Genomic DNA, 131,454 nt, shown 5'->3' on the forward strand with positions numbered 1-131,454 from the left:
ACACAGATAAAAATCTACTTTACCGATAAAGAATAAATGTAGCTCTCAATTAGCTATAACTGAATAAATCCTTCTTTTTCACTTAACCCAGATGTTGAAGAAAACTACCACCACACATCACATAGGTAGATTGTGAAGCACGTGTAAAACCAATTAATATGAATGCTAAAGATTGTACAGTTTTTGGGTTCTTTTCGTGCGTAATTTATCATGTTTGTAATGCTCAATTTTGTCCTAAGCTATTAAAGTCAATTGTTTGTAACTTCGTGCATGCATATCTTTTTAAGTGGACAATGCACGTCTATTACACTTTTTACCTAACTTCCATTTAAATAAAAGAAGTAAGAAAAACAAACATTATTATCTTGAACACTTCGAGTCTTGTAAACAGCTGCAAGACACGATTGGTTTTCCTAGTTCAAAGCACCCCCTATGACACGTTATATACTTATACATCATAGTTGAGATTCATGTAAAATTAATTAAAAATGCAGTGCTTTGATATTGCGGTGAGTTTGACAAAATCGCAGCGAATCACTAATTCACTATAGTTTTGTCCAACCTAATGATTTTAAGAAATACTCACATGGAGCCTATTGACATAAGGTGAACCCGTGAAATACACACGACTTTCTAGTTTCTACATCAAAAAGTTCCAGAACAAATACTTACAATAGACTCTGATATCATCTTAATTTGACATCGAGTTAATATTGGCAAACTCAAACTCAAACTCAAGAAAACTCATGCAGTGAGAGTCATCCACCACTTATAAATAATCACTATCTCAACTATATCACTCATCAATGAGAAATCTCCAGCTGATAACAAATGTAACAATTCATGATGATTTGGGTAAGTCTCAGTGTACAGCCAATGGGGGCAAATTGGATTCAAGAATGTCACTTGTATAACTTTCAAAAACTTTTCCATCTCATCTCAAAAAAATGTAGATTTTGTATATCTGGATTACAACAAACTTCAAAATAGATTACTAATCTATGCCAAAACACTATATATACCCCACTATGCACCCAACTGCACCATTGATTATAAAAATAGGATAGATATTATACAAAACCAGCCATAAAAGAACTCATTTCCTCTAGATTTGTCATTCACTAACACACATGTTTGAAACTTGGGTTATGTAGAGTCAATCCCTTGTTGACCTTGGTTAGTCTGCATGAATGTTCAATAAATAGTGAATACATTGATGGCTTTTCCCATGGTACCATCCCAAAATCATCTATAAACTCCGACATTCCGCTGACTAAGAACTGCCAAACCAAAGCACCTGCTCCGGACTGGTTTTTCTTAGCAGATTTGTGGGATATGTCTAGAATTTTTTTGTACATCTTCTCTCGGTTCGACAACGAAAAGTTCTCGATTGAGTCTGATAATCCATATTCCGAGAACAAAACAGGTTTGTTTAATACATTATCACCATCTTCAATGTGAGAAAGCATCCACTTGGAGAGGAATTTCATATACTCTTCAAAATCTTGCTTATGAAACCTATGCAAAAGACGAATAAAAACAAAGGTCAAATTACAAAATAAAAAGATATCTGAAATCATAATGAGAATGTGTACTTCTGAATACAAATCAGAAGAAAGATCTTAAAGGGGATAGTTAAACATTTCAAACAAAATATTGATAAGATGGATTATTGATTCGAGATAAAACATGAGAAACTCAGCAGAAAACCTTCCATTCTGTAGGCGGAGTTCTCTGGAACTTCTGAAGCATGTAGCAATGACACTTTAGATAGAAGGTGCGTTCGGTGTCTGACGTGCACATCAACACGACATTGACACATGTGGTTACATTCAATAATTTCATTTTCTCAAACTATCACATGTGTCGATATGTCAGTGTATTGTCCAGTGTCTGTGTCAATGCTTCATACGAATCTAAGAAAATCCAAAACTACAGATATAGAATTTAAACAATGTTTGCTTACCAATGGTCAGGATAGATATGTACAGAGGTGAAGTCAATATTTGAGGTTTGGGAGTTCCTAATAAAATCAGATCCAAGCCTGGATGCCCACCCTTCTGGTGGGTTAACAGTCAACCTTTTTGGGTCATTAGGACCATAAAAACCTTCAAGTCCAATAGTGACCAGATGTTTCTTGTCGATCGATTTGACAAAAGTTGACATCTCTTCTATCCAATCCTGCAGTTCTATGGCAATTAAGTAAATTGTATACTCACAAAATCCAGGAAAGAATGAGATATTTGCATTGATCAAGTATTCACTTCAACTTCCAATTTGTCATTGATAATGATAGCATACTTTTTTTTCTTCCATAAATAAACATTTGAAGGGGGGTTAAAGGACAGGTACATGACTTACTTGGAGAGTGTCACCAGAAGGATCAGTTATACACCGAGGCTCATTGATCAGTTCCCAACCAAAAATGATAGGGTCATGTCTATATTCAATTCCAGTAATAGTATTTTTCCTGGTCAGAATAGTCTGCAACAGATTGAGAAGAAACAATTAATTTATCTCACGACCAGACTTGACGACTGCAAACATGCAGCTAAAATTGAAATGCCCGGCCGGCAAAACAAAAAGCAAAGAATCGGCATATGAATACAGTAAGAATCGACATCAATGTTGTGTCAAAACTCAAGAGGAAGAAAAATAGGATAGGCATAACATACCTTGACATAATTTTTGAAATAACTTCGGATTGATGGATCATAGAAGAAAGAATCATTAGATGAACTTAACCCTAGCCCTTCTTGCCACGCCCATTGAACATACTGATCTTTCCCACCATATGCTTGCAAGTTATTTACTAAGCTTAGAAGCAGCCTAATTCGATGTCTCCTTGCTTCTGCTATGACATAGTCCAAGGCCTGTCACCCAAAAAACCCTCAATAAAGTTTTCATTCATCGTGCAATAATTCCAAAAAGAAAACAAAGATCTTGCTCCATAGACCAAAAGAGTTACCAATACGAAACATTTTTATTTTTTTTATTTCTATTAGGCGTGACTTCAAAAAAAGTATGATAAAAAAAAGAAAGGCAATCATCATAGACTTCTAAATCAAATTTTCTAAATTTACACTTGAGGTGCTGGCTCAGTGGTAAGAGCTCAGCATTGTAACTTCAAAGCGCAAAGTTCAAATCCCCTCCAGGGTAGTTGTAAAATGACCATTAGTGTCACTTTAATTGATAAAAATTTCCCCCTTTCCCGATTTTTCTCCTAAATTTAAGCACAAATAAACTATCAAAATTTGACTTGCCAATCGTTGACCGATTTCAGTAAGAAGCGCAAACACCATTTCAGGAAGAAATCCACATGGTAAATTGATTTAAGACTAAGGATAAAGGGAACGAGAAATGATACAACTCCTGCATCTTCATGTTGAGGCAGAGACAAAATTGTAGAGACCAATAACAAACAACAGAAATAAAATCTTCAACTTTATACTACTGTGATTAAAATCATATAGAGATAGAGAGAGACCGCTTCTCGCTTTTTGTCTGTATATTGTATCCCAACACATATGATCATGCCACTTTCCAAGATCAATGGTAAACATGTTCCCAAATTTCAGCTCTAGAGGACAAGCATTGTCAAATTTTACAACTATCGTCACTTCAAAAGTTATTTCCCTACAAATTTTGCAAAATTGGGTCCCTTCCCTAATGAATCTCACCAATTACAGGCACAAAGTTATCACCAGTTATATTATACATACAAAAATACAAACCTTGTTTTGAAAGCCTCCAATCATATCATAAAAATACAACAAAATTTCAGGGAAAAACAACAAAAAATTTAAAGAGAAAGTATTAAGAAAATCAAACTAGCCAACAACCTAGAAAGTTATCAAACTCTTAACTATGTTGGTATTAGATTCAAACATACAAAAACAAAATATGAAATTCAACATTAGTAACAACAAGAAAACATGAAAATCAGAAGTTAAAATACCTTAAAAGCTTGTTCATCAAAAACACCAGGTGAAGTCTGAAGGGCATTATAGTCACCATCATTAAAAGCCCAAGTTCTACAAACAGTTAGACCCATTTTAGCCCCAGCTTTGAGCATTTCACCTACCCTAGGTCTTGTATAAGCATCCACAGATTGAACCATAAACCAATAAGAGTTCCATCCATTAATGTAAAAAGCTTTTCCATCCAACACAAACTGAGACCCCTTTCTTTCCACAAAACTCAACTCTATTTCCTCATCATAATCCATCCTTACCCCAAATGACATGTAAATGAATAGCACCACTGATGCAAAACAAAATATTGGATAAAATAAACCATTTCCAGCCATCATGTAGCTGAAAAGTGAAAACCCCTTTTCACTTTTTGCAACAAAAACCACAGAAATTTAACAGATTTAGGAGATTTTCAGATACCCTTTTGGCTGTTTTTTCAAAGGGTTACTTTGTTTTTAGCTATTGATGAAGATTTTTTAATCCACTATTTTCAGTTACTGATGTGAATGTGTTTGCTCTTCACACCCCAAATGATCAGAATGTATAGATCTCTCTTCTGAAAGAGATTAACTTTAAGAAGTGCTTAAAAGTGCAACTTTGATAGAGATGTAACAAGGGGTGTTTGTACAGAAAAATGTGTTGCTACTATAGAAAAAATGAAAACTTATAAGGTTGAAGAGGAAAAAAGCGAGTGTGGTGAAATGTTAGTATCAGAAAATTATAATTATGTTATACTAGGATTTAGATCTGAGTAAGAAGTGGAAAATTTCTTCAGTTCTATAGTTTAAGGAAATTCAAAAGACAATTTCAAGAAGTGTGGGCCACCTTGTGTTGTATGATATCTGTGTTATACCATGTTCTGCAAATCTTAAAAAATTGAAACTATAGTGTGTGTTGTGTACACTAAGTTTAGATTCCTTCTGCATAAAGTCATTTACCATGTCCGGTCCATTCAATTGCTAGAGAAATTACATTATACTGTATGGATTGAATTTCCCACTTATCTACCTTTAAAAGTTGAAATTCTGGTGATTAAAAAAGTTATATATCATGTAGGGGGTGTAAATGAGTTAGGTCGGGCCGGACTTTGTAAAACATAAGTCTAGTCTATTAAAAAAATTATAGGTCTAAGTTGATCTATTACATGTCATATGCTCATTTTTAAGGTATGGTTCAACCTTTTTAAAGGTTTGATGAAGCATAAAAGTCTATTTTACACTAATGTCTAGCAACACCTATAAGCATTTACTAAATAGACTAAATCTTATGAAGACAAAAAACACACGAATATGCCTACTGTTAAATAACGAAATCTTGCAAAGTTCTAATCACACCAGTATACCTGCTACTAAATAACCAAACCATACGAAGACTTGAGTTTATAAAAGAAGCTTCAACGTTATCAATAATAGAAGAAATATTCTATATAAAAAAGCTTAATAGGTCAACTTGACGGGTTTCATAGACTTTTTTTATAAGTCTTATCCTAACCTATTTAATTAAATATGTTTTGTAAAAAGCTTGAGTCTAGTCTTCTTATTAAACGAGTTGAGTCAGACTATATCTTAAATAAACTAGACCGTAGATCCATGTTGGTCGATCTGACCTCTTCCTAACCCTGATATCATGTTCATAAAAAAATATTTTGCTATTTGGAACAAGATTGTTTATTTGTTGCATATAATAGATATTGGCATCTTCCACATGGAAGGTTTTCATGCTAGACAAAATGTACAACCACCCTTTTCCATATATTTTATATTATTAGCCTACTATTAGTAATAACATAACTAGTAGGGTGATGCAATTTGATTTGATTTTATTATAAAAACAGTAGTTTCAACAAAAGGACAATTGATGCAAGATTCAGATTTCAGAGGATTTGTGTTTGATTTTTTTATAAAAATAGCTTGCTGTTTTTATTTTATTTTTCTATCACATAATTCATAGCCTTATTTGCAAAATGTTCATTTTCATCATCTTTTTTAAAAAGAAGAATTGGATCCCCAAACTTCAACAAATAAAAATGTAAATTTCATTATATTCATATTTTAACAAAACAAAGGGATAAGGCTAGCAAGTATTGTAAGAACATTGTTTAAAGAATGAGAATTGCTAAAGAGTGACCATTTTCATGAAAGTGTTACCGTTACCATTAGTCTTAGTTTAATTTTCCTTTTTACTTTCTTTTCCTTTTACATCTTTGGTTGAAAGAAGGCCTTATCTTTTACGTATTTTTCTGCAATTCATAGCGCGTTGTTACGTTCTTTTTAACATAAAATCAATTTTTAAAAGCAAAATAATCAATCACTTTAGAACTTTTCCTCTGCTCATACAATCGATTTCAAACGTCTTGATTGAAGTCATTCATATTGTGTGTGTTGCGGGTCTTTGGGGAAATTTCTAAAACAACTTCAAAGAAACTCCTAGTTTTAGGACTATAGGACACCATATAAAATTCATGAACTAAACAGCTCACTAGAGAAAATCTAATGACCCCGACTAATAACCAATCATATTAATATTATTCATTAGTTGTTACTTATTAGTAATAGTTTGTGTGTGTCTCCCCCTCAAAAACTAGTTTTTTTTTTTTTTTTGTGTGTATATATTATTCTTTTTGGGTCAAACTATTTAAGTCAAATCACTTGGTTGCTAAAAAATATATTTCATTTTCCATGCTTCCATTAGACTTATTCTTCTAAATTCAAGCCAAACCTTTAGTTTATTACTTCCTTTGTTTCCTTTTAATTGTCGTTTTAGAATTTTACCTTCAAATTAATGAAGTGAATTTTTGGAGTAATTTTTTCTATTATAACCTCATTTTAATCCACCATAAATCTTTTTTTTTTCTAAACACACATTCTCTCTTTATAATAAATTTGATTGATTCCCAATCTTTATTTTTTCTTTCTTTTTTGCACAGACTCTATCTCTCTTTCATAACAAACAACTTTTTAATAATTGTGAAGCAAAATAAATTTGTTCAATGCTTTCTATTTCTTTCTTATCGAACAACTCTTCCATTTTTTTTGAAGATTCATAGAGTCTTTACTTTTTTCATCGAAATTGTTCTTCTAACTTGCACTTAATTTTTTAACAATGTTACAATCTTATTTATAAAAATGTAATTGATAAATTATATTCTCAAAAGATCAATACGACAACTAAATAGAAGCACAAAATCAAACATCAAACCACACTTAAAAAAGAAATTGGAAGAAGCATTATTATCTAAAGAACCAGAAAATTAAAATTGTAGAGAGAATAAAGGGCAGTGTCAGTAAAGCTTCAATGCAATACATGTCTGATTTTACCTGCTCCACTATTATAATGCTCACAGGCACCATGTCACTGCCCACTAAGTGAAGCAACAAACAATTAACACTGCAAAGTGTCTCTAAATCTATGTGTTTAAGAAAAGAATATACTAACTATGTTTTTTTTTTTTTGAAGGGTACTAACTATGCTTATTTTTTATATGATTTATTCTGCACACATAACAATAGTCTCTTGCACGGCATTTGGTTGTTTAAGTAGTTCCACTTACAAAGACTTTATCTCATTTTCATCAGATTTACTTTTCAATATATAAAATCATTGTTATGTCAATGGTTCTTTTAATTTAAATTCATATACAATCTTTAGGTAACAATGTTCTATGAAGCATCACAAACATTAACACGTAGACTCCGACAAATAATTAAATATAATTACATGTGTCGATATAATGTCGGGGTACAACACCGACACATCTTCGATCAATAATGCCGGTGCTACACAAACAAAACCATAGAAAGATACAACAAATGGAGCAAAGTTTGGCTTGCTTGCAGGACAAGGCATGAGAAAAGATTAATCTACATCAAAGTCTGGTCGGTAGGGCGCATGTGAACGAAGACACCAAATTCTAAATCCAAATATTATAATATGCATTCTTATTCTTATTTCTCACATTCACATTAATTCATTCTCCACCGTCATCTCAATCCTCAATTAACTTGTTACACGTTCACCCTTTTCTCCAAACAAGATTTGGATTCATTTCCAAGTAATTAGCTTTATCCTCTAACAGTATTTGAAACAATAATAGAGCAAGGAAGAAAACAGATGCCAGTTTTTTTCTTCTTTTTTGGTCTATAATTTTTCCAAATAATTTGATCCTTAAATGTATCAAAAATTACAAAAACTTCGCTGAACGCGTTTTTCTCAATGAGTTTGGTCTTCAAGTGTATCTTCCATTAATTAGTTTGGTGTTCAAATGTCTCTTCCGTCAGTTAGTTTAGTTCACAAAATTACTAACAAAAAACACACTCAGATGTTTTTGTAATTTCAATACATTCAGAACCTATACGGTGACACCGAATCACATATTTAGGGACCAACTTAATTGATCCTAATACCAAGTAAGATGACACTGTCAAGAACTAAGAACGGCAAGTATTCACAATTCACATGCCAAACAAGTTAGTATCCATCTACTCAGATCTAATCACAAGTTCACAACCATCCACTTTTCCTTTAATTTTCTCACTCCACACTTCTCTTCTTATCTTACATACAAGTTACAAGAATAGGTTAATAAACCACAGCAGGTTTTGGGAGGGCCCAAGCACAGAAATAACTTCTCCCTTCAGGAATTAGGTACTGTCATAACTTATGAAAACAAACACTCATAACTAATTTGACAGATATCCAATAACTAATTTTGATTCTCTAAGGACGGTTCAACCATAATTTGACTTCTAGTAGGAGAAATTTCTTAATATATTTTTATTAGAATAGAGACAATATGATATATTGTTGGCTAGGTATGTAACTTAAGGAACCCCTTAGTCATAGTCTTGTCAACAAGGTTTAGCTAATGTGAAAGGTCCAAGTCTCTAACTAAAGATATTGTTTAAAGAATGAAAGGTAAAGATTAAACAGAATCTTAACATGGTCCACTCTTGTTTACTCAGCTGCCTAATTTTAATTTTTTTTGGTAAACTCAGCTGTCTAATTTGACTTAAAAAAGTAAGTAATTAACTCATACCCATAAGGACGTGAGTTCAACTCTCGTTATAAGCATACGTGTCTCGTGGATGCTTAACATGTAGGTAGTTATGTCAATGTTTTCTGCTTAGAGGTCTGTCTTGACCTTCTGAGACCCCAAAACCAACTCACCTAAAAAAAGTAATACACATTGCACTCTTCACTAAGTTAACATCTTTTCACTCCACTTTTTCATGTTCTAAGTTAAGAACTAAAAAAAGTAAAACATGAACAAGTTTGCAAAATGAGTCATCACACGGGTCCTTGTGAGCTTAACTCAGTTGATAAGGATAATGCATAATATATGTCAGATCCGAGGTTCAAACCCCGACCACCACTAAAAAAATAAAATAAAGAGTCATCATACACTGAAGACCAAAAACTTCTTAAGCACACAACTAACTATAGAAATGCATTATAATCTTGAATCACTAAAACTAATGAGCTTGTAATAAGTCATGAAATCAATGAATCTACAACACTTGCATTTACCATAATCAGAAACCAGATTAGCATCAAAACAACATTTTTCAAGTTTGATTTCAACTATGTAATTTGATTCCTACTCTGTCACAAAAAAAAAAAAAAAAAATTAATTAAGCCACTTTACCAAATCACACCCACCAGCTAGCATGATTTGCAAACCCTATCTACCAAAATCAAAATCAACCACTGAACAACAAACTCCACCAAATCAAATCCAAAATCATTCATTAATCATTCACTATTCCTTCTAACCAAAACAAAATACCCCAAAACAGCACAAACAGCAGCAACAACATTCCCTTCTTTCAGCAAAATCTTAATGACAAAACTGAAAATTTCACCAGTAATCTTCCTCCCTTCAACCACCAAAGTCCTCCTAGGTTTTCCAAAAAAAGCCAACAAAACAACTATGGTTATCCACGTCACCATAACTGCAGGAACCATAATAACCAAAGCAGCAACCATTGAAAGCAAACCAAAAACAGTTCCAAGAAGAACAGATGCATAGATTGCAGGCCAACCAGAGGTTGATGATTGAGCTTGTAAATTGTACCAAGAAAGCATTGATTTGAGAAAATTCCATGAAGAAGCTAAAAGGGTACCGTAAACAAGGAAAAATAGACATGCCCATGTTCTTCTTTTGCTCATTATGTTCAACAGTAACATGTATGAATATGGTGCTTGTTGTTGATGTTGTTGAATCGATGATGTTGGTTCTTCTTCTAATTTTGCCATTCTTGAAACTCAAAAAACAAATACAAAGACAACAATTTTGACTATGTTTTTACTTTTTCCCATGTAGTACCAAAGATATGTCTCAGTTTATGTTACTATATGTCGAAAACTCACGCGCTTTTGTGGCACGTGGTGTTTACTTTACATCTATCTTGTTGTTTGGCACTTGAGAAAACTAAACTGAAGTGGTTTGGTTCTATGAATTAATTAATTGAAGTTTTGCAGTAGAATGATTTAAAATTTGATGAATGGAGAATATTGTTGCTAAAAATATAAAAGATTTGTTTCAAATATATATTGTGCTGAAAATATATTTATGGACAATAAATATATTTTTGTACTGTATGAAGAACGATTTGATGCAAATATATTTTAAAAGAGAATATTATATTTTTGATTCAAATATTCTTTCATTGAAGGAGAAAAAAAAAACGTATCTTCAGTGTGATATTCGTTCTAAATTTATTAGTTATATTTCTCTATAAATATATACCTAGTATCAAATGTAAATCTTGAGATAGAGAAACAAAGGTTTGGGAGGCAACGGTTTGTATAGAGTTTACTCTTGGCAACAAACACTAGGGTTGGGGTTGATTCACCTTGGGAAACACTACTATGATTGGGTCTCTTGGTCACGAGAAGAAATTGTGACTTTGGGTAGAATTAGGCGGAAGACTTATTCTTGTGACTCATCGATATCTCTTTTGTAAAGTTAATCATCATTATAGTGAAACAGATGGCTGCTCTCTCCTCAATACTAGGTCAATTTGGACCGAATTGGATAAACAAATTCTTTTGTGTTCTCTCTTTCTTTTCTCTTGTTGTTTTCTACTTTTGGTTTGTGTTTATAACTTCTATACACTTTATTTGGTTGTTTGATTATTACTTGTTCCACATATCAAATATTTATTGATGTGATTTTACATCGAATTTACAAAAGTTTGTAACTTTAATTTGAGTAAATTTATTTATGGGCAAGTAGTGTACTGCAAGCAGCTGCTATGTTTTAGCTATTGTTAGGTTGGGTGAATTCATTGGTGGCATTTAGAATGCACAAGTGTTAAACTTGTGCACCATGCACAACTTTAAATGAATCATCAGATTTTGGAGTATACTATATCTTATCATATGCCTCTTACACTAGATCTAACAACTCACTTCTCTTTCTCTTTTCTTCTCAACGCCACATCATCATCAACCTCAAACACACAAAACAACATCACACCAATTTCTGAATTTCTTTTTCTGTCATGGTACAATTCAACATGATAAGTTCACTTATGGATAATTTTATGAATTTCTTTTTTTTATCACGGTACATTTATTCTAAGATATTGAAAGGTTAGAAACAATAAACTAATTCCTTTTTAAGTTTCAACCCCATTTAACTATTTTAAGTTTTAATCTCTTCAACGGATTCCTTCCTTAAAGAACTCACAAAGTCCAACATCACACACAAAGTTCTGTAACAGTCCGGTATTGTTTGAGAGCACAATGTTTAACCTTTTCAACGGTAATGAGTTGTCAATGAGTCGACTTGGTCCGAGTCAAACTCGTTAGCGGCCGAATCAGTCATCACTGTTGGTGTGTTCTTCGAGGAAGCCGAGAGGGGAATAGAGTTATATTCGCCGGTATAAATAGTTCTGGTGGTAAATGAGTTGAGTTTCTGGTGATCGGTGGCAATGAGTCGAGCTTTGGCGTCGTTGTCGAATAGGTTAACGACTCAATTATTTCTAGAGAAAATAAAAAAATGTTTGGACAGTGTTTCTGCGGAAAAAAAATTATTGAGTTGGGTTGATTTTTTTTTTCTTTTCATGTGAATGGCTTCTGTTGAACATGAAAGAAAGAGATAATTGTGGTGGTGTTTAGGTGAAATGGAGTTGATTTTTTGAATTTTCTCCAGCCATCAGTCTCATCGGAGATTAAGATTTGGAGAGCAACATCTAGATGTTAAAAATATAACAAATAGGGAGAGGAAAAAAAAAACAGGGAGGATCGTGAACTCATAAATTGGTGTGATGTTGTTTTGTGTGTTTGAGGTTGTTGATGATGTGGCGTTGGGAGGAAAAGAGAAGGAGAAGTGAGTGGTTAGATCTAGTGTGAGAGACACATGATAAGATGTAGTATACTGCAAAATTTGATGGTTCATTTAAAGTTGTGCATGGTGCACAAGTTTAACACTTGTGCATTCTAAATGCCACCGAATTCATTGGGGACCATGTCTTAAAATTCATAGATCATTCATGTCATTGTCCTGGAGAATTTATATGAGAATTGATATTTTCATAACCATTTTTAAAATTATTTATGGAACATTTTTTTGTCTTTTAGGACAAGAATAAAAGAGAGAAAAAGAAAGAGAGATTAAGAATATAATATGAATATGCTAAAAAGTGGTTACAAATTTGTTGTATAAATATCATTTTTCTTATAAAATTGTAATCATAAGTTGACGATACAAGTTTGTTGGAAAAAATTAACAACAAATGAAAAATTATCATGTGTAAGTATGAGTTAAAGGACTCACATCGAATTAAAAATTGGATGATGAACAACATACGAATAAAATGATTCATAAACCTAACGTCTTAAAATTTTAGATGAAGATGTGATGTTAAATTCTCTGTGTTGTTGCTCTTAACTTAATGTGATGATTCTCCACTACAAGAAATACTGGATTTTCCTACCAAAATTTATGAGGAATTTATTGAGGAAAGTTTTCCGACGAATTAGCGACGAATATTTCATCGGAAAGAGTCTTGAAGTCAAAGCGGGTCACATATACACAGAAATGTTGGGCATGGCGAGTTGTGAGTGGCTGATGTAACACACCGTTTTCCCAACTTGAATTTTTTTACATAATAATCAGAGTAATCAACTTAAATAGGATGTCACACTACTTTAAAAGATAAATAGAGTAAAATTACTATTTATTCAAAACATCTTTTATCAATAATTCAAATTACATCGCAGCGGAAAACATTTCATTATTCAACAAAATGGCACTACGGCCTCAACATAAACAACTTATTAAAATTTCATTCTAGGTAGTTCATCAACATAATTCATAATAATACGTAACAAATGGAAAACAACACAAATATCCCCATCACGTTACATATCAGAGCGACCCTAAGACGACGCGAGAAAGAGTCAACTCACTTCAACAACTAATCCTGGTTATCTTAGGTTAGATGATCGGAAGGTTCTACAGGTTCTCTTCTCTAGTTCTCCTCTTCTCTTGGTTTTCTCCCCTTTTTCTCCAAAAACAGGTTTCACGTAATCCTTATTTTTCTAATTCTAACTCTCTCCTTTTATATAAATCCTTAACCTACTTATTTTCTCTTATTTCCAAATCTGTCCTCCAAGTCTCAATATTCTATTCCAATATATATATATATATATATATATATATATATATATATATATATATATAATATTTCTATAACAAATATATTTGTACACCAGATAACATATATATTTCTACACCAAATAACAAATATATTCCTACACCAAATAACATAATATTTCCACACCAAATAACATAATATTTCTACACCAAATATCATAATATATTATACTAATAAATACCAACATATAACATAACAAAATATCACTCATCAAAATAAATCGACTAAATTATAAAAAGACATCTAAACTCAATAAAATAAATAAATAATAAAATAGGGCGTTACAGCTGACGTTACCGAGGATTTGTTTCGTCGGAAAGCTTCGGCCCCACACGCAAAAAAATGTTGAAAAAAGGGTGTGTGGCTGCTTGTGATCGACTGCCTTTACCGAGGAAACATTTCGTCCGAAAGCTCCGGCCCCACACGTGGACGTTACCGACGGAAATTTTGTCGGAAAACTTGGGACCCACAGGCGCACATAGCCGTTTGTTACCGTTGCAGGATCTCTGTATAAATACACCTCAAAAGACCGACTATTAGAGTCGATGAATATTGAAAGGTCTGATTCCTTGTGTTGAAAGTCTTCCTGACAATGGTGGCCAGGTGGCATGTCTTGTTGATGTGGTGGGTGTCAACATCGGTGACGGTGCAAATGTATGTATGAAAAAACTTTCGCTTGAAAGAGAGCAATCTCAAATGATAGCATTAGTTTGTGGGTATATGTGGTAGGTTCAATCACAAATTGACCTCTTCCATTAAAACACACATAAATCGTAGCATTAGTTTGTGGGTATGTGGTAGGTTCAATCTCACATGGGAAAGAGTTGTTTGGCCACACCCTTTTTTCTTCCCCAAAATCAACAAACTTTCACTATTTAACACAACGTTGAAGTTTTTGTCAAGTCATATAATTCATCATTTTATTCTCCAAATTATTTAATACTTTTGAAATTACTAATTATAATGCCTAGCAATCGTCAACTTCATGATACTCATAAGAATACTCGTCCATAAATTACAACAAGAGTCGATGTTTATGTTCTCATGAAAGAGTTATTGCATGCCTAGGTGTTAGTGTGGAGGCATAACCAAACAAACACTAACATGCTATGTTTTTTGTGTGTAAGAACATATACATGTAAAGAATGCCCTAAATCCACAATGCAAGAAAAAGCACACAATCTGTATGAATGCTTGCCTCTATAACCTGTTGATTTCTCTTCTCTTCTTTCTTTCAATTTTTTTTTATTGAAAAAATGTTTTCATTCCCTATTTTCCATCTCAAACCCATGTATGATAAAAATAACCATGTAAGTTCCAATTTACAATATGATGAGTTGGATTATATGACAAAAATGACCAACTTGTATTAAAGTTGTCAAGAATCAAACGACACTTTAAAAGTTAAAGGTACTATCCAAGGAGAATAATCATGACGAAAATAACCATGTGAAGTTAAGTCCAAGTTAATTGGTGAGATGAGGTATAGAGGTTTTAGTTATTTTCAAGGTAATGCATATAAAAGTCTTTTAAGTTTTTCGTTTTTTTTTTAAAGTGGTCTTTTAAGTTTCAAAAATTCTAAACAAGTCCTTTTAGTTTTTGAATCGTTTCAAACAAGTCCTATTGTTGATAGCATAGTTGGTAATTGCTTCATTGAACTCATCTTTGGTATCAAATCTGGCTCTTAACACCCACTTAAAATTAGTCATCTTTTTAGGCATTGCAAATGATGGATAATGCTCTTTGTTGCTATCATCTGCAGCATCACCATCATCCTCTAAAACGAATTGTTTGAAACTATTGAAATTTAAAGGACTTGTTTGTGATTTTTGAAACTTAAAGGACCACTTTAGAAAAAACGAAAAACTTAAAGGACCTTTAGATGCATTTGACCTATTTTTAACAAAGACTTGATTGGAAAACACTAATGGTTGCTACTGACAGGAGAATAATCTCTAATGGGGAGGTTTTCAAAAGCAGGTACTATCCAAGGAGCACTTTCCTAATGCTAAAGATGTTTATTTGCATGCTGCCTCGTTTTTTGTTTCGGATTGAGCTTAGCACAAAAACGATTCTATAAAAATATACAAGTATCACACCGTGACCTATCAAGATACGTTTCATTCTGATCCTAACATTCATCTCGAGTTTACACTAAATTGAGCGTGAGCGTCATAGTGATCTCAAGCACACCCCCACCATAGGTCGTCACGTCCACCTCAAATGACCACTTCCAGATCAAATTTTGACTGAGATTAATCTCCTTTCACAAAGCATTCATTCCACTGATCCATCATCACTATAAGATCTCTCATATTCATGAATTATGTGGAGAACAATCGTACATCTTTACCCTCATTAATATTTTTCTGATACCTTATAATGAAAAATACATTTTCTCACCATCTTGAGAGGCATAATATTATTTTCCGACCTCCATGATCAGTGCATTTTTAATGTACTTTCTTCTATCTTATGTTATGACAATTCAATGATTTCTCCCTTTAATTTTAGTGTTTTTAATGTGTTTTCTAAGTTTAGTTTAATTTTGCATTTATTTTATTTACGCTACTTATTTTCTGAATAAACAGTAATTTGACATCTTTCATTGTGCAGGGCATAACTGGAGCTGTGTTTATCGGTTTGAGGCCCGCGACCATGCGTTGGAAAGCTAAGAGAAAATGCTACAACTTTCATGTTGAGGACAGAACCCAGTTCCGAGCACAAAGGAGTCAAATAATCGCGTTTTGTTCCAGACATTATTTTAAATAATTAATTTTGAGACAACATTTGTTTTTCGGCCCGATACTTGTAAGGCCCGTTTTTCCCATGTAATATAAAAACTACAAAACACAGCTAGGGCTGCTCAGTCTGCATTCACGTTTCAGAAAATAGAAACCCTAAGGCAGCCGCTTGCTATGGAGAACTAATCTCTCTATCGATCCATTGGTGAAGGAACTTTGTTGTTACTCTTGAGGTTCGGTTTTAATAGCAATTTGTTATGTTTAAGCTGATCATATATCAATTTTCTTGTCTCTCTTATGTGTATGAATTTGGTACAATTGATGCTTGATTATTCTGTTTCATATTCATACCGTTGAGATTGTTCGAATTAATCCATCGCTTGTTTAAATTAATTTGAACAGAAAACTATATATGCTTTTTTTTTTCGCTTGCAAAAAGGGTTGATCGAATCTTGTTATGATATTAACTTTGTTCTTGGTGACGCTTAATGATCACCATAGTTAGTTGAACACGTATGATGCTTAATCAAACGAATTCTATATAAAACTGATTTTCGCTTGTTAAATGAGTTTTATAATCAACCACAGCATAAACTCTTAACAAATACTCTTGAGAACCTGTGATAGATGATAAACAAAGTTTCCTAAAACCAGTGGATTGCTTTTCTATTAATTGAATTCATCATCCTATTTATTTTTCTTTACAACAAAACAAAAACCTCCAATTTATATTTTTGAATTCATAGTTGTTGTTCTTGTTATTGTAATTGCTAAATCAGAAATCCTCGAGAGACGACCAAGGTTAACTACCTTGTACTACTTGTTTTAAAATATTTATTTTTTATCGTCCACGACATCGATCACTCCACCACATGTAAAATTCATTGGCTAATGTATTTTATTGAGGAGACTAGAGAGAGCTAACTTATTTTTTCTCTTCATCAAAATAAGCTTTCAATTTAGTCACTCATGTATTACACTCTCTCCTATTCAATCCTTAAAATATTTGTAGATAACATGTGATTTATCAAGTGTGTGAAATGGAAACCGATAATATTTTGTCCCGTTAGTCTCCATTGTTAAGATTTTTTTTTTAAATTCAACTTTCATATATTAAGATGACAAATCTGAATCAAACAAGGGCCATACCAAAGGATTTTGGGAATTTCCCTCCCAAGTACGAGTCCCTAAAGTTTTGGCAGCCTGAGCAAGCTCATGCGCAGCCTCATTACAATAACGACTAGTAAAAACAACATAAACATAAGCTATATTGGCATACAAATCGTGACAGTCCCTAATAAAAGGGGAGATACTAGATAAAGTAGATATTCCTTTGAAGCAATTAACCACAACCTGCGCATCCAGCTCAAAAATAACATGGCTAAGTCTTCGTTCCGTTGCCACTTGGAGACCCACCTGAAACCCAAGACTTCAGCAACAACAGGTTCAGCCACCATATCAGTTTCCTTTGTCGCCGCAAACACCACATCAGCTTTATGATTTCTAATAACAAGGCCCCAAAACACTTTTCCATCTTGTCTGCAACCTGCATCAATATTCATCTTAAGGAAATTTTCCGGAGGAGCTTCCCAAGAGAGTTGGCCAAGCTTGATGGATTGTCTTGCAGTTTGAGGCTGGACATAATTAAATTCGTTACAAAAGATTGAGCAGATGAGACCACAGTTAGAGGATCAAATGATAAATGCTTGAAAATTGTTTAATTTCTGAAAAACCAAATCTTCCATAATAAAGTACAGAACAGCTGAGATGCAAGGACTTCTTTGCTCTCCAACCAAGTTTGCAGCCACTTGATTGAATCAGAATCCGATGGAGGGCGAGCACCGAGGGGAGAAAGGAACCAAACTTGCTAAACCAGAGGGAAATTCATGAACAGATGGTCAGTGGTCTCGCTATCTTGGAAACAAATAGGGCAGATTGTGTCAAGAAGGACCCCCCCCCCCCCCCCCCCCCTCCTTCTCAAGTTACCTCTAGTTGGAATGATGTTCTTGGCTAGTCTCCAAATGAAATTCCAGACTCTAGTTGGTAAGTGTGAAGACCAAATTCTATTCCAAAGCTTACTATGAGAGTGAGATGAAGAAGTAGGGAGGTGGGACAGATTAATGTTACAAAGGATATGGTAGGCGAACTTAACTGAAAAAATACCATTCTTCTCTGCAGGCCAAACAAGCTTGTCCTCTGGAAGCCTACTAGACAGAGACATGCTGGAAATGATACCGGCTTCATACGGGGAGAAAACTTGCTGTATAATGTTCACATTCCATCTCATAAGATCAAAATCAATTAACTCGCTCACTGTGGCGCTCTCTGAGAGGGTGTTAACCGGACTGCAGACTTTTGGATTGGAATGACCTGTGGCGCTCTCTGTTAGGAACGGTAAAAAAAATCAAAATTTAGAAGAACAATTGGCTCCCGGTTACGCGTGGAGGAGCATTTTATCAGCGTGAGATACGCGTGGAGGAGCCAATTGTCCTAGGTCATTCCAATCCAAAAGTCTGCAGTCCGGTTAACAGAGCATTTTATCTCGCGCTGATAAAATGCTCCTCCACGCGTAACTTGGATGGTGTCCAGTTGAAGCCTCTAAAAAGGAGCAATTTGGAAAATATCTACCTTTGAAAATTTTACCCAACAAGCTGTTTTCATCAGTTAACATCCTCCAACATTGTTTACCAAGAAAGGCTTTGCTGAAATCACTAAAGCCTCGAAAACCCATTCCTCCATTTTGCTTTGAAATAACCATCCTATGCCAGCTCAACCAATGCATTTTTCCCCCTTCCTTAAAACCCCACCAAAAGTTAGCCAACGTAGCCTCTATTGTAACACCCCGTTACCCAAAATCAATTAATTTCATAAATTAATCAGAGTAAAACACCTTAAACGGAATGTTACACTTCTTTTCTTAAAAATCACAAATGGAGTAATTAAATAATTATCCTTCAAATTTCAACAACGTAATAATTAAAACTTTGCAGCGGAATTAATTCAACGACAATAAAAGCTTCAACAAGATGTTCCAAAATTGATACATAAAGGAATGATAAACTTAACAACAATTTCTCATCCCGTTACGTATCAGAGCCCTAAGACACTTGAGCCACCACTCCTACCAATCTTTAATACCTGCAAGTTACCCATACGAAGGGCAACATTTCAAACAGAAGGGGTGAGATTTCACAAACAATAATAATAAGCATATAATTCATCAAATGCATCTAACAACTTAAACTCCATCAATTAGTAATAATAATTCTTTTAACGACTCCTAAACCATATCATGTACTCATCATATCAACAGTCATAACTCGATATCATAAACAACATCATAACAGCATCATTTAACATCATAATCAACATCTTAATCATAATCATATACAACATAACAACATCATTAATTCGTATTAACATTCTCCACCAAGCATCTCATTAACAACTCATGAATAGAAGACAACTTATCAACTATACGTAACATCATCAATTCATAATAATAATTATTCATCAAACATTTCATTAGCAATTCATGAATAAAAGACAACTTATCAACTTAACATAACCATCATCAAGTACATTTAACAACTCATAGCTTAACATCATGTAATCATCATCACAACATTCATAATCATCATCATGTAACATCATAACAACCTCATATTCAACAACATAAACAGTCATCATAACATTATAATCAATATCATAAACATCTTCTCATAATAATATAGACAACACAACATAATCCTCATCGTATAATAATGTAAACAGCAACAAATCATCATAATAATATTCTTCCTTCTTTAACTTTAGTAACACTTACTAATTCAACCAACAACGACGACAACAACAAAATTCTACAACAACGACAACAACTCTCCCAACAACAACTTAATCAACAACAACGACAACAACTTAATCGACAACATAAACAACGTGAGAGTACATCACCTCTCATAACTCAACAACGTAAGAGTACACCACCTCTTATAAAACAACAACAAAGTAAGAGTACACTACCTCTTACACAACACTTGACATAATCATTCACCAACAACGGCTACAACTACGACTTCAACAACAACGCGGACGATGATTAACATAACATACTTATGACTTATTCGACAACGTACAACTCAACAACGCTTACAACTTAGACCAACACTTACATCTTAGTTAAGATTCGACAGCATCACAGGTAACACATAGACATCTCAAGATATAACAATATCAAATGATAATCAACACAACTTAAACATCATATAAAATTCCACATAATGCATTTGCAAATATACCACATCATTAACAAGATCAATCGTCATTAACAACATCATTAATCATCTTAATTTCATCAATAATAGATATCTAATTCATCAATTAAATCTAACACCCTGTCATAATAATAATTCATCAATATATAAGTATATCATCATTAACAACATCAACAACAAATGGTAATTAAAACCAACAACATCGACTCATGCAACTACTCAACGACTCCACTAAGACTCCACAACAATGCGCATGCATGTGGTACCATATTCAGGGTCGGAGCCCTCACCGCTAATAGAATGGTTAAAGCATTCATTCAGGACATAAGTCCTCACCGCTTTGAACAACAAAGTGTTCCACCGCTTTGAACGACAAGGCGTTCCAGGACCAGGGCCCTCCCGCTTTTATGATTATGCAACTGACTCCACTTGTGTATATGTAGATACAACTCAACAACATCAACGACAACCACTACTCATCAATGCATATATGTAAATATGACTTCACCTTGACAATCCAATTAATAATACTTCAACCTTTGAAAAGAATTCAGCAACATGTATAATTTATTTAAATATAAATATACATCACAGTCAACAATAATCCATCATAATTAATCCAACGATTCCAGAAAATACACAATTAATCATAAACAACATCATACTCATCAATCATATTCAATTATTCACTGTGACCTATGTGTAGTAATTTGACCATAACTCAAGTTCTATAAATCCTTTTGAAGTCAAACCAATGGCACTAGAAAGCTAACATCCATACATACAACTTTTGTGTTTACACCTAAGACCAATTTTGTACCAATCAATGCCAATTTTCATTTCAAATTCGGACAAAGTTGTGCTGAAATTCATAAAAATTCACTAAGACCTACTTGGAGTATTTCCATCATATCTCAAAAGTTAAAAATCATTTTTAAGTAAAACCAAAGCCATTGGAAAGCTAACAAAATTATCTAAAACTTTCATGTTTACACCAAAGGCCAATTCAAAACAGAAACGTGTGAAAAAGACGCAAGAACGCGAAACAGGGTAGTCTGCCACTGAACATTTCGCCAGGCGAACTAATGGCGAGCTCAAGGCGAGTAGCTACTGTGATTTTTTGCCAGGAAAACTAATGGCGAGTAAATGGCGAAAATATCCGCCAGGCGAAATATCTCTCCGCCATGGCGAATCGCGACATACCAGACTACGTGAATTCTGCAATTTTTCACCAAAAGTCCCAATTTTCCCCAATTCAATCCCCAAAACTGATTACATCATTGCTATATGATTACACTATTGATCTGTACGCAATCTCTCATCATTTTCATGGTTTCTACACTTTCAATTCAACAATCTATAATCAAAACCTAAACCCAAAATCCCAATTTAACCAACACCCTTATGTTAAATCAAAATCAGAAGTTATATAATCTATAATTATTGAGAGTTAGTCTCACCCTTACCTTTGATTGAAGAACAAAACTCTCCAGAAAATCTGATTCTCCTCACTTGGCTCTTCTCCTAGCTTTCTCTTGGTTTTCTCCCAAAACTGATTGTACGTGAAACAGTTTTCTCTGACTCTCCCTTATTCTTAACTCCCAAAACGTAACTCCCTTTAATTCCTTTAACTCCCACTTAATTTCTATTAATTAAAATAAAACCCCCAAGACTCCAATTAATTATAATTCTCACATTATTCTATTTATTATCAAAATAAACTATATAATAAAATATAACACACCACATAATCAACAAATATTATTTAAAATCATATAAAAGACTATAAATAAATCATAAATAAATAAATAACGACTAGGGTGTTACATCTATCTCCTTACAACAACCATCATGGATTTTAAAACAACTCATAACATAGTTAGGGATGGCTTACGCCACAACTTTTATCAACACTTCCTTACCCTCTCTGGATAAGCACTGCTCCTTCCAACCCTTCAGTTTCTTCCAGACCCGATCTTTAACAAAAGAGAAGATAACCTTTTTTGATCTTCCAAAAACAACTAGGAGGCCAAGGTATCTATTATGGGTTGCCACAGTCTTTGCTCCCATCATATTGCATATGATATTTTTGTCCGCTTGAAGCACATTTCGACTGAAAGAGGCTTATGATTTCTCCATGTTAACCATCTGACCCGAAGCCTTCTGATAGGTATCAAGAAATTTAAGAATATTATTTGCCTCATTTTGATTTGCTCTAGCAAAAAGCAAGCTGTCATCTGCGAATTGAAGGTGGGAAATTTGAGGGGATTTTCGAGCTACTCTCAGGCCATGGATACTGCCGTTACGGATCTCCTTATGAATTAGTCCAGATAACACATTTTCACAAAGAATGAAGAGATAAGGAGAGATGGGATCTCCTTAACGAAGACCTTGTTCGGGTTGGAAGGACTTACTAGGCTGCCCATTAATGAGGATTTGATAAGACACCGACGAAATGCACCTCATGATGACGGAAACCATACATTTTGGAAATCCCATAGCCGTCAAAACCACTTGCACAAAAGGCCACTCAATTCGATCATAAGCTTTTGACATATCAAGCTTAACCGCCATCATGCCCTTCTTTCCTTTTCTTTTCTTCTTAAGCCAATGAAAACACTCTATATCTATTAAACCATTATCCGTTATGAGCCTACCTTCTACAAAACCACTTTGTTCCGCATCAATCACATCAGGAAAGATGGATTTGATCCTTTTAGCTATCACTTTTGTAACAATTTTCATAGACACATTGCAAAGGCTTATGGGACGGTAATCTTTGGGAGATTTCGGATCTTTACCTTTTGGGATAAGGACAATAAATGTCTTGTTAATCTTCTCAGGGGACTCTTGATTATTAAGGATACCTTTCACTAGCCTCTTTACATCATTTCCCACTAGGTGCCAATATTTTTGATAGAATAGGGTCGGTAAGCCATCCGGACCAGGGGCTCTGAGGGGATGCATCTGCTTAATGGACTCCTCTATTTCCTCATCTGAGTAGGTTCTGCTGCACCAAGATATATGATATGCAGAAAGTCTATCTCTGATAACCTCACAAGTGAGCTCCATATTCACCGGATCCGAGGTTGTGAAAAGCGAAGAGAAATAATTAACAAGAAGTCTTTCCACGTTCTTATCACCTCTCCACAAAATCCCATGCTCATCTTTCATCTTAGAAATCTCATTTATTTTCCTTCTCTGGTTTTCTTTCCCATGGAAAAACTTGGTGTTCTTATCTCCGTCTTTCAGCCACACCGCTCTACTCTTCTGCCGCCAAATAACTTCCTCAACTTGCAGCAGCTCCCCGTGCTCTTTCTCAAGCTCCTTGAATTTTATGATGTTGTCAGGGGAACCGTCCCACAAATGAGCTTCTTTCAATTGATTTTCTAATCTGGATATCCCTTTCTTGACCTCTGACACCCTATATTCTTGAAAATCATTATTCAGGCCTTGAACAACACTAACCTTTGTTTCCCAATCCATAGAAGAATTAATGAGTTTTTCACATCTAGGATCCTTTGACCAAATATCTTCAAATCTAAAAACATGAACCCTCTTTCTACAGACAACGTTAGGATCCACTTCACGATGAACCAAGATTGCTGCATGGTCGGAACCAAATCGGGTCAAATGAATAACTCTGATAGGAGAGAAATAGTTATTGAACCCCTCATTTCCCATTGCTCTGTCATGGCGACATTGAATATTTTCAGACCCCTCTCTGCCGTTGAACCAAGTAAACGGGTACCCCTCATAGCCAAATTCAGACAGCCCACACTCCGCTAAAACGTTTCTTCCCAACGCCAATTGAGTCATAGAACGAGGATTGCCACCCTTCTTGTCATCTGCTACCACCACATCATTGAAGTCACCAACAAAGAAGACCTTATTTTCATTCTGGGCGGCCAAATGTTTGATAAGTCTCCATGTCTTCCACTTGTTATTTTTTTCCGGATGCCCGTAGATACCAGCAAAAGCCCAAGAGTCATTCCTTTCATGGTCTTCCACCAAAAGCCCAACTGTTATTTTCTTCCACTTGTTATTTTCCTCCATTTTTAAGATGCTATAAATCAGTAAGACACATTTTCATATAAAGACAAATCAAATAAATTTTTATGTAGTAAGAAATTGTTTCCTTTTTCTATTACATAATTATTGCCTTTATCAAACCTATTCTTCTAGAAATTTAACACTTGATTTCTTAGGGTTGGATTTGAATCAAATACCTCTAGTCAAGTTGTGAGAGATCCCTTATCATCTAACTTAAGTGCTCTCGGGTAACATTGTTCTATTGGAACAACTAATTATCGCGACACATCGTTGTACAATCCAAGTTTCCGTAAACACACGAAACATAAATATTAAAAGAATCACTATTATACAATTGACAATTTGACATATGTCAAAACATTTGGCCTTTAAATTAATAGTCAAATGAATTTAGGAAACAAATGTACCAAAACCCTTCGTTTTTTTTTTATTTTTCTTTTAATGAACTAAACCCTTCGATTTGTGAATGTATAGTAGAATCTTAAATATTAATTATGACATAGTTAGATGTAAACTTCAATCACAATTGTTCCATTTACTTCCAACTCCTTCCTCCTATCAACCGACAAATTACTTTACGAAACCCCTCTTGAAAGCTCTCATTTTCAATTTTATTTTGAGGCTATTAAGATCAATCCTTAATACCTCATCTGCAGTTCTTTGTTGTTGAAAAATACCCCATCTACAGCTCAAGGGATGTAAGACTTACAAATTGCACCAATTAATTCCATTACAATTATTTAGTTAAAGGGTTATAATTATTTAGTTATACAATAGCCACTATATCTAGATTTGCGTGTATAAACAAACAATAATGTGTGTACACGTTATTTGCATTATTTATGCTTTATGACACTAGCTACTCCATTCTGTAATCAATTAGCCAGCATTTGTGCCCCTTCCCCTACTTCACTTCATGGCTTGAGTTTGACCATGAACAAGGTTTTGAAATCTACTCCATCTCTCCGTTCCTTTTTAATTATCACATTTTGACTTTCTACATAAATTAAGATACTAAATGTATTTCATTACTTTTGATATAATAACTTATGTTTTACCAATAATATCCTTAATTATTTACTCACTCCGTTCCTTTTTAAGTATATCTTTTAGAGAATTTTTTTGTTCTTATTTAACTGTCATTTTCGAAGTTCAACGCAACATTAAATGTTGTTTTATCAATATTATCCTTACTTATTTATTGCGCATAGAGAAATATATGAAATTAAATATTGAATGAATAAGGCTATTATAGTAAAAGAGTATATTGTTGTATCAAAAGCAGTAACATTTATTGAATGTCTTGGTTTGTGTAAAATATTAAAAAGAGACAATTAAAAATGAACGAAAGTAGTAGTAATATCATATTTCATATATTTCTATCTCTGCAATAAATTATTAAGGGCATTATAGGAATAACACCATTTAATGTTACATTGAACTTTGAAAGTGACACTTAATTAGAAACAAAAAATTTATGTAAAAGTGACAGTTATAAAGGAATGGAGGTAGTACTATTTATCCATGTTAATTAACAAACTTTTGTCCCCGTGAGCATAGCTCAGTTGGCAGGAACAATGCATTGTTATATGCAGACCCCGGACACCCCACTTATTCACCTTATAAGGTGAATTCTAGCCAATAGGCTACCTGACAAAAAAAAATTAACAAACTTTATCTAATATTTTGTGGACCATTCCACTTCACCTTGTTCTTTAATCAATAATATTTCCCTATTTAACAAAAAAAATAAAAAAAACCTCGCAATTTCCCTAGTTTACTTTCACTTTTATTCTGCCTACTCTTTTGGATTTTATATCTATCATGGTTTTGTAAAAAAAATTAAGCCCCTTGTTTTCTTACTCTTTGTATTTTCCAAAAGCATCGACATCCAAAACTGGTATACCAGTCAAATCCATCCAAAAGGAATTAGATATGTCATGTTTCCTTTACTCTTCAAGCAATCAAGCACAATATTATGTCGTTTACGGTTAATGTTTTTGCCGACTTGGTCAAGTTTATTTCATCCTTTAAACGTCATTTTCTTTTCTAAAATACACTATATAAAATTGTACTCAAAAGTATCATTCAATATGGTACATAATTGAAAAATTATCAGCAAGTGACAAATCCAAGTGAGAAGAAATTCAGGTGAGCTAAAGAGATAGTTAGGGGAAATCGCATGTTTCCTACAAATATAAATGAGTAATTAAAGGGACGATTATCTAAGGCGAAAAGTATACAAAATAGTACTCTCTACGTCTCAAATTGTATGACGTATTAGACATTTCCTACATATTAAGAAATACAATTAATATTGTGTGGAAAAGAGATATTGTGAATTGTTTTACAAAATTATCAATCAACACCCGTGCTCTGTCAACTACCTCCGCACAGGTCTCAGTGCCATCATCCCAAAGTTTGACATTTTGATGCTTCCAAAGACTCCAAAAGAGAACAACATTTCACGCTCTCTTCTTTTTGTGGATTTCATCCCTTTTTAATACTCCCTCCGTCCTTATATCTAAGCCCCCTATTTGACTTTATTTTTGTCTCTAAATGTAAATCCATTTTTAAATTATTAGATGCATTTATTATTTTTTCCTAAACATACTCTAATTAATACTACTAACTTGTCTTGAAATATGAAAAGTCAAATTTAATACACATACAAATAAAGGATAATTTGGTAATATTATCACACAAAACAGACACATTAATTACACTGACAACTTTTCTTAAGAAATGTGAAAAACGCAAAGAGAGTTTACATACAGGGACGTAAAGAGTATTAAATATTGAAATATAATGATATACAATATTAAATATTAAAAGGGAAGGAATGATAATATTTGATATTATATTTCAATATATTTTAATCCACAAAGGAAAGTGATGGTAATCCGGAGTTCAATTGAAAAATAAGTAAAATTATTCAATAATTATTTCACAATAGTTGCATGGAAGGAAGCTCGATACCTATTTGATACCTTTTTTTTTTACAGGTAGTCATGTGAAAGCTCATGCACACAAATTGGTTTAAATCTCGATCATGATGTTCAATTTTGCAATTTTGATATGCCGGTTGTGTTAAGTAAGACTTGTAGACAATTATCTAATATTGTTTTTTTTTTTGACAAAATTATCTAATATTGTTATAATATTAATATTAAAAAAAGCATGGTGAAATAATAAGTTCGAGAAATTTTTTAACACAATGATGAATTTTTTGTTTTTTTGAAAGAAACAATGAAGAATTATGTTTGAAACATATGAAATAGTAAAAAAAATATATTAAATTACACTAGTAAGAAAAAAATAATTCAAAACCAACAAATAATAGATTAACAAAATATATCGTATTAATAAAAAAAGGGTCATGCTAAGGATTCCTAAAATAACAAATATTTATTGAAAAAATAAATAATCAAACCTTTTTAGAAATGAATTGGTATAATTTTCAATAAATAATTTTTATTTTTTTGTATACTAACATGAGGCCGTATGGAATATGTTAACATTTTTTCTAAAAAAGTAGTCTTTTGGGCATAGTTGGTCTGGAGTTTGAATCTCGTATTTAATTTATGGGTCCTGCTAACCGATGTTTTCGGGGCACTGGTTAAGCACACCATAAAAGAGAATTATTATCATATAAGGAAATTGTTTTTGATTTTATTATAAATTAATTACATAATTTCAATACATTAACTACTATATAATTTCCTTTTTCATATCTTAACTAGTGCCCCGGGTTAGCATTTTCCTTAATTTATTCACTTTAAAGATAAAATTTTAACGATTAGACTACTAAATCAAGAATTAGTTGTTTTCGATTTTGTTATTGATTTACGATTTTAACTCTGATGAGTTTTCTTAAACCTTCCTTATACAGACTATGCCAAATTAATGTTCTTTTTTGTTAGAAAAATTATTTTTTATATTGAGAAATAATCAATGTTCCTTTTTTAGAATAACTAATGTCGATAATAAATGGAAATTAAGAGAGTTGTTGCCAAGTTCTTCTCTTAATTTACTGTCAAACGATTTTCTAGAGACGCAAAAATCAAAATTGATTTCATTTCATGGCAGGATTAGAAGGATATGCCAAATTGTGTTTTGCAGACATAGAATCCTTTGTTTCCAAAACCAACAACAAACACTTTAATTTTTAATTAAAAATAAAATAGCACCATTACTTTATCACGCATGAGAAAAATAAAAAAGTGAAAACTCATTTTAGTCTTTCATAATTTTCGGATAATCCAATTTAATCTTTGATAAAAATTAAAATTAAAATTAAAATTAATCTCCGACATTTTTATATTAAAAACAAATTAACCCTTCTACTATAATAAATCAATGACATTTATCATATTTTTTTAATCAGTGTAAAATAATCAAATATGATAAATTATGTGAGATGAAGAGAGTAATTAATGTTATTTTTTTAGAATTATTTTTCTTATATAAAGAAAACTAATTTCTTTATAGAATAATTAATGTTAATTAATAAAGGTAAATCAAGTTGTTAATTATGCAAGTTCTTCTCCTAATTTACTCTCAAACATTTCACCAAAAAAGCACAAAATTGATTTCATTTTATGGCATGATGATTAGCATATGCCAAATTTAATTTTATTCCAAACTGTGTTTTTTAGACATAGAATCCTCTGTTTCCTAAACCAAAAGTACTTTAATTTCTTAATTAATTAAAAATTAAATAGCACCATTAGTCCATTACTTTGTCACTTAGTGGAAAAAGAAGAAAAAATTGCATTAAAATACCAAACAAAAAAAAAAAATTACTATAAAAAACGCGTTTAATGTTTAAGCCTTTTGTACTCTCCCAAACAGAACTTCAACGACCATCTTTCAAGCTTTGAACACAAAACCAACACTACAACGTGGTTGAAGAAGAACTAAGAGAGAGAAAATCACACTACAAAATCATCATGCACTAGAGAGAGAGAGAGAGTGGTTTGTGTCCTTTGACTGAGCCTAAGCCGGCATAAGCCGTCTAAGGTTGTTGTCTGGTTGATGATAATGTTCTTTTTTATGTCTGAATACGCGTTGAATTTTCTATCACACTTTTCTCTCTCCTCTTAATTCCAATTCAAAGGTCTTCTAACTAATTTTCTTTCTTTTTTGTTATTTTTTATTTTTTTTTAACTTTATTCCATGTTTTATAATACTTAAGTATATTTGAGTATTCTAATCTTCACCCCAGAAGTTGAATTTCACACCCTTTATTTTCTTCCTTGTAAAAATGTTTTCTTTTAGTGCTAGGATCTGAATTTTGATGTTTGATTGTTGTTTACTGCTTCAGAATTCAATTGGGTTGGTTTGGAAATTGGATTCATGGTAGAAAAGTTTCAATCTTTGGTTTTGGATTGAAAAAAATAAATAAAAGTGGTAGTTGTAGTTTTATTTAGCATGACTATGTTCATGAATTTTGGTGAGGTTGTTTGAAAGGAATTTTGTTGCTTTTGAAGGATGATATTGTAATTGTGATATTACTATATATTACATAGTTGAAGTGTTGTGTATTTTGGTGCTGCAAAATGGGTTGTTTATGTTCCAAGAGTTCAGCTGTGGAAGATAATAGTGAAAGTATATCAAAGAAATATCAATCAACTAGTACAAGAGTTTCTGAGTTGAATGTTTTGAGGTTGAATTCTTCAAAGAGGGTTGAGGGTGGAGGTGATGTGAGAGTGAAAGCTTCATCGAATGAAAAGAAATCAAATGGTTCTGGGCAGTTGTATGATGATCAAAATGGGAGGAAGAAGAAAATTGAGAAGAATGAGTTGACTGTTATTGATCATCCTGGATTTGGAAGAGTTCCAAAGGCTATAGAAGCCGAACAAGTTGCGGCTGGATGGCCGGCGTGGCTTTCTTCTGTTGCTGGTGATGCTATTAAGGGATGGATTCCGAGGAGTGCAAATACTTTTGAGAGGTTACATAAAGTAAGTTGCTTCTCTGTCTGCTCTATTTGTGTATGCAATATGATTAGATTTATATAACTCTTACTTTTAGAATTGGTATATGGTTAAATCAGTGATGTACAAGAAATTTAAAACACAATAATGTTCCTATGGAAGGAAAGAAAGGGATCAATATATAATGTTTGATTTGATTATATAAATAAATATAGATACTAGGTGACAAGATTTCATGTAAAATTCATATTGCAGTTTAAGGTAGGGTTAACTTGATTCTTTGTACTGCAAAAATAGAAAAAAGAGTGAATGCCAATTAGGCTGTACTGTAGCGTAACTTTGTCTTGTTTATTTGAGTTAAACTTCTTATATTGGTGAAGAAAAGAGGTTGTATTCTTTGACGTTCTTTCCAATTGATGATAGTTGTCTATTGATTTAAATGAATAATTTGGTGTTCCGTTATGCAGATTGGGCAAGGAACTTATAGTACTGTTTATAAAGCTCGTGATGTGACTAATCAAAAGATTGTTGCATTGAAGAGGGTGCGGTTTGATAATCTTGATCCTGAGAGTGTCAAGTTTATGGCAAGGGAAATACATATTTTGCGTAGGCTCGACCATCCAAACATAATCAAACTTGAGGGCTTGATAACCTCAGAAACATCTCGCAGCTTGTACCTTGTTTTTGAGTATATGGAACACGACCTAACAGGACTTGCATCAAATCCCAGCATCAAATTCTCTGAACCACAGGTAGTAACGGTTCTTTCGATTCCCTCCGTTGAGAACTTGAGATATGACCAAATTAGTCTTTATACGGCTTGGACAATTTTCATCCTTTAAGCTAATTTTTGGGGTTGTATTAGGCTCTGCCGATATTCTAAGATGGCATCTGAGCCTATCCTAGATTTGTTATTAGGCCATCCACATTTGTTCATGCTCCAAATGTCCAGTCTCGGACATGATGTGGTGTGTTGATATCCCACATTGATCAGAAAAATGGCCTAAGTAGTTCTTAGTTGAAATATCAAGTGTATTTATATGAAGCATTGTCCATATTTGATTGAAATTTGTTTTCTAAGAAAACTCCTAAAACAATATTTTCTTTGTATGACAGCTGAAATGCTACATGCATCAACTTCTTAGTGGATTGGATCACTGTCATAGTCATGGTGTCCTCCACCGTGACATAAAGGGATCAAATCTTCTCATTGACAATAATGGTGTTTTAAAGATTGCTGATTTTGGTTTGGCAAATGTTTTTGACGCCCATCTCAATATTCCATTGACAAGCCGCGTAGTAACTCTGTGGTACAGACCACCTGAACTTTTACTCGGAGCAAATCATTATGGCGTTGCAGTGGATTTGTGGAGCACTGGTTGCATACTAGGGGAACTATATACGGGCCGTCCCATTTTGCCAGGAAAAACGGAGGTATGGTGTTTACAAATCTACTTTCTCCCTTGCAATTTTGTAAATTGGTACTCATAAAATGATTTTAGTTCCTTACGTGGGAATTATGTATGAGGTAGCTAAAAATTGATTTTAGTTTCGTATAGGTTGAGCAATTGCATCGGATTTTTAAACTTTGCGGCTCACCATCTGAGGACTATTGGCTTAAGTTGCGGTTGCCACATTCAACAGTATTCAAGCCTCCACATCATTATAGACGATGTGTTGCTGATACATTTAAGGAATACTCATCAACTGCTCTTAAGCTTATAGAGACCCTACTTTCTGTAGATCCATCAAATCGAGGGACGGCAGCTGCTGCTCTGAAAAGTGAGGTATATAAGGATTGTTTTCACATATCTTACACGTATAACTTTGCAATGAAGCTCTTCATGTTATTTCCTGCCATTATAACCAGTAATACTCCTGAGAGCCATGTGATTCTCCATTCTGAACTTTTCCCCATTTTTTACAGTTCTTTACATCAGAACCTTTGCCTTGTGATCCATCAAGTTTACCAAAATATCCTCCTAGCAAGGAGATTGATGCTAAAATGCGGGATGAAGCAACTAGAAGGTACCTGATTTAGGTTGATTCTTTATAAGTTGAGGCACAGTGACATAAGCCCATTTATATAAGATAACTGATATGTATCATTTTTGTTTATAATCTTAGGCAAGGAGCTGTTGGAGATAAGGAACAAAGATCTGGCTCAGCGGTTAGACAAGAAAAAGGACCTAGAGCTGCTGTCTTGACAAAAGATAATGCTGACTTGGGCGCGTCAATACAGGTAATCTATTTTTTTTTCTTTCTCATATATGCATTCATCAAGGAATGCACATGTATTAAATTTGAATTATTCTAGTGTGCTATTTAGTAATTTCAGTTGTGTTCTTTCTACTGCATTAATTTTTCTCTTTTCCACTCACTTTATCTTACTGTTGTCTGAAGCAGCAGAAACATTATTCCATCACAAAGAACCGAAGTGAATTGTCCTACCCTCATAGAGAACATGTGTCTGGCACTCAGGGCTACCCACACAAACAATCAAAAGATGTTAAAGAAACAGAAAATAATTTATCTGGCCACTTTTATAATAGACCGTCACATTCAGGCCCATTGGTTCCTGGTTCTGGTTGGGCCAGGGGTGCGAAGGAAGTTGATAATGGACCTACAGTTTCAAACAGAGTGAACCTATCGAAACTATCCGGGCTAGTTGCATCTAGGACTTTATTGTCAGAAGATCAGGAGCCAAAACCAGTTCCCTCCTTTCCCTACAGAAAATCAATTGAAGTAAGAAAATCCGTCGAGGCGACTAATGGATCAGAGTCAAGAAGAAGGCGGGATAAAAAACGTATTGTTGATCAAAGTCAAATTGTAAATAGAAGAGTCCCAACTGAAAAATCAACTCCGGTTAGTTATTATAGTTGTTACTAATTATTATTTATTTCTTGTTTTTGTTTTTTGTTTACCAATTATCAAATTTTTGGTAGCGAAAACCTTCCCTTGCTTCTATAAGGATTCGGATCCTCTCGTGTTACACGAGCAACTCTCATGTTATATTTAAAACCACGATTGTCTTTATCTTTGCTGAATAATTGAATAATGAACAACGATTTGGGGCTGTATTTTCAGGATGGACATGGATCTAGTGGAAACAAGATATACATGTCAGGTCCATTACTGGCTTCAAACAATATGGATCAGATGCTCAAAGACCATGATCGTAAGATCCAAGAGTTTTCAAGACGAGCAAGAGGTGATAAAGTCCGTGCACAGAGAAAGTAGTTACAAATTACTTAAAATATTTCTGATTCGGCAGCTGCATACGGTATTTTTATGATAACATTTATTTATCTCTCAAAACTTGAGAGAAACAAGTCAAGAGTAGTGGAGAGTGCATTCACTCTTACTGTAACATATATCATGTAAATTGCAGGCTCTATAACAACAAATTTATCTTTTACTATTCATGTTTCAACCATATACAAATACAAAATAATATAAACAATTTACTATGGTAGCTGTTCGTGAAATCACGGTGCCAACTTAGTTTTCAACTACTGGTTGTCCCTAAGTTTGGTTTCTACATCACCAAACACAATTATTCTGGTTTTTCATTTGTTGGTAGATAGGAAAAAGTTGAACTAGATATTTGGGGCGTTGGCATTTGATTTGTTTTTATTTTAGCTGAAGAAATGCAATTTCAAACTTGAAAATGATATTGATCTGTTTAAAATTAAAATTAATTCAAAGCCATAGGGATATTTCAGGAAAGATGCTGCAGCTTAATATAACAAGAGCAGATTATTATTTATTCACCATTAGAATAAGCAGTATTTTCTATAAGAAACTTCTTTATTTAAGCTTGGCGAAATTATGTTTGTCGTCCCCTAAGTTCGACAATTTTCTCATATAGGTCCTTTAATTTTTTTTCTTCTCAAATTGATCGTTTATGTTACATTCTGATTGCACTGGCAGCCATCTCTCCCATCTTAATAACGACCAGAGCAACTGAAAGCATATGGTCATTAGGGTCTGTCTCTGCTCACCCCTGCACTAATCCCCCCCTCCAAATAATAATTTTTTAGAAAAACATCCATGAAGTCCAATAAACGATCTACTTTTTTTTTTAGTTTACAAATTACAATGTCATTGACCTCCTTCACTTGCAAAGTTGCTCAACTGATTTGGTTTGAGTTAAGGGATAAAAAGTTGGATATGTCGTGACTTCAAACTCGGACAAAATAGTAAATATCAAAAGAAAACTTGACCATGCTATTGAGGTTAGACCCACTTCATAACAGTAATTCGGAAAATTTAATATAAAGGACCGATTCAGGAAAAAGAAAAATTTGAAGGACTAATCCAAAAAAGCTCTAAATTGCATGCATAATTTTGCTTTTAAACTATTATTTCACATATGATCTGAAATTTTGATGAAATTAAAAAACAAAAGATTTGTAGAACTCATTGTTTAAGCAACAAGGAAGATAATTTTAAGGACTTATTGGTGTCAATATGACCTAATTATATATTTTTGATCCAGTAACATTTATAAATATGAATTCTATCACAACAAACAACTGGTATTTTATTGGCAATAATACCTTAGGTAAAAGTTGAGTACACAAGGATCGTTGAGGCAGATCTTACCTGATGCAGTAAAGCATAATCAATTAATCACGCCATAAATTGACTAGATATCTGCTAGAGTTGCATCATGTTTTCCTTTGTTTGGCTAGCCATCTACTTAATTCAGACGGTGCTCAAATTTAAAGTTATTATTCATGAGGAAATGTTAAGAATACTCTTTTCTAACTTTCTCCCTTCAACTCATTTTTTTTATGGGAAATGTTAACAAATGCTATTAGGGCATTGTTTTAACTTTAAATAGTAAGTTTTTGTTAAAGTTTATGAAATCAATGCATTGTAAATTGGAGTTTTTGACTTTTTTAAAGAATAATTTCTGTAAAAAAAAAAAAAAAAAAAAAATCTTTATTAGAAATCCTTAAAGAGTATCCTTAGGACACTCGTTAACAAGACCATTTTTTTATTTAACGAGTGTTAGAAAGAGAGTGTTCTTAACATTTATATCTTTTAAGCATTATTCAATCAATAAGTATTCTTCAGCTTCCTTTAAAAAAAAGAACTATTTTTCAGCTAACAATAATTTAATATGAAACTTATATTCTTTTATGAAGTGAATATAGTACAAAATAATTTTCATGAATGGAAACAACATAATGTGATACTTTCAAATTGGCTAATGAATGATATCACTTAATTTTCCATGCCAGATTGATTGATATTCATTTTCTGTATTAAATAAGAAACTATTAATAAATAATCCGCATATTTAAAACAAACAGCACCAGTGGTCTAGTGGTAGAATAGTACCCTGCCACGGTACAGACCCGGGTTCGATTCCCGGCTGGTGCATTTTTTCTTTTTCTTTTTTACTTGTTTTGTTCAATTATTATTAACCTATTAAAACGATAACAAACATCAAGCGGGGATAGCTCAGTTGGGAGAGCGTCAGACTGAAGATCTGAAGGTCGCGTGTTCGATCCACGCTCACCGCAATTATTCTACTTTTTTTCCTTCTTCTTCCTATTTTCTATTTGGACCCTTTTCTTCCTTAATTTTTGCTAACCACACCGCCTGTCTTAAATCTTATCAACTCTGTATCCAGTGATTATAATTTATAACTTATAAAAATCTTGTTTTCAAAGTTCCAACTAAATATCCTTCAAAAAAAAAGAGTTCCAACTAAATATTATTGGTTATCCATTTATTTTTGATAAATTATTTGGCCATCCACTTAATCTCAAGCTGCATGCTACTCATATTGAGATTAATTATGCAGTCCATAATAATCTGACACTACTTACCTTTCAAAAAATAATCTGGCACTACTTAGCTCAACAATTTTACATAATCTCCTTTAGTTCATGATAAAATATTAAAAAGCCTTCCAAAGTCTTTCTCAAGGTGGATAATGTAGGCCATGTTTTGAATAAACAACTTAATTAAGCAGTAAGCACTCACAACGTAAGGAGATTGTCATATAAGTGTTTTTTTAGGCAAGTGTTAATATATACGCTATTTTTATAACAAAAGATAAAATAAGATTAAACTATACTCACTCCGTTCTAAAATATAAGCAAATTTTACTTTTTAAGTTCATTCAATTAATGATGTATGTGGTCCATAATATGAACCACATATATCATTAATTGAATGAACCTAAAAAGTCAAATTTACTTATAAATTTTTTTCATAAGCTATTATGAAAAGTTTATGAAAATAAACTAAAAAAAGTTTACATATCATAAGTTGTTTCTATATGCTCTCTCAAAGAGTATCATTAAATAAACTAAAATGAGTCGAACCAAACAGACCTGTAATGCTTCTTATATTGTCAATTGCAATTGATTCTATCACAATTCTGGACCTTTTAATCGGCAATATATAATATATACCTTGGTTGGACTTACTGTGAATCCAGTAAACAAGAGATGTTCTGCTGCATTATTACATTAGTCTTACTGTGAATCCACATAGGCAGCAAGTTGTATATTAATATATAGTACTACCTTAATCAGCATAATAATTTCTAATTAATTTGAATTTTTCATGCATTGATGGATGATGATATCATAACTTCGTACTACTAATTATTGATGAACACTTTATCTATATTATATTATATTATAAGCTGCAGTTTGTTTAGCAACTCCGCCATAGCTTAATTAGTATATATTTCATTTTCAAGGTGACACTGCTCAAACTCAAATCTATCCTTTATATAAATAAAGATAATTGTCTTCATCGTTCATTTGGATAAATGACGTACGTTTCCATTTTGCAATAATTTTCTCTCAAGTTATAATATGAACATGTTAAAAATTGTAATGCTTCTTCCACTAAAATAAATTGCAATGCTTTTCAAAATCTCATATCATTTCAATTATAGTAGTATATTGCAGCTACACTACAAACATGTTAGTTGAGAATTTGTATGGGGAAAAGCCAACTGAATCACAAACTGGGGAATGTCACTTTTCTAAGCACAAGTTTTTTTTTTTTTGTTTGAAAAAAAGTTAATTAGGCAATTAAGTATGATATGTGTTTTCATAATTATTTCTAAAGAATACTTTTTTAGAACAAGCCAAAAGAGAATATGATATTAAAATTAAAAGTGAATCACCGCGTACAAGGCGTGCAACATATGAAAATCCAACAAAAGTTAAAAAATCATTGGTGCGATATCAAGGGAGCACCACCCTAAGTAAGTAATAACAATGAAATAATTACACAAAAACACTCATACATGAAAGAGGTTGTTGCCATCAATCATGGTAGTCAAAAGCAAAAATGATCAAATTTGCCTCAACCACACAAAAGAATGTAGCTTAGCTTTGTCGAGGATGGTATAAGGATCAGACGCCTTATTGTTGAAAATATGGTCGTTCCTCTCCTTCCAAATAACCCAGGCACATGCAAGCCAAATAATCTTGAAAGGTAGGATATGGGTTCAACGAGGGATGAATTCGACCAGATAAAAGGTAGGAAAAAAAATGAGGAACAATCAGGAGACCAACAACAATGGAAAAGATGAGAAGTTGAATGGATTGAGGATAGCATGTGGAAAGGCATATGTGTTGTTTTTTAATCTAAACCATTTATTTTGATCTTGATGGCTGAGATTCATTCTCATATAAGTATGTCATTCTCACTCTAAATACATTATATATATATATATATATATATATATATATATATATATATATAAACATAGGCTTAATCCTTTAAAATCATAAAAAGGAGCTTGACGTAACTATAAAATTGTTGTCATGTGATTGAAAGGTCGGAGTTTATGTCTAACGTAATAGCATGAATTGTTGGAACCTCTTCCTACACTCTGTATACGCGGAAATTTTAGTGCACTACATTACCATTTTTAACACTTTAAAATTATATCTCCAAAAAGACTAAATCCCCTTCAAATCCCTCTATCCAAGTCTTCAATTTATCTTACATTTTCTAGTTGGTGAAGTTAAGTGTAATTGCCAACTTGGTGGAAACTGTCATTTGTGCTTGTCTTATGTCAATTAGGAAAACAATATTTTAGATTTGCTATCATAAACTAGTTTACTTTAACCTTTATTTGCACTTTTTTAGTTCTTTTTTTATCATCACTCATATTATAATATAGTATGTTCTTAGTCTTATCTCTTCATATCCTACGTGTGTGCTCTTTTTCACCTAACATGGACCCTTATTGGTTGATGTCACGACTTCCAGCATACAAAGACAATGGCTGGAATTAATTAAATATTGTTCTGTGTTTAGTGATCCATTTACCAACTTGCTGTTTTCATTGTAGCTTAGATATAAAACAATACATTCACATAAAAAACAGTTGATAGGAGTTTATTGTTTTTTTGTGTGTATAAAACAGTAGATTCACCGCACGTAAATGCAGAGTTTAATACATTAAACCTTGTGTTTTTTTGTTTAATTTAAAAGAAAGTGAATGAAAATTGCATGTTTTTTTTTTTAGGGAATATTACATGTTCTACGTATGCTATATTTTTTATTTAAATATTTCAAAAAAGAGAAATGTTCAATATTACGAGCAATACACTGACGAAAACAACGAAATGTGTTCATCAATTAATTCACCACACTAACTCTCATGTATTCCACCAAAAGCGGAAGTTATATTTGTTCCCACTGTTTACATCTTCGGTTTTCGTTTCTAACCTATCGTACCAAATAACACTCCTCTTTAAAAAATTGTTTGATTAATTATTTCAATTAGCTATAACTTATGTTTTTTTAAAAAAATCTCGATTCCAATCAAATGACTAACTAATTGAAGGGGACAATACCACCGTTCACTCGTGGGTGCTCCATTTAAAGCTTATGACTAGCCCACCAAGTCGTGAAAGCTTATTGAACTTCCAAATGGTCAAAAACCCGCTAGAACAAATGGGTATACAAGATCACACATGATGGCAATGACCAAGTGGAAATATATTGTGCAAGACTAATGGTCAAATAATATGCTCAAAAAGAATGTATTGACTTCCATGAGACAAAGTGTCATTTGTATACGATACAAATGACATGTTGCACATTTGGTGTATTGCAAGCATCTAAGGAAACTTGATTTGCCTTTGCCCCCTCCTATAATAGCAGGCATTTTTTACCATTTCATTATCCCACATCAAAGCAGTAGAACACAATAAACACTAGAACTTGCTCAAGATGAGAGGAACTATAGTTTCTCTTACAATGTTTCTCCATGTGTTAGTTTCTCCTATTTTTTAGAGAGAGGGTTTGTAATTTTTTACACTTGGTGAAAATTCTTCTACTATCGCCACATGGATATTCCCTTTTATTTGATAAGGAATTTTCACGTAAATATTATGTGTTCAATTCATTTTTTCTCATATCTTATTTTAGTTGTGTGATATTATTTTGTTACTCTAGTATCCAACACTAAATTGAGTTGTTGATGCATATTGAATTTGGATCGAAAGATAAAGTCAACTTTGAGTTAAGTTTTAAACTTGATAACAAATCGACTCGAGTTGTTTGAATTTGTTATACACTCGTTTCGTTTCAAACATTATCCCTCATAATGCATCTCACCCTCATACTTAAACTTAAAGTATCTTTGGAAGATTGAAATTTTATGAGGCGATGTATAGATTTTTATAGTTTTAGTCCTTTTTTTTTTTTTTTTTTTGTATGTTAAAAAATATAAATTACAATGTTTGAATAATAAATTTGGAGGATTTTTAAAACGAATAGGTTTTATGATGTTTTTTTTTTTGTTGTTTATCTCTATATGTTTTAAGTTTCATACATTAGTCCCTACTTATTGTTCGAACTTAGCATATTGATCCCATTTTTTTCTCTCAATATTTGGTTCTATTTTTTAAAAATTTTGAAGATTTGTACCTATATTTTTCCAATTTTAATTTACATAACAATCTCTACAACTTTTCAAAATTTTCCAATTGGTCCCTGAAATTTTAAATTTGATGCAAAGTTTCTCATTTTGTATCACTTTATTTGTATTTCTATATGTTTGCCTCATTTTTTTTAATTTATAAAAATATTCGAACTAGGATTAAAAAAAAAAATCCAAACTCTTAATAAACATTTTTTATATCTTATGAAAACCAAAAAGTTGAAGAATGAATTATTATAATCACTTTATTCAAATCAAACAAAGTTGTGAAAGAAGAAAATTTAATTGAAACATTTGAATTGTCTAACTTCTAAACAGCTTAAAATTTGATTACCTCATCCAAAATATACTTAATTACTCTCAACCTTTTATGCTATGATTCTATGAAGATATGTCATTCAATAAACATTTCATTTTATCTTTCAAAATTGCAAGTTGAAGGAATGCCTCTTGATAAGGTTCAAGAGTCCGAGGTTTATTATTTTTTCTTTTTCTAAGTTAATTATTCTTTGAAAATGATATAGTTATGCCTCCTAGTTATTCTGGGATCATTTTTCAGTGGATATCCGCATCAGTCATTTGTAAATACCATTTAATTAATCTCATAAAATGTTGAAATCAGCATACCTCTTTTACACCAAGATATGTTTGTGAATGTGTGTAGTGTATCGGTGTATGTACACATTTTTGCGAGCAAAACTATACTTCTCACTTTTTCCCAACTTGCATATAGGAATAAGTTTTTTATTTTTTTAATCGACAAATATTATTAAACGTCATCCTCGCAAGACGCAAGGTATGGACGAAACAAGATACAAATGATGCAAAAAATATAGACGGTACACTATAACCATCTAAAAATACCACTGAAGATAAACCCACCAAAACACATCACATCCTAAAACAGACTCCAAAAAAATCAAGCACTGTAAACACGGTATCCACCACCGCCAACGTCACCACTCACCCACAAAGAACACCCTCAAAATAAAACTCCCATACCCCAACACCCAAGTTGGGCCACATTTCGAAGAGCGCTTAACCGAAGGGTCATGCAGCTATCATAAACCTCGCGACCTCCGGACCACCGAAAGAGCACAACACAAACCCCAAAAATCAACTTGAGTCAAAGAACCGACTCCCGATCTCGAATCAAAAGTGATCGACCCACTTGACTATAATACCAAATAGGCAGGGCACCCCTCACCCCGGCACATCAAAGAAAACCTAAATCAAATCAAACAAAGATTGTAGCTAGACCCCGACTCCCGATCTCGAAATAGGAATTAGTTGTTGATGTTGTTATTATGATTATTATTATTTGTGTGCATTATCATGACATCATAGTAAGAGTGTGATTGCAAATATAGCTTCATTTTATGTTGTTAATTTATTTTTCAAGTATTAAAAATTATTGGTTCTTTAATATTGTCACTTGTAGATGCTAAGCAATAAAATAATGGTTTATTCTAAAAATAAAAATAAAACTTTAATGGTTAAGACCGGAAACCATCGTGCAAATATATGTTCTTGTTTTATTTTATTTTTACTAAAAATATGTTCTCATTTAAGAATTTGTTTTTTAATATCGCATTAAATGGTCCCTCAAAAAAAAAATCGCATTAAATGGTTAAGACTCGAGAAACTTCTACGGTACACCTCACAAATTGAAGTGTACCGATACTCCTGCTACATATATTTATAAATTAACAATCATTTTATGAAATAAGTAGTTATTTGTCAATGTTTATATTTTAGAAAACACCATCTCATGAAAAAAAAAACATAATTTCATTGTTTATAAGAATTATATTAAGTTTTTAACATTTTCTCATAAAAAATAATCAATATTTTTAATTATGAGCAATAAAAATTCAAAAGAGTAAATTTTATTTCATCGTCGCTTTTGGTAAATAAGATTTAATTATTATAATTGTCAATGATAGAAAATAATTCTTTTTTCTTCAAAAAAACAACTAATTTAATTATTAATTTAATGCTTTAGTGTACCGATACACTCAAAATGTTGAGTGTACCTTAAAATTTGCCTAAAACTCGAGCCATGGAGTTTTTTTGAACGGGTACCAAGCAGTTGATTACCGTAGATGTTGTTATTCTTCATCACAATATGTATTTTCACTAGTGTAAAGTTCTTAGCACCAAGTGTTCAGTGTTGTCAAATGAAATGATGAGGAGATCAATGATTTAATTTTCATTCTCAACACAAAAAGTAATTAACCTGTGTAAAAAAAAACATCATTTGACTTGGTTTTAGCATTGCCTTTATTAAATGGCTAAGCATCTATAATTTTTTTTAAGTGGTAAAGCCTTGAGTTGTGACTTTTTTACTTAAACACAATTTTATTTTCTTTGATCGATGATTTTAGTATTTTATACCCACTAATAAAAGGGCTATGCCTTAGACTTTTGGTTATCATTCATGTTGTAAGTGTGAAGTATTGCTGTTTTTATTGATTGTTAATGATCGTTGATTACTAGTTTATATATATTTTTTATTAACTTGAACTCATAACATTGTTAAACAAATTAAACTCATTATTTCGTTGTAGTTGTTGACAGAGGTTGTTGGTCGTTCTTCATCAATATTGGTTGGTATACTTGTAAAGACACTCTAACATTCAAGTTAGTGAGATCTCAACATGTTTAGAGTTTTATTCTGAAATATAAATGTGTATCTGATTTTATAGTGGGTTGCTCTATTTATAGATTTCAATGTGGCACATGAATGTGGATGTTTTGACAGTTCTACCCTTATAGCCTAAAGGTCGAACAATCGCTTGATTATTTGAAGGATTCATATGGACTTTGAGCACCTTATTTAGTGTTTCATGGTTCTTTAAGGTACAAGTGAGTTGCAAGTGCATTTGAGCACTTTATTGGATCTTAAATTTGTCACCAATCTTTACGTTTGACGATTGGACATTGACCAAGTCCGAATCAATATCTAAACTTTAGGAGTGCATACATTAATCTATAGCTCATTATTGATTTGATGTGAATTCGTTTTTTACTCAAATTATGATTTGAGGCTCGAAATTATGCTTAAATATAAAGTGATATGATTTCATCAAACATTTTGTTTCGATATAAATTTCAATTTCCATTGAACCAACGAAAAAATAATCCAATTTCCATACACCAAACTGAAGTTATAAACTGTAAGTCTGTAATCAACTCAATTATATGCACTAATGATGTAAAACAAATGAATGAACATGACTTTTTCCTTAAAAAAATAATAATTAATGAACATGATTTATATATATAAAAAATGATGAATGATTAGAACCATAATTAAATTATTGTTTGATGCAAAAAGTAACAAAACAAAAAAAAGAAATCAGTGACGTAATTCGTTTATAAAATAAAGGAGAGGAGCAACATCCATCAAAATGTACATGCATGTCGCAATTTTTCATTCATAGATAATAGAGTAATGTAAATAACTAATTTTGTGAGAACTTATTTGACAACCAAAATTTACAAAAAAAAAAAGAGTAGTATTGGTATGAAAACCATAGCAATAGAGAGATAAAGTAAAAAATAATGTGAGTATGAGAGAGAAAGTTGTCACAAAAGTTGTCATAAAATAGATGTTCAAATATAATTTCTCCATAGATAATAGAGTAATGTTATTTAAACAACTAATTTTGTGACAATTTATTTGACAACCAAAATTTACAAAGAAAAAGTAATATTGGTACGGAAACCATAACAATAGAAGTAAAGTAAAAAAAAAATGTAAGTATGAAAGAGAAAGTTATCACAAAAATTATTATAAAATAGATGTTGAAATATCATTTATCCGGATAATATAATATTGTTGTCATTTTATGCACTTTTTCATTCACTTTATTGCACTTTTTCCATTAATTAAATGAATCTTTTTTCACTTTCAAAGTCTCATTATGAACTTATTACTGTATATAATGCCAGCATAATAGCAACAGTTCGGTCTAACATATAGGAATTGTTTAGAATCTTGTTGCAAAGTAGGTACACCCTATAACATACAAAGTTTTTTTGTTTTGTTTTTTTACAAAATACAAAGAATCTTATTAAATATAAGTTTTTGATCTCATATATCTCAAATTTTCACATCTCTAAAAATATTTCAGGAAATTTTGTCTTTCAAATATCTTCTGTCATGATTTTTGGTTCCTGATTTTAAGTCAACGTATGTATATGTTTCATATTTTTAAATAAATTTTTGTAGAGAAGTTTAGAATAATATAACAAGCTATTCCACAAAAAATTTATATTTTTTTTAACACAATATGAATTAAATATAAATTTCCAAGTGCTAAAAACTTAAAAAAAAAATCATATAATTCATTTCTTTTTAAAAAAATTAAAACTTTTGCATGAGATATTTCTTTTTTTTTTTTTAGAGAGGAGATATATTTTTGTAATATACTAAGCATGATTGCAAAAAATAATTCAAAATTTTCAAGGATAATATGAGTTTACTTAAAAGTATGGATTAAAAGTCGTGAGAGAAACATTTGAAGGACCAAAATTTACTTATTTTCTAATCACATATGTTATCTTGATCCACATATGATTTGCACTTCTTTGTGGCTGTCCAAAATTTCCCTCTAGAATCTTGTGTTCGAAAATTGTATATTTTTCACCCTTAAGATGCGACACTTGATCCTTTGAGCTCCATTGTGGCTTCTTCTCTTCGCTCTCCTCCTACGTATTATATCCACAACAAAAAATTTAAGTTGGTTCGTCAAAATAGCTCCCGATATGATTATATAGTCCAAACAAATATATACATGTTTGATTTCTTAAAAAGAAATCTATTTGAAAACATGTCACTCTTTACCGACTAAATTTCCTCACCATAGTATTATCACTCTTAATAATAGGAATAGGCATCTTGATAATCCTATTAATATCTTGTTGTAAAAATAATTGATGCAACGTCGTTATACTCCTTCATCTTGATCAAATATACCACAAACTCGAATATCTTGAGCTCCTTCCACTAGCGGGCTACGAAGAAAAGGAATGTAACATCTTGAGCTCACGAGAAATTTTCAACGGCAATTGATAAACAAAATAGTAGTAATCAACAAATAAAAAAATGCAAGTGGCCGTTTGGATTGGCTTATTTTGAGCTTATGTGAGCTTATCTTATTCCATAAGCTTTTTTAAAGGTGTTTGGATAAATAAATGAAAATAGCTTATCATAGTTTCATAAGCTGCTTATACCATATTTCAATAAGCCTAAATTTTCAGCTTACCTTCCGGTTTAACAAGGAGCTTATGAATTTATTTAACCTCCTTCGATTCTCTCTGGATCCACTTTTCAAAACATATATTTTAATTATAATGTTAGTTATTTTTGGCGGTGCATGAGTAACAAAATTGCTATATACTTATCTTACTAAAGTAACACACGTAACTAAGATATTTTTTTTTAAGGAATATTTTTATTATTTTTTTGTTATATACTTATCTTACTAAAGTAACACACGTAACTAAGATATTTTTTTTTAAGGAAGATTTTTATTATTTTTTTGTTACGTAACAAAATGAAACTGAATAAAAAAAACAAACTTAACTTGATATTTTTTTTAAGGATGAATATTGATTATACTATATATATATATATATATATATATATATAATATAATTACTATATTATAATATTGTTTTTTACATCTTGATTAATTTTATCAAAAAAAAGTCTTGATAATTGTGGTTCGATTCTCTGATATTTGTGTTAAATTAAAAATATTTAAAATTTCGATAATTGCTTATGTAATGTAACATCCAAACACTTCAATTTATGTAAGTACTTTTTAGTATACATATCAAAACATAAATAACTTATCAAGTATAAGAGCTTATGATTTAAGCTCTAATGTTATAAGCCCTAATACTATAAGCATCTATATAAGTTGTTTATCCAAATGGGGCCTAATTCTATATAAAAAAAAAAGTTATTATAGTTTAATGTTGAATCACCGTAAAAAAAAAAAAAAAAAAAAAAAATCGATGCGTGAAGGAAAAGAGAAGTGAACAATGATATTTGAGAGAACAATTTGTTGGCAAGATAACTTTTTGAATCCATTTATCCACTAAATCAAATGTCATTTGTATTTTATATGCAAAGTGGCAATTCAGGATGTTTATCCGGCTATTAGTGACCTATTGGGATTGTGTATTGTGGAAGAGCTAAACTCGTACAATATGGAGTAATTTACAAAAAATTCATCTCTAAAAATTGTTAACTAAAATTCATTTTTTTTTCCAAACTTCGCTTACTTTCCGCCAAATTTCAGATTATTGGAGTCCTTTTCTCTTAAGAACCGAGAGTTAACACAAAAATAAAATAAAATCAATTATTGAGAAAATATACAATAATGATATTTAAATGGTAAAAAATAAAATAACAAATTAGGAGGAAAAATATAAGACCAGGACAAGATTATTGACTTTAAGAAAATAAAATTCGCACTTTATTTTGGAATGTACCATATATGTTTAATCAAGTTAAGGAAGTTAATCATTCATTCCCATATTATGTTTCCAGAAGAGAACATGCCACAGCCAGTGGATGGAATATGCGGACATCCAAAACCGATCTCAAGCATATACAGTATATATTATGATCCATCAAAAAGGTCATAGATTGGATAAAAAAAACACCATGTGACATTAAATAAAATACTTTATTAATTAACTAGTATAGTATTGAGATTAAGACACACACATACATACATACATGTATGTGTATATAAAGAGTGTGATAGAGGTTAGAGTAATTCACATTCATTTCTTTATCAAAAAGAATTTACATTCATTTCATTATTCATATACTCATGGGGAAAGAGTTATCCGCTACTCCAGCCGCTACTTACCGGAGCTCCGATGAGGTCAGTTTTGCTGACACAGTTTTTGGATTTTGGGAGGAATTCCAAGATTCATCCGAAAATTCATCAAATTCCGGTAATGATGAGGAAATCGACGATGAAGAAGATGAGGATAGCGTTTGCACTATTGAAAAAAATAAAGCTTTCTGGGAGGAACAAGACCAACTTCTCAAGGTAGATTATTAATTTAATTTATGTCCAAATAGAAAAAATGCACTCATGACTATTAATAAAAAGACTAATTTTTTCTTTTCTTTTCTTGTTTCCATTTGTAGGCAACTTTGTGTAGAACTAGCTCAGGTGAGACAAAGGTTAGGCAAGCTACAAAGGAGGCTATGAGAGAAATAAACATGTCTGAGATGCTATGCTTGTGCCGGCAACCGGTGGTGAGCTGCCGGAAATGTTTGCTTACAGAAATATGCGATCGATTAGTGAATCTTGGCTTCAATTCCGCAATTTGCAAATCTAAATGGAAGAGTTCATCCGAGATTCCATCAGGTATATACATATTTACATGATTCACTTGTTCTTTTACAAGATATTATTGGATATAAAAGTTAACTGTACTTGTATAATACTCTTACATCTAATCTATGATATATGTGTCATATTTTTTTTTTTTTTTTTTTTGTATGGGATATGTCGTATTCTTAAATTATATTTTTTTTTGTTAAAATTGATTTTTAGTAATTCTCAACGGTTAAAGAAAGCAAAACAAATCAAATTTTGAGTAAAAAAATGTTGGTTTGTAAACTTTTGTATGAGCTTGTAAAAATGATCAATTGGTATTTAATTTATTTTCCTTTCTTTTTTTAACACAGGGGAGCATACATACTTGGAAGTGACAGAAAATTCATCAAAAGCTAAAGGTGGTGTGATAAAAGTGATTATTGAATTAAACTTTCGAGGTGAATTTGAGATGGCCCGTGGTAATGAAGAATACAATCAACTAGTGAAGCGATTACCAGAAATATTTGTTGGAAAAGCTGAAAGATTAAGAGTATTGGTTAAGATAATGTGTTCAGCTGCTAAAAAATGCATGAAGGAGAAGAAATTGCATTTAGGACCATGGAGGAAACAAAAGTATATGCAAGCTAAATGGAATGGAAAATGTGATAAAATTTTGGAACCATTGCCTATAGTGTACTCCACTAGGTCAACAAAACCTAAGGCTTCATTGCTCACTTTTGATTTAATGATAGAAAACATCGTGGGACGTCACTGTACTGCAGTTGAAGTTGTCTGAATGAGGTGTTTTATGTTTTTGAAAAGATTTGAATGAGATTTTGAGAAATCGTATTTAGTTTTAGTGTCATAGTACTATGTGACTATGTTCAATTTTTGTAAAAATTATAGTAAAGCTAATATATTTGAGGATTGTGATTTCAGTTGAACACATGGGGGTACTCATGCTGTATTCATTTTGCATTTTATTTTGGTTCTCGACAAGTTTTACAAATAATTCTATTCGAGTTGTGTGTATTTCGTTCAATCAAGATTCATAGTTGTTACGCGGTGAAAAGTCTGATCTTTTTGGTTTACCAAATTGAAATGAGTAGTTTTATTTTTAATCCTATTAGTTTCACTTCCATTTTCCCATTCTAATCAAAATGACATGATAAAGTGAAGCAATTTGAAACGTTGTTTTGACATCCGATTTACCAAAATGAAATGAGTAGTTTTTTTGTTTTGTTGAAGAAGCATTGAGATGAGTAGTTAGTTGATCAACAATACTAGTTATTTTACGCCTATTAACTGCATCATTAATCGATTATATAAACCATCTTTTTAAGACAAGAGCATTTTAGCGAGATGATAATAAAAAATTTCATATTAGGTAATTGGTTTTTTTTTTTCTATCAAATTTTATTTTATTCTCCAAATTTATTTTCTTGTATGTCTTTTGACAAATACTAAAAAATGGATCAATGACATTCAAATTCAAAATCAATTTTTTTACGATGATCACTATCTTGCAATTGTCCAATTGATAAAAGAAAATTGTAAATATTTGTAGCGCACTTACGATGACCCCCACCCCATCTAATATGATTTGATACCTATTGTGGGTAATCCTCCACAAATATCTATGAGTCGGAACAATTTGAGATAATAGCCATTTGATCTCAATATGTGCGCGACAATGTTATTACAATCTATGTATCGAAGTTATAAATATATTTTAAAGTGTTTTTTATTAGTAATTTTATGAACTTAATTGATTAATACAAAATGTATTTGGTGACTTTATTGACTAACAAAAGATACCTTTGAAAACCAAAATTAGGGACTCGTTTGAATATGTTTTTGTAATTTTGATATATTCAAAAATTAAAATAGATGTGTATGCTAACAATTTTGTAATTTTAACAAGTATTCATCTCAACCTCCATGTGTTGGAGGGAAAGATGGGAAGGCATTTAGGATGAAACTCTTGCTCTTAGTGCTCTATTGTTCCATTGCTAATAATTAATTGTGTATTATAGTAGAAAGATGAAAGCATCTGGTGGCAGAGTTAGAAAAAAAAAATCCGGGTGGCCCATCAAAATAAAGTATAACACACACACACAAAACTCATGCTTTAATTTCTTCAATTTTTTAATGTTTTAACAAGTAATAAACACAAAGTTCATCATCAAAAAATTAAATTACATGCCTTAAAAATTCAAAATAATCCTTTATATTTAATCCTAGCAGTAATGCTTACCCTAATTTTCTAACCCTAATCCTAAGTTTTTGGCTCCAAATTGTTTCAGCCGTTAGATTAATCTATGTTGATCTCCACTAGATCTCCTTCCCGTGCTGACGCACAGGTCATTTATAGTGTGCATTAGAAATATAATAGAATATAACACATAATATATGTACATGTTGGAGATATTAAAGTTGGTAAAAATTTCCAAGCCATTCTTATATAGTATCAAATAAAATTAAGCATATAATTGACCATGCGAGAACACTGAGTGTGAAAGAGATATGCCAACTTAGTAACATACAGTTGATATCGCAACATACAGTTGACCATGCGAGAACACTGATTGTGAAAGATATATGCCAACTTGTTTGAGTGATTGTCTTTGACTTTTGTTAATAGTCATTGCAACACATACAAATGTAGGAAATCGTCTCCGTTTTCATGACATATATTTTAGGTCAATGATATAAATTTTAATAAGCTTTGTTAAGGGTGGTGTGTTTGTCTGCTATAGAAACTTGCAACATGTTGTAAAAAAAAGTACAATACACAAACAAACAAAAAGGAAGAGATGTATCTACATGAGTAATTTGTCATCTTATTTTGAATTTTCAAAATATGCTACAATTCAGGCCATAAAAATTTAAAAGACTTTCATTTTTCATTATGAACTATCTTAAAATTTGTTTAAATACCCATTTCATTTCAGATTGTATATACAGAAGCTTGCACCTGATACCGATAATCATTGAACCATGCATAATCATAGGTAATTCTCATTTTTTGTTTCAAACTTTAAACATAAATTTATAACACTTAAGACAATTGAGCATACATAATATGAACAATGACAGTAAATGCAGAAAATCAACAACCATAGCATGGCACATTAAAAAATGAGCTCGTTGTTAATCAAATTGTAACATTTAGGTGATATGAGTGAAACACACTAAACTCGCAGAACTGAACATTAATTCAAAATTCATTGGCTGCTTAAGCTCGCTAGAAATCAGAACAAAAGATTAAACCAAAATAGGTAGGACAAATACCTTTAACAATAATATATAAACCAAAACAATCTAATTTAAAAATACTTGTCCATAAGATAATGCCCTCAAACTACATCTCATCTCATGCTTCCTAAAAGCAAACAATGGTAAAAAAAATGGTTCTTATGTTGACACACTCATCAACACTCATCCTAAAAGCAAACAATGGTAAAAAAAAAAAAAAATGGTTCCTAAAAGCAAACAATGGTAAAAAAAATGGTTCTCATCCACGTCTTACAAAAGGAGTGTGCAATCCCACATGTTGTCACACTCATCAACACTTCAACAAAGTAGTTCTTATGTCCAGTCCCATTCGACAAAACCCTTGGTAAGCAAGTAACTACAAAAACAAAAATGGATATTTAATATATGGTGATTGAAAATTATTAAAACCTCCAAAATATATGATATGCTACGAAAATAGAAAAAGAAATTGAAACTGTGAACAGAACTACGTAATAAAACCTCCAAATTTAAAATCTTACTGTAACTACACATACTATGCTAGGTTAAAGTCACTTGAAATCAGTTCAATCCCTCCCATAGAGCACAACTATCAGGAAATAAAACAAAGGCGACAAAGCTTGGTGACAATAACAGGACCACATCTTCACATTAAGCTCAGCAAATTGTGGACAAATTACTAATTTGCAAGGGGAATGTTACATGTGAATGAATTTCCATCCAAAAAGGGTGATTTGCAACATCTCCCTATTGTTTATTTAAGTATAGCAATGATTCAACATCTCACTATCCATTGCCATTGGTCAACATGTTCAAGATATGCAAAACTTCATGAATGCAACACAATTGCCATTGATCAATAGGTTCAACAATTTCTATAGTAAACGAAACTTAAAAAAGATAAGTTGAATATCAATTTGAAGAGATGAAGTTGTTCTACATGTTCACCGAGCATGATCCACAAGAAAAATATAAGCATAAAATAATCAGAAACCAAGATAACTATAAAGACACTACATTGAGACACATATTGACATATTCACTATACACTACACTTTTTAGTAGAAATATATTTCTTTCAATATAGCTATTCTTCTTTCAATATCAATCACCCAAATTTTACTTAAAAGCCTAAAAAATCTGATATAATTCTTCATAGATATTCTAATTGTAAATTTTTTCTTTCAAACTGCAAAATCATTCTTATTTCAAGCTTCACGATATTGAAGTTGGCTACTGCAAAACCATTCAACCTGCAAAAAGAGATAATGAAAGTGTCTATTTTGGATAAATAGATATGACATAGAATTGTCAAAAAACATATAGGTGTGATTTTGCATAAATTCAATTGGATTTATTATGAACCATTCAAGACATAACACTTTGAAGAAAAAAAAACAAATAGGAGGAGAGCACATAATAAAAGAAAACAAATATTACAATAAGAAATTTAGAAACAACTTATTAAACTGGGATGTCTAAATCTCTTTTTAGCAATTGTTCCATTCATTGGTTTTTCATACTCCAAAAAGGCATTTTTGATACCTCACTACACTGTCCAAAAAATAAAAAAAATAAAACAACACCAAATGTATTTGTGAGCCAGAGTTCAGAGAAAGAAACAAACCTTAACATGCGTCCATGTCTCCAGCAATCCGCCACCATCACGACAGTAGGTCAAGAAAAGTAACATTCTGAAATCAAGTGAAGTAGGGAGTATTATCCCCGGTTCAGACACCATGTGAGAGCGGCAAAGGACAAACATATAATTCATGTAAGAAAATCATATATAAAGAATCAATTAAAAGCAAAACAGACTACACACACAACAATATAAATAATCAATTAATGAAACTCATTATGAAATGATATATTCAGCCTTTATCTAAAAACTAAAGAACAGAATTGGTGAAACCCAATATGAAATCTTAGAGAGAAAAATCAGAATTGTTACCTTTTAACTTATTCTTCATTCTGGATGTGTTGTGGGTCAGCAGCACAATTTGTTAGCAATGTTATTCATATTAGAAATAAGTATGATATAATATCATCTGTTCCCAAAAACATCACAACAATCGGTTCAAATTTATAATTTAAATCTTTGAAAATCCATGACAATTACTATGCACACTACTCAATACATGACTCAAGGGCTAGGATTAAATGTTATGCAAAAGACTGAAAAACAAAACAACACACGCGTTTTCAAAAAAGAAAATACGCGTTTCTTCTTCTTCTTCTTCTTCCTCTTCTCATCATCACCACCACCAACCCTCTCCCTCCATCCGTCGGCGGCGACCAAGCATCTCACCATCTCCTCTTCACACTCCACCTAAACAAACTCCTTCACCGCCTTCTCTTCATCCAAAACTGCTTCGGCTTCTTCACACCACCTACCAACGCTCAAACGGAACTCCTATCGCCGATCTTCCAAACCACCGGTGGCGCCACCAACGACAACTTTTCCATTCCTTCAGATGGATTAACGAGTCTCAACTGTCCGTCACCATTAGCGATTTCAGATTCTCACCCCAATCTTCTGATTCTCCTCCATCACTGATTCCAAAAGGTTCCATTTTGAATCCTTCCTATACAGAAACACAAAAACGCTAATCTGTTCCGCTTACTGATTCAAAAAAGGTATGATTTCTTCTCATCCAAATTTCAAATTTTTCATTTTCTTTCATACTATAACCTAATCTTTGGATTAATTTTAATTTTTTTTTTGCAAATGATGCAGCTGAGGCATTTGTAGTAATGAGCTGCATAGGATATGGATTCATTTTCTTCTCCATTACATAAGCAGCAATGGCGACAAGTTTCTAAAGTCGGTGGCGGCTGCCGGTATGTGAAGGTCGTTGTTCCTTTTTCTATCATTATCTCACAAATACATAAGGCGCTATTTTTATTTCCGAATCAGAATTCCTTTCATCGTTTTTGGTTGAAGGTACTTGACTTTTTTCTTATGGACTCTGTTTTTCACAAGCCATGTCTTTATGTTTTTAATTGTTTTTTCTTTGAACTTTTTAATTTGCATTTTCTCTTAATGGAATACTCAATTTAATTTTGTTTTTAATTGTTTTTAATTTTGTTTTGGTGCTATCATCAATAGAGGGAGATCATTAGTTTGTTCAATTTTTGCTTTGTATTTTACTTTGTTTTATTTGTTTTATTACTTATGGTGGTTGTTTTGGTTTTGTTCTTATAAAAGAAACCATGAAATAGGAGTTTTAGAATCAATTGTTGTTTGACAAGAAGATATCTCTATAGCCGAAGACAGCTTGCTTGATGCCACAATGTTTGTTGCTATGTTTTATGACTTGATGACAGTGGTTTTTTTAGATAACTTTCTTCTTTCTTTATTCAACCTTTTTATTGGTTACAAATAAGTAAAAAAAGTTCTAAAGTTGGGAGAAGGGTTTAAGAAGAGGTCAAGAAGGATAAATGGTGAGAAAAAACTATAACCAATAATGAAGAGCTTAACTTTATGTAGCCCACATCTAATGAAATTCCCATTTGTTGGACATAAACTAAATGTGCAGCTTTGAAAGTTGCAGTAATATAATTAACATATGAATATAGGTCTTACTATAAAGTGTTTTTGTTTGTCTTGCAAAATTTTGAATGAACGGATTGATAAATCTGCTACCATGGTAACTTAGGAAAGGTTTTGTAATTTTGATGTCATTCAATAACATGGTCTACTTAATTACATTGAGTTTTATATCTCTATTTAGGAACTTGAGTAGGCCTTGGTGTAGATTCATTGAGACATAAAAACCAATGGTTAAATTCATCTGAGACATAAAAACTTGAGTAGGCCTTGGTGTAGATTCATTGAGACATATATCACATTTCACTTGAATGAAGAATGAAGTCAGCGGGAAATAAATAGGGTTTGTGAAACTTCTTATGAAGACTTTTTGTGCATGATTATTGTTTTTGATGTGCTATTTTTTATTTATTTTTAAATAATTTAAAACTTCACTTCAGTTTTTGATTAGTAGAAATAGCTCAAACTAGATGATAAAAAAAAGCACTCTGAAAATTATTTTGACAGTAGTACACATGAGAGTTGTTGTCACAGTTGTATATCTTTACCTCTTCAAATTTTGCTAAGTTGGTCTTTTACATGGTTTGATATTTTTTGGTTCTATTATGGGCATAGTGTGTATTTTGGTTCATTGGCTTTGATTGATTTAGAGTAAACCACCATTTTTCTCCTTGAATGTGTTATGCGATATCATTATAGTCCCTATTTGTATCAAAATTGCAAACACATCCTCAAAAGTCTCTTTAATTAGACATTTTAGGCCTCAGAAGGTATATGCTTAAAATGTTCTGATCTTATGTTTCACAATGCTACTTACATTATTGATATGTTTAGATTGATGCTACTGGCAGTGCTTTTTTCTTTTTAATATTCAGATTCAACATTCCAGTTATTGTAATGGATGAAACATGATCTACCATATTTGGGGTATTTTGTATTTACTCCCAACAAACAAAAGACCCAGTTGCGTAGGGACTAAAACATATTTAATTCTATTTACAATTTAGCCGATGCACCCAACATTTTAAGAAAATATACTTATGAAGAAAAATAAAAGAAATACAGTAATGTTTTTTTTGTTCTTTTGAAAAAAATCACAAAGACAGGATTTGTAACTGTTACCAAGAGTCACAATGAGAAAAGCAACTAAAAAGCATATCTAAAAAAAATAATAAATATTTCTGAATTAAAATGATTGGAGATGACCATTAATTGTAGGGGGGAATATAAACTAATTCTTGTAGTATGCCCATCACACATCTTGCAACCCTGAAGCATTTTATATCAATAATCTGATGTACAATGGTATGAATTTAAAATATCAGTTCTATAGAGAAATCAAAGAACTCCAATGCCTAATGTATGACCCTGCATTCTTCTTTATAGTAGTTACCCTTTTCCTATCTTCCAAGTACAGCCGAGTATGAATCGAAATACCCAAATTTGTCAATAACTTAGAACTTGAAATGAACAACGAACCCGCTAATTGTAAAATCTCAAGATCTCAACGCCAGTTTATCCCCTCTACATGATAAGTTTTGCCCCTTTTTGTGCGTTTGAGAATTGAGCAAGGGAGGAAATTTTCAAACGATAAATTTATGAAAACAAAACACCGCCTTTATAGTCCTCTGACCTCTCTAGTCCATCTTTCATGGTTTCTTCTTTGTATAACTAGATATGCCTTCCACCACCATCTAGTTAATCCAATGTCATTTAACATATGCCAATAACCAACACAACTATGAAGTATAAAATACTCACTGAAGCAAATTACCTCAAGCTCTACCCAACTCTATAATTCCAAAACCATAAAGTCCTACAAACACCGAGTCTATTGCCGGCAACAATGAACAAACATACCCATAACATTTTCCTAAGATTCAATTCAATGAATAAAAGCTTATGAGGCCTGAAATTATAAGTAAGCATTTATAATAATTATATAATCAGGGTTTGCTCTCCAAAACAGGATTCCTTAGAAATATGAGCAATAAAAAAATAGTAGCAAATGAGGGTATTCAATGTATTCTTCTATCAAACAGCTAACGTTCATACTAAAAAATAGATAAGAAACAAAGCTTATCATACAGTTTGGGAGAAGACGCAGTTAACGGTGACGAGCAATCCTGGATGCGTTTTCACGGTCTGTTGTCAGTTGAGCTTGCGCTTGGGATTAGAATCAGATGTGTTTTTAAGAGAATTTATTTTATCACTTTCTATGAGTTTTTTTAGAAAAGATTTGGGTTTAGAGCATGCCCATGGAGCATTTGGATCCGTTTGAATTTTTGAATATGAAATGGTAGAAATCCTTAAGAAGAAGAAGAAAAATTCCAGTTCCTTGAAATGCAAAAGCTAGTTAATAAAATAAAGCATGATGAGACTTGCTCATCATTTCCAAGTTTTCAATCTGTTTCTTGAGTTGATCAGGATCTTTCTTCAAAATCCCCACATCCCTCACCTTCTTTCTTTCTTTTTAATTCTGTAAACCAAAACAACAAAGCAAAAATGGAATAAAACCTAATTGCATGATTGAAATTCAATTTTGCAAAATAAACACTCAAAATTTCAATTTACTGTAATGAAAGTGAAAATAGATAGATAGGGTTCATGACCTTACCGCCTTTGGTCGTCTTCGTCATTGATTACTGAAAACCTTAATTCTCACCCTAATGTAAACTTTATGTAATTAATGTAAACTCAATTGATAGGGTTCATTGATTACTGAAAACCTTATATTCCCCCCTACAATTAATGGTCATCTCCAATCATTTTAATTCAGAAATATTTTTTTTTTTTTTTTAGATATGCTTTTTAGTTGCTTTTCTCATTGTGACTCTTGGTAACAGTTACAAATCCTGTCTTTGTGATTTTTTTCAAAAGAACAAAAAAACCATTACTGTATTTCTTTTATTTTTCTTTATAAGTATATTTTCTTAAAATGTTGGGTGCATCGGCTAAATTGTAAATAGAATTAAATATGTTTTAGTCCCTACGCAACTGGGTCTTTTGTTTGTTGGGAGTAAATACAAAATACCCCAAATTTGTAGGGGCTAAACATAATTAACATTAGTAAATATCAAAAGCAGACGATCACATCACGTTTTACCTTAAGTTTATAATATGGGAGCAAATATATTGGTAATGTAATGTAATGAATTAATAATTTCAAACAAAAGACAGTTACGGACTGGGATTACTTTTTAATTAATGGAAAATGTGGGTCAGAAAACAAGTCATTGAGTTCACTTATCTCTTGGTTGCAGTTTTAGGTACAAGAGACTCTACCATGGAACCAACTTGTGCTGCTTGTGCCATGGAATGGAGCATCCAACTTGAGAAGGGCCTCCGTTCTGGTAAACCAGGTCACAGCCAATTCTTTCATATTTCTTCGTCTTTTCTGGTTTATTTATCATACGTTTTAACCATAACCATGTACACATATGGTTTTAGGTATGTCCTGTACGGCATGTGCCAAAGCAGCTCATTAATTGTCCAATTAAAATAATATATATTTTTTACTTAACATGGCTTCAACAAGAATGGGATACCCTTCTTGTGGAAAGGGACACCTTTTTAAAAGATGAATCGAGCCTATTTTTTTTATAGGTTTGCCGCAGTGGGTTGTTGTTCTAGATATTTATATTCATATACCTATATGTGTTTTTGATTGGTTGGGTTTTGCTTCTAACTTGAATTATGTGAATTATCTAATTTCACCTCTTTTTGATCTTTTATAAATAACACTCATATAGTATATTATCATATAGTGTGTGTGTGTGCACACACACACACACACGGTATCCAACAGTTTCGATGTTGTGTTCATGTGTTCATTTGCTCTGTTGTGTCTTGTCTCTATGCGTCACGTTTGGTTCTTCACCAAGTCTTATTTTTCATCAGGTGTACCTGTCAAAGCCATATTGCAAATGGGCCCCCACCTTCAGCGTTGGAGTAGAGAGCTTGAGTCTGGTATTGTTTCCAATGGCATGTTTGGCCTTGTGCCGGGTGAGGATGAACTATTTGCTAATACAATCCTCTTACGCCTTGCTGATGCATTTAGGGGAGGCAACACAGAAATCAGGCTTTCTGTTGTCAGAGTTTTCTTGATCGAGAGAAAGCACCATGATAACAGGAAGCACAAGCAGTGTAAAGGGTTGCTGTCAGTGGCCAGAGTAGCTAACCATCTGGAGTTGTTGAAGCAGGTGAAATCTGTTTTCAACAGTGGAGATTCAGAGTCTAAGGCTCTGGCTCTGGTTCTGTTTGGTTGTTGGGCTGATTTTGCCAATGACAATGCTCAGATACGATACTTGATACTTTCCACCCTTGTTTCTCCTCATGATTCTGAGGTAAGATTAGTGTCTTGTAGTGTTGCTGTTGTTCTAGATGTCTAAATCATTCTCACTAATATCTCCCATTTACGTATTATTATGTGTGCATATATCATTATGTCACTTTAAATAGCCGGTCATGTTTTTTTTCTTCATATTTTAAAAAATTATGCAATCATATTGCAATTGAGAAACTGCAATTTTAATTTGACATACGAGGTTATACTGGAGTGGTTTGATGATTATTGGAAATTGTGTGGTATTTTTCATTTTATAAACAAGGAGGTTGATTGTGTTGGAATATTCTCCTAATTTTCGTTTCTTGAGTTCTTTATTGTTTAGCCAAACTTCTTTGTGGACACTATGTTTTGATTAATTATCTGCGTGCGTATGATGTGTAATGGGTTTTTACAGGCAAAAGCATCATTATTTGCTGCCGGTTGCTTTTGTGAGATATCAGATGATTTTGCATGTATTACGTTGGAGATGCTTTTTAACATGATGAACTCACCAGAAGTATCATTGCCTATAAAATTGGCTGCAGCACGAGTTTTTGCAAAATTCAAGTGCTCATATTCAGTTGCAAAGAAAGCGTATAAGGTTGTTGCCTTGCATTTTATATTTATAGTTATATAATTTTTTTTGCTTAGGGTGTTAATGTTATTGATATGATGCAAAGTAGATGATGGTAGTGACTAGAAAGAAATGGAGAAGAATTACTTAGATCATCTTTTAGGTGTGAAAACAGAGTTTTGGTAACTGGTTTTCAACTTTAATATACATCTTGACACTATACGGACCTAACTAAATAACAATGTGTGAAAAATTTCCTCTAGTAATATTTAATCTAAGCATCATCTAGTTCAGTCTAACCAGGCATGCTAGTTGGTGGGTGATGAACTATATTTTGTGTTGCTGGCTGCCTCTTTTTTCACTGTGAACAATTTAGTTGGACAATAGTTTCAAAGTTAGAAAATTCTAAACTTCATAAAAAATTAGTTCTGTGGTGATGAATTTAAACTATTTTTGTACTAAATGAACTCCTTAGTATGTGTGCCTTGGGACTGGTGTTCAAATTCAGTATTGGTGCAAAGTGTAAACTAGCATAACAAAAGTTTTGTACAATAAAACGCAAATTTTGAACTGTTTTTTTTTTCTTTTCTGTCTGTTTCTTTCTTTCTTGGGACTATCACGCATTTCAGTTTTCTTATGTTATGATTTATTTGATGCAGATAGGTCTAGATCTGATATCAAATTCTTCAAATGAAGATATTCTTGTTATCATGCTATTCTCACTTTCAAAACTGGCTACCATTTCTACACTTCTTACCTCTAATCATGTAAGTGTTTTTATTTATTTATTATTATATTATACTATGCTTTAGGCTGCCTATTTGGTAGGCATAATGAAAAGGATAAGGGTCCTGCCCAATACTCTATGCCAACTTTTCATGTACATGTTTGACAGGTTGTGTGAACATTTGCCCAAATTTCCTATCTTCAACTGCCCCATTTTGCTTTAAAAAATCCCCATTTTTGGAGGGGAAAGGGAGGGACAGTTTGGAGGGGGAGGGGAATCCCTCGCATTATTTGAGAGTATTTTTGGAGGGGAAAGAAAGATAATACTTATGAATGATATTTCCTTTATTTTGAGATGATTATTATAGAGGGAAAGAATCTTGAAATTAATTCAAAGCCCTCCAAAAATCTCAAAAGTCATTCTCCAATACATCTTTGAGTTCCTCCATGTTGGAGGTCGGAGACTACGCTAGTACGTTCAGTCCTCCTCACTTTATCTTCAAATCACTCCCTTCCCTTCCTTTCTAAACTTCCCAACAAAAACTCATGTGATTAAACAAATCATCATACAGCTAGCTAGTGCATGCATGCATGTTGTACCCAATTCGATATAATACATCTTTCAGTGCTTTCCGTGTTAATAATTTTCTAATCACTTGGATTCAGGTGAACTTCCTTGTTTCATTTCTGGAAGGACAATTAACTTCACATGTACAAGAAACAGCCTTAAGATGCATACATTTTTTATTCAGAAACAATCCATCTCTAAAGCTTTACTGCAATACGTCCTTTGAAGTCCCAGATGGACAACCCCTGGATCTCTCGCCATCTGAATATGAAACATGGAAAGGTGATTGGACTGATGATGAAATGGTTGAACTGAACAAATTGTTATCAGATTCCGAAGCACTTAAATGTATAGTATAAATTACTAACACACTTGCCATTGTTGATGTAAAGTTTATTTTATTTTTCATCAAAATTTCAACTTCTCTGGGGCATTTGAAGTACAAGTTTGCACCATTAATATTAATATAAATTAAAAGTTTTACAATATTTCCCCTAAAAGAAATGAAATTTTGCAAAACATTAGATTTTTGTCTTATTTATCAAGGCAGAGTTTTTTTCTTCTTTTTGAGGGATTATCAAGGCAGAGTTAAACTGGATGGTTATGAATTAATATACTTGTTTCAGCCTATACAAGATCGAGATGCTCAATGTTTTGGTTCATTAAGATAGAAATATCCAGCATCATATTAAGTTTAATTTACACGATTCAGGCTACGTTTGGTAAAATTGTTATAAAGCTAACTTGTAGTTGATAACTGATAGCTTATAGCTCAAAAGTTGGTTGATTGAAGTTAAAATGTTTAATAAATTTAGCTGTTGTAAATATAAAATCACATAAAAGTACATAATTTTTTAATTTAAAATATATTTAATATAAAATGAAATACCCCATTATGGCTCCTACATCCTACTTTTTCTGTTACCAATAACGGTAATTTTTCCTTAACATGCTTATTCTCCATATTTAATATGCCTAATAACCCTTTTTTTAACTCGATGAACTCATAAATTTAAAATAATATAAATGTGATATATGAATTCAACTCAATTTATTGTTTAACTAAATTCGTTATGGAAATAGCAAGGTGATAAATGAGTTCAATTGAAGTTGTTTTTATTTAAATCTAGATATTTTACGAATTTCAACAAGAAGACAATTGAAAGAGCAAGGTCATGATCATGGTGCACGTGCAGGTTATTATGGAAATAACAATGCTAAAAATGGAAGAAAATATAAAAAATTATATGTGCAAACGCTATTTAAAATAAGGGTTAAATATGTTTTTGATCTCTATAAATATATCAATTTTTCGTTTTAGTCCCTCTAAATTTTTCCTTCAATTTTTAGTCCCTATAAAATTTTCCATCTTCACTTTTGATCTCTCTTTTAAAGTAAACTCATATGTAGAATTCATATTTTTGAATAAAATTTTGCAGAAAAATTCATAATATTATAAGAACCTCTCCCAAAAAAAAAAATAGAATTTTTCAACTAAACATGAATTTAATATAAATTTTTATATTTTTGACGGTTTAAAATTCATATTTAATTTATGTTTTGTTAAAAAATTATAATTTTTTGTGGGATTTTTTTTACAATTTATTACACATTTCTGCACAATTTCATTAAAAAAATACAAAAATTAACTTAAAAATAAGGACCAAAATTAGTGATTGAAAATTTTATAGGGACTAAAAGTTGAAGAAATTTTTTAGAGGGACTAAAACGAAAAGTTGGTATATTTATAGGGACCAAAAACATATTTAACCCTTAAAATAACGTATAAATAAAAACTTTAAACTAGTAAAAAAAGTTTGTTATAACCACGTCTAATTTTATCAAACAATGCATAATATATGGAAGATCCGGGGTTTGAACCCCGGAACACTTAAAAAAAAAAAAAGCTTTCAATAGACAACAAGCTAGCTTCTTTACATTATCAAATATACGCTTAAAGTCTGTTTGGAACAACGTCCACTAGAGAAAAAACGCACGTCTACATAGAAGCTTAGAAAAGTAGCTTCACAAAATTCACTTTAAAAGCTCATTGAGATGCAAGAAACACCACTCAAATGTGAATCCAAACACTTGCTTAGTACTCCCTCTGATATATAAGAAAATATTTTTTTTAGGTTAATTGAATAAATAATGTATTGGCTGGATTCACTTGAGTCTCTCTCTTGTTTTAAAAGTATGCCCAAGTCAAATTTTCAAGCCTGAAAAGCCTCTCTTGCAGGATCACATCTTCTTAATACCTGTTTTTTTTATAAGATCTTTTATCTATCTTAATATATATTAAGAAATGTTTATAAAATTCATAAGTCATAGCTCAACTGACAAAAATGATAAAATTGTTAGAGCCATCGTGATTAAGATTCGAATCCCGATTTCTTTTCATATGTATGTGTTATTAAAGGCTTTGTCGTTTTCGTCTATCTAAAAAAATAGGAAAATGTTACATGAACACCATTTATTCACACACTCCATCGTACACCCCATCCAGATTACCACTTGTCATAATTTTGTGTGGAGGTAAGGGGTATATTATCATATGAGGATGTAGATGTATCACCACTAAAAAAAATATAATATCACTAACGTGAACATGGCGTATTTTTTTTTTTTTTTTAAAGAGGCAAGAATAATATATAAACGAAACAGAATTAGCTCTTCCTCCAGCACCCGGTTTATGACTTTGATTTATGTACCTTTTTTGATGTGAAGGAATTCAAATACAAAATCTCTGGTTAAGTTGAATGAGAGATTTTGTATTGTATGACTTTTAATGTACCTTATTAATATACTTTTTTTTTAAGAACTTATTAATATACTTTTATTAATGTACCTGTAATCAGCATTGTATGTTTCACTCATCTCATTTCATTTTTTTTTTTTGTAATGTTTCAATTCAATTTCTTACACTTTATATTTACGATAACAATGAGTACATACATATTTGATAAAATTATTGTTCTTTTTCTGATATAGTTTCTCCTTATGGAGAAATGGGGGAGTATATATTTAGCAAAATAACTATTGCTTCCCGTGTCTAACTAACAACTCAATGTCTCGATCAACTTTTTTTTTTTTTTTACTGAGAATTTGTTTCATCACGCATGCTCAAGGAACAATTTTGTATGAATGTTGAAAAAAGCTAGCACTCATTGTCTTAGCTACTTTTGTTAAGTTTGGGGTTCGTACGTAGATCCAAAAAGAGACGTTGCAATTTCGTGGAAACGAGAAGGAATTGTGGCTGAAGTTTAATTAGAAAAAGCCATGCAACATATGTTGTATGGTTGAGAAGTGTATGATATGAGAATGACTTATTGACTTACATCACTTGGAATAATTGAGTTGTTAGAATTAGGATTGAAATAACATAGGAAGAAGGAAAGAAAGTGCTACGTGGTTTGATTAGTCTTTGTCGTGTCATTAGTTAACATAGTACTATATATGTTCCCAAATTTCAATATTAGAGCTATGATAAAAACGAAATGAAATGTGAACGAAAACGTTAAAAGATAGCACCGCAATTTGAATAGTGAAAGTACTTGAAAAAAAGTTCATTTATTAAATGGCCAAGGGGAATGGATTAATAAAAGACATAATTTGCCAAGAAATTTATTTTGTGCCACGTTTTTATACTATTCCATTGTCTCTCCCCGAAGTTTCATACATAGAATTAGAAAGCATAATCAAATGTAGGGTATCAACCATCGTTATCATGAATTATCAATAATGGTCACAAACCTTCAAAAGAAAATAATGCTCACAATGTGTATGCAAGACCATTTCCTGAAAGAAAAAAAAAATTGTATGCAAGACCATATTCCTTGTGGTCAAAATGTAGTCGTCACCAAGAAAAAAAGAGACCATATTCAATATTTGGCATTTTATAAGCAGATGTACTTTAAAGTCAACGCTTTTTTCCTGTTACCCTACTTACATGAACATGGAATTCATGAATTTCTTGGGAACTTATAACATTACTGCATACGAAGCTTATACATATTCATTTATGGGTTTGTCTAACATACTACAGATGTTAAATGAGCTAAAAGGAGAAACTTTTTATTGAAAATCAACGATGATTTTTTTTTTTAATAGGAAAAACATGCTTATAACATTTCATTAATAATAAGAGTTTCAATACAATTGGATATATCAAAATAAACGGCGGGACTAGCTAAAGACGTGGTCTCTCTTGTAAGAGCATGAGCAACCACGTTGGCTTGTTGCCTAACAAACTCCACCCTAAAGTTAGAAAAGGAAGTACTGAACAAAGAACGACAGGAGAAAATAATGCAGCCAAATTCGGACAAGTCGTTCATGGTAGAAAGGAAGGCGTCAGCTGTCAACTTAGAGTCTGTTTCAAAATCCACATTGTCAAACTGCATATCACTCAACCATTGCAAAGCAGAGTGCATCCCTAAAGCTTCACCCACATCCACCGAAACAGTACAAGGGTATGTCATAGTCTTAGCCAGAACAAACGTACCTTCTGCATCGCGAACACAAATACCAATACATGTACAGTTGACGTGAGAAGTGAAGGCCGCATCAATGTTACATTTGTATCTTCCGGCCACATGAGGCTGCCACGTGATTCGGTGTTGTTGAGAGGTGGAGGCCGTTGTTGGTTGATGATTTGATCTAGATGCAAATACATATCGTAGTCAATCATTGTACATATGTCAATACACAACTTTAATTATTAGTATTTTTAATTATATATGATAAATTTTTTTATAAAAATTTGGTATTTTGAAAATATTTATCGAGACAAATCAAACAATATCTTACATGTTAACATTTATATTTATATATTCGTAAAAACATAAAAGTAAGCTATGTGAATAGTGCACATTGTAAAATTGCAACATGTATTTTGAAACGGAGTGAGTCCTAAATATAAGACCCTTTTGAGTTTTTTTTTGTCTTTTTTTATAAGACTCATTTGATATTTCGAAGTACATTAATTAATTCTTTATCAACATACCCCTTTAAATACTATCTTGAAAACATACGCTAACCCTCTCTCTTAAATGATAAAATTGTAACAACAATAATACTCCGTCTAGTCCTATTTATAAGAAAAAATTGATTTTTTAGATTCATTGAGTAATTGATGTATTTTGTCTAGAATATAGACCAAATACATCATTTATGCAATGAATCAAAAAAGTTAAATGTTTCTTATAAATACGACCGGAGGGAGTATTAATTACATACAAATTTATGACCACTTTCAATTTTCTTAATTTCCGTTATTTTTCTAAAAGGACCATATAATTAGGGATGAATGTAGTATATACTCCACCCGTCTCAAATAGTTGCCTTTTTAGCATTGTTTTTCTCTGTCTTAAAATAATTGTCACTTTAGAATAATAATGCAACACAATTAATTACTCTACTAACTACAATTAATAAGAATATTTTAGCAAATGACATTAATTTTATAATTGAAATCAACACAATTAATCATTTTCTTAAAAATCGTGTACAAACATTAAACAGCGATTATTTTGAAACAGATGAAATTTTTAATAAATAATGTAAGTTCTAATACAAACTTACCATTTTGAACTTCGTAACATCTACAAATTTGCACATGATAAAAACCCTTCATAAATTGAAAGATTTTACTAGTATATTTTCTCTCTAAACCAATAAATTAAGAGTAAATTATGCTTCCCTGCCATCAAAGATGTTTGAATTACACTCTCCTCCCCTCTTATGTTAAAATATACACTTCCCTCCCCTCTTATTCAAAACATATTAGAAAATATTTCATTCCCCTCCCCTGAGAGAAGCTTGAATTACATTCCACTCCCCTCTTATGTTAAAATCTAACTTTTAGTCCTCAAATTTTTTTTTTTATTTCTAATAAGCTAACAAAAAAATAATCAAACACACTTCAAAGAAAAATAGCATTGCGGATTCATTTTAATATAATCAAATTTTGGATACATATATTTCTCTATTTTTTATTCAGAATTTCATTAACATATAGTTTTAAACCCTATTATAAAATATGAAACAACCCAAAATAAAATTAAAATATATGAAAAATTAATAAATTTGATTAAGTATGGTTATTTAAAAGTGAATTTTATACTCTAAATTATAAAATTAATAACAAAATATTTAAATTTAATTGACATTTAGATTAGAAAGAAACGAAATTATATTTTTTAAATCGTGATTCAAAATTAATATATATTATCCAAATATTTATTTATGTTAAAATAGATTAAAGTGTAGTCCATATTTAATTATTAAGGAAGAAAGTTGTAATTTAAACATCTTATAGGGGAGGGGAGTGTAAATTTCACTTTTCAAGAGAAGGGAGCGTATATTTCAACATAAGAAGGGAAGGGAGTGTAATTCAAACATCTTTAAGAGGTATAATTTACTCATAAATTAATTAATGATTATTTTATCAATCAAATAGATATTTACCGTTTTTTGTATTTTAAATGATCATTTCATAAAGAAGAAGAAAACATAGTTTCATTATTTATAAACATTATACTATTTCTTTTTAGGTTTTATTGTAAAAATATTCAATATTCATCACTAATCCAAGTAGTGAAAGTTCAAAAAAAAAAAAAAAATCGTTGATAATAGGGGTGTTCAAAACCGAACCAACTCAATAGAAAAACTGCAAACCAAACCAATCCAAACCGAAACCGTAAAAAACCGCACATGATTCGGATGAATTCGTATGACTTTTGCAATGAACCGTGCGGTTCGGTTCAGTTTGCAGTTTGCATCTCAGCAACCGAACCAAACCAAACCATACCGCAAGAATAATGAATATTACTTAAATATGTATTATCCCAATTACATAGCTCAAGAATAATTTCTTTTGATTCGATTTTTCCATTGTTGCACCATCAGGTTCGATTTTAATTCCTTTCCATCTCTTTCAATTCATTTACAGTGATGAATTTGTTTCCTTTACTTCCCAATAATTTGTTTCATGCTTATGTTTCTTCTTAATTTTACCTATTTTGATATAAGTTTTACCTAATATTTTATCATATAAACATCAAAATAAAATGTCCTATGTTTATTTTGTAACAAGTTGGCAATATTAGAGTTAATGTAATATTTTTTTATCTCGCGATAAACCGCATAAACCGAACCAATCCAAACCGCATTGGTTTGGTTTGGATGACTTTTTAAAAATCAACCGAACCAAACCAAACCGCATGCTTTTTTTATCTCACGGTTTGAATGACTTTTTTACTTAAACCCGAATCAAACCGCACCGCGAACACCCCTAATCAATAGAGACGCAGCATTAGATACAACAAAAATGTTATTGGAACACTAACTTGTGACAACAAAAAGACACTTGGGCATGCCCTTAAAAAAAGACACTTCGATACGGTTTCCCGTTAAGAATTATTATTTTTTCTTTAAAAAAAACATTTTCATATAGAGGAAGATTTTTTGAAGAATATTGAGGAGGTTTTTTGTTCTTAAACCAATTTTACAATTTCATTAACTACAAAAATTTACGTTTTTACTACAAATATGTTTAACAAGATTTTTGCATTAAAAATTATTTAATTTATGACTTTGACAAACATTTGTACGTCTAAGACTTAATTTCTTTTTTCAATACTTAAACAACACATGTTAACATGATATTTTTTTAAAGAGAAATGTTAACTAGTGCTTGAGGCATTTGTTAAGGAACTATAAAAAAAATATTTTTTTGGAAATTGTGTATTTTAGTTTTTAAAACTTGAAAAAATGTTGTTTTTAATGTTAAATTTTTCATTTCTTTTCATTTTTAATTGCTTAATTAGTGTCCCAGAAACACAGGTTAATCTGAAGTTTTTTAAAATGAAAAAAACATTTGTTGACCGTATTCATGTGTCTTATATGATTTTCTAATAGCAAAAGTGCAGATACAAATTACAAATACAGAACAGAACAACATCATGTGTCTTTGAACATTCCATTTCGACGACTCGAACGAACATGTACATTGCTATATCTTTATTTCAGAACATGACGTTTCCAAAATGACGTTTATGACTTCGCTTGCTTTGCTTTAATTATTGCTTTCACCAAAAGCTAATTATTAACTTTCATCACTATTCACTCCCAAAATCTCACTCTACCACTTTAATTCCTTCCTTTCCTATACTATATATACACCCACACAAAACATTCACAAACATTTCAATATCCTATTCTTAACCTACCTACATAGCTATACCCCCTAGCTAGAAATTACATAAAAAAGGGAAAACTAAGATTAATTGATTAACACTAATATTTATATCTAATTATGGATCAATTTGGAAGTGATCAACCTTCTAGCTCTAATACAACCAAAGTTGAAAGAAGGCTCGTTGAAAAAAACAGAAGAAATCAGATGAAGATCCTCTACTCCAAACTCAACTCTCTTCTCCCTAACTATAATCCCAAGGTTCTAACTTCTTTCTTTATATAGACTACAATGGTTTTGTCACACACAAAATAGTTAATTAGTTACATTGGTTATTATAGTAGTTTTCTTTGTTTGATGTCATTATTATATATAATTCAGGAATTACCATTGGCGCTACCGGATCAAGTAGATGAGGCTATAAACTACATAAAGAGTTTAGAGGCAAATGTGCAGATGGCTATGGAGAAGAAAGAAAGGCTATTAGCAGGAAAGAATAAAAGATCACGTGAATATTGCTTAGATCTACCAAAATCACCATGTTTTGAAATTCACGAAATTGGTTCTTCACTACAAATCATTCTCACGTGTGGGTTAGATAACCAATTCATTTTCTATGAAATAATTCGTGTGTTACATGAAGAGAATGTAGACATAAGGAGTGTTAATTCCTCTAAGGTTGGAGATAATTCACTCCTTCATGTTGTTCATGCTGAGGTATATATCTAAATCAATATTTGTTGCTTAATTAATTTTATGAAATTTAATTACCTAGTAATTGTTCTCTCTTTATGCAGATTCCTCCATCTTGTGTTCAATTTGGAGCGACCAAAGTGAGTGAGAGATTGAAAAGTTTTGTGTATGGATCTTCCAGTGATGTGGAAATACAGCCTGAGTTGTGGGATTTTGAAATTGGACCTGATGATCATAATATGTGGGGTTTCTAGTTAGGTCTATCTTAATATTTAGGGTTTCCAAAAGTTTTGTAAAAGATAAAATATTAGCTTATGAGATTAAAGACCATGCACTCTCAATGCAATTGCAACTTCTCAATGCTTCAAATGATTAAAAATCGAAAGTTGTGATTGATTGTTGGTGTAAAATAATTTTACATTGAAGCTAAATTAAGAATCCTGATGAGTTAGTTAATCCTCTTGTACTTCCCCTTAATTAATTAATTGGCTTTCTTCAATGCTCAAGTTGGATTACTTTGTGAAAGTGCTTTGCTATTCAAATGAACAATTGTTTTTGGACATGATTCAAATCTGCAAACATTTCTCATATATCATGCAGTACAAAATTTTAAGATAAGATCTGGGGCATACTTTTTCTTTTTTTGTGTGAGATTGAATCTTCTCAATCTAAATTTCCACATGACAACTCCTTATTTTGGGAATGAGTCATCTAAATATCACTCTAATTTGTTCTATTTACCAATTATATATGCAAGGTGTCCTCAAAAAAATAAAAATATATATGCAACGTTAACTCAAATATGATTTGGCAATTTATTTTTATTTAATTGATAAATATCCAAAGACTTGTAGAACCCTCCCTTAAAAGCTAGCTAAAAAGGGAGAAGAATCAAACCATTTAAATCTCCACCACCTAGCATAGCCAATTTCCTAACATAGCCTTGAGTGACATCTTTCATTTCATAGGATGTTAAGGAATTCTTTTTAGGGATCTAAGAGAAATGTGGAATATTGGTTTATTTTAGAAAGAAGAAGTTGGATAAATTTAGATGAGGTTCCAATTTCAAATGTAGGAAAACTGTCAAATATACTTGCAAGTTGCATCTTCATTCAGGGACAGATATAGCTACTTTTTTTTTAATGATTCTTTTGAATTTTTTTATAATGATATATTGGCATGGTATTATATTGGTTGCACTTATTTCCTTACCTCTTGTACTTAATCTAGTTATATATAATCCTTTTACTTATTTATAAGCAAAATGAATTAATGAAAATATTATGGGTCTTTGTACTTAATAGTTATATATAACTCTTTTACTTATTTATTTATAAGCAAAATGAATTAATGAGAATATTAGGGTTCTAAAAACCCATTACAATGTTAGTTCTCATACACTTACAAGTTTCAAAACAAGTTAAAAGACTATTCCACCAATCCGAAAAAGATTTGGTTTTTTACTCCTACCTTTTCTACAAATAACCAAGATCTAGCTATTTGATGTTATCAATCACCTCCACAAGATTTGCCACCTTTCTATTGAATTAAAAAAATATTTGGTGGGCACCTCATATGAATGTATACATTTTAAGCAAGAAAGATATAAAGAGAGTGATGCGATAGAAATAGAGACAAAATAAGATGGCGAATGAGTGTCCGTGAATATTAACTATTGAAATATCATGGTTGCCTTAATCATTCGCGTGAAAAATCATATTTGGTTCACTAGGTCATGTTTTATATCATGGTTCCCCAAAAGTTAATAATAGTATGGTATAACCTTGGATCCAATGTTCCTTTTAACTTGTTTCATCTTGCAGAACGAGTCTATATGTAATTCACATCAACTATTGCAATGAATTTTTTTAAACTGTTGCAATGATAGGTTCTTCAGAAAACCAAGTTGAGGCTATGGTTCCTCCCTTGGTAGTAATGCTAAAGTTTTGGTTTGAAAGCATTGCTATATATAATGCTATGCCAAAATCATCAAAACAATTAGAATGTATGATGTAGTCTCTAGTACTCTTAGTTCAGATAAGCTAAACAATTGAAAAATTAATAGACAAATTAATCATGGAAACCGTAAGCAATTGTAAAAATAGTTTCTGAATTTTGCTAATTAGCAAGCATATAAACTTTCCTTTCATTAACTTATGTCGTTGATTATAACATGACACATAAAATAAAGATTTATTCACCATACATAATTTTGCCCTGCCTTCCATTGAGGTTTCGCTAATGAACCGTGAGACTGATCCCTCAAATAAATTGATCTTTAACATATTCAACGTTACATTACAGATACGGTCGACATGAGCCTTCTAGAAACTTTAATATCCTCATATTGATAGGCTTTATCGTATTTGTCTTCATTTTACTGTTGTATGCTATTAATTAATCTGGATGATGTTATGAGTTTGTTTGCAATTCATAATTTTTTATTTTAGCATCTTTAATTTGTATTTTTCTCTATGTATAAATTCTACCATTTTGAATGAATGCATATCCTTTTTATAATTTTAAGAATATTTATCCACCAATTCATAAAACAAGAAACTTTTTTGACCAATATTTACAATTTTGAATATTTGCCTATTCAGTCTAAACATTTGGCAGTCCAAAGAGCAATAATGAGCTTTGTCCCCAAACCTAAAATATTAGAATTGGAACGAACCCCTTTGGGTTAGATGAGATCCTAGACAACCATTTGGCGTAATCGTAGATTATTATTTATTTATTTATTTTGAACAAGAATCATGGTAGACTAATATTGATTTTGGTTTTGCTTCTTTAACTATGAAGGCTTTGTTTGGGAGTTTGGAGAGGAAGGAAAGGAAAGGCTTTGAGGGGTGCAAAATATGAGGAAAAATAGAGAAATCTTTCAAAAAATTTAAAAGAGTAGTTTTTTAGAGAATGATAAATTAATGCATATGATTACTTTATTTTTAATTTTAAAAATATTATAACAACATAAATTAAATTTGAAGAATTCTTATTAACCCTCCAAAACTCCTCAAAACCCTCCTCCAATACAATTTTTTAGTTCCTCCAAATGAGGAGGGTTTTGTATTATGAAGAAAAGTTAACCCCCCAAAGCCCTCCTCTCCTATTTTCCTCTATTTCTTCCACTTACTTATTCCTTTTTTTTCAAGTCTTCCCCTCCATTCCCCTCTAAACTCGCAAACAAAGCCGAAGTGTAGAAATTTTAATGATATTGTACGCAAGGACGACTTACATGGACTTCGAATATTCATTTATCTTCAATGTGATTATGGGAAAATGTTCGATAAAGATCGAAAAACAAAGAATTATAGTATTGACTTGTGAAGTCTAGCCCATAGAAAAAGCAAAAGTAATTTTTATTTTTTTTGTTAGAGTGGTAACGATAAAGGGATTAAAGGCAAAGGAAATAACAGGTAAATGAGGACATGGAATAAGGAACTACACATTGCAATATTTTATTAGTCTTGGTGCTTTACATTATTTTAATAATAATTGCATAGATTTGTTGGTTGCTTTAAATTATGTGCTTTCTTAAATTCCATAAGCAGAAAACTTTCAATAATTGAAGGATGCTTAGCATATGTTCCGTACCACGGTTGATATGTTAGAATTACAATCGATTACCGTGATTTTGACATAGTCATCGTGATACAAAACAAACACTTAAATATAAAATTATTGGATCCATTGGTGCTGGCACTGCTGCAAGTGTGCAAGCCAATTGCAAGAAATCTGAAACAAATGCATGGAGCACCGTTGGGTAGATTTGACTATTAAATCCAATGAAAAAAAAAAAACCAATTGATCGTATCTCCTAATATATTTGATGTGGTCGGAAGTTACGATGTCATAAATCGAGAGGATTTTGAGCTATATATTGAAGGGCACTTGGATCAATTCTCTTGGGTAAGAAGGTTGTGCTAGAAAACTGATGATGGTGGATGTAAATTACAATTTTCATAATGTTTAAAAGAAAACGCTAAAGAGTATTCTTATGATATTGTTTAAGAGGATAAAAATATAAATATTGCATTGAAAAATGATAAAAAGTGATGAAATTAATTTTTTAAAAGTTAAAATATTATTGAATCCAATGTAAACTCATTACTTTTAGTTTTCTTAATAAGTGCATTTGTTAGCATAATTCATGTTTAAAAGACTAGTGGGGGCGTTTGTTTCACGGATGCAAAAATTATTCCCTGGAATAACTTTCCCAGGAATATATTCCTTGGAATTATATTCCTAGGAATATTTTAAAAAAGTGTTTGGTTACCAATTTGAATTCCTTAGAACTTTCTTTCTAAATTCCTGGGAATACTAAAAATATGTTTGGTTTAAAATGTATAATCTCAGGAATAAATGTCAAAATTATTAAAATATCCTTTTACATTCAATAGATGAAAAATAATATTTTTCATGTTATTTTTAATCAAGCAAAGTAAATTATGTGAGTCAACAAAGGTATTGGTCAGGGTATATACTTGTTTTTTAATACATAACAAGAGTACCCTGTTTCAAGTTGTTACACGCCATTTAATTGAAGGTTGGCAGGCTGCCCAACACCTTTGACATGCAACAACAACAGAATGGGGGATGCCCGCTCGAATATCAGTCACCGAAACTCGCATTTGCGCGGCCCAGCTCCGCTGGTACAGCAGCCTGGCAGGCCGAGAATCTGTCCAACAGTTAAAAAAACGCAAAAAACAAAACAAAACATAAGACACAAACCTGTTATGGATGGATCTGGATCCAGATGAGTGAAAAGAGAGAGCAAAGAGGGGTTTAAATATATGTGGGTTTCTATTAATTTAGAAAACGTGTGGGAAAAATTAGGAGGGAAGAAGCGCAGGTAAAATAGGGGCATGGGTGGGTTTTCGCCATGAATGTGGAGATTTCATTCCCAGGAATTGAAGATTCCATCCCCCCACCCCCGAGAATAAAAATAGAGAGTCAACGGGTAAATAAGATTCCTGAGAATCATTTATTCCTGAGTATATTATTTTTGTTCCCTTCTACCAAACATAGGAATATCGTATTTAATGCCCTTATTCCCAGGAATATATTTTTTATCTCCCAAACAAACACCCCATGTTGTTCCTATTTCTCTTGCATGAAGAAATTCTAAGAAAATTGCTCTTTACGTGCCTAGTGTTTGGCAGCCCCAGCTGCTAATTTCCCCCATAATTTTTTTGTACCTTAGGATTAGTTTTTTTTTTTTTTTAATCTTGTTTCTGAATTACGATAAAGTAGCATTTTGCTGTGAAAAAGTCTGTGGCCACCATTCATTATTTGTACAGAGACGCCTTATTTGATAGCAAATGCGAAATTGGCCACCACTAGTAAATATTGTTTGATCAGTAAATGATATTTTTTAAACAACTAGTAAATGATATATATCTCATTGTGCATGAGATATTATGTTCTCTAATTAAATTTCTATCAAAACTAATTAATTCAATTTACTGATCAATTCGCATTCTCTCCAAAAAAATAATAATAAATTTGCTAAGCAGCATGTCGTATCTAAAAATCCATTCGATTTTTTTTTTTTTTTTTCTCTTTAAAAAACATAAGATAAAGCCTCAGAATTGCAGAAAAAATCCATTCGATGATTTAAACAGATAGTCCACGTTATTTTTTTGTCTAAGCAATAGATCTAAATTTCTGTCCACGTTATTTTTTGTCTTTTTCTTAAAATGTGTAACAATTTAAACAGATAGTTGTTATCAAGTATATTATTAGGCATTGTTTGGTATCACGTTTGACTTACTTTTCTCGCTTCCCAATGCCTGGCTACCGTGATATTTGTGAAGCTTGAAATTGTAGAGTTAGAAAAAAGCACGGTGGGAGGCAAAACCAACGTGGTAACAAACACACGCTTAGATGATTTAAAAGGAGACTTAAAATAAAATATTTGTCAAAAAAAAAAAAATTAAAATATTTAAATGGATCAAAAACATATTTAATATAAACTTTAAATGCCGTTGCAAAAATACAAGTTAATACTCACAAACCAAAACGTACAAGTAATTGTAAACAAAAATAAAACGTACAAGTAGCAAAAAATAACCAGAACACAAAAATTTTTTCCCGGTGAATTAACATGCTTATTAATAGTTATCATGAAACATAAAAAAAAAAAAAAAACTCTCTCACTCCTCTCCTTCTCAAACCCTAGCCGTCACCCCCTTCTTCTTCTTCTTCTTCTTCTTCTTCTTCTTGTCAGAGGGGTGATTTAAGGTCAATTTTGATCCAAAAATCACCCCTTCTAGTTGTTTTTCCTTTTATCTTAATTGAATAAGTGATTTCACATATTTTCTGTTTTCTTTCGTTTGTTTTTGTGATTTCGTCGTCTCTGAACGACTCTGTTTGTTTTGATTTCCCGTCTTTGTACGGTGTGTTTTTGATTTCCCGTTTTAGTGCAGTGGTTATTTGATTCAAGTTGAAAAATTAGCTTTGAGGAAGTGCAAATCCGATCAATGACAATGACTTTGGCGTCGTCAACGTTGCAGATCCGGAGACATGATTATTCTGGAGACTTGAATATAGTCATATTACTCATATTTGTAGGCATAGATGCTTTGCCGTTTTATGCTATTAACATGGATGTTGTGAGTTTGTTCACAGTTTCATCCTTTTTGTTTCTAGCGAATTTAGATTTGTATTGTATAGATGTACTCTATCAATTTGATTGAATGAATATCGTTTACTTTTTACTAAAAAAAATGAAACATAAATATTGAACTTATGTCAATAAAAACTAAACATTTCCTTCAAAAAAAAAAAAAAACTAAACATTAATTGCAAATGTCCTTAAAAACATTGCAAATTTGGTCAAAAACACGTAAATTAATCCCTTACCATAAAAAAAAGTTTATCAAATTAAAAAAAAGGTTAGGTATCAATTAAAAAAAAAAATTGCACGATAAATCATTTACGTGTAAATTGGTGAGGTGCATATATGATGTCATAGAAACAAGGGTTGTACTAGTAAACTTGTTAATACTATTAAATATGACGCCGTAGTCTGTAGTCTGGAGCAACTTGGTTGTTATTGCTCTTCTCACTAGATTTTTTTTTTTCATTTGATAGATCTAAGAGAGATATGTGTACTGTAGTCTGGAGCAACTTGGTTGTTGTTGCTCTTCTCACTGTAATTTAATGGAGAACAATTATGGTAACAACAACAACCGTAAGTGAAATCAAAGGCTGTGATGAGCCACATTTCTCTTCCTGTCAATGAACTTACAATTTTTCTAGAAAAAATGTGGTCTTGAGAAATTCTGGACGTGAGCGTGATGGAGGGATAATATTTTTCCATCATTAAAAGATTTGAATAGATGTTTACTGAATGGAAAAAAAAAATTGATTGAAATTGATTTAATAGTACTGTGGTAGCTGCAACGATGAATCCACGAGAAACTAGATGTTAAAGCAAATGGAAAAAATTATTTAGCATAAATCTTGAAAGCATGAGTTATAAAACCATGCATTGTTATATGCAGAGGCCGGGGTTCGAACCCCGGATACTCCACTTATTCATCTTGAAAAAATGTGTATTCTAACCACTAGGCTACTTGACAAAAATAAAAATAAAAATTATTCTTTTCATTATTTCTATGAATTTCTGATTTCTCTTTCCTGTTATTAACATAATGCCAGATTGTCTAGCTCAGCTATAAACTGTTTTTCTTTCAGTTTGTTGACTATATTGTTGACTATACAAGTTGGCCATCTTCACCAAGTTCTCTAATAATCAGAGTATGGATGGGATACATAATGGTCCTGTTGGCTACCCATATCAAAACTTTTTTGTAGCATAATATCCCAATGTAACGTTCGTCATGTTATAAGATTAAACCCATAGCTGTGACTGAAGTGACAGAGAAGTAACAAGACGGTTAAAGTAGAAAAGTCCCACCTTTGAAGCTGTGTTCTAGGTGAAATTTCTTTAGATCTTTTGGTATCCAAATCTAAATGAATAGAATAAGAGTGAGATCACAATAGTCCATGGACTTGTGAAATTTATAATTTATGCTGTGCTCATTTAGCATAGAATGCAATGAATTGAGTCCCATCATTTATTTGTGAAAATGAAATGAGGACAATATAAAAAAATTGCCTGGTCATATTTCTGAATGCCCACATAAATTACAATCTCAATAACCAGCTATTTAAGCTGAAACCTAACTTTCAAAGAAATAAAAGAAAGCTTGATCATTATTTCTGCCCGCATTTCTGATACACCCGAAATGTTACATATTATGAGTGTGAACAGTTGGTACAAGCTATCAGGTTTTGTCACCAAGGCAACCAACTCCAACTAACTAGATTAACATACTCCAATAAATGTCACATACCTATGTCTCTGAATACGCAGAGACCAGTCAAATAAGCAATGCTTCCCATTCAAGTGTTTCACCGGCAAACATGGGAATAATATCTCCAAATGGAAACGATAGACACTCGGGTACTCTCCAAGGAGATTTCCTCAGTTTAATCTTTGACTTGTTTCTGGGGATACCATAGAAGTCAGGTCCATTAAAGCTTGTAAAAGCTTCCAGCTTGTCAAGTGCACCAGCCTAAACACAGGCAACAATTTCATAAACATTAAGATTAAATTTGACAACTTTCAGAGCAAAATAAGTCTTGGCATCAAGAGACATACCATCCATACTCAAATAAGCAGTTTATCATATCTTAAAATTAAAACACGCATCAGAGAATTGTTAGGTATCAAGAGAAACCTCTATATTAGTCGCAACAAAATACTTAACCAGTTCACTGAACTGTTATGGCAGTTCGGTTTGGAACAACATTATTAACAGTTCGGTTCAGTTTTTTTGTGTGGAATCCGTGGCTCAAGACTTGATAAATAGAGATGAAGCCTTAGTCCAACTTAAACACTGTCTACAAAGAGCTCAAGACCATATGACACATTATGTGAATACTCATTGGAAGGTTACAATTAAAGAAGGTGATTGGATTCAGTTGAAGATTCGGCCTCATAGACAAGGCTCAATGCCCACCATCCAAAATTATCTGCCAAGTATTATGGGCCTTACTTAGTGGATTGGCACATTGGCTTTCAAATTGCAACTTCCATCTACAGCTCGCATCCATCAGGTCTTCCATGCATCTCGTTTGAAGAAGGCAGTAGGATACCACTCTGTGTAAACAGATTTACCTAATGAAGGACTCACCTACCAACCTGCAGTAATTCTGGCTACTAGACAGATTCTACACAAATCAATGCCAATCACTCAAATCTGGTACAGTGGCAGGGTAAATTCAAAGATGAAGCTACGTGGGAGGACAGATAGACTATATCCAGGATCATATCCCTACATTTAACCTTGAGGACAGGGTTGTTTACTAACGGGTTGCAGTGTTAGGTATCAAGAGAAACCTCTGCTAATTTACTCTAGGAAAAGTGGAAGGAATGTAATTAGAATAAATATATGTTAGTAGTTAGAGCTTTTCTACGGGTAGTTTTCTGTTTCTTTTTCTATTGCTTTCTTCTGTTTTTGTGCTGCTGTAAGTGTAACTGTTAGTCCTGTAATCTATAAATCTATAAATAGGACTAACATCCCTTTAGCTAGATTAGGATTTGTTATTTATTTAGAACTAGAGAAAGCTCTAGTTTGAGGGGAGATTAGCTCCACTATGTAACCAGGGACGGATCTATTCATATTGGTGTGGGGGTTGATGCCTGCACTAACATTTCAAACTTGTTCAAATATGTACCATGTAGTATGTAATTTAACACTTCATTATAGTAATTGTTATGCATATTAATGTGTTGTTTTTCAAAAAAATGCAAAGTAATAATATTTGTCTAGTAAACCCAATCAATGTGATGAGTGAATTGTTTGTAATTTTTTAAACGTGTGAGGTGTTGTTTTAAATTTTTATAGTCTCTATATACATTAAATTACAAAAATAAACTTAAATGTGTCTTTTATGAGTCATTTGATTTTTAAATGTGTATCTAGTAGTTAATTTGGCCCTCAAATATATTTTTACTAACAAGGGATATATTTGAAGACATGTTAGTAACTTAAACATATTGCAATTAAATCTCTCTGAAACCTACCCATATGCACATTTGTGAAATGAATAAGCAAATGCAACATTGACCTGCGTAATCTAATATAAACTTGTAAGAGTGTTACCTCTTCAAAAACCTTGGCATATAGTGATAGAGCAACCGGGGAGTTGTAGATGCCAGCACATCCACAAGCAGATTCCTTTTTACGCCTATCATGTGGAGCACTATCAGTTCCAAGGAAAAATCGTCTACTTCCACTAGTGATAGCTGAAACAATAGCCTGTCCTAAACAAGGGACAAAAGGAATTAATTAGCTAATGCATGGTTAGATAACCAAGATGTACAGTTTTGTCTAAAAGAATATCATTGTTCACTAATAACATTTTCTCAACCAAACTTAAGAATTAGCACAGCCTATGAAACTCTTCAATAGGACTGTGTACTCTCTGCAACAACATTAAAATTTATAAAAGTATAACGATGTTCAAACTTCGAATGCCATAAGATGCAGTGAAGACATTTATCTCTTTTACCATACAAGTCAGATCAATAAAAAATCTGATAAATTTACTGAAGACAATGTCATACCACAAGAATATTATAAAATCCATACTTTTTAAATCATTACTCCCTTCGGTCACTATTATAAACAAAGATTCTTTTTCAGGTTCGTTAAATAACCAATGTATTTGGTCTATATTATAAACCAGATACATCAATTATTCAATGAATCTGAAAAAAGGAATATTTGTTTATAATAGTGACCGGAAGGAGTAGTTCAATTCTTTCATTCTTTTGACAACCATTGTTTGAAAATCTAAACCAAAATACTCTCATATAACTCTAAAAGATGTTGAAACTCTGAAAAGTAAGGGAAGAGAAACAAAGTAACATACTGTGGATCTCTCTTTTAAGCACGGGAAGACAGTAATTGTGAGGCTGCAAGCCACCTTGGAACAAAGCATTGCGATTGAGAAGAATATGCTGAGGTGTAACTGTTGCTGCTACATAACCTTACAAAAATAGCAAATTATCAGAATGATTTTACAACTGCAGTACAGTACAATAAATTGGCAAAAGAAATTATCCCTAGTAATTTACTACATTACCTTCTTTGCAAGACTCTACAAATTTAACAGCGTCCATGGTAGTAATATGCTCCATCACAACCTTCAATTGTGGAAGCCTTTGAATTAAAGGCTCTAAAATTGTTTCAATAAAGACCTTTTCCCGGTCAAAAATATCAACTTCTGGATTTGTAACCTCTCCGTGAACCTGTCATGTATACTGATTCACTGATAAGAAAGTACAGAGATTTTTTTTGAGAACTTTATATATTATTATATACATACAAGACATGCATAAAGAAGGAAACATGTCAATGGACCACATTTGGCTTGCCATGGGAACCACTTGGCTCATTGTCAACTATTGAAGAAGTGTTTGTAGATAATTTCATTGTGGACGAGTTCTAAATTTGATATCCAAAAGCATAATTCTCCTACAAAGGTGTAATGATTATTACATGAACAATTTGACTTACGATAACTTGTTAAGAAATTAGAAAATAGAATCTAGCATCTTCAATCAGAAAAAACATGGCACCATAGAGCATGAAATACATTTTTATGCAACAGTATGATGGTCTTGTTTGATTGGATTATTTGATTTTATCTACAGGCATAACCACTTGTGAGACTGATCGAGAGAGCTTATAAGAACAGCATATGACATGTCTGTAAGCTGTTTTCAGCTTATTTCCATAATCTCTCTAAGGTAGCTTATGAAAACAACTTATAGCTTATATGAAAACAGTTTGATTTATTTTATTTTTTGTTATAGAACTAACATATACATAAGCACTTATATGATAAGTGCTTAATTAAGTTAATTGTCCAAACGGGGTCTTAGAACATTAAATATTGTCCCTCCCACAAAAAAAAAAAAAAATTGGGCAAAGGACGTTATTAAACATAAATAAACACAACAGAGACTAAAATAAAAGTAAACAAATTACCAATAATGGTAAACCTTGCTCAACCATTTCCTCAAGAACAGAATAACAATTTCCAAAAAGATCTGTAACACCATCCTGAGAGTTTGTTGTAGCTCCAGCAGGATACAACTTCACACCATAAACAAATCCACTTTTTTCTGTCAATGCATAGCAGCAACATCAAGTAGTGTAGTAATTTATTGGATGAACATAACATATACAAAAAAAAAAAAAAAAAAAAAAAAAAAAAAAAAAATCCTTCAAAATAAATAACTTAAACTTGACTTAAAGCAAGACTCATATATATCAAAATAGAGACAAAAATTAAATCAAAATGTGAGGGTAATATTTCTTAAACTCGTGTGATTATACTGCTCACTTGCAAGTTGAATCTCATTCGGAGTTGTAGCATCAGTGAGATAAAGCGTCATGAGAGGAGTGAAATTGGAAGTTTTAGGTATTGCTTTCAAAATAGATTCTCGATAAGAAATAGCAGAGGATGTGGTAGTGATGGGTGGTTTCAAATTGGGCATGATAATAGCCCTTCCAAAATGCTTTGCACTGTGAGGGGTTACAGCTTCCAGAAGAGCACCGTCACGAAGATGAAGATGAAAATCATCAGGTTGTACAATTGTTAGCTCCATTCTTTCTGTCTCTGATATTGCTTCCGACGGCAGTTGCAGCTCCTCCGTCGGCCTTGCTCAACTCTGTCGCGTTGTGAGAGACTATTGCAACCTTTTCTTTAGGAAAACGGGGTGCCGATGGTGAACCCTCTGCAGCAAACACTAAATAGATTAAAAAAAAAGGTTAAAAAAGATCGGAGGCTTAAACCTGACCGAGTTAGCCACACAAAATTGTAAGAATCAGCCCTAACATGTATTGCAAACGAACAACCTACAACAGAAGTGGTCTATAAGAATATAACTATAACACCCGGATATAATTCTCTAGAATATTATACTGGATATTAAAATCTGATATTGGATACTTTAAAAAATAACTCAAATTACAGGGTAAATTAAGTTCTTGCCTTACATAAATGCAAGATTCAGTTCTCAGGGTACACAAGAAGTCAAAATTCATTCATTACATACAAAAAAATATACAGAAAGAAAGTCTTGAACCCATTTTTAAAGAATAAAACCTTGAGCTGCAACAACAGTCACCTGTCTATCTGAAACTAAAATAAAATGGAATGGGATGAGACTACATCTCAGTGGGTTCCCTAACTACAACCATAATATCAGTCACTAACTAACTATAATATTCCTTGTTCAGTTAGTCCATAATCACTAACTAATTGTCCGCATGATCTCTAACAATTACAATTCAGTAATAATAAATCTTGAACAGAGAGTAAAGGTGGAACACACGTTAATCATCTTGGTCGTTTTAGCTGTTGTAAATACTATTGAGTGTGAGGGTACCCGATAGTATTTACCTGTCGGCAAAGTGTTTGATATAATAAAACTATTTGCCTATGTATTCAAATTCAAAAAATAAACAAACAGGAATGTGCATCCTACTCAACATCCACTTCGAAGCCAACACTTTGGCATCCTTGAAATTGAAATTTTCATGAAAACCTAATTTCTCAATCATAATACAATACCCATCATATCAATTCTAAACTTCAAATCTAAAAGGATTCAAGCCTAGAAGAGAGAACACACCTCTAGCACCAAAGTTCCAAAATCTTCAAGATTAGTTTAAAGCTTCTAGTTTTCCTTCAAATTCAGCTGCTAAAGATTTCAATCCCATTTCCACATACAAGAAATTGGATTAACAAAAGTGGGAAAATAGAATTTAGGGGAAAACAAGGGTTGAGTTCGATTACGGGAGAGAAAAGGAGAGGAAAATTGCTCACATTAATTCCTTCTTTACATGCAAGTGTGTAAAGGAGAATGTCAGATTGCGGCGGTGACGGATCGACTTTCATTTTCTCTCTCATTTTTATTATTAATTTTCCTTTTGTGCTCTCTCAGCCATTAGATTAGAAAATGCAGAAATCTAACAACATAAACAACATGAGGGGATCCAATCCCCTCATAAAATTTGTTTTTAGTCCTTGGATAAAAAGTGACATGTTTTGATTTTTATAAAGTTTTGATTTTTATAAAAAACTTTCAGTATATAGTTTTAGGCTATGGTCAATTAAGATTTGTTTAATTATACTCAAATTTTTAAATTTTTTAATAATTTTTTTAATAGAAAATTATATTTTTTTTTTCACGTGTAATGAATTAAATATGAATTTTTTAAACGTCGAAATTTCAAGATAAAATTAGTAAAAATTTAGATCAAATTTTCAACTCCATTTTTATAGAGAATTTTTTTATAATGTTCTAAACATGTATGTAAAAAATAGTTCAAAAATTTGAAAGTTTAAACATAATTAAACAAATTTTAATTTAACAAAAACTAAAATTATGTGCTGAACTTCTTTATAAGGACTTAAAGGGACCAACAATTTGTTTAACCAAAAAATAAAAAATAGAGGAGAAGAGAGAATAAGAATGTGTGTGTTACATTGCTCATAAAAGGTATTGAACAAGTTAAAGCAACTCACGAGACAAAACAACATAGTACAAACAAATTTTCTTTTTTTGGTATTGAATGGTTTGTATTACACTCCCTCTATCCTTATATATAAGCATTCTTTTGACTAAAAATTTGTCCATGAATATGATAAGTGCTACGAAGTGTTAAATTCATGATATATTTTAGGTACTTTTGTTACTTGTTCTGCAAGTTATTGAGGGAAAAGCCGAGAGATAAGTGATTATTACCCTTTTACGCTTTATCTATCTTACTTTACCCATTTGTGCAGGATTCTAACTCAAGACACCAAGAAAAGATGAAAAAACAAAGAAAAGTATAAAATAGGCAGAGGTACCACTTTACTCGCCTCCAACTCGCAGTGGCGAGCAGCAAAGGCTAGCAAGAGGCAGGAAGGCTTATGTACTCGCCATCAACTCGCAACGGCGAACGAGAAACTCGCCTTGGCGAGTTAGGGCGGCCTAGACTCCTCACAGATGACGTGGCACAAACCTACTGGTGAAGGAACTTAAACTCGCCATGGCGAATGAAGGAACTCGCGAGGCGAGTTGAAGCAGATCATAATTTTTATAGATAGCCCTTAATCATTTCAATTGATATAGAAGTTTTTCTCATACTTTTCACTAGTAATACTTTTAGAGAGAGAGAGATAGGGCTTGTTCTAATAGAGTGAGAGTGATAGAAAGTGGATTCTTCCTCATTTGTTGAGAGATCACAAGTTTGTAATGAATCCTTCTCTTTTCAATTCATTCTTGCAAGGCTTCCATGACAATAAGTAGCTAAATCTCCTTTGTTTGGATTAGAGGTACTTGATCTTAGCTTAACATGTAATCTTTTGATCTATAAATATATGGTTCTAGCATTTGATTTGATATTGATGTTATTCTTGCACTTTAATGCTTATGTTTGATTTGATTGTGATTGAGAAATACTTTTGAATCTAGGTTTAGAATAATCATCTATCAAAACATAAGTTCTAGATATGAAATGGATGTTTTGATAATCACTTTTTGTATCCAAACTTAAAGCTTTCTTATCATTCAATAGATTGAGAAATCACCGATTAAATGATAAGACCGACTCTTGAATCATTCAATAGTTTGAGACATCGACGATTGAATGATACAACTGATTTCACAATATTTTTTGGACACGAATGGTGTTGTCGAGGGATACGTGATAATATCAAAGAAAATCTAGAATCCATGTATGGTCATTAAGTTATGTGTGACGCTTGATTAAGGAACTCTAATCATAACAAGTTTCATGCCTTATTAATCTCAATTTTATTATTCGCAACTTAGTTACTAAAACAAACAACAAATTATCTTTTAACATATTTGGTGTCGAACGGTCTGTGATATCGCACTAGTCCCTGAGAAGACGATATAAATACTTACTATTTTTGATGCAAAAATACTACATCAGAATATAAGCTTATTTTCAAATTATGAGATACATTTATTCCTTTTTTCTTAAATAAACCTTTAATTAATACCACTAAGTGGAGAACTGCTCTTCTCCCATTTAGAATTGCACATTTCAATAAAATAACCGAGCATGAGTTAACTCACACATGTGCATTTTCAACGTGAGTTAACTCACGTAGGTGCATTTTCCAGTGTGAGTTAACTCACGTTGGATGGGAATGAGAAAAAAACAGAGGGGGAGAAGAGCAATTCTCCACTAAGTGCTTTGGAATGTCAAAAATGGACAGAACCCATTCCAGAACAGGCCTAAGAAAGCTAGCCCAAAATATATTCGGGTTTTTGAAATTTTACTCTTCTCCCTTTCAGTTTTGCTCATTCCCACCCTGATTTTTCAAAAAAAAAACTCATTGCAAGTTAACTCACGCTCTATATCCAACGTGAGTTAACTTGCGCTAAAATCCAACGTGAGTTAACTTGTGGTATACTTTTCTTTATTTAGGCCAACACCAGCTTCTCACACTTCAAACACACATTTCTTTCCCTTTTTACCTTCAAAAACTTAAAAAGTGTGAAATTTTGGTGGAAAAGCTTGGTCTCAAATCATTGGAAAAGGTTGAGGAGTGTTGTGCGTCATTTCATTCTATTGTTTTGCAGACTGATGTGATAGACATGTGGATTTGACAACCTTACGTATCTTCAGAATACAACGTTACTAGTATTTACAACTATCTAGCATCGTTGGATGATAATATCAACAATGAAGACACCATTTTTTATTGGCATAAGGAGGCACCTCTTAAAGTTAATCTTTTCGTTTGACGTTTACTACAAAATCGCATACCAACAACCTATAACTTAATCAATAGAAGGGTGTTTCAGCCGAATATTCAATTTTGTTTGGGTGGTTGTGGCCTTCAAGAGGATATAGATTATCTTTTTTTTTTGGTCTAGCGACTTATACGGTAAAATTTGGTTCGACATTTATAATTGGCTTGGTTTGGCTTCGATTTAGCCAGCTCATGTCAAAGACCATATACTTCAATTTGAATCTTCATATGGATTATAAAATAAATATGTTCTGTCCTTAACTTGATTTGGTTGTCGTTTAGCACAAAAGGAATGCAAGAGTTTTTAAATAAAAGGGGGATTCTTTGCAACATCTTCTTGAGAAAATCAAGCTCCAATCCTTTTGATGACCAGAGGTAAATAGTGTTAATCTTGCCTTTAACTACCATATGTGGCGGCTTCAACCTCTTTTTTATTTGAGAATTTTTATTTAGTTTCATTTCATGTTTTCAATGAGCTTGTTTTCCTATTCTTCCAAATGTAAATAGTCCTTTTATGAATTGTTGATGTAACTGTTTTTTCTCTTAGTTCTCTTTAGAATATAAAATATTTATTGTATAAATTATTAGATATTCAGTGATGTGTAGAGTGCAAGTTTTCGGTTAATCTATTTCATTTTTAACTTCTTAAAATAAATACATTTAATTCAAGTGTTGATTTGATTAAAAGAGAGAAATCATTAACAGAAAAAATAAAAATCTTATAACATTTTTCTTCTTCCAAATGTACTGGTCCATAAGTATCCTTTTCAGTTGTACTTTCTTTACATTCTATTTTGACTGAGATTAATACAACAATACGTGCCATCTTTCCAACACATCCTTATCATACTCCCATCACTAGATTTTATAATTTTATTATTTTAAAAATAAAAAATATATTTCAAAATTAAAATAAAAGTCTGATTGATACAAAAAAAATATTTTCAGAAATTTTTACATTTTTTTCGAAATAAAAAAATTCTAAAAAAATATGGAAATTAATTTTTGAAAATTACAAAAATTTAATCTTCGAAAATCATAATTAAATTTTTTGAAAACAAGTTTATTTATATTTTTTAAAATTTTGGAAAATTAATTTCCATATTTTTAAATTTATTTTTTATTTTTAAATGTTTATTTTAATTTCAAAATTTATTTTTTGTTTTTAAAATAATAAAATTAAAAAATCTAGTGATGAGGGAGTATGATAAAAATATATTCTTGGTTTGATCTAATGGTCAAAAACTAACTTTTTCATGGTAGAAAAAAAGTAGTTTTCCCATGATAAACCTCACCTATTTATACCTGTCATATTTTTTCTACTAGGGTCCAAACCTTGAGAGTGTTTTTTTCGTTTCTATATAGATAGACATCTCTTCACATCAGATGAAGTGTATTTCCATCCAACATGTACCTCTTCCATTACAACACAAATTAAAATTGTAGTTGTACATAAATGATGATAGACTCAGTAAAACAGAAATGGACAGGACATCCTTGAAAATATTAAGCCCCGTTCACATTATGATTATTTTTTTAATCTTTATTTATTTTAACTTTTTATTAAAAATACGTGGGATTTCCACCAAAAAATAAAAATATGTGGAACATTTATAAAAGTGAATTATTGTGACAGAGAAAATAAAATATTCACTAATTTTTTTATGACGTAAATATTTACTAACTAGTGATGATGTATTTTTAAAAATAATGAAAACAATACTTTTGAATTTTTTTTATTTTTATTTTTAAAAATGCTCAATGATTTTTATTTTAAGAGTCTATCATCTTTTTGCAAATTAAACTAGTTGGGGTCTAAACATTTGGCAACAGATAACATCCTTATGGGTAGCAGTATTAGTCACATTAATTGTTAATTGCGATTGTGGCAGCAGGAGCACATTTGGACATTTGCACACTCAACTCTATTAATTAAATTCAGACATATGGAAAAACATTTTCCTCTTTTTTTTTCTCTCAGTTTTGAACTTTTCTGTGACGTAAAATGCACCAAATCAATGATCTTACAATTAATTCCAGTTGAATATTGTGTCTGCATTCAATGACAACTATACATACATAGCTTCAGTCAGCCCCTTCGTCCGTTCTTTTCACGCCAAGACCTCTCACGATGCTACTTAGTAGTGACACCAGTTAGTCTTTGCATATGCAAAGAGTAACATCTTTATGTCTTCATGTCCTATAATGGATAGTTAAATACTTTAATGGATATTCGCATGTAAAATAGACAGATATTTTAACTATCCTTTATTTAATTGAACGGATGCGGATTTAATGGTATGAGTTTTTTCTATTCATACCTTATATATTTCTAGTTATACCCAGTTTTTTTTAAAAGTTTTTGATAATATCAAAATTATCCTTTTATATAAATTTTCTTAAAATCTTGATTTCATTCATTGTCACTTTAAAATTTCACTATCTTTCACCCACCAACGATCAAACAATCCTGATGTTCAATTACTCTGTATGGAAGATTAAAGAGTGAATCAAAACATCTTTCATTCATACTCGATTGCATATAAATAAGTGAATTTTTTCTTCTTTTTCAATAACGTTGGTTTCAATTTTCTTCTTCTTGTTCAACTGCACTGTACGACAGTTCCAGTTTTACATTGTTGAGGTTAACTTAAATTCAGTTTAAGTAAGTTCATGTAAACTTGGTTTACATAATCTACTTAAACTTAGTTTACATAACCTACTTAAACTGAGTTTAAGTATGTACACTTAAATTCAGTTTACATGACCTACTTAAACTAAGTTTACATATACATACTTAAATTGATATTACGTATAATCATTGAACAAGGTTGAATTTTTAGATGTACACTTAAACTCAGTTTACATGACCTACTTAAACTGAGTTTACATGACCTACTTAAACTAAGTTTAAGTATGTACACTTAAACTTAGTTTACATGAGCTACTTAAACTAAGTTTACATGATCTACTTAAACTGAGTTTAAGTATGTACACTTAAACTTAGTTTACATGACCTACCTAAAATAAGTTTACATGTACATACTCAGTGGCGGAGGCAAGGAAATTTATGGAGCCCGGGCGGCGAAAAATTTATCTCAAATTATATCAACATGCATAAATCAATTTTTTTTTTAAATTTTAATAATTAAAAAAATCGAAATAAAAGAGGTTTATCATTTTGTCAATAAAAGTACAATTTCAAATAGGATTATTAATTAAAATTGACCATGTAATATATGTGAAGTCTGAAAATTGGCCTTGTAATTAAATAACATGTATTTTGACCATGTAATTCGAAATTTTTATTATTTATAACCCTGTAATATACGCGAAGTCCAAAAAAGCAACCAAGAGTTGATTTTTTTCATGATTTGTTAGAGGCGAGTTAAGAACATTAAAATACGGCTTTAAACAAAAAATTTATAAATTTTCGACAAACGACAAATTAATTATGAATTTTTAAAGTGTCAAAAGCTCAAAAAACAAAACAATGAAAATCTCGACCTATAAATTGAATTTTAAGCTCATTATTTGCAGAGACATCCATAAAAATATATAAAAAGGATATGTAAAGTTTCATAACATTTCGAAGTTGTTTAAATTTATTATGATTTTTCAACCAAAACGTGCAAAATTGAAATTTTGTTCCGCGTAAGCGTATACTCACAAGTCAAATTTAGTTCCCTAATTTTGTAGGCATGACTAGAACATGATAAGAACCTTCAGTGAAATTTTGTAGTCTTTAAATGAGATACAAGTTAATTATAAATTGTTTAGAAATTCATAATTATGAGGGAATGAAAATTCATAATTAATTTATCTCTGGTCGAAGAAATTTAATTTTTTATGTAAAGCTATATTTTAACGTGTTAATCATGTATGAAAAAAATAATGAAAAAATTCAACATGTAGGTCACATTTTTAGACTACACGTATATTACAGGGTAGTCAAAAATAAGAAGAAATTCAAGTTACAATGCTAGAATATATGTTCTGTATTTTTAAGGGTCATTTTTCAGACATAAGGTATATTACAGGGTCAATTTGAACAATTAACCCGTTAAAATAAGAGAGATGAACCCGTCAATAGTGTGCTAAATAAAATTCCGAGATCTATTTGCATGTGAGAATTTTCAGATTGCCCAAATTTTTCTTTTTGTAAGTGTGTTAATTAGCTTTTGGGTTGGGTCTAATGTGCAAAAATTATCGATCGAGCCCGGGCGACCGCCCGGGGTCGCCGGACGGTGAATCCGCCCCTCTACATACTTAAACTGAGATTACGTAGAATCATTGAACAATGTTGAACTTTTAAATGTACACTTAAACTCGGTTTACATGACCTATTTAAAATGAGTTTAAGTATGTACACTTAAACTCAGTTTACATGACCTACTGAAACTAAGTTTACATGACCTATTTAAACTAGAGAGGGATTTTAGGGTGTAACCAAGAAAAAAGGAAGATGCTTTTTGAAAATTAAATTTTATGGAAGGATAATTTTGTCATTTTTAAATGCAACCAGGATTAAATAGGACGTAATTAGAAAAACTTAAATAGTATTTATGTTCGTGGTTATTTGTATCCATTAAAAAATAAACTAAAATACTTAAAAATCCTCTGATAAATATAAATTCGTGCCCGTGGGTATCTGAACCGATAATAAATGGAGAAAACTACTTAAAAGTATCCTTAGGCAAAGCCCTATAAATCATAGATGTTTTTTTTTTTTTTCTTTTCCTTCATAGAACCATAGATACTAGTATTATTATGTATGAATACTATTTTCTTTTTGATAAAACGAAGAAAATGAATGTGATAAATTTTTGTTGTCAAAATTTAGGTACCCAAAATCCGTGGATTACAATATAACATATATGATTTTTTTTTAATTACCTAGATTTTATATTTTATTAAATCGATTACAAATCTCCGTGAGCTTAGCTCAGTTGGTAGGGATATTGCATATTATATGCAGGGGCTAGAGTTCGAATCCCAGACACTCCAGTTCTCCACAATTAAATTGTGTGAGCTTTAGCCACTAGGCTATTTGACAAAAAAAAATCGATTACAAGGGGTACTGATGTAAGATTTTTACATGTCATAAACCATTTACACGTAAGTATAATAAGATCGTTTTCGCAGAGAGTTGCGTATTTCATAAGCATTTTCACAATATTTATCACATTAAGTGTTTGAGTATAAATTGTTTGTTTGTGTAAAACTATTTTAACTATTCGACGTAAAAGTAAAACGAGACGAGATAGGGCTAGCTCGCTTGGGGTTAGAGATATCAACCAAGCGTAACAGCTGCAATCTCTCGATCAAATAACGAATTCTAACTTTTTAAACGATATTATCACAATCACTCGACAATATCATTCCTGTCCAAATGATATCGTTATTTCTAATGGATCGTCTAAATGTCGATTTCCCAAACATTTAAACTATCACAAAGTCGATTGGATCTTTAATCGATGATTTCCCAACCTATTAAACGACCCAAAAGCATTAAGTTTTAGATTAAAAGTGATTATCAAATATTAACATCTATGTCTAGAGTGATAACTTAAGATAGATTGTTATTCTATTTCTTAGAACAAAAAGTATTTGTCAATATCATTTTGAATCTCAATAAAGCATTAAATACAAGAATAGCAACAATATTGAATAAATAATAAGCTAGAACCATATATTAAAAGATCAAGAGTTTACATAATAGCTTGTTTGAATACCTCAAAATCCACAAGGGTAGATGTAGCTACATATGTCTATGATAGCTTTGCTAAGGATGAAGAAAAGATGAAGATTCCATGCCTAGACTCATGACGTCTCAACAAATCTTGGGTTGAATCTACTCTTAACTACCTTGCTTTGTGTTTCTCTCTCTAGAAAAGCCCTAGTCTCTCTCTAAGTATGCAGAAAAAAATGAATAAAACAGTATTTCAATGAATGGAAAGAGAAGAGAAAACTATTTATATGGTCTGAAATCGTGAATTTCGCTTAAGCGAAATATATCTCGCTCAAACGAAATGCCTGAAAATCCTAATCTAACCAATGAAGTCATGCCACATGGACCTTATCCCCTGATGTTGCTAGATCTCGCGTAAGCGAGATGGAAAGCGAATCCTGGAATTGCTCTCTGCACAGAATTCGCTTAAGCGAATTGGCTTCAACTGATGAACTTTGCTTGAGCGACTGGGAAGCGAGATTGGAAGCGAAACTCAATTTGCTCTCAACATGAATCTCGCGTAAGCGAGATGTCTTCTCATTAGAAGCGAAGTGGAAGAGAGTTGGCTGCGAGATGAAGAGTTGCTCCCTGGAACTTTCTCGCTTAAGCGAGTTTTGCTTGGTTTGGAAAGTTGTTTCTTGTTTCTTGCTTGTCATTTCCTGCACAAGTTGAGTGGAGTGAGGCATGTAAAGCATAAATTGTGAAATTACAACAATTGATTGTTTTTCCTTAGATAACTTGCAGAACAAGTCACTAAAATGCTTATTTTAACATAAAAATTATAACAGTTTTGAGCACTTATCAGGTACTCGAAGCCCATTACAATAAGTCAAGAAATTACATGTTTTGAAGACATATAATAGGGTTTAACCACCAATCTGAGGAAACAAATTTTTTATTATGCCCCTCCCCAATATGAACCAAAACCACCATAGACGCTTTATGCGATCGACCACCTCCAAATAATTTACAACTTTGCCTTTAAAGAGAACATTATTACTGCGCTCCATCCAAATATATAATACGGAAGTAATGTACATCATTCTATGGTCTTGCTCGAGCTTCAAATTCCAAATCATACTTTTCATCAAAAAGTAAAAGTAAGAACTAAGAAGTGTACAATCAGCATTTATGTATCAATCAAAATCAAGGTAGCTATGCCGTAACTATATAAAAATGAAATTGCTACTAGTGTATATATTAATATCAAGGGGACTTGGCTTTTTGTAGCCAAGTGTCAGATTTTGAAGTACCAAATATAAAAATCTCTTGCACAGACACACACGCCACACCACACCACACAACACCACAGCATAATGGACAAATTCAATGAAGAAGTTCAAGAGCCAGTGAGTCCACATGGACAATATTTCAATAGCTCTGTGATATGTTCATATGTTTTTGGGTTTCTGGAATTAGCTATTCCAATTGATGACTCACAAACTATGCCTTTGCTTAAAGATGTCTTCCTTCCTATCAATCCACGTTTCTCCTCTATTATGGTTTTACATCTCTTCTATACTTATTTATTAATTACCACTAGCTAGTACTTTACATTTTACATGCCAAATTGTAAATTAATGGTATATGATTATTATGCCTTATTATTATTACTATTATTTAATTAGTTGAGTTAATTTGCAACAGGTAAGAGACAAAGATGGTAAGATGAGATGGCAAAGGGTTGAAGTGAAGCTTGAAGAGCACATAAAGATTCCTAAATTTCCTGAAACCACAAACTCATCATCAATATTATATGATAATTATCTTAGTGACTATGTAACAAGTATTCTAACTTCAAGAACACCTCAAGATAAACCCCTTTGGGAAATTCATTTGATTAAATATCCAACAAGCAATGCTAAAGGAACTTTGATATTCAAACTTCACCATGCACTTGGTGATGGTTACTCTCTCATGGGTGCTCTTCTTTCTTGTCTTCAAAGAGCTGATGATCCTTCTCTTCCTCTATCTTTTCCTTCACGACCACAATTAAATTCAAAATATGCAAAGAAAGGTTTGTTTAAGAAGTTATGTTTAGATATCTCATCCTTTTTTAGCTCCATATCAGATTTTGGATCAAGCTTAATCAAGACAAGAATGATTGAAGATGACAAAACACCTATAAGATCAGGATATGAAGGAACTGAATCTCAGCCTTTTACTTTGTCAAACATATCATTATCTCTTGATCAAATCAAAGAGATCAAATCAAAGCTTGGAGTGGTAAGATTTGGGTTAAAAGAATTTAAAGGTTCTTTTTTAGAGATTTAAAATAAAAAAATCTAAAGCTATTTATGTCGAGCATTGATCAAGAAAAGGTTTCACCAATTAATTTTGTTATTGGCCGGAAATCAAGGGAGTATTGGTGTGTAATTAAGGAAAAGTGTTAGCAAATACACTGTCTTAAAATTTTCTTGATACATTTTGTCACCGTATCAAGCGATTCCCTTTAGAAAAAAAATATATTTTGGAAAAGCTACTAGAAATAGCTTTTCATTTTGAGGCTAAAATGATTTTTTTTTTTTTAAAATCTGAAATAAACACTTCAAAAATAAAAAAAGTGATTTTTTAGATGAAAAAATAGATTTTTTTTTTTGAAAAAAATTCTCAAACAAACGGGCCCTTTAGCTATATGGATCATTTAACCTAGATTATAAAATTAGCAAAATATCTATATAAAATATCAATCCTTAAAAAAAAAATCTATATAAAATATTAAGTTTGAAATTTAGACCGTTGATCTTGATGTGGTTGGCTACATGCAATCACATGGTTTTGATTGCATGTAACTCAAATAAAAACACAAACTATTTTTTGTGAAATATAAACATTACAGTTTTTTTATGTAACAAAAAAAATACAATTTTTATACCGACCATAATCAAATTTTGTCTGTTATAAAAATAAAAACAAATTTTTATTTATTTCTACACAAAACTTACCATTTATTTTTATTTTTGAATGCTTAACAAGTGCTTTAGGATAATAGTTAGCAATACCTTTTACGTTGTTATAAAATTATTAGATTAAGCATGATTAATTTTGCCATGCATATATAAATGGTGCAGACTATAAACGATGTGCTTAGTGGGGTGATCTTCTATGGGATTAGGCTATACATGGAGGAAATGAATGAGAAGACAAAAAAATCAAATTCCACAGCTGTAGTAATGCTCAACACAAGAAATATTGAAGGTTACCAATCATTGAAGGAAATGCAAAAACCAGAGTCCAAAAGTCTTTGGGGAAATCAAATTTCTTTCTTACAAATACCAATACCTAAGCTAAGCCAATCAGACCCTCTTGAGTTTGTTTGGAAAGCTCGTAAGTTAATCAAAAGGAAGAGACGCTCTTTCGGTGTTTATCTCATAGGTTTGCTCTTGAATTTGGAGATGAAATTAAAAGGGTCTGAGGTATGTCACACATTATTTAACCACTCATCTAAAAATTTGATGCTTTACTTATTTTCACTCATACTCTAATTTTGATAGCCAAAATCTAGTTATGAGTAGAAAGATAAACCATGAAATTTAATTGAATAATTATTTTTCTTAGTTTGGAGGTTCTTTAATTTCATGTATGATATATGTTCTATGTTATCTCTAATTTAGTTTGGTTGGTGTTTCAGTCTGTAGCTAAAATAATCTATAACACAATGGGAAATTCAAGTGTTGTTATCTCTAACTTGGTAGGACCAGTAGAGAAAATGGCTTTGGCAAATCATCCAATAAATGGATTTTATTTCACCATGACAGGTGGACCAGAGGTATATATTTCAATCATTAATATTTTTTTTCTCTCATTTGTGTAAGTTTAATTTTCTTCTCTACTTACTCATGCTTTTATTTATTTATACTACTATTTACCCATGTTTTACTGTGACTTGAGATTTTCTTGGCAATAATGCGTTTTGAATGAGCAATGAGTTTCACACAAATTCATTATTTCGAGTTCTAGTTAACACCGTACCTTTTGTATGTGGTTGCAGAATGTAGACATTACAATTATGAGCTATGTGAAAATATTAAGAATCACATTGAGAACATTGAAAGGGTTCATTGATGAACGGAAATTCAAATTCTGCATGGAGAAAGCAGTTGAAGTCATATTCAAAGCAGCTATGGAGATCTCGGAAATACCTGTAAAAAATTAATTAGGACATACATGTATTAATTATAATATACTTTGTATTATATATAAATAAATATAAATGAAGGTATGATTTATTTCAAAAGAAAATATATATAAATGAAGGTATGACTAGCTACTGGATCAAATTGTACATCGTAAGGACAATCATGCATATAGATTTGAGATCAAAATGTTTCTATAACCGAGAAAAAAATAATCAGAAGAATTCTATAAGAGCATAATGCAACATGTTACAAAAGCACTCTACTATACTATACTATACAATTAGAAAATTAGCTACCCAAATACATAATGAAAAAAAAACTTAGACAAATTTACTTATACACTGCATCTAGAACCTTCGAGGAAGTCATATGAAATCTGGTACAAAAACAAATAAAAATAGAATCAACAAACTACAAGAACAAAAACATAAATCATCACCTTTCATCTTATTCTCTCCAAAAACACAAAACTAGCGCAGAAACAATCCCAATAAAATGGTTCTGATACAATGTTCTTTTCCAATATGGTTATGGTACAATGTTCTTTACTAGAAGAAATTAACAAAATTCAAACCTTCAACAACATCATGAACATTGGCTGCCATGTTACTGGCGATGTTTGCAATATGCTGCACCCAAAGAATGGCCATAGATATGTTATACACTGAATACCAAAAAATATTAAATGAATACAATAATGGACAACTTCAATTAAACAACATGGATCCAACTAACAGAGGCATTTCAATACAGTTAAGCACCACTGTTCATGAACAAATTACCTTGTACAAAGGAATCTTTAGGACGCTGCACCAACTAACATATATGTTAAAGACTAATTTACGGTTACATAAGGTTTTATTAGTTGGTTTCTGTCCGTTGTAAATTCACTTCATGTACAATAAAACCATTTAGAATGGTGCCTTGTACGTGTTCTTTCTTTCACAAACTAGAGATCTCTTCTATAATCTATATGTATCTATCTATCTTTACTATATTGTCCAACTAAACTTGAGTTGTTCTCATGCAAGTATTGTGATGACGCGTGAAAACTCTACAGAAGCTTCCCACGCTCTCTTGAAACCTTGTCATCCTTTCTTAAATCTCTTTTAATTCATTAGTTATTCCTCCACTAAATCATTTTAATGCCAAATTTTTTATAAGAGCATGTACGATTGTGCTCTTACTAAGAGGTAGCTTAAGTGGCCGGACGAATGCACATAACTTATTCACTATTTTAATTTTTAATGTCTAATAAGAAATCTCATTCTCTCAAACCCAACAACTCTTAAAAAATCCCTCCATTTTCAACACTAAATTCGTGCATTAGTTTTCGTTTGAAATATGATGAAAGAAGTTGAATAATGTATATGCAATGGAACTTTTAATTGTAACAAAATTAACCTTATTATGGAACCCTAAGACGAGCCATGTGCTAGGGAAAACTGACTTAGTCCATGAGAACTCAAAGAGGCGAAGAAGATGCCAAGGAGCAAAGCACAAAAGAAGTTCAAGGAAGGTGATCAAATCATCTCTACCAAAAAAAAAAGGAGTCTCGGGGTTGGAAGAGGAATGAAGCTAGATCGTATAAGGATGCATTCTGGGGTTGGACCGAAAAGAGAAGGAATATTATGGTCGAGTAGTTAAGCTTTTGTTTTTCAAAGATACACATCAAAGTAGGTAAAAGTCATGCTTAATGGTCAAGTATGTGATTGAATGAAGCTTTTCAAATGAGTGTCATATAAAATCTGGTTGCTACAATTTTGTAAAGGAGCAAACAATTTAAATAGGAGACAATATGCGGTTTTGATATTTAAGGTTTGAAATTATTATTATTATTAAATTTTTTAAGACATGCTCTAATTATTATTGTTACTGGTTGAACAACTTTTTTAGAGAGGGTGTGAAACAACTTGATTGATAAAGGATTGCAATTATTTTATCTTTTTTATTTGAAGGCTGCTGTAATTTTTATTAAATACCATTTACTTACAAATATTGTTTGTAGACTACACAGTGTTAAAAAATATTTTATGTAGTCTATGAGTGTAGCCTATGTTACCTACTATTATGAAAGAAAGAAAAAAAAACTATTGTAAATAAACTGCATTTGATAATAGCATATCCTTTTGCGGTAAATCTTTGGGTGTAAACAAATTTGTGGAGTTTAAGTGATATATAATAACAATAAGAGAAAAAAAAAAAGCGATCATAATAAATGTAACAAATTCACTTAATTTTTGTGTGAATGATCACATATTTCAGTTGGATAGGGTGTGGTGTGTGGTGGATTTAATTTTGGTAGCATGTTAATTATTTTTCTCTTAGTAGTTTGCATTGTCTTTTACTTTTTATTGTTGTGGGGCCTTGAATTTTGTTATGTTTCGGTCCTTACCGGCGGGTTTTGGTGAAGATAAAGGCGTTCGTCCCGGTCAACCAGTATCCTAGGACACCAAAGAACAAATCAAAATCAAAGGTCGTATCCACTTCTCAAGTGAGCTTTGGTGAAGATAAAGGTGTTCGTCCCAGACGACCAATGAAGAACATAACCTTGAGTTATTAGGAATATAAATAGATTGGTTAGTTAAAAAGATTAGGGTTACACTTACACTAGCTTGATAAAGTGCAGTGGGCAAGAAGAAATAATATTTGAACTATCGTAAGCCAGACAGGATTATAACAGCTAATAATATAAAATCATGGTGAATAGAAAAAAAAAATGCAGTGCAAGAAAATAACAATAATATAAATACAAAGTATGTATAAGAAAATCTATGTTTCAGATCAGACCATGCATATTTCCTAAAGAAAACTTTAAAAATGCAAAGAGGAATATTTGTAGTAAATAACATATATAATCTTATCCCCACTAATCGTAATTCCTGGATCCTTCATATGTATTTTGCAATTAATTTTTTGTGGATATCTCGGAGATCTCCATAGCTGCTTCGGATATGACTTTGACTGCTTTCTCTATGCAGAACTTCAATTTTTGTTCATCTATGAATCCCTTTAGGGTTTTCAAGGTGATTCTTAATACATTCATGTAGCTAATAATTGTAATGTTTACATTCTGCAACAACAAACAAGAAGTAAAGCATGTTAGAACTCGAGTTAATTATATCTTATCCAACCCTAGCATATAAAGAAGTGTTTTTTTTTTTTTTTTGAGAGAAAAAGAAGTGTTTATATGTTGTGAAGTATATATCATCATTTTATAATTCGTTAAATATGATGTGGTATTTGAATAGGTTGTCTAGTATATGAATTCGATCCAACGATTCACTCTTCTATTTTAATTGGTAAGTTTTAATAAGATATTTTGTTGTTCTTAATTTTTTATTATTATAAAAAGTTACTAAAAATGATAAAGGTTCACTTTTTGACCATTTTTTTTTTGAAAGAAAGACACTTTTTTACCATTTTTAAAAGGTACATATTAAACACACGTTATTTAAATATAAAAATACAATCACCATGTGTACTTACCAGCGGCGAAGCTAGCAATATTTTTATGAGGTGGCTACATATAATTTTTTTAAAAAACATTAACAATGAATTTAACCATAAACAAAAACAATTCACAATAAATGGTACTTATATAAAATGTACTTCATAAAATACACTTAAAGCAATAAGAAGGGATTATACCAAAAATGCAAAAGCAACGGATTTTACAAAAAAAAAAAAAAAGCAACAACAGAACAAATGATTGCACGTAAAAATCGACAATGGAAGAAATTAAAATTGATAGTAGCTATTTACGAAAGTCGAACTTGGCGATCCTTCAAAGACTCAAATTCATCTATAACTGCTTATGAATTTAAGTGACTTGCAATGTCTTTTTCAATGTAAATAAAGCATTGTTTCCTTTCATTTGTCCAATATGTTTACTAATAAATTAATAATATTATAATTTTAATATAACAATACTAATAGGATGGATGTTGAGACTATATGATATATGATTGACACTAATAGTTACAGATGAAAATTTGTTGCTATTGTAATATTTTCTTTGTTTAATAAAAAATAATACTATTAGGGATAGATTCTTCAATTTCTGCGAAACATGATCAAGTAATTCAAAGTTCAACTAAAAAGTAATCAAAATCAGACAAAATTATTTAAACTAAAGTCGAACATGGGGTAACCAAATATATATTATTAGGAGTAGCCAAATATAATAATATACCTACTACTCATTCAATAATTTTTTTTTTGGGGTAGCCATTGCTATTTGCTACCCCTTGGCTATACTAGGAATCGCCCCTCTAACTATTTCTTAGCCTTTAACTTATACTACAATTTACACAAATTTTAAAAATATACACAAAAACAAAATGGCGTTTTATGACATAAAAAGTTAATGTGAAAAACACCAGTTCTCAATAAATTAATGACTATAAAGTGTGTGATGTGAGGTTGGAAGTTAAACTCACTACTCATTCAAAAAGTATTATTACCTAAGAATAATATTTCAAGCCAAAATAGAACACGAGTAAGATAACAAAGTAAGTTCATGATTTGTGTACTCTAAAAAAAAAAAGTTCATGATTTGTTTGACTAAATCATGCTAGCAAATATTATACTTTTGATTTTCAACAAAATCACGGTTATTGTCAAATTCACATCCAATTCAAATATAAACAAGAAGAAGAATTATTTATGGACACTCATACACCTTGTGTACACTATTAGAGAAACAAAAATTGATTGATGTGATAGGTGGATGATATAGTTGGAAAATAGGGATAGATAGAAAATGAGATATTAAATGAATGTTAGAAAATAAAAGGTGTCTAAATATCATTGTTTGAAAAAACAATATATATACCTCAGGTCCATTTGTCATGGTGAAACACAACCCATTTACTGGATGATTTGCCAAAGTCATCTTCTCTACTGGCCCTACAATGTTTGACATAAGAACACTTGAGTTCCCAGTTGTGTTATAGATTATTTTAGCTACCACCTGAAACACAAACCCAATAAAATAGAGAACATTAATAAATCAAAGAAACCACTATGTCTTAGCTTTCAAAATTATTAATTTATGAATGAAAATAAAGTTTTAGATGAGTGGTTAAAATATTAACGTGTCACACACCTCAGACCCCCTTAACTTCATTTCCAAATCCAAGAGCAAAGCTATGAGATAAACACTGAAAGAACGTCTCTTCCTCTTGATTAGTTCACGAGTATTCCAAACAAACTCAAGAGGATTGGAGATTTTTGATTGGCACATCTTAGGTATAGGTATTTGTAAGAAAGAAATTTTATTTCCCCATAGACCTTTGGACTCTGGTTTTTGCATTTCCTTCACTGATTGGTAACCTCCAATATTTCTTGTGTTGAGCATTACCACCGCTGTGGAATTTGATGTTTTTGTCTTCTCATTCTTCTCTTCCATGTATAGCCTAATCCCATAGAAGATCATTCCCGTGACCACGTCGTTTATAGTCTGCACCATTTATATATGCCATAATTAATCAACCTTAATCCAGTGATATATATATATATATATATATATATATATATATATATATATATATATATATATATATATATATATATATTTATTTATTTTTATAATAATTCAATGACATTATAAAGAGTTAAATATATTTTTTCATCAGATCTGGATTGCATGCACGTACAAGTCCGTTACCGCACACAATCAACCACATGAAGATAAGATGGTCCTCACGCTGGTTGAGTGTCATATTGAGAGTAAAAACACACACTATTGTACCTTTTTCTAGAACTATACAAACTACAAAATTTGCACTGACCAAAATCAAATTTTGCTAATTTTATAATCTAGCTTAATTGACCTACATAGCAATTTTGTAGTTTTATAATCTAACTTAATTGGTCTAAATGGCCAAACTCTTACCACTCCAAGCTTTGTTTTGACTCCTTTGATTTGATCAAGAGATAATGTTATGTTTGACAAGATAAAAGGCTGAGATTCAGCACCTTCATATCCTGACCTTATAGGTGTTTTGTCATCTTTAATCATTCTTGTCTTCAATATGCTTGATCCAAAATCTGATATGGAGCTAAAAAAGGATGAGATAACAAAACATAGCTTCTCAAATAAGTTTATCTTTGCATATTTTGAATTTAATTGTGGTCTTTGTGAAGGAAAAGATAGAGGAAGAGAAGGATCATCAGCTCTTTGAAGACAAGAAAGAAGAGCACTCATGAGAGAGTAACCATCACCAAGTGCATGATTAAGTTTGAATATTATGGTGCAAGCAGCATTGGTTGTTGGATAATTGATAATATGAATTTCCCAAAGTGGTTTATTTTGTGGTGTTCTTCCATTTAGAATACTTGTTACATAGTTACTAACATATTTGTCATATAATTCACATGATGATGAATTTATGGTTTCAGGAAATATGGGAATCTTTAAGTGTTCTTCAGGCTTCACTTCAACCTTTTGCCATCTCATCTTACCCTCTACATCTTTTACCTGTGCAAATCAATTAATGAATAATAAAAGGTCAATTTTGATTATTGAGATTATATTCAATAGAAATTGACTAGCCTTAATGCCTTATATTAATTAAAATTAGGTAGGTAAAATGTAAAGTAATTAATGAAGTATGGAAGAAATATATAGAACCATGATAGAGGAGAAGCGTGGGTTGATAGGGATGAAAACATCTTTGAGCAAAGGTATAGCTAATGAATTATCAAATGGAATCGCTAATTCCAGAAAGCCAAAAACATATGAACACATCACAGAGCTGTTGAAATATTGTCCATGAGGACTCACTGGCTCTTGAACTTCTCCAAAGAATTTGTCCATTATGCTGTGGTGTGTGAGAGAGATTTGATGTAACACTTCAACTAGACACTGAGCTACCAAAAGCCCAAGGTTGCACCATGATTTATACTATACTAGTTGCAATTATTACAGTTGTATATAGTTGGTGCCTTTGATTTTGACTGATACATAAAATCGTGTGTGGTGGTTATTCACACATGCGATATAAGTAAACTAAATGTTAAATATACAAAAGCGGTCACTATAAGGAAAATTAGTTTTAGCGCAACTACTTAACCTAAATAAAAATCATACAGTTAAAATCAAACGTCTAACTCAACAATTTGCAGTGCAATTAAATATTTGAACTAAAAAAAAGTATACCCATGAAGTGATAGAAGCCGCTGTGATTGTGTTTGGTGGGTCCTTGCCAGAACTAGCATGCTACAGAGAACGGAGACGAAACAAGAAAGAGAAAAAATGTAAGATTCTAGGGTTTTTTATTTTTTATTTTTTTTTATTTATGAATGAGTGTAAACAGTATAAACTATATGAAACTCTATATGTTACTCTACTATTTTTTTTTGTACTGATTAAGTTTTACGGGCAATAATAATTGCCACTACAATTTTTTTTTAATTGCTATTATTTAATTGCCACAAATATTAGATGAAATATCGGCAATTTGGTTGTTGCCACTAAATTGTTGCCAGCAAAAGTCAAAGTTGGTGCACTGGATGACCTATAATTTCAATGTTTAAAGTTTTGGATAAAGGTGAAATAATGTTCCGGTATTTGATGGTCTTGGATCATTACCATGCATGTTGATTCTAATGTACTTTGGACTCATTAATAAGTGGTATCTCGGTGGAAATATTCATACTTGAGGAAGATGTATATAAAAGAAATGACATATATTTTTTAAATAGAGAAGTGGTGTCTTTCTATCTTGAGGTATTAAAGATTAAATAACTAAATTTCTGGTAAACAAAATCTTATATGTCAATAAGTGGCGAAGGACCACTTTTGCTGCATTCTCCTCAAAGAAAGCACTACCAGGCTCGAGTTTTGATGTCTACTGCCCTTATCTTTTAGTGCGGTGGCTAGCTCAGTGTGCCTTATGCCAAAAGCGACACTAATTAACTCCATTACCTCACTAATTATATGCTTTCTAACTCCATTACCTCCCTTACATGCTTTTAACTATTTAGTAGTAGAGAAGGAACACTACTAAAAAAACAGCGAAATTTTTCATACGGATTTGGGATGGTTTTAATGGAGCGAAATTTCCGTCCCAAATTCGTGTGAAAATTTCATGACATGTTCAAACAAGGTTTTTTCCCACGAATTTCGCACATAATTCTTTAAAAAAACAAATCCGTCCCAGATTCGTGTGAAATATTGAGACGGATTTCGGACGGCCAATATTTTTGAGGGTTTTAATTGGGAAAGTTTCATCTCCAACTTATATCACAAAATTTCCCTCGCGTGTTCTTCTCTCATTACCCTAAAATTTCATCTCCCTTTCTCATAATCCTAAAACCAACTTTAAAATCAATTTCTCAGTGTGCTGCTCTTCAATCAACTTCTCCTGTCCTGCTCTTCAATCAATTTCTTCCAAAATCTTCTCAAGCTCGTCAATCAATTTCTCAAGCTCACCAAGGTTAGCTTCTCTTCTCTTCTCTTCAGACCGATTCTCTGTATTTTTGTTTAATTTCTCAGTGTTTTCTTCAACAAATCAAGCATGTTACCATAAACTTGTACATGATGCTTGGTTCAATTTTAGGGTTTATTTTGTTTTACTTATTAGGATTTTTTGTGTGTTTAACTACCTAGACTTGGATTCATGTTTGCTGTTGAAAATAATTGTGGGTTTTGTGCTTAATTTTATTGTGCCTACTTAATCACTTTCACGATTTCTTTGTTCAATTTCAAGTACTTGGATTTTTTTCTTTTATGTTAAAGATTCAATTTTGTTTTCATCAATGGCCTTATTGCATACCCTTTTTGTTTTTTGGTATGACCCTTGGAGGTAGTTTAGACCAATAAAGACATTAATATTAATATTAGTAGCTTACCCTAAAATATTTGTCAAAATAAAGACCGCTAAACGTATTAGGAAGCTAAAATCACAAAATAACTATTTGAAAGTTTGGCTCAAAGTGTTAGAAAGTTTTATGTAGAAAGCTCTTGTCACAATATTTTCATTCATAAAACCACTATGTTAGAAAGCTTAAACATTCAATATTTCAATTCATGAGAAAGGCTTTGAGCAAGTAACATGTCATTCTTTTGTACTCCATTTATTATTTTCAAATCATGTCAATTGACATACAATATTTGTGTGAACTCTTAGAGGCAACACATCAAAACATATAGTAAACTAGAACTAGTTAGCTAAGCATTTGGTTAATTAATTAGGAGAGTATGTGCTCTTGCTGGTAGCTTTATGTTATTGCTGGTTTTCTGTTTTTTGGCATCAGTCTCGGTTGGTTGAGGTACTGTGTGGAGTGTGTAACAGTCCGATTTTCACTAGATTTATTTTTAATTGTTTTATTATGTGTTTATATGTGCTTGTGTGTGATCATTCATCATTGGGTGCATTTTCATGGGTTTGCGTGTTAGAAGGGTAAATTGGTCATTTTGGACTTAGGGGTATTTTGATCATTTTGTGAGAACGGGTAAATTATAAGTTTTGGTGAGAATTATTTTTAGTATTTAGTGAGAACCGTTGTTTTACTAAGTTACTAGAGTAATAATTAATATTCTATCGTTATTTGACCGTTATTTGTGATTTACCGTTTGGAGTGTAGAAACATTTTTGGTTTGAATAAAAATGGGTTAAGTCCATTAAGTTGAGGGTTAGGCCCATTTATGGGACTTACTACAAAAACCTAGTCTTATGAGAAATTTCCTCACACTTTCATTTCATAAGATATTTTTTAGAGAGTTAGAGAGAGAAAGTGGGAGCAAGAGGATGAAAGGGTTAGAGAGAAGAGGACTTGAAGAATCAAGGATTGGGAGAAGAGCTAGGAGCAAAATTGAAGTCTAAGCTAGAGAGATTAACCTAACTAAGGTAAGAGGGTTAGAATTCATCATAATCACTTATTGCAATTTTTTCAATTATGGTATGAATAAGTGCTTAATTGTGTAATTGATTAATTGTTCATAATTGTTAGAATTCGTGCTCCAATTATGATGACATGTTTGTATATATGAAGTTATGATAATTGAATTGTTGTTGGTGAAACTTCATGATCAAAGTATGTGAAAAGTGGGTTATGTGAAAATATGCTCAATTGGTGAATTATGCTATGTTGTTGTTAAATTGTGATAAGTTTCATGATCAATGGATGTTGTTGTTGTTAAGTGATGTTATGGATGTTAATTCATGGCTTGGGTATGCATTATTCATAATTTGTTGTTGTGAAATAAGTTGTTGTTGTTGTGAAATAAGTTGTTGTTGTTGTTTTGGTGAAAATGGGTACTTATGAGTTTTGCTCAAATTGTTGGATTGAGATATTATGTTGTTGAATTATGGTTGAATTCATGTCTAAATGAAGTGTTGTTGAATTAGATATGTTGTTGTTGTTGAATCATACCATGGGTATTTCATTTTATGAAGTTGTTGTTTGTATTGGTGAAGTTGTGCTAGATGTTCATGTGAAGGACCCAAAATGAAATTTGATATACAAAGTTGTTGTCTGAGTTGTCGATGTGGTTGGATGAGTTAAACTTGATGGAATTTCTGTTTTTATGTTGTAGTTGTGATAGTCGAGTCGTTTGGGAGAAATCGGGAGTTTCAGGTGAAAATTCAATTGTTAACCGTTTTGGAAAAATGAGTGTTTGTGTAAGGCTTTGGAAAATGAATTTGGGGTTGTTGAACTTGAATTTTTCTGTACATTAAGATAGGGCTAAGTGTCAAGAACATGTAGGTGAAAACGGCATCGAAAACGGATTAACGGTTTGATTTTTATGCGCGAAAACGTGAAGATTGAAAATCTGGTGCTGTCTGTCAAACTATGATCGTGCCACGATTCGGGGCCAACGTGCCACGATTTTGATCAGGATTTCAGTCTTTCTGATCCTGGAAAAATCGTGCCACGATGGGAAACCAACGTGCCACGATGTTGTCTTTCTAAAAACCTTAAAAATGCAATTTTCTTTGATCCAATTGTTTCCAAACTTATTTCTAAGTATATGGACTTTATCCTAATCATCTAGGGGTGTTTTTATGAAAGAATTAACCTTGTGTAAAGGGTCTAGTGAGTCCTTGTGTTGCTTTGTTGTGAGAATTATCAACGTCGGCCGTTTGCCACTTGATACGGTATTGTCGGAAATGGTTCTTTCAAGTCAATTACCTTATGAATTGTTGTGGTTACTCTTATATGACTAAGTAAATTTGTATGAATGAATGATTGTATTGGATATGATGTTTATCATGTGATGTGTATGCTATCTTGATTAGAATGTAAGAAATGCTTGAAATGGCGAAACTATATGAGATAGTTAATGTTGAATGACATTGTTGATTATTGATAGTCATGTTGATGTGGTGATGATGAATCTTATAATTTGATTGTGTATGGACATGTTTTCTTGATAATGCAAATGTTGTGGAGATAATCAATATAATTGGGTGTTGTCCTATATATCGAGGTGAAAATTGTGGATTGTTGTTGTAACGCCCACTTTTGTTAATTGCTTATTTAATCGAGTTTAGGCGATTATATTATATTTATGTAATATATGCATGATTTTGGTATGATTTGAATGATTTACGATTATATTGATGGTTTGATTGATATTGTGATAAGTTATGAGTTTTGGAAGATTTGATAAGATTAAGGGATTTATTTTATTGTTAAATAAAATAAAGATTTGAAAATAATATAAAATATTTAGTTGAGGGCTGTTTTGATATTTTAGATAGTTTTGGGGGAGAAAGTGAGATAAGATAAGTAATTAAGAGGAGATATAAAAGAGTTAGACCTAGTTTTAGAAAAACATTGTTGTACGTACGTTTTTGGAGAAAAAGGGAGAAAAAGCCAAGAGAAGAGAAACCAAGAGGGAGAACTGCGATTTTCTGCAATTTAAGGTAAGGGTGAGACTAATAACTCAGTAATGTTAATTGATTGTGATTCTGATGATTAGTTAACAAGCTTTAGGATTGAATTGGAGAAAAACGAAAACTAGGTCAAATCCCTAAAATTGATGATCAAACGGTAGGAATTGGTTTAATTGATGTAGAAAGTGCTCCTAGACCTTAGATAATGTTTAGGACGAACTTTGGAATCAATATCAGGCTTAGAACCGTGAGAATCGTTGAATTTTTGTGAAAATAGGAAGTCTGGCTGTAGCGACATTCATCGCTCGCCACGCGAGCCTTTTCCCTTCACCTCGCGAGTTCTTTTGGTATTGCTCGCCTCGCGAGTTGTGCAATGCAGCTCGCCATAGCGAGCAACCTTACTCGCCATAGCGAGCTAAGGCAGAGAGCATGATAGATTTTGTGTTTTCGACTTTTTAGTTGGACCTTGAGTGCCTATGAGTGCCTGAACATACCTAGTAATGATTATGGATGAATGTAGGACAAGATTGGACCCAGAACAACTTTAGTTTGGGAATTGTTTGGTACTCGCCATGGCGAGTAAGAATCCTCGCCTCGCGAGCACTTCCAGGTTGGAGTATAAGGAGTGTTTGTGCGATCTGTGTCGCACGTTCAGATCAAGAGTGAACCCCCTTATGGTAATGAGACCTAATGACGACGTTTAATGCAGTCTGTAAAGCTGTTTAAGATATGTTGATATTAATTGAGCATGATTAAAGTATTGTACAATTATGTAAGATATGAAAGTTTAATTATGATGCAATTGATTTGCTATTGATATAATGATATCATTATGTTATGTGACTTGACTATGCTGCTGCTGTTATTTAACTAAGTGCATAATGTCTATATATGATGACGATTGGTACCACATGCATATAAGGAGTCTAAGAGCATTGTCACATTGTCATGTCTATAATGCTATGTTGTTGATGACGATTGAATATGTGAATACGTGATACTTGTTTATTGAATATGCAAAGTTGTCTATGAATGATGATGTGATTACGTGATAATTGTTTATCAAATATGCAAAATTACTTAAGATTGGTTATGATGTTAATGTTAATTATGATTCGAATTACTTTGATTAACATTATTTTGTTATGAAATCTCACCCCTTCTGCTTGAAAATGTTGCCCTTCGTATGGGTAACTTGCAGGTGATCGTGCTTAGTGTGCAGTCTCCGTCGTGAGTGGCCTTGCCTTCACTGTGTCGTCTACGTCGCTCTGATACGTAACGGGATGAGGCTTTATGTTATGCATGCTTCGTTCTATTACGTGAATAATATGCTATTTGTTTATTGAACTAACTCTTTTGAGATTACTTTGATGGGGTCTGCGTGCCAAAACGTTTTATGATTATGATATAATTTCCGCTGCAATGTTTAAGATATTTGGTTAAATTATTATTTAACTGTTTTGGATTTATGTTATATGTGATATCCCGTTGCTTATGATGCTTACTCTGATAAATGATTTAAGAAATTTGTATATTGGGAAAACGAGGTGTTACAGTTGTCGCATTATCGAGTCCTTGTACATGTCCATGCATCATAGTCATGTTGAGATTTGATATGATGTTTTTGTTGCATCATTGGGCTCCGGCCTAGCAGAGATCATTGACTGATCTAGTTTTGTGGACTTCGGTCTTGCAGAGATCTATAGTGATCTAGATTGTGGGCTTCGGCCTTGTAGAGACCTTTGACGGTCTGGATATAGGTGACGACCTTGAGGTGATATGGTACCACATCCATATATGTGTCAAATTAGGTGCACATCATGACATGAGTCTTATGTTGAGAATTGTGATTGGTGACTGTGTATGAATAACTGTGAATTATTGATTGTTCATGACACATGTAATTGGTGATTTATTGATGTGAGATATTGCAGTTATGATATAAGTATATATATATTATTGATCAGGTACATGATGTCTGAATTGAATTATTCATGTTAACTGTTATTTGGATTATGATGATGTAATACTTACCCCTAGTGGTTTTGACCGCCTACCTGTCTGTATGGATGGGTAGACGCTGTGCATGATTAGTTGCTTGGTGAGTTCTTGTGCTTGGTGGATATCGGGAGCTATCTCCGGTATCAGTGTCTATAGAGTTAGGTTGGCTCTGATCTAAGCATCGTTGTGTCGGTCTAGATTATCTTTTGTTTTGGATTTTGTTATGATTGGAGATTACCCGTATGTTGGGATTTCAAGATACATCTATGTTGATGTAATAATTGATTAATGACATGTACATTTGGATTACTCTGGTTTATATTCTGCTGCGACTGTTGAGATTATATATGCATGCATGTTTGAATCTTGAGTTTTGAATTTTGAATTATGACGTAACATCTATTTCTTGAATAAATGTAGTATTTGCATGTTTAATTGCTTTAATAGAAATATGATGTTACAGAGTGCTACTGTCTGCGGTTCTGCTGTAGGCATAATTTGCTGGTGCTTCTATCATGCTGCTATGTGTTTTTGGATTTTAGTTTTAGGTGTTCACTTGCTTTTTAAAAAATTTTAAAGCGCTGGAATGACAGATTTTGATGGGTCTGTTTTGCCTTGGTTTGTTGGGTATGTAGTATTTGCACTTTAAAGCGCTGGTATAATTGCCTTGGTTTGTTGTGTCTGTTTTGCTTGGGAGTTAATCAAATTGTTGTTTTAGATGTCCGGAAGAGGTACTAACAGATGTAACACCCCGTTATCCCAAAGCAATTAAACAATAAATATAACATCAGAGTTTAACACCAAAACGGGCATGTCACACTACTTTTCAAAATTTCTTAAATAGAATATAAAACTATTTAATAAACATCCTTCATAAAACATCAATAATTTGCAGCGGAATATTTCTCAAACATTAAACATCAACATCCAACAATAAATCCTGGCACAAAGGCCCCAACATAAATATTCATCATTAATTGTTTCAAATAACAATAAAAGGCTCCACAACATGTTTCCAAAATTTGATACATAAGGAATGAAAATAAACAAGTATCCCCATCCCGTACGTATCAGAGCCCTAGACACTTGAGCCACCACGTACTACTTAGGATCACCTGCAAGTTACCCATAGGAAGGACAATATTTCCAAGCAGAAGGGGTGAAATTCACAACAATAATAATAGATATAAAATTCATCAATTGAATCTAACACCCTAATCATAACCATAATTATTCAATATACATATATATTTCGTAATTAACAACATCAACAAATAATGGTAATTTCAACCAACAACAACGACTCATGCAACTACATGACAACACCGCTAGACTCCTCAACAATGCGACTATGCACATGCATGTGGTACCAATTTACAGGGCAGTAGCCCTCACTGAGTTTTGAATGGTTAAAGCATTCATCAGGGCATAAGCCCTCACCAATTTGAACAACAAGGTGTTCCAGGGCATGAGCCCTCCCGCTTTGAACGACAAGGCGTTCCAGGGCATGAGCCCTCACCGCTTTATATGCTTATGAAATGGACTCCACTTGTGTATATCTACATACAACTCAACAATGCATATATATAATATGACTTACAACCCCACCATTTAACAACATGTATGATTTAATTAAATATAAACATACATCACAACCATCAACAAATCATCATAAGTAATCCAACAATCCCAGAAAAAAATACACAATTAATCATAATCATGCTCATACATCAAGATCATTCAACATTATTCAATTAAAGAACAAACAGCTTAGATACTGGGCAACTCGCCTCGCGAGTTGATGTAGTATTTTTGCATCAAACAATTGTAAGTATTTATATCGTCTCCTCAAGGACTAGTGCGATATCGCGGACCGTTCGACACCAAATATCATTCCAAGTTAAAAGATAATTGGTTGTTTGTTTTAGTAACTAAATTGCAAATGATAAAATTGAGATTAATAGGGCGTAAAACTTGTTAGGATTAGAGTTCCTTGATCAAGCGTCACACATAACCTAATGACCATACATGAATTCTAGCTTTTCTTTGATATTATCACGTATCCCTCGACAACACTATTCGTGTCCAAACAATATTGTGAAATCAATTGTATCATTCAATCGTCGATGTCTCAAACTATTGAATGATTCAAGAGTCGATCTTATCGTTCAATCGTTGATTTCTCAATCTATTGAAGGTGATTATCAAAACATTCATTCCATGTCTAGAATCTCTGTTTTGATAGATGGTTATTCTAAACCTAGATTCAAAAGTATTTCTCAATCAAAATTAAATCAAAGATAAAGATTAAATTGCAAGAATAACATCAATATCAAATCAAATGCTAGAACCATATATTTATAGATCAAAAGATTACATGTTAAGCTAAGATCAAGTACCTCTAATCCCAACAAAGGAGATTTAGCTACTCATTGTCATGGAGGCCTTGCAAGAATGAATTGAAGAAGAAAGATTCATTACAACTTGTGATTTCTCAACAAAAGATGAAGAATCCACTCTCTATCACTCTCACTCTATGAAGAACAAGCCCTATCTCTCTCTCTAGAAATATTGTAAAATGAAAAGTATGAAAAACTAAGAGAAACTAAGATTTCAATGAAATGGTTGAGTGGGCTATTTATAGAATTCCGACTCTGCATCAACTCGCCTCGCGAGCTCATTCATTCGCCATGGCGAGTTGAGGTTCCTTCGCCATTGGGTTTGTGCCACGTCAGCTGTGAGAGGCTAAACTGCCCTAGCTCGCCTCGCGAGTCATTCCACTCGCCATGGCGAGTTTGCTCGCCTTCCACTCGCCATTGCGAGTTGGTGGCGTGTAATCTTTGTTGCTTTCTGGAATTGCTCGCCTTTTCTGCTTGCCATGGCGAGTTGGAGGCGAGTGATCTCATTTTTCTGCCTTTTTGTACTTTTCTCCATTTTCTTCTCTTTGCTTGATGTCTTGAGTTCGAATCCTGCACAAATGGGTGAAGTAAGATAGATAAAGCGTAAAAGGGCAATAATCACTTATCTCTCGGCTTTTCCCTTAATAACTTGCAAAACAAGTAACAAAAGTGCCTAAAATATATAATATAAAATACAACTTTCTAGCACTTATCATGAGTGCATCTGCTCACTATGGCGAACTCAGGAAAAAGGTTACTCGCCGTGGCGAGTACGAGGCGAACGAGAAAAAGGGTGCTCTCGGGAGTTTTGACATTTTTCTCACTAAATCTTCATTTTTAAGCTCCCTATTCATCTTTTTAATCTAAAAATTGTCTCAGTCCTCTCTAAAATCATCCAGGCACTCAAAACTAACCAACTTATACCTTATAACAACAATCTGAAAATCATGATCTCTCACTCACTAACTCGCCATGGCGAGTGGTTCTGCTCGCGAGGCGAGCGATGAATATCAGTACAGGCAGAATGCAGGTTTTTCCCAAAAATTCCGATTTCCTCAATTTCACTCCCCAAATTAGTTTACAGATATGAAATGAAATGCTGTATGCACTCAAAACCTATTTCTAACATCAAACCAGTGATTCCTACACTCAATTCACCCAAAAACCAAGAATTCAACTTAAACCCAAAATCCCCAATTTCTACCATAAACCTGTTAAACCAAAATCAGAATTGAAAATCTACACTACCGAAGTAAACCTCATCCTTACCTTAATTCAGATGAACAAATGCACAAAAATCTGGTTCACTTGGCTCTACTTGGCTCTTCTCCCTTTTTCTCCCAAAGGCTCTGTTTTCACGTAAAACTGCTTTCTGACTGTTTCTTTTCCTAACTCCCAATACATAACTCCCCTTTATTTCATTTAACTCCCCCTTAATTCTATTAATTTCTAATTAAATCCCTAACCTCCAAAATAATAATAATTTCCACTTATTCTAATTAATATTAAAATAAACCATATAATAAAATATAACACACCACATATCAACAATAATTATTTAAAATCATATAAAAGATTCTAAATAAATCATAAATAAATAAAATAACGACTAGGGCGTTACAACAGAGGTGGAAGGACTTTATCCTCTCGAGGCCGTTACTCAACTGGTAGAGGGAGAATTGTTGTTCAAGTTACAACTACTATATCAGAAAGGATAAGAAATGGGTTGATAGTAGAGTTGAGCATGCCTATGTAAGTAGCTCTTTAACATGACATATTTATCTATAATTTAGTTATGATAATAGAGCTGAGAAAGGCAGAAAGCTTGCCACCATACCTGGTAACAAACAGACATGCTAACAAAGCAGCCTGCGCACGACAACTAGCCGAACCAAAACCAAATTTATCTATGATTTTACTAAAATTACAGATTTTAATTTGTTAGCTAAATGACTAACATATTTTAAAATTGTAGGGAGCTTTTAAGAAGAGAAAAGCAGAGCTTTTGGAAATATCTATGTCTCAAAATCAAGAGGAAGAAGGATTGTCTTCTGAAAGCCATCATAATATGCCTGGTGACTTGACTATTTGGAAGGAAGTAGCTCCCAAAGGTAAAAAAGGAAAATTATATGGTTTAGGTTCTATAGGAACAAATGCTTCGAAGTATACTATTGGTTCATGCTCAAATGCCTTTAAGGAAAAAAACATGGAACAAGAGCTCTTAAAATGGAAAGAAATGGTAAAAAAGAAAGAACGTATAAACCAAGAGCAAAAACAAAAATTGGAGCAGCAACAAAAAAGAATTGAGTCAAATGAAAGCATGCTTGTAACTTTATTTGAAAAGTTGAATATGCCATTGCCTCCAAACTTTGCTTGTGCGACACCTATGCAAGATGAACCAAATGATGTTGGTGAAAACTCTAATGGAAACAATGATGATAATTTTGATGATAAGTTTGGCCCAACTGGTTTTCTGTTGTTCTACTGTTTTGTGGTTGTTGTTGCCAGTTTCTCTTTTTTTGATGAATTATGTGTTTGACTACTGCTGTCTTGTATTTGGCTTTGTCATGGGAGTTCCTTTTGGTTGGAGTTATGTTTCCAAACCTGTTTACCTTGTTTTTTTTTGGCTATTTACTTTTTAGGGCAGTTGTTGTCTCCCATATCCCTGCTAGTGCACTTGATTGTGTTACTTTTATTGTTGAGTACTGACTAATGAACAGTTTAGTCATGTTAGTTTGTGATATATTGTGTTAGAACATTGAGCACTTATATAAATCTAGTTTATATAATTTTGTTTCAGACAATAAGCATTTGTTTACTCTTGAATTATTATTTATTTTTATTTGATTTAATATGTATTATTGAATATAAATTTTACATATTGGAATTTATCCCAAACTCATTAAAAAATATGAATTGTGGCAATTCTGTAAAATAAAAAAAAATTATAACCACGATCGAAAAGCGTGGAAAATATTTTAAAGCAATTTTAATCCGTCCAAAAATCGTTGGAAAATTTATCTGAAATCCGTAGGAAATTTTGACTCAATTCCGTCTGAAAATCGTAGAAAATTAAATTAAATTCCGTTTGAAATCCGTAGGAAATCAAATTCAATTCCGTCTGAAATCCGTAGGAAATTTAATTCAATTCCGTCCGAAATCCGTTTGAAATTTAGTCCAATATTCCACAACCGTGTTTGTGCGAAAACTGTACGAAATCCGTCGGAAATATATTTCGGACGGAATTTGGGACGAAAATACGATTTGTGACGCGGCTTTTTCGGACAACGCCCAATTTGTCCGAATTCCGTCCGAAAACGCATTTCCGTCCGAATTCCGTGGAAAAGTTTCGTAAATTCCATCCCAAAACCGTCCGAAAATGACCTTTTTTTAGTAGTGGAATTTTTCAATTTTTCCAATTGTTACATTTCAATAAAATTTTGAAAATAATTAACTAGGTATGTCACACTCCCTAGAGTTCTTGAAAGTATTAAGACCTTTGCATATAAAAATTAATTAGATTTCAAAATATATTGTAGAAAGACTTAATTAATTTGATCGAAAACAAATAGAGGATCATATTAGAACCCTAATCAATTAGGGTTTAGTTACTCATAGTACCTAAAAATAAATTACAAAAGAAATAACATACTCTAAGAATAAAAGTTGAGGAGAGACTCATCCCTTAATGCTCTTAGGACTTGTCTTTCCCTTGAACCGTCAAGTTCTGAATGAATAATTATGAGTGAGAACGCTTGTACTTTTAGGCATATTTTCAGTTGAGTTTGAGTTGAAAAACTGGGCTTTTCCCTAAACCTGCAGAGAAAAACAACATTTAGCTTTTTTTTTTTCAACCTCACACACGCCCCGCGCCGTGCTCGCATGCGGAAAACAGTGTTTTCAACATTGTGTAGCACACCCGAGGCGCTTGGCTTCTTTTTTCAATGCAATTTTGTTTTTTCTTCACCTTTTTGAGTGTTTTCTTCCTCCAAACTTGTCTTGAGATTGGAGACAAAATTTTCCAAACTTGTAATATCTTTAGAGGTCTCTTGAATCTTATTCGATGTCTTTCCAATTCTTCATGAGATGTTTTGCTTTGCAAAATTATATGATTTTTCAAAACAATACTTACAAAATACCTAAGTATTGCTTGGTTTAAGGAAGAACTAGAATTACATGACTTATATGAAAACATTAGAGGATGTCCCTTAAACCATAAACAACTTATCTAAAACTCCTTTAATTTGGGTCAAAATACTACTAAAATGACTGAAAAATATGATGAAAATAACATAAGATGATATATTATAAAAACATTGCATCATATTTCAACAAAAACGTATACGCCCCCCTAAAAAAAATAGGCATGTAGAATTGGCAGCTACAAGAGCCACAACATGCACTAACACATCACGACTCGACAACAAAGGGCTAATATGAGGTGGCCAGCAATGCATTTTCGTGGTCAAAACAATGCAATTACACAAAACCCATAGGGGGACACCAATTTAATATTCCCACCAGGACACTTCAACAGGGTTCTCTACTACGCATGTACACCTCCGAGTAGTACACACCATGACAAGGGATCCAAGGTTACACTCATCAATCTTCCAACTATTACAATTCCAGGTTAATTACTATTCATCAGTTGTTAGATGTATATATGTATTTTGTCATCATTTAAACTAGTTTTTAAGATAGATTCAAGTTCATTTAACATGGTATCAAAGTCACATTAAATATCACAATATGGAAAACTAATACTAGGCGTAAGACTAGTGGTATTGAAGTTGTAAAATATCACATTTATCAAGTTTCCGGACTTTTAGATATATAAGTGTGTTTTCTAGGACACTCACATACATCATTTGAGCTAGCTAATTTCCAAACGAGATTCAAGCTTATCTAACATCAACAATAGTCATACCAGATACACGGTGCTTGGATGCTACCACATCAGGCTTAACTTTTGAATTAATTATTATCATCAACAAATCTAGACACACACTTTCCCTCCATACAAATCAGACTCTATGCATGTGTCCCGTATAATTAATGGTAATCAAACTGGGAAGAAATCCAATCCATTATTCTGAAGTAGGTGACATTATCCACAAGCTATGGGGTGGAGTAGTGTCGGTGTGTGGTTCAGTAGCTAAGTTTTGAAGTAGGTGATAATAATCAATTAATAATACGATATGGATGATGTCTACACCATAAGAAAAGTCATTCGATATTAAAGTTGGTAGTTTAGATCAAACGGAATTAATTGTAAAAGATAACGACATCACCTGGCGAGCACTGCATGCATGCCAGTAGGATCATGGCACAAGCATTTTTCTTAAAATTAATGCCATTTAACCTTTTTGAAGTATATGAAAATAAGGTATTGTTACATTCAAATTGGTAAGTTACATTGAAAACAATACAAATTCTGTTTAGCTCTAAAAAAAAAAATACAAATTCTGTTTTAGTTAAAACTGAAAAGAATGAATCTATGAAGTATCCACCTTAATAACATAAAATGACATAATATTTATGAAAGTGACAAAATTATAACAACCGAAATACTCATGTTTTCATATTTATATTTATAGCTTTGAATTTTTAAAAAAATGTTTTTTTTTAAAAAAAAAATATATTTAAATATATGTATTTTCTCTCTAAAAAATATATTTATTGCATTGATGTCAAAGTCATCATTAGTTAAATCTATAATAAGTTGAAATGGTGGTTGCTTAATTTTTATTTTATCTTTAAATAATTTTTCACAAGAGTCGGATAGTTGATTTCTGAAGCCTAGTCCTCAACCAAAAATAAATTCAAAGTCTAAAATATTAAGTATGTATTACATGCTTAAATAAAATAGGAGTAATATAGACTCTTCAATAAAAATAAAAAATCACTAAAAAGTTGTTAGATAACATAAAATTTCATTTCTTTAGTGGTTAAAGGAGCTAATGTCACTTTTGTTTTTGGACATCAACAATGGAGGTCTTGTTGGCGTGTTTTTTTGGGCATTGGTCGTTAGTCTTGCCTTTTGTTAACTTTTTGAGCAGGATTTGATTGTAAACTTTAATTGTCTTCTTTGACACATCTTGTGCTATACTCCATCCGTCCTAAAATGTCTGCAACTAAACTCATTTTTTTGTTCCAAAATGTAAGCAAAAAAGACAAACGTTTATCCTATTTAATCTTGTTTTTGTTTATCTAAAAAAAGCATCTTTTTCAAGATTTTTTTTTTTGCTTATTCTCATGAAAACCATATTTTTCAAGAAAAACTTTTGCTTATTCTCTACTTTTTATAATTTCCTTAGTTAGATAGAATAAAAAAATCTTCATTCTTAAACATGGATATATATGCTAGTTATTTTTATAAATTTTAAAAGTTTTGGAGTCTACATATAATAAATGATAATTTAAAAAGATTTTGATCAAATTTGAAATTTTAAAAGCTTGGGCATCAAATTTCAAATTTTGAAAATTTTATGAACTAATCTACAAAAATTATTTATTTTCGTTTTGACTCGAGCACACTTCTAATAGTATAATAGTGTAAATAAATAGTAATGAGCCCTTCATTTAGCTATGAGCCCCATCGTGTGTTTTTTAAGAAAAAATATGAACACTAGGCTTGAAAGTGTGTATTGAAGTTATATTAAAATTCCACAGCATTGCTTAAGTTTATGGCATTCAGACATATAAATGTTTTTTTTTTTTTTTTTTTTTTTTTTTGCAGACTCTCATCATTTGAAACGATGTTCAATGCACTGATACAATTAACTTTGAGAAGAGTGAAAATGCATGCATGCAATCACATCCAAAGAAACATGGGACATTCTTGAGAAAGTCATGGTGGAGTTGTTGTTACAACCACCTAGGTTAAAAAATTAGTATTTGTGTATTAGGTTTTGATGATAACAAGACCATTAATGAAAGAAAAAATATGTCTATTAACTGTGTCTACAAGCATGCATGTTAGTACAAGATAAATAAAAGAATATAATGAAGTGAATCCTAAGATTTTAATGCAATGGTTGAACGTCTAAATAAAGAAGACTATCTACGAGAAAATTACAAGTGGTAATCAAACACAAGATAAGTTGACCAAGTTTATAGCAAGCAAATACCTTGAACAACACATTGTTAACAAATGCATCATTTGTGCCAAGAAGTTCAATTCATTGTCTGGACCTAATGATCATATGCATGGTCAGCTGCATTCACAACAAGCTCAAATATATATATATATATATATATATATGTGGATTTAGTGTTGAAGATCATGCGATTATCTCTTATTTAATTGGTTTAGTTGTTGCTGGAAGCTTCAATCGTCATATCATTCGAAATCGTATAGTCATACCACATTATTTATCACTAACATTCTTCTTTACAAATTAATATAGAATTAGTCACATTCTGGCATAACTCAAGTCACATACATGGCTACATATAAGTTCTTATGTAATACTACTATATATTGTAATCATTAATCACAAAATTCACTAAAAAAATCACGGAATGACCAGTTAAATAAAGAATAATGCTAAAGTGGCATTGTTTTTATCTATACATTTTTTTCATCTCTCTTCAACCTAACCTAACCTAACCCTTTCTTCTTCTTACGACTGGACATTCATCTTGTAAAGCATTCGCTACAAAGCTCTCATTTTTTCTCATCAGGTTAAATCTCCATCACTCCAAATTGGCAACTTGATGATATCTAGAACTGACATGTTTTTTCTTCAAAGAGAACCATAAACGTGCTCAAGAATTCGAGAGAAATTTCTCACAAGATATATATATATATATATATATATATCATCACTCTTAAATAAATTCAATTAAGAATGTCCACAATAATTATCTGCTGAATTCACTTTTTGATATGCTAGATTGAGTCTATATGTTTTCTAGACAATTACTTGTATTTTGGATGGTCAAATGTTGTTGATATTCATATTTTCATTGTTGAAATGCTATTCATATGTTGGTTATTCATATTCATACGCGTAAGTTCAAATCAAGAAACAACACACCAACATACAAAGTCAAAATATCATTGGTGGAATAATATTTGTACTCCCTCCCTTTTGCATATTTGAGGAGGAGATTGACGTGCAAATAAGAAGGGTTTGGATTGAGTGTAGTCAAACTATGTGCAGTTGGTCCAAATTAAGATCGGGTTTTATTTGATTTAATTTTAAATTCTCCCTCCCTAATCCTAGAGGACGTGAAGAGAAAAGAGAGAAGGTTAAGGTCGAAAAAGCCAAATGAAATACTTATATTTATTGTAAGGTAAATACTAACAAATTTAAGGATGTCAAAAGTGTAAAAGTCAAATGGAATACTTATATTCATTTTAATCTCAATCATTCCTTTTTAATCTAAAGACTAATAATACATATATTCATATCAATCATTCAAATTATATTATGTTCAAATATAAATCATATTCATTAACCACGATGTGTGTTCAAATATACACTTGTTAATCATGATTATTGACTTTCGAAAACATAACTGTGTTCAAATTGTACTTAGGGATTAATTAATAAGTTGCAACATCTTATTAAATTTATTAATCATCTTCTCAATTGTGTTAACAATCTAATTTATTGTCGAAATAAATTAATGTTGAATTTGTGCATGAAGTATCATCAATTATCTACTTTTTCCTTTGAATTCAACAATCTCCCTCTCTTTGTCATCTTCAACTTATAGTCGTCATCTTATCTTCCCCTGTCACGGGGGTTATTGCTGCTCATGGAGAAAACAAGAAATGATAATAAGAATTATCTCTTCATTTTTTATGAGTGTTACATTTGGCAAACATTTTCCTCTCAAAATATATTTTTGATTAAATGGTGTTTTACCCCCTACCATTTGAGCAAGTTTTGGTCTATCCCATATAAAAAAAATAAAAATAGGATTTCAACCTTATTGTTTAGTTTTTGACCTTCATAACATCAAATTTTAAATTTTAAAGTTCTTTCATCCTTACAGTTTAATTTAATTTTGATTTACCTCATGCTATATCATTTATTTTGTATGGTCAAAGATGACGAAGTCCAAAATCAAAAAATCTCTAAATTAAAAGTTAAAATCGAACTTTTTTATTTAGGAAGATAAAATCAAAATTGGTTCAAATCGCAGGAGGTAAACACCGATTAACCATATTTATCTCTCAAAATATATCACAAAAGTTCATTAAAATTTCAGCAATGGTACGTAGCACGATAACTCAAACGACTCGAACAAATGTATTAAACCACAAGCTTCATTACCTTTCTTTAAATTTTGTTTGCTTTTGAGAAAATATCTTCCTTTTTTTTATTTTTATTTTTAAATATGTGTATGCTTTGACTTGTTAGACTCACATGACAGTCTAATGTATCATTATCAATACGATATGAATGATAATAATTATACTCTATTTTGAAGTAGGTGGTAATAATTAATTGATCATACGATATGGTATAGATGATGATGTCTACACCATAAGAAAAGTCCTTCCATATTAAAATTGGTTGGTTTGGATCAAAATAGATTGTAGAAAGATAACGACTTCATCTAGCGAGCTCTGCATGCATGCCAGTAGGATTAAGGTGAAACTCTTTGTCCTACACATACGCATTTATCTTAAAATTAATGTCAATTATTATCCTGAAGTATATGAAAATTAGAAGTACCTAAAAAAAATTACAAAAAAAAAAAGTATTATTTCATTTAAATTGATGTATTACATTAAAAACAACACAATTTCATGTCCATATGTTAAAAAGTTCCGGTAATCATCACTCAATAGCATTTATGCTAACTGAATCAATTTTTACTGTTTGGTAAAATTAATGATTTAAATAGCTTATAAATATGAAATTATATAAAAAAAAAAAAAAATCAATTCATGCCGAAATAGCAATTCATGCAGTTTCTTTCATTTATGTTAACTTACAGATTTACTTTCAAAGTCTATTACTTATGCAATTTTATTCAAATCAAAGCAAATTAAAATTTTAGCATTACAAATTCATGCAGTTTTACTTTTAAGCTTCTTTAGCTTCAATCTCCCTTTTACATTTAAGTTTTTTAATTCAAGTTAATTTGCAATCGCTTCTTTTTCAACCACTTTCATCGTTAAAAACATAACTTGTTTTGGAGACATCTTCAAAATCGTTTATACACATGTGAGTCTACTTATTAATTTCTTTGAAAGTTTGGAACCCCACAGTCACGGTGATTTAAGATTTATTTGTGTTTCAAATTTGGTTAGCTTTTCTTTGACCATAAACATATTGGTATGTCCAATTGAACAAGTTTATAATAACTTACATGTAAATTATATAGTGTAAAACTCATGCTTAAAAAGTCATGTAATACACTTAAGTTTGCATGTCCTTTTTTAAAAATGTAAATCACCATAAACCGACTTGTGTTAAAGTCAAGAAACGTTCATGGGCTCATGGTTTATAAACTCAATTGAATTGGACCACATTAATACATTAATGGTTTACTTCAATTTTAAAAACCATTTTAGTCAAAATTAGTTAATTTTTCAAATCAATTTCAATTTAGTTTAAAACCAATTTATAGTTTCTAATTTGTTTAGTTCAATTTAACTGGTTTTCAACCGGATTATTTTTTGAAACGATTCCTAAACCAGTAGCTATTCGAATTAATGAGGGAAATGACACGATCTAAAATGGAGATGTGCATGAAAAGATTTGAGAAGAACATTGGTGGCTGGATCTTCATAGAGAACTTGTTTTTCCGTTCGAGTGCAAATTCTTAAAATTAACTATTACGTAGTAAGTGTAAGTTAGAAGTTCCACATTGCTTAAATAATTGGAGGTTGGATATTTTATAAGTTAGATAACTCAAAAACTCATTGTCTTTAAGGTTTTGGGTTAAAGAGTGATGTCCAAATCACTTGTGTGGTTGCTCTTAGTCTAATGTGGATAATCCTCAGACTCTCATCATGATCCTTGTGTGGTTCCTCTGAGTCCAATGGGGATAATCCTCGGACTCCCGTCATGATCCAATAGAGTATAGTTAGACAAAGACATTAGACAAATTTTCCACAAGTTAGGCAAGGAACCGAGAGAAGAAATAACTCTTGAAGGACAATTTTCATTTTTATTGTTGTTATTGTTGGCTGTGTATGGTAAATTGTTCCCAACAACTGGTACCAGAACCAGACTTTGATTACGAGTGTTGGATGATGAGGCGGATCATCAACATTGGGTTCAACCTTAAGACAATGAGTTTATAGATATCTCACTTATAAATTAGAGTAGTGATATTTTAAAAATCATTTTGGTACAACCTTTGAGACAACTTTGTTGTTCTCTCTTTTTATTGGTCAAAAACAATAGAAAGAGAAAAAAAAAAAAAAAGAGAATAAAAACATAATGTGAGTATGAGAGAAAAAGTTGTACAATAGTTTTACCAAAATAGTTGTACAAATATCATTTATCTATAAATTATTCAACTTCCACTTTTTTAAATAATGTAAGACTTCTAACTCACACTTACTATACAACATTAGTATCTTGAAATTGATTTGATTAAAAATCAGAGAGAAGTGAAGTTCTCACCTTGTGATTGTATCGGTTAATTGTGAATGTCGTAAAATGGATTCCAATTTCGATTTGTTTGCTATATGAGAGCTCTTTTCTTTTGAGAGTTATCGAGATCGTTGCAAATGTTGGATTTAAGGGAAACAAATCACAACTTTAAAAGTTATGATAATCAATCCCAGTAACTTTTAAAAAATTTGTATAAATCAAAATGATATATATCATAATCATCAAAAAAATATGATTTTCGTTTATTTTTCTGTTTTTGGTTAACTATGAATAAAAAAAAATATTTTTTCTGAATCAGTTTAAATATGATAGGTTCTTCTAGTAAGGTTTGGTTAATTGAATTGTTTAAAATAATTCATGAAATTTTATTTTGCTGGAATTCAACAATTATCCACATATCATAGATACAAATCATAACATATTCATATTGAAATAGATCAAAAGAATTTGTTTAAAAAAAAAAATTATCATATAAAGAATTTGTTTCAAAATAATCCAGAACTTGGATATGGTGGCCAAATCCATGTGACTTATACAATGTCCCTTCATTCCCTCGTCGGTGTCCACTTTTTTTATTGAATGGCAAATATATATATATATAGAAAGAGAAACATAATTGTACAGATACACCAAAAGGGCCGTCAAATGACACCCCTAAAACTACCAAAAGAGCAAACCCCCGGGACAAACCCCAAGAGCAACCCCACCACCAAAAAATAACAAAAACAACACGGAAAAAATCAAAACTAGAACTGGCAACACCAAACAACCCAGCTGGCTGAACAGAAACACGAAAGCAAAAAAAAAAAAAAAAACCCCAAAAATCGGCTAGAAGGGAGGAGGCAGAAACCCCCACCCAACCCCCCGGGAACTGAGGAAAACCACCACCAAAATCTTACTGATGCCAGCAAAGGACCGGCTACACCTCCCACTCATGAACAGAGCAAGAACTTCCAGGGCACTTAGCCAGGAACCACTTTCAAGCCAAGAGTTTCACTCTATCCACCACAGACTCCTCACGGAGAGCCCCAACAGAGAAAATAAGGTCGTTTCAGGACGTCCAAATGGTCCAAATAACAGCATGTCAAACTAAAAGAAGACCTAATGTCACTGTGGAAGTCCAATCCACCCATTTATAAAGAAAATGATTTTTTGTTTTTGTTTTGGTGTAAACCGGATATCCTCCGTTATCGCAGCTGTCTCTCGAATCTTATGACACCTAAATGGATGGCAAACTCTCACTAAGAGTTATTTCGTTGCTACATGTCTAAGCTGAATTTGAACTCAAGGCATTCGTCAAGTTAGAAAAGACTCATGTCATATAATCTAGTTGGATAAAAGTTTTGTTCTTTTAAATGAAGGAGAAAACGACATACCTTAATACTCGAATATCTTAGAGGGCAAGAAATCCATTGGATGGGAGGGAGGCTAAGAGTTTAAAAGGAGAGAGTAATTGTGAAAAAAGACAAGTCTTTCATTCAACCTAAACAAAGAACACTCGACCTCATGTGCCATATCTTATACGGCTTGGACAGGGGCGAAGTTATGTGTTATAATGGGGTAGCTTTAGTTACCCCAAAAATATTTATTTTATTTAAATATGTTAGTATATTTACTAATTAGTGATTCAAATAACATATATTTAGTTACTACAAATGAGTTTATTTGTTGAAAACTAGTAGAAATAAAAATGTTAATAGATACCCACTTGTTTTATAGATGTATTTTCTCTTATTTTGACATTTTTAATCTCTTAAGCAACTACCAAGAAAGTTTTATTAATAATAAAATTGTCAAGACAACATTATATTTTTTTTTTATCTTATTTCTTTATATTTAGCTCCCTTGTATAAAGATGGTTAGCTTCACTGCTCAACGTGATCACTAAAGTGTCACTTCATAACAATAAACAATTTGTGGTGAAATTTCAAGAGGTTTAAACCTACTTTAATTTGAAATAGGCCATTGAGACTCAAACTACCAGAAAAAGAAGAGGGTACAGCCATACAGGTAGCTGCACAACCCCAGCCTTGAGGACAAGCCAATTAAAAACAGACTACTAGTTAATGCAATATTATAAGCCAACATTGGATAAAATTGTGAGACTAAAATAGCTTATAAATAAGGTGTTGTGAAATTCCAAGTGGTTTAGACTATGAACTTCCAAACTTAGTCCACAAAATCTTAATATACATAACATTCCTCCAATTGGGGTATATTATAAATATTCCAACAAATTTCCTAAATAAATAATGAATTATTATTATTCAAAGAAATTAAAATTTAAGTTCCCTTTTTATTTCTGAAACTAAACTTGACAAATTAATAATGAAACTCCTAGATAATGGCATTGAAACCTTCATTTGTCCCTCTCTTTCTCCACAGATTGTTTCATTTAACCTTTTTTTTGTTGGGAATCTCCATTGATGCTGCTTTGGATATGATCTCATAGGCTCTTGCCATGCACAACTTGAACTTCTGTTCATCAATTAAGTCTTTCTGTGTTTTCAAAGTAATTCTTAATATTCTTGCATAGCTCATAACTGCAATATCTATCACTACTAGAATCTCTCGATTTTCCTGTGGAATTACCTGCGGATTGGGGTGAAAATTTCGCAGGAAACCTGTTTCCTGGGGATTTTACCTAGGATTTAAGTTCCCAAGTATGACCTTCGTGGGTAATTGTTTCCTGAGAATTTTAGTAACCGCAGGAAATCTTTGGGCAGAGCTGGATAAGTTTCACTGCCCGTGTATGCGCTTCCTGTGAACATACCGCAGATAATTCCGCAGCAAAAATCCCCAGGAACTTGTAACTACTGGCAAGAAAATCCGCAGGAAATTCTTATGATAATTAAAAAATATATTTAATTTTTTTTCTCTTAATGAATGTCATATGGCTTATTAAAAGTCCTTTTTAATTATTGGCACAGAGCAATAGTTATAAGATTCTTTTTTTCTTATAAGCTGCAACGTTTATTGAAAGCGAACCTATCAATAATACAAATCTTTCAGACTAGAAACAATACAATGTCTCAATTTGATTACCATTATCACATAAAAATATTTATTATAAACCATTTGATAAACATTTCGGAAGATGTTATTGCAACTTTAATATATTTCAATACAAGAGTCCACTAAAAGCTTGTTCTTTCTCATCATAGCTTGCTCCTCCTCGAAGATTCAACCATAACCACCGCAGACAATGAAAGGAAAGCTCTCGACACTTGCACAAAAACACAAGGTATGGGAATCAACTTAATTATGAACAAAACAAGCCAGAATCAATGACATATATACTATGGATTGAAGTACTATGCATATCTCTTTTTATATAGATTATCTCTATCGAATATCACATTACATATCTTTACATATCTAGAACTCAAAGGTTACTACGTAGTAGTCGATCCTAGGGTATTATAACTTTGCCATAAGTTTCAACAATAACCTGGATGTTGATACTAAAAGCAAACCTTTTGACTTCTTCCTTTGAAACACCTATATATCAAAGCATAGTCCTTTTGATCTATGTGAGCACGTATATAGTTAAGGTAAACATTCCAATAGAGCAGAGCAACCAGGTCAAGTTAATTTGAGAATAAAACTAAACACCAAAACAAAAACTAAGTTCAGAAAATACTGTGTTACATTTTCATATTTCAATTACTATATTTGATTGAAGCATGTATACCATCTTGGATGAAAACTACATCTCAATTTCTTTGTATACCATCGTTGTCGAGAGGCATGAGAACATCGTCAATTATACCTAGTGTGTATAATTGGGAGCACTGTGTCGACTTCCTTTGCACTAATGTAGGCAATAATTGCTTGTATTTGAACCTTAAAGAGAGTCTGCATGATAAAAAAGTAGAGTAACTTAAGGTTTGAATTTTAGATTTATTTTAAAAGAGATCCAACATTCATCACAGGCAACCCCGATGTTAATTGTAATTTAACTACTAATACTATACACGGTACATAAGTCAAACTGGACAGCTTTTGCATCTTAAAACACTAAAAGTATAAAAACCGAAGGTTATTAGTATTTAACTAAATTATTGAAGAGGTTACTAACCAAAGCAAGATCATAACTCTAGACCAAATGCCCTGATATCCGTCCTATCCATTAGAATCAAAATATGCCTTGAAGTTATTTTCACCACATCACATCAGTAAACAAGTTAGTGATAATATTTCTATCTATCTAATATACCATATAGAATCACTGTGTTTTCTGATCAGGATTGAAGCAAAAAAAGCATTCAAATCAGAATTAGTGTGACCCAGAATCAACATTGTATACATTTAGAAAGTGAATTTATTCTTTTGTGGTACTTCACCTAATATATATAAATCAAAAGGTACGAACAAAAGTGAAAGAAAAACTAAATTGAATTGAAGTAAAATCAGACTTACACTTGGTGTGATTGTAAAGGCCTCTTGAGTACATCACCTGAGATTTAAACAAAAAATAGAATGATATGAAGTTATAAAATTAGATAAAAAATGATAGAGAAATGGCACAATTAATCACTGAACTCAAACTCTATAATCCCAAAATGAATGTGGACACATTTTATCTATAACTTGAACGAAAAAAATTGAATATATTTATTTTTTTGACAAATAAATAATTAATTGAATATTTATATACAGAATCCAAAGTGAAGGTACTACTATTATAAGAAAGGGTAATGTTAACTTGTGCCCTTAGGGCACATTTTAAACATTAATTTCATTCCAATAATAATGGTAAGAATTTAATGAAAAAAAATTAATATTAAACTTTTTAGTAATAAATTAACATAATTTTCAATGCATAGTTTCTATTAATGGAATTCTTAACATGTGCGGACACAAATTAACATTTCCCTATAATAAAAATAGACCTCTAATAAAAAAAATTGTGATTTTTTTATGAGCAATGTTCTATTCAAATTGTAAATAACAATACAAAATGTATTCATATTCTAATCAATAACAAAAATTTGTTTTGACCGTTCATGGTCAATTATGCAGCATTGAAATTGAACAACAATGCTCGAACGATTACTTACGGTGCAGTACTTAATCGAACTGGTGAACTGTGTTGTTTTAGTCTGAAGACGGCGCAGTTGTTAGTCTTCTTTGCACAAACTTGAGTAGTGTCACGAAACGTTTTAAAAGAATGCGATATGACCGTGACTCAACTCAATAATTAAAAAATGTACTTTTCTAAATTAAAAATAAATTAATTAATTCCTTAATTAGTTGGCAAAATAATCCATCCTAAAATGAGACAAGTAGATAGCAAATTGATTTGTGGCCAAACACATACCATAGTTCAATGCCGAAGAAAACAATAATTATTATTTCGTTCAAGTTTTATTGCTCTCTGATTTCAACTTGGTCTGAGTTTAGTTGCTCTCTTTTGTTCCCAGGATTGTTTGATTTTTTTACTGAGCTATTTTCCTCAGATAAGAGGGATCACAATACTACCTCTGTCCTTCGATTCTGGTTCTTTGGCTTTTCCGTTGTTGTGTGCTTCTTAGGCTTTAGAGAGAGAATGAATGGTGAGAGTGTAGGAGATGCTTTATTTTTGGGTTGGTTGAATTTGATGATGAAGATGAAAGAGTTTGATGATGAAGGTGAAGAGGTATATGATGAATATATGAAGATTTTATTTTTTGTTTTTTAATCTTTTTTATTGTTTTAAAAAATAATGACATTTTTTTTTTAAGAAGCTAAAATGGTATATATTCACAATAACGGAGACGTCACTTAAGCACAAGGCGTGTTAAAGAGGTCGCTCAAAGTATAAATAGTATGTCAGTTTGATACAAAAACAGGCATTAACCGATACTCAAACAGAACAAAGGGTCTGACTGCCACTGCTGACAACCATACACATAATAGGTGATTTTAAAAACATTTAAAAAAAATGTCACATGTACCAAAAAATATTTTAAAAAAAAATATCAATTACACAATCAACACATCGCGTCAGCTGATTTGCACAGTCAGAAGCTATGACAGACTAAAATTAAAGAATCTTTAAATAGCAATTCTGCAAGTAGGAATCTAAAAAAAATAAAAAAAAAATACAGGGGGTAAACCGAATCTCAATCAAATAGCAGGGATATAAACATTATTTAACCCTTAAAGTGTTTTGTTTCACATTTTTTATTAGTTTAGTGTCTTGTAAAAAAAAAAAAAACAAGTAGTTTAGATGTCTTTTTTTTTTTTTTAGCAAAGTAGTTTAGATGTCAATAACATAAAATTTCTCAAACTACTCTTTCTAGATTGGTAGAAACCTCTCTCTCAAGTTAATCCTCTTCCCTCTCTCTCTACAAACCGACTTAACCCCACCTTTTCTTCCCTTTCTCCCCAATCCAAATTGTACCTTTACCATGTAGATCCCGTCGGCGGTGAGGCAACGAGGTGTTGGGGCTCTTCTCCACCCTCCGTCTCACCTTCTTGCCCCACCAAGTGTTTCACTGCCGTTGTACCCTTGTTGGTCTGTTTGGCGCTCTTAACTTCGGCGAGTGGTTCCGTTGTTTGCTCACTGTTACATAAATCTCTGCCATTCTTGTTTGGTGCATCGTCGTATAGCTGCTGCCCGCGGTTTTAGTGTGTGCCTCTGATCTCATGGTGTTGTGAAGGTGTTCCTTGGTGGTTTTTTGGGAGTTGGGTGCTTTGTTTTGTTCACACGCACCTCTGTTTGTGTTGTTCGTCGTCGTCGGTCTGGTTGCCATGTTCTGTTTGTGTTGGGTCGCAGGGCTGTTTGTTCTTGTGTTGCCGGATCTTTGCCATCGGCGGAAGGTTGTTTTCGTGCGTCTCCGGCTTTGTTTCTGTGTTTTTGTGGTTGTTCAAAGATTGGGTGCGGCTTCAGATTTGTACCATTACGGTGGATAGGTTTCGCAAACCTGAAAAGGTATGGTTTTATTAACCTGAAAGGGTCTGTAGGTTATTAACGTATTGAACTCATCCCTCGATCTGAGTTTTTACGCGTCAGATTGAAATTGATTGTGTTGGTGTTTGAAGCTT

The 131,454-nt window shown here is 31.9% G+C and overlaps 9 protein-coding genes, 1 long non-coding RNA gene and 2 other non-coding genes across 23 annotated transcripts; 7 read left to right on the top strand and 5 right to left on the bottom strand.

The window, feature by feature from the left end:
- Positions 1 to 822: 822 nt before the first annotated feature.
- Positions 823 to 4,312, bottom strand: LOC11440287 (mannan endo-1,4-beta-mannosidase 2). Its single transcript, XM_003607411.4, has 5 exons — positions 3,959 to 4,312; positions 2,676 to 2,873; positions 2,362 to 2,484; positions 1,967 to 2,181; positions 823 to 1,518 (listed from the first exon to the last, which is right to left on the bottom strand). Exons 1-5 carry the CDS (start codon positions 4,310 to 4,312, stop codon positions 1,122 to 1,124), a joined length of 1,287 nt encoding a protein of 428 aa, XP_003607459.2. The 3' UTR covers positions 823 to 1,121.
- Positions 4,313 to 9,431: 5,119 nt separating this feature from the next.
- LOC11438172 (uncharacterized) lies at positions 9,432 to 10,354 on the bottom strand. Its single transcript, XM_003607412.4, has one exon. The coding sequence runs from the start codon at positions 10,227 to 10,229 to the stop codon at positions 9,726 to 9,728; it is 504 nt and encodes a 167-aa protein (XP_003607460.1). The 5' UTR covers positions 10,230 to 10,354; the 3' UTR covers positions 9,432 to 9,725.
- A 19,188-nt stretch (positions 10,355 to 29,542) lies between these two features.
- On the top strand, positions 29,543 to 34,134 carry LOC11443298 (probable serine/threonine-protein kinase At1g54610). 2 transcript variants are annotated; one of them, XM_013601200.3, is made up of 8 exons: positions 29,543 to 30,673; positions 31,114 to 31,398; positions 31,763 to 32,080; positions 32,206 to 32,433; positions 32,574 to 32,674; positions 32,774 to 32,888; positions 33,056 to 33,511; positions 33,734 to 34,134. In XM_013601200.3, exons 1-8 carry the CDS (start codon positions 30,272 to 30,274, stop codon positions 33,884 to 33,886), a joined length of 2,058 nt encoding a protein of 685 aa, XP_013456654.1. In that variant the 5' UTR covers positions 29,543 to 30,271; the 3' UTR covers positions 33,887 to 34,134. The 2 variants fall into 2 exon arrangements, with proteins under 2 accessions (XP_013456654.1, XP_039689055.1); XM_039833121.1 differs by having other exon boundaries at positions 29,544 to 30,673; positions 33,053 to 33,511.
- A 1,835-nt stretch (positions 34,135 to 35,969) lies between these two features.
- TRNAG-GCC (transfer RNA glycine (anticodon GCC)) lies at positions 35,970 to 36,040 on the top strand. Its single transcript has one exon. It is a non-coding gene; the product is annotated as a tRNA-Gly (tRNA).
- Positions 36,041 to 36,110: 70 nt separating this feature from the next.
- Positions 36,111 to 36,183, top strand: TRNAF-GAA (transfer RNA phenylalanine (anticodon GAA)). The gene has a single exon. It is a non-coding gene; the product is annotated as a tRNA-Phe (tRNA).
- Positions 36,184 to 47,388: 11,205 nt separating this feature from the next.
- Positions 47,389 to 48,893, top strand: LOC11438646 (uncharacterized). The gene is made up of 3 exons (XM_003607417.4): positions 47,389 to 47,671; positions 47,773 to 47,995; positions 48,319 to 48,893. The coding sequence occupies exons 1-3, from the start codon at positions 47,447 to 47,449 to the stop codon at positions 48,741 to 48,743; spliced, it is 873 nt and encodes a 290-aa protein (XP_003607465.1). The 5' UTR covers positions 47,389 to 47,446; the 3' UTR covers positions 48,744 to 48,893.
- Positions 48,894 to 51,204: 2,311 nt separating this feature from the next.
- LOC112421279 (uncharacterized) lies at positions 51,205 to 53,371 on the bottom strand. The gene is made up of 3 exons (XR_003011511.2): positions 53,160 to 53,371; positions 52,833 to 52,899; positions 51,205 to 51,581 (listed from the first exon to the last, which is right to left on the bottom strand). It is a non-coding gene; the product is annotated as an uncharacterized lncRNA (long non-coding RNA).
- LOC11438173 (integrator complex subunit 7 homolog) lies at positions 53,358 to 61,439 on the top strand. 5 transcript variants are annotated; one of them, XM_003607419.4, is made up of 7 exons: positions 53,358 to 53,845; positions 53,946 to 54,152; positions 58,022 to 58,120; positions 58,659 to 59,104; positions 59,501 to 59,686; positions 60,319 to 60,426; positions 61,052 to 61,439. In XM_003607419.4, the coding sequence occupies exons 3-7, from the start codon at positions 58,045 to 58,047 to the stop codon at positions 61,310 to 61,312; spliced, it is 1,077 nt and encodes a 358-aa protein (XP_003607467.1). In that variant the 5' UTR covers positions 53,358 to 53,845; positions 53,946 to 54,152; positions 58,022 to 58,044; the 3' UTR covers positions 61,313 to 61,439. The 5 variants fall into 5 exon arrangements, with proteins under 5 accessions (XP_003607467.1, XP_013456655.1, XP_024638108.1 ...); XM_013601201.3 differs by having other exon boundaries at positions 58,022 to 58,111; XM_024782340.2 differs by having other exon boundaries at positions 53,946 to 54,059.
- A 7,727-nt stretch (positions 61,440 to 69,166) lies between these two features.
- On the top strand, positions 69,167 to 70,296 carry LOC11439746 (transcription factor bHLH162). The gene is made up of 3 exons (XM_003607421.3): positions 69,167 to 69,408; positions 69,529 to 69,864; positions 69,945 to 70,296. The coding sequence occupies exons 1-3, from the start codon at positions 69,268 to 69,270 to the stop codon at positions 70,092 to 70,094; spliced, it is 627 nt and encodes a 208-aa protein (XP_003607469.1). The 5' UTR covers positions 69,167 to 69,267; the 3' UTR covers positions 70,095 to 70,296.
- A 7,573-nt stretch (positions 70,297 to 77,869) lies between these two features.
- LOC11444984 (dihydroorotase, mitochondrial) lies at positions 77,870 to 83,869 on the bottom strand. Of its 6 annotated transcripts, none has more exons than XM_003607423.4 (8): positions 83,761 to 83,869; positions 83,567 to 83,635; positions 82,273 to 82,666; positions 81,915 to 82,051; positions 81,007 to 81,172; positions 80,794 to 80,910; positions 80,022 to 80,182; positions 77,870 to 78,428 (listed from the first exon to the last, which is right to left on the bottom strand). In XM_003607423.4, exons 3-8 carry the CDS (start codon positions 82,535 to 82,537, stop codon positions 78,234 to 78,236), a joined length of 1,041 nt encoding a protein of 346 aa, XP_003607471.1. In that variant the 5' UTR covers positions 82,538 to 82,666; positions 83,567 to 83,635; positions 83,761 to 83,869; the 3' UTR covers positions 77,870 to 78,233. The 6 variants fall into 6 exon arrangements, with proteins under 6 accessions (XP_003607471.1, XP_024638323.1, XP_039689383.1 ...); XM_024782555.2 differs by having other exon boundaries at positions 82,273 to 82,678; XM_039833449.1 differs by having other exon boundaries at positions 83,567 to 83,632; positions 83,761 to 83,817.
- Positions 83,870 to 93,458: 9,589 nt separating this feature from the next.
- On the top strand, positions 93,459 to 96,684 carry LOC11440683 (O-acyltransferase WSD1). Of its 2 annotated transcripts, none has more exons than XM_039833902.1 (5): positions 93,459 to 93,591; positions 94,088 to 94,666; positions 95,512 to 95,856; positions 96,072 to 96,209; positions 96,432 to 96,684. In XM_039833902.1, the coding sequence occupies exons 1-5, from the start codon at positions 93,487 to 93,489 to the stop codon at positions 96,594 to 96,596; spliced, it is 1,332 nt and encodes a 443-aa protein (XP_039689836.1). In that variant the 5' UTR covers positions 93,459 to 93,486; the 3' UTR covers positions 96,597 to 96,684. The 2 variants fall into 2 exon arrangements, with proteins under 2 accessions (XP_039689836.1, XP_003607473.2); XM_003607425.4 differs by lacking the exon at positions 93,459 to 93,591 and adding an exon at positions 93,699 to 93,942.
- Positions 96,685 to 99,304: 2,620 nt separating this feature from the next.
- LOC11445485 (O-acyltransferase WSD1) lies at positions 99,305 to 103,473 on the bottom strand. The gene is made up of 5 exons (XM_003607439.4): positions 103,217 to 103,473; positions 102,479 to 103,063; positions 101,690 to 102,043; positions 101,417 to 101,554; positions 99,305 to 99,652 (listed from the first exon to the last, which is right to left on the bottom strand). Exons 1-5 carry the CDS (start codon positions 103,400 to 103,402, stop codon positions 99,488 to 99,490), a joined length of 1,428 nt encoding a protein of 475 aa, XP_003607487.2. The 5' UTR covers positions 103,403 to 103,473; the 3' UTR covers positions 99,305 to 99,487.
- Positions 103,474 to 131,454: the final 27,981 nt, after the last annotated feature.

Source organism: Medicago truncatula, chromosome 4 (genome assembly GCF_003473485.1).
Source record: "Medicago truncatula cultivar Jemalong A17 chromosome 4, MtrunA17r5.0-ANR, whole genome shotgun sequence".
In the NCBI taxonomy this organism is placed as follows: domain Eukaryota; kingdom Viridiplantae; phylum Streptophyta; class Magnoliopsida; order Fabales; family Fabaceae; genus Medicago; species Medicago truncatula.

What these genes read in the sequence shown, in the direction of transcription:
- LOC11440287 (XM_003607411.4), bottom strand. Translation starts at nt 4,312, where the DNA reads ATGATGGCTGGAAATGGTTTATTTTATCCAATATTTTGTTTTGCATCA. An exon ending in TTGATGAACAAGCTTTTAAG is followed by an intron (nt 2,874 to 3,958) that starts GTATTTTAACTT and finishes TTTGGGTGACAG; the next exon opens with GCCTTGGACTATGTCATAGC. An exon ending in CTTCTGGTGACACTCTCCAA is followed by an intron (nt 2,182 to 2,361) that starts GTAAGTCATGTA and finishes ATAGAACTGCAG; the next exon opens with GATTGGATAGAAGAGATGTC.
- LOC11438172 (XM_003607412.4), bottom strand. Translation starts at nt 10,229, where the DNA reads ATGGCAAAATTAGAAGAAGAACCAACATCATCGATTCAACAACATCAA.
- LOC11443298 (XM_039833121.1), top strand. Translation starts at nt 30,272, where the DNA reads ATGGGTTGTTTATGTTCCAAGAGTTCAGCTGTGGAAGATAATAGTGAA. An exon ending in TTTTGCCAGGAAAAACGGAG is followed by an intron (nt 32,081 to 32,205) that starts GTATGGTGTTTA and finishes AGTTTCGTATAG; the next exon opens with GTTGAGCAATTGCATCGGAT. An exon ending in CGGGATGAAGCAACTAGAAG is followed by an intron (nt 32,675 to 32,773) that starts GTACCTGATTTA and finishes TTATAATCTTAG; the next exon opens with GCAAGGAGCTGTTGGAGATA.
- LOC11444984 (XM_003607423.4), bottom strand. Translation starts at nt 82,537, where the DNA reads ATGGAGCTAACAATTGTACAACCTGATGATTTTCATCTTCATCTTCGT. An exon ending in AGCAAGGTTTACCATTATTG is followed by an intron (nt 81,173 to 81,914) that starts GTAATTTGTTTA and finishes TATACATGACAG; the next exon opens with GTTCACGGAGAGGTTACAAA. An exon ending in GCTTAAAAGAGAGATCCACA is followed by an intron (nt 80,183 to 80,793) that starts GTATGTTACTTT and finishes TCCCTTGTTTAG; the next exon opens with GACAGGCTATTGTTTCAGCT.
- LOC11439746 (XM_003607421.3), top strand. Translation starts at nt 69,268, where the DNA reads ATGGATCAATTTGGAAGTGATCAACCTTCTAGCTCTAATACAACCAAA. An exon ending in TCCCTAACTATAATCCCAAG is followed by an intron (nt 69,409 to 69,528) that starts GTTCTAACTTCT and finishes TATATAATTCAG; the next exon opens with GAATTACCATTGGCGCTACC. An exon ending in TTCATGTTGTTCATGCTGAG is followed by an intron (nt 69,865 to 69,944) that starts GTATATATCTAA and finishes CTCTTTATGCAG; the next exon opens with ATTCCTCCATCTTGTGTTCA.
- LOC11438646 (XM_003607417.4), top strand. Translation starts at nt 47,447, where the DNA reads ATGGGGAAAGAGTTATCCGCTACTCCAGCCGCTACTTACCGGAGCTCC. An exon ending in AACAAGACCAACTTCTCAAG is followed by an intron (nt 47,672 to 47,772) that starts GTAGATTATTAA and finishes TTCCATTTGTAG; the next exon opens with GCAACTTTGTGTAGAACTAG. An exon ending in TTCATCCGAGATTCCATCAG is followed by an intron (nt 47,996 to 48,318) that starts GTATATACATAT and finishes TTTTTAACACAG; the next exon opens with GGGAGCATACATACTTGGAA.
- LOC11438173 (XM_003607419.4), top strand. Translation starts at nt 58,045, where the DNA reads ATGGAACCAACTTGTGCTGCTTGTGCCATGGAATGGAGCATCCAACTT. An exon ending in TTTCTCCTCATGATTCTGAG is followed by an intron (nt 59,105 to 59,500) that starts GTAAGATTAGTG and finishes GGGTTTTTACAG; the next exon opens with GCAAAAGCATCATTATTTGC. An exon ending in TTGCAAAGAAAGCGTATAAG is followed by an intron (nt 59,687 to 60,318) that starts GTTGTTGCCTTG and finishes TATTTGATGCAG; the next exon opens with ATAGGTCTAGATCTGATATC.
- LOC11440683 (XM_003607425.4), top strand. Translation starts at nt 93,757, where the DNA reads ATGGACAAATTCAATGAAGAAGTTCAAGAGCCAGTGAGTCCACATGGA. An exon ending in CACGTTTCTCCTCTATTATG is followed by an intron (nt 93,943 to 94,087) that starts GTTTTACATCTC and finishes AATTTGCAACAG; the next exon opens with GTAAGAGACAAAGATGGTAA. An exon ending in TGAAATTAAAAGGGTCTGAG is followed by an intron (nt 95,857 to 96,071) that starts GTATGTCACACA and finishes TTGGTGTTTCAG; the next exon opens with TCTGTAGCTAAAATAATCTA.
- LOC11445485 (XM_003607439.4), bottom strand. Translation starts at nt 103,402, where the DNA reads ATGGACAAATTCTTTGGAGAAGTTCAAGAGCCAGTGAGTCCTCATGGA. An exon ending in TCAAAACAAAGCTTGGAGTG is followed by an intron (nt 102,044 to 102,478) that starts GTAAGAGTTTGG and finishes TAAATGGTGCAG; the next exon opens with ACTATAAACGACGTGGTCAC. An exon ending in CCATGACAAATGGACCTGAG is followed by an intron (nt 99,653 to 101,416) that starts GTATATATATTG and finishes TTGTTGTTGCAG; the next exon opens with AATGTAAACATTACAATTAT.